At 35.5% G+C, this 131,646-nt stretch overlaps 2 protein-coding genes across 11 annotated transcripts in view; one reads left to right on the top strand and one right to left on the bottom strand.

Moving 5' to 3' along the window:
* The first annotated feature begins 10,091 nt into the window (after nucleotides 1–10,091).
* On the top strand, nucleotides 10,092–85,413 carry PRPF18 (pre-mRNA processing factor 18). Of its 4 annotated transcripts, none has more exons than XM_074194091.1 (11): nucleotides 10,092–10,247; nucleotides 25,560–25,637; nucleotides 25,852–25,878; nucleotides 30,741–30,845; nucleotides 38,020–38,133; nucleotides 39,731–39,877; nucleotides 40,380–40,448; nucleotides 43,233–43,373; nucleotides 43,491–43,562; nucleotides 46,426–46,581; nucleotides 48,079–48,224. In XM_074194091.1, exons 1-11 carry the CDS (start codon nucleotides 10,182–10,184, stop codon nucleotides 48,094–48,096), a joined length of 993 nt encoding a protein of 330 aa, XP_074050192.1. In that variant the 5' UTR covers nucleotides 10,092–10,181; the 3' UTR covers nucleotides 48,097–48,224. The 4 variants fall into 4 exon arrangements, with proteins under 4 accessions (XP_074050192.1, XP_074050193.1, XP_074050190.1 ...); XM_074194089.1 differs by lacking the exon at nucleotides 48,079–48,224 and adding an exon at nucleotides 84,858–85,413 and having other exon boundaries at nucleotides 10,093–10,247; XM_074194092.1 differs by lacking the exons at nucleotides 40,380–40,448; nucleotides 48,079–48,224 and adding an exon at nucleotides 84,858–85,413.
* Nucleotides 85,414–113,046: 27,633 nt separating this feature from the next.
* The window catches only part of FRMD4A (FERM domain containing 4A), a 573,082-nt gene continuing 554,482 nt past the window's right edge, over nucleotides 113,047–131,646 (bottom strand). For 5 of the 7 annotated variants that reach the window (XM_074194087.1, XM_074194085.1, XM_074194084.1 and 2 more), the window contains exons 19-23: nucleotides 131,222–131,459; nucleotides 129,764–129,928; nucleotides 125,120–125,982; nucleotides 121,000–121,096; nucleotides 113,047–114,812 (exon numbers count right to left, since the gene is read on the bottom strand). In XM_074194087.1, the coding sequence (XP_074050188.1) occupies nucleotides 114,710–114,812; nucleotides 121,000–121,096; nucleotides 125,120–125,982; nucleotides 129,764–129,928; nucleotides 131,222–131,459 (1,466 nt within the window). In that variant the 3' untranslated portion in view covers nucleotides 113,047–114,709. The other 2 variants (XM_074194086.1, XM_074194083.1) reach the window with 1 other exon arrangement.

Raw genomic sequence — 131,646 nt, 5'->3', positions numbered from 1 at the left:
CTCAAAGACTAGAAGTTATGGAGTTGCCTATCTAAACTGATGGGAAGCAATTTACTGCACTGGTGAAATCTCTATTCTCTTCTAAAAATTTATGTATGATCGCATAGATACAGATTTTTAAACCATGTTCACTCTGTATCTCTGAATTGTCCCTGAATGATTGGTGACTTTCATCTTTTAGTTACTGTTTTATCTTTTTTGGTCTATATCTTACCACTGGTCCAGATTTCTCTAGAGGAGAAAATGAGGCTGGTTACTTCACACAGCCTCCCCTCTCGTAAATCCAATTGAATTGCAAGTCATGGTATCATCTTCCTGATGTCCTGATGTTTGGGGATGAAGGACAAACAGAAACTATTATATCCTGTGATCCAGAACCTTGTAGTATTTCTGGAAGAATAGGAATGTTTAGAAAGATGAAACTTTGTTTCAGGGAGATAGTTGGGAGTCCTTAAAAGAAATAATTTGTCAAATCCTGTCAAGCTTCTCTCTGCCTTTTCAATTCTGAGCCCAGGTCATTATCCTTTAGTGGTGCCCATCTAAGTCATAGACCAACTCATTGCAGACATAGAGCATAAGTTAATGAAGGGATAAATCAGTGTTATGGTTTAGAGGAATGGGTAGGGCAGAATTAGTATGACAGGAAATTTTAAAACTTTCTGACAAATTTCTCACCTCATTTATTATCAAAATGTCATTAAAATTATCTATTATTTTTATTATTTACTATTTTCTATTATTGCTATTATTTTTTGATGAATCTTGAATGATTTTGATATATGGATGGGAGATACTTTGTTGGAAGAGTGCTTTGAAATTCTACCAAATGATATGCCTTTTATAATAAAAAATCAAGGCCAGCGGGATTTTGTATTTTGCACACCTTTTAATAAATTATATGACAATAAAGATATGATCTCACTGTGGAATATCAGTTGTGAAAGTCATCTTGATCTCTACTAATATCCTTCAATCAGTTATTCAATCAATAAACATTTATTAAGCACCTTGGATATTCTCCTAATGGCTCAAACTTAAATAGGAAGCAGTATGATGCCAATAAGAAATCAATTTTTTGTCTATAGAACCATTAAAATGAGGGTATTTTCTAAATTACCCAATAAAGATGAGGAATGAGAGACAGGGGAGTATGGAATTAACCCTAAATGTATAATTCTAATAAGAGACTGGACAGAGTTCATGTGCAAGCTCTGGGTTTACTAGACTTGGTAAACTTGTATCCTGGGAGGGCTGGAACCATAACAGTCAAAATAGTTTTCACTTTTTGACAGTCACAAAGAGGGCAGTGGTGGGTCACATAGAGGGTATGAGAAAGCTGTAACTTAAGATCAATGTAATGAAATATAATTTTAAATAATGTCATATCACATAATATAATGGAAATAAATATATCTATATTGCCTTCTGTGTTTCAGGCTATATTCAGATCTTTGCAGATATCTAATTAGAATCTCACAATAACCTGGGAGATAACTCCTATTATCATTTCTGGTTTATAGTTGTGGAAATTGAGGAAAAAGAGATTAATTATTTGTTCAGGGTCACACAGCTAGTAAATATCTAGGAACAAATGTCAACTCAGGTATAGATTGTACCTCCAGTTGTCTCTAGAATATTCTATCCTATCAATTAATCAACATTCATTAATACTATTTATTATTGTGTCAGACAAGAGGCAGATGATTTAGTAGATATTGGTGAACCTGGAGTTTGGAAGACATGAGTTCAAATCCAAATAGTTGTGTGATCCTGAGCAAGTCACTTAACTTTTGTTTGTCTTAATCCATTGGAGAATGAAATGGAAAACCATTTCAGTAGCTTTACTAAGAAAACCCCATGGACAATGTGGTCCATAATGTCTTGAAGAGTCAGACATGATTGAATGGCTAAATAATAAAAGTGCCAGATACTTTGCTGCATGCACATCTATTATTATGATAGTATATGTTATAATACATATTGAACATGCACAACTAATATATGTTATATATTATATATTACTATGTTATATACAGCATCCATATTATATATTTCTATATTAATGGCATATATCATAATAATAGAATATGAAAATTGAAGAAGAACTAGAGTTAAGAATATTATCAGAGAGATATATGAGCAAAAAGGAAGTTAGGTGACCCTATAACCAGATTGAGAAACAATAGATGGGGACCCCAAAGACATGTCTTCATGGTGTGAGTAGAAGGGAGGAAAGTTTACAGCTTATTGAATAGACACCCTGTGAAAAATAGATGGGAGAATATAGGCAAGACACACACAAGATGGGCACACAAAAATGAGTTGTGCCCTGCAATTATCAAAAGGAACAACCAAATTGATAAGATCACAGACTTGAATATTGAATACTTCTTACCATAATTCTGATAGAGACAGACTAAAGCCTTTTTTAAAAAATAGGAGAAAAGCCAATTCAAAAGAAAGACATGGAGATGCTAAAAAGTTTCTTTAGGTAGCTGCTTGAATATTACATCCCCAAGATAACTCCTTGAAGCTTTGAAAATGAAAAAAGTTGAAGACTGATTTTCTTGTGGGGAAAGAAACATTATAATAATAAAAGATCAGAAGATGACAGTGGAGAATTGAATTATATGGCTTAAAGAGCCCCTACTAGTGTTGTGTGAGAAGAGGTATATGGGAATCATACCTTTATTGGTATATCTTGCTAAATTATCCATTATTTGTCTTTTATTTTAAATTAAAGCCTCTTACTTGTGACTCTAAGAAGCTGTAGGATGTTTAGTGCCCATACCCCACCAAAATCATCTCAACAAATGGTCAGACATCAAGAACACCAAGGTTATCCACTGTATTCAGACCATCACCAGTTATCTTGATTTTGTCTTGCCATTGAACTTTGATGACTCTGGAAGAAAGAATGAGATTTACCAACTTTGCACAGCTCTGCCTGACTTAAATCCAATTCACGTGCAAGGCACAACATCACCTTCTTGATGTCATTGATCCTCGGAAAACTGATCCTCTAATTATATGCAATAATAGTGGGGTAGTAGGGCCATATGAGAACATATATACATATGATTATACCTCAAACCTAGGAAGGCATTCAATGGGGCAAGTACTACAAAACATTTCCTGCCCTTAAAGAGATTAAAATATATTTAGGGCTTATGATATAAACCTAAATGTCAGGAAAAAGATTACAAGCTTAGCAAAAAACCATGATACCAGTAGCAGTCACAGAGCCTCTTCAGTTATCCAGACATTGGTAGGGGCTCCGTTTCTTTGCCAAGAGCTGAGTAGCTAATAATTTCTTGACTTGCTTTAATGATAATTTCATCTTTCAAAAAAGTAAAGGAACCAATGAGGAAAATTTCTCTTGTGAACTGAATTTTCACTAAAATTGCAGAACTACATCCTACCTCCCAGTCTAGGACTATTTCTGTTACACTAGTAGAAGAAGGAAACTAAAATAGAAATTCAAACCACTAAACTTATTATAAGAATCCATATGGGCTGTACACTGACTTAGAAAGTTATATATGTTTGTATATTTTTGAATATATTAAAAAGATTGAGCCTACATTTTAAATTGTTTTGTGTCACAAAGAAATGTTAAAGGCTAGGTATGGCCCTTTGTATTTACTGCACCATGCTACCTTTAAGAAGGACTTCTTGGATGTTCCTTTGGAGGAAAATATAGGAAGGGGAAAATGGTATTTCATCTGAATTTTAAAACTTACTGAAATCACCTAAGTTTGTGTTTTTGAATAAATTTACTTTTTTTGATTGACCATAAATCTATTTTTCCTCCCACTCCCTTTTTTATTGAAAATGAAAAAGAGGGGCAGTTAGGTAATATAGTAGATAGAGCACTGGCCTAGGAGTCAGAAGGACCTAAATTCAAATCGGGTCTCAGATACTTAATATTTAGTTTTACATATATATACATATATATATATATATATATATATATATATATATATATATATATATATTTGTGTGTGTAATGTGTGTGATCTTGGCCAAGTTGCTTAACCCCATTGTCTTGAAACTGTCCCCCACATCAAAAAAATGAAAAAAAATCTTACAATGAAAATGCATAGTCAAGAAAACAAATTCACCACCCAACCATATGTAGCCAGGGTGGTTTAGTGGGGAAAACACTGATTTTAGAGTCAGGAAGACACAGGATTGAATCTAGTCTCAGACAGTAGTTGAAACTCCTCTGAGCCTCAGTTTACTTACTTTTAAAGTAAATTTATATGTGAAAGCTAATAATAGGAAGCTAGTTAGCTTCAGTCTCTCTCAGGTTCTCTCCCTCTCTAAATCTATGGTCCTATGTCATATGAGGTTCATTTCTTTTTTTTGTAGGAGAATCATTTGAAGGAATTTAATTTGTTTAGCTAGGAGAAGAAAAGACACAGGAGGGGACAAGTTGTCAAATATATAAATGGTTCTCATGTGGAAGAGGGATTAGATTTGTTCTCTGTTGCTAAAAGTTACAAAAAGACACTTATAATTGTAATGGGAAGGTGGGGAAGCATTGGGAATCTAGTTGGCTCAATGTATAGAACTCTATCTGGAATCAGGAAGACCTTCTTCAAATCCACTCACAGACACTTAGTAGCTGGGTGACCTTGGTCAGGGTATTTAAACCTGTTTGCCTCGGTTTCCTTATATGTAAGATGAGATGAGAGAAAGAAATGGCAAAACACTCCAGTATCTTTGCCAGGAAAACCCAAAAATGGGTTCATGAAGAATAGGATATGATTGAAAAAATGACCAAGTGACAACAATGGGGAGGGACTGCTTAATGATCATGCTTCTTGTTGTGAGTTATCTGGAGGATGTACATATATTCTCTGCCTGGTTCTAATCCAACACACAGAACTTTACAATCCTAGTAAGACCAAAGAACTGAGAATGTGTGATGACCAAGCCTCTTCTAATGGACTATAGAAATAGATGAATCAATGACCTAGGAGTGCTAAACTAATATTGCATTCACATATAAAAGAGAGAACTGATGATTTCTATTCTGTTGATAAACTCAAATATAAATTAATTTCTGCTTATGGAAATTAAGGCAAGAATTTCATTGTGCTTCCAAAGTGAAGAGAAGGCAGCTGCTCTATTTTTCCCCACCATTTTTGGATTTTCTACAAGCATACAGTAACTCTGTTTCTTTTGTGTTTATTGATCTTAAATTAATGAGTAATCTGAGAAGAGAGTGCTTAGGTGAATGGGTGAGTTTGGGAGTTCTATTAGGTCTCCGTGACAACTGGAATCAGTAGCCTGTACACAGAAAAGTAGTGGCCAATAACAGAAGTAGTAGCCAATGACAATGGCCTGCTGACAGTCAACAAACATTTATTAAGTATAAAATATTTTCCAGGCATTGTTGGGAATACAAACGAAGGCAAAAAAAAAATGACCCCTATCCTCAAGGAGCTTATATTCAAATACAGGAAAAAACTAACAAAGAACTCTTTACATACATGCTGCATACATACAGTATAAATGAAGGTTATTATGAGAGGAGGACAATTGGAGGACAAGGGAGGAAAATAAAGACTTGTAGAAGGTGAAATTTGAGCTGACTTAGAGGAATCTTTGAGACAAAGGTGAGCAGGGAAAGCATAATGTGGAAAGACACTCAAGAGAAATGTTGACTTCAGAGATTGGGTCCCCTTCTAAAGGAGAGAAGTTTCAGCTATGAATATAAAAAAAAAAACACCTTGATACTCAGAGTCTAGCATAGAACTACCTCCAAGGGAAACTTCATGAAAACTCAACAAAGGGGAAAAAAAGAACTTCAAAGTCCAGAAGTCTGGAAACCCTGGTTGGTCATAGGTGTTGCCTACACATGTCTTTCAGTTTTATTGTATTTTAAATTTAGACCCATTCTCTCCAAGGATCTTATGAGAGAATGTGTCTTTGGCAATATAGAAAATTATTTTTGTAACCACTATTGTTTCTTTACCTTCTCAATAAATCTCTTTTCCAAAAGCTAATAGAATATAACTGATTCTGATTGATAATAGAAAATAAAACAGTAGGGACCCTAATATTAGATACAACAGCTTTCAAGATTACTCTTAGGATGCTGAGAAGAACAGTAAACATGCACCATCTGGTACTTGGTCTGGGAATTCAAGTGTTTAGAAAAGGAGTAAGCCCAGAGAAATTGCCACAAAGGGGGAAAAAAAGATAAAACCAGACCACAACTTTCTAACAATTTGAATTATCCAACTTCTTCCCATTATTAGAGGTCTTTTAGTCATAGGTTAAACAACAATTTTTAAAAATTTTGTAAAGGGGATTCTTGTTCAAGTACATGTTGGACTTGACTTTTCAAGTCTTAGATTTCTGAGTTTATGTGATTTTGTTTCTAACTTATTTGATCTGATTTATACAACTATCTTATTCTATTTGATTTTGTGCTAGAATAAGTCAACCTCTATGCTGCTAATAAGCTCAGAGCAATTAAAGTATTTTACAATAGGAAACTTTTTTCCTTTTTTTGGAGAGGTAGTAGAAAAAATAAGACCACTGTTAACCAACACATTTGGTTTAGACCTATAAAAATAATTTAATTCTATGAAATCACTCTTGCTGTTCTATCATCACAAAAAAGGGAGATATTTAATATCAAGTGCAAATGATGATTGAATAATGCAAGGGACTTATTACTTTACATAGTCAAAAATGATCATCTGCAGAAAGTTGTGAAAAAATGCCAATATATATCAGAATTGGATGATGTCAGTGGTCAAATTTGGAATGCTAGAAGCTAATTTAGTTCCTGAAATGACATAGCCATAACACATTAGTAAATAGAACATCTCTAGGAAATGATGAGCTGGCAGATTTAGAATAATATGGAAAGAGTTGAACTTAGGAAGGAAGATGCTATCCAACTTCAGAGAAGCAGAGGACAAGTAGAAATAAGCATAGTAGTCTTACATAAAGTATATATATATATATATATATATATTATATATATATATGTATGTATGTATATGTACACACACACACACACACACTTAATTGTAGCTTTCTGAGAAGGAGGGAGGAAAGGAGAAAATAAAGTAAAAATCGCACAGCAGAGAACAAAAGAAAACCCCCAAGGAAGTAAAGATGGGACATCTTTGACCACAATGTATAGTATTTATTATATCTGTTTTCTTGAAATGAAAATGTATTCCTTTATATTGAATCCTCTCATATTCTGCTTTGTATATGGTAATGTTTTTTCTTTTCCTATTTTGTATTTAATTTTAAAATAAATTTTAAAATAAAAAAACTATCCCTATTTCCTTTCTATTCTGTTGTCATCCTGATCTAGAAATATTGAATGATTTTTCCTTACTTGCTGAGAAATACCCATTTTGACAAAACAGACAACACCAGAGTAATGCCTTCAGTGGGCCTTAAAGAGAGATTCTGGAATGAAATTTTTTTTTGATGCAAAACATGTTTCCATATTAGTCATGTTGCAAAAATAGCAAGAAAAATAAAGTGAAAAAATTATGCTTCAATCTGCACTCAGAGTTCACTATTTTCCACTCTGAAAGTGGATAGCATTTTTCATCATGAATCCTTTGGAATTGTCTTGCATCATTGTATTGATTAGAATAGATAAGCCTTTCATGGTTTATTATCATTACGATATTGCTGTTACTGTACACAATGATTTGGTTTTGTTCACTTCACTTTGCATAAGTTCATATAAATATTCCCAGGTTTTCTGAATTCACCATGCTCATTTCTTTTTCTTTTTTCTTTTGTTAGGTTTTTGCAAGGCAAATGGGGTTAAGTGGCTTGCCCAAGGCCACACAACTAGGTAATTTTTAAGTGTCTGAGATTTGAACTGAGATACTCCTGACTCCAAGGCCAGTGCTTTATCCACTACACCACCTAGTCGCCCCTTTTTTTCTTTTTTCTTTTTTCTTTTTAGGTTCACCATGCTCATTTCATATAGCATAATAATATTTGATCACAATCATATACCATAACTTATTCAGTCATTTCCTGAATGATGAATATCCCCTCAACTCCCAATTCTTTGCCACTATAAAAAGAGCTGCTATAAATAGAGCTGTATATAATATATATATATATATATATATATATATATATATATATATATATATGTATGTATTATAAATATATTTGAGGGAGAGAGACAGAGAGAGAGTCTTTTTCCTTTTTTTATCTCTTTGGGATAGACAACTAATAATAGAACTTCTGGGTCCAAAAAGTACTGCACAGTTTTATAGCCTTTTGAGTATAGTTCCAAATTTTTCTCCAGAATGATTGGACCAATTCACAATGCCCCCAAACAGTGCATTAATGTACCTATTTTCTACTCCAGCATTTGTCATTTTCCTTTCTAGTATAAGGTTGTACCTGCAAAAATAAATTATTCCATAATATATATACAAATCTTACAGAATATGTGTCAGTCAGTCAATGAGCAAGCAGCTATTCAACACCCACTACATTGTGCATGATGCTAGTTATATAAAGACAAAAAAAAAACAATACCATTACAGCAGTGGTATCAAATTGAAATAGAAATAGATGCCAGTAAACTCTATATAAGTAATCTTATGGACCACTTCTTAATTTAGAAAACCCCATATTAACATTATCTGTGTTTTAGGCTATTTTTATTTATTTTGTTAAATATTTCCTTTTTTTTGTTTGTTTATTTATTTATTTTGGCAAGGCAATGGGGTTAAGTGGCTTGCCCAATGCCACACAGCTAGGTAATTAGTAAGTGTCTGAGGCCTGATTTGAACTCAGGTACTCCTCACTCCAGGGCTGGTGTTCTATCTACTGTACCACCTAACTGCCCCATGCACTGCACTACCTAGCTGCTTTCCTAAGTACACTTTCAACTTATTCAGGTGGCATTCCAATCCTGCTTTTGATGCTGTTGTTTTACAGTATATAATATGTGATATTATGTAACAGAATCTAGAGGACATAGCAAGAAAGTTTCATCCTGAATAAGGCAAGCCAAACAGAAATAATTTATCCAGTAAAAAAACAAACAAACAAACAACAGTGTGGCATAGTAGGTGGAAGGTTGGTTTTGAAGTCCAAAGAACCTTGTCCTAAACCACATTTCTGGCTGGGCAGATCAACTAAAATTTGCGTTCTCAGGCAACTAACATTATACAAGTCTTACACACTAATTAAGTTATAGATGATTTGTTGATCTCTATCAGTGGGGAGAATTTCTCCATTATGGATCTCCTCTAATGACAAGAGCAAAAGACTGGCCTGTGTTTGCCTGCTCCAAGAACGGGGCTGGAGCCACTTCAGACTTCATTGCACTTGCACCTCAGAGGAAATCAGCATCCACTGCAGAGCAGAGCTAGGTTTAGGAAAGTGATGGAGAAACTGTCTATAATGCAAAGTAAGCTTAAAAATGTGCCTTGCTAATGCTTTTTTTTTCCTTTGGAGAACCGATTGCATTTTTTGCTAGCACGCCTAGTGAGACTTGGGGCTAGTCCCTTAGCTCCTCAAGGCCTCAGTTTTCCCTATGTAAAAAGATGGTGGCTGAGCTCTTCCAGCTCTAGATAGACCTGTGCTTTTGACCTATCCCTCCCTCTCTCTTTTTTTAAGATTTTATTTGAGTTTTACAATGTTTCCCCTAATCTTGATTCCCTGACCCCCCCACAGAAGGCAGTTTGTCAGCCTTTACATTGCTTCCATGTTGTACATGGATCCAAATTGTGATGGGAGAGAAATCATATCCTTAAAGAAGAAACATAAAGTATAAGAGATAGCAAGGTCAGACAATAAGATAATAGTTATTTTTCTAAATTAAAGGAAAAAATCCTTGGTGTTTGTTCAAACTCCACAGTCCTTTCTCCGGATACAGATGGACTTCTCCATCCAGCCCGCCCCAACTGTCCCTGACTGTGGCGCGGCTCGGATGAGCGGGTTTTGCTCCATCTCTCACAGAGCGCTGCGTGATACCTCCCGCTGCCACCAGGAGGCGCTGCCGGCGGAGGCCGCCGTCTCTCGGAGATCCGGGGCCCTCTCTGTTTTAGCTCCTCCCCCCAAGCCCGCCCCGCCGCTTCCTCCGGAAGTGACGGTTATTGACAACGTTTCTTAGCTGCCGGCCGGGCTGGCTGGAGGGTCTTCGGGGGGTCCCGGAGATGGACATCCTCAAGTCGGAGATCTCCCGGAAGCGGCGCCTGGTGGAGGACAAGAAGCTGCTGGGGGTGAGAGCCGCCGCCGGGCGGGGGGACGCCCTGCGGGGGGGGGGACTCGCCTTGTAAGGGGCCCTGGAGGCCGGGGCCAGCCCCTTCTTTTACAGGTTGGGAAACTGAGGCTGGGACTCATCTTTCTTATTATCATAAAAAATCATGGAAACTGAGGCTGGGACTCATCTTTCTAATTATAAAAAAAAATCATGGAAACTGAGGCTGGGACTCATCTTTCTAATTATCATAAAAAATATCATTTCCTTATCGCCCGCTAAGGAGCGAGCGCCTCAGAACTTGAACTCGACCCTGGGCGGACGCGCAAGTCCATTCCAGAGACCCGAATTGCACTTCGATATAATAGGATGTTACAGATAATCAATGCGAGGAAGTTGTGTTTAAAGGGTAAGGAGTTGGGAGGGAGAGGAATGAGTTTTAATGTGTCTTTTTAAAAAAAAGGTGTCCCAGGTGTGAGAAGTATGAACTTTCAGACGAGGTCACTCAACTAGATGTAATTTTTTTTACGAATAACTCTCCCCCGAGGGAGGAAATGCTTTATAGATGTTTGTAATGTATTCGAATTTAAAATTTAGCTGCTTTTTCTCTCTCCTGTCCCTTCCCTCTTCTTCCTGAACCAGACTTGCGGACAATTTTTGGTCACAGGTGTACTTGGTGCATCAGGAGCGCCTGCTTTTTTTTTTGTTGTTGTTGCTGTTTGTTTGTTTTTTAGTTTTTTTTTTTTTGGCAAGGCAATGGGGTTAAGTGCTTGCCCAAGGTCACACAGCTAGGTAACTATTAAGTATCTGAGGTCGGATTTGAACTCAGGTACTTCTGACTCTGTATCCACTGCCACCTAGCCAACCTCCCCCTTTTTTTTTAAAGAAAGTTTTTATTTTGAATTTTACAATTTTCCCCCATTCGTGCTTCCCTCCCCCCTCCCCCCACAGACGGCCTTCTGTTAGTGTTTACATTGGTTCCATGTTATACATTAATCTCAGTTTAATGTAATGACAGAGAAATCATATCCTTAAGGAAGAAAAATAAAGTATGAGATAGTAAAATTTCATAATAATATAACACTTTTTTTTTCTAATTTGACAGTAATAGTCTTTGGTCTTTGTTCAAAGTCCATAATTCTTTCTCTGGATACAGATGGTATTCTCCATTGCAGACGGCCCCAAATTGTCCCTGATTGCTGCATTGATGGAATGATCGAGTCCATCAGGGCTGATCATCACTCCCATGTTGCTGTTAGAGTGTACAGTGTTTTTCTGGTTCGGAGCAGCTGTTTTCTTATTGGAGCAGAATTAAAATACAAAGTAAAGAAGGTCCTCAGACCCTAAAACAGGGTTTTGGAGTTGAAAGATTCAGCATCTTCCTTTTGTAGATAGGAAAGCATCTTCACAGGGGTATTGTCTACCTCAAAGGAGAAAAGGTCAATTAAATCCTTTACAAATTTTAAAGTGCTATAAAAATACACATTATTAAATAAACAGCTAATTAGTACCAAGGCCAGAGCTGGATGTCTCAACTCCCAGCTCAGACTTTTTCCACATTTATAATGATTTTTGGAATAGAGTTCTGATTGTAGATACTCAGGTGGGGTTGAGAGAAATTATCTTCTGATTTACTTAGCAGCCCTAGATCACAACTTCTTTCCCAAACTCCCAGGCCAGAAGAAAGAAAAAAAACCCTACCTGTATTTGTCACCCTCATTTCTTCATCTTCCACAATCTGTTGCTTTTGACACTGTTGACTCACCTTTCCTTTTGGATTCTCTTTCCTCCCATGCCCTTTCATGATGTTTCATTCAGATTCACTCACCAGATGGTCTACCCGATATCCCTGTTTTGTGCCTTGATATTCTTTCTTGTCGACCCAGTCAACTCCCGACACATGAACCCCCATCTGTTCCCAAATCAAATTGCACAGCTGACCCTCTTTAGTCATGTGGGCATCTTTCTAGTTGGGACCATAATTTACCACCTTTCAACAGAATTTTTGGTCCTCTCTCCACTCCATCTTCCACATAGGTACCAAAATAATTTTTTTTAAACCCAAGCTCTAACCCTGTCACTCACCCATTCAAAAATTTTAGTGATTCTCTATTGATAACTTGAATAAAATACAAACCACCTGCAATTAGAGGCTTTCACATTTGGCTCTAAACTTTTTTTCAGACATTCCTTTTCTCTCTGTAAGGACTAAATAAGGACTGTAAGGATTGAGACTGCTCCTGTAGAGATAGACACTAATTCTGTTATTGCATTAATATATTGCATTAATAATTATTAATAATCAGATAAGAAACAGGAAAAATAGCAAGAGTTTGTCAGTTCTCTCTGAAGATAATAGCATTTTTCATCATGAGTTTTTTGGAATTGTCTTGGGCTATTGTATTGATTAGGGAAGCTAAGTCTTTCATGGTTGATTAACATTCCAGGATTTCCATTATTGTTTACATTTCAAGATTTCTTTTTACAATCTTCTTGTTTACTTTGCATCAGTTCATATGTCTTTCCAGATTTTTCTGACACCATCTCCTTTGTCTTTTGTTAAAGCACAATAATATTTCATAACACAACAATATATTGTAGCATATTCAACCATTACCCAATTGATGAATATCTATCCCTCTACAATTCTTTGCCACCAGAAAAGGAACTTATAAATATTTTTTGTGCTTATGAGTCCAGTTTCTTTTCTTTGGTCTCCTTGGGATCCTAGTAATGGACTTTGCTAGGTCTAAGATAGAGTAGTGGTATTACTGGATCAAAGAGTAATGCACACAATTGGTTTTTGTTTGTTTGGGGAGACAATCAGGATTAATGAATAGCTTAGGGTCATACTGCTAGTAAGTGTCAAGTGTCTGAGATCGCATTGGAACTCAGATCCTAGGCTTGACTCTTTAACCAAGGTGCCACCAGACTGCCTGGTAAAGCAGAGTTTTAGAGTCTTTTGGATAGAGTTCTAAAGTGCTCTCTAGATCAGTTCTCAACTCTACCAACTGTTCATTAGTGTCCCGGTTTTCTCACATCTCTTTCAGTTTTTGTTATTTTCCTTTTCTAATGTGTTAACCTGTCTGATGGGTGTGAGTCAGTACTTCAGAGTTGTTTTAATTTACATTTCTAAAATTAGTGTTTTAGAGGATTTAAAAAATGTGACTACTTGTTTTTATTTCTTCTTCTGAAAATGTCTATTTATAGTCTTTGACCTTTATCAGTTGGGTAATGATTCTTATTTTTGTAAATTTGGCATGGTTCTTTTAGATATTTTAGAAATAAGACCTTTACCAGAAACTCCTTGTAACTCTCTCCTCGTTTCCTGCTGTCCTTCTAAATTTGACCATATTGGATTTATTTGTGCAGAACCTTTAAATTTTCTGTTGTTCTTTCTGACTCTTGTATGGTTATGAGCTCTTCTAACCCCAAGTCTACCAGGTAATTTTTCCCCATGTTTTCCTAATTCTCCTAAATCTGTAACTATTATCACTAAAAATCGCATTTTGAGCTTATCTTGGTATAAGATGTGTCAGATGCTTTAGTCTGCCTTCCAATTTTACCAGCATTTTTTTGTCTAATAGTGAGTTTGTCTCCAAAAGTTAGATCTTTTGGAGTTTATCATTTTTTAAAATTTTTCCTTCTTTTAAAAATTTTATTTCTTTAAGGCAACAAGGTTAAGTGACTTGTCCAAGGTCACACAGTTAAGCAATAATTATTATTAAGTGTCTGATATCGGATTTGAACTTAGGACTGCCTGACTCCAGGACTGGTGCTCTATCCACTGTGCCATCTCGCTGCCCCTTCTTTGGGATTTATAAAACAATAGGTAATTTATGGGATTAAACTATAATTTGGTTTTAGAGCTAAGACCTGAGAGAAACCTTAAGATTTGGAAATATAGACATTGGAAAATTCCCATCTTTCTTTGCATGGTTAAACAAAAGGCTTGAGAAAATGTCTTCCTATTCATTTGTTCTTGTGATAAGGTAAACTTTGTATGTCTTGTAGAAAAGCAACCCTGAAAGAATTCCTCCCATTTTTCCCTACGTAACTGAAGATGTATTTTTTTTTTTTTTGCTAGGCAATGGGGTTAAGTGGCTTGCCCAAGGGGCCACACAGCTAGGTAATTATTAAGTGTCTGAGGCGGAATTTGAACTCAGGTACTCCTGGCTCCAGGGCTGATGATCTGTCCACTGAATCACCTAGCCGCCTCCTATAGTAGACTTTCAGCCTGACTCGTGCTGCCTCCCTTCACTCTTGATCTAACTATTAGCAAATAAACTTGGCTAAAAAAGGATCTTTTGTACCTCTGTGTGTTCTCTCACAGTCCAACACTGAACCAGGATACCAGGGATCCTCAGGGAAAGGTCTGGTTCCACCCTACCCCCTCCAACCCCTCTTGCCCAAGGATCAAGACCTGCTCTATTACTGTGTAATATGTACCTAAATGTGTCTCCTCCATTGATCATCTGCTCTCTTTCTTATCCAATACCAGTTTGTTTTGGAGATTACTGCTTTATAAAATAGATTAAGATCTGTTATTGCTAGGCTGCCTTCCATCGCTTTTTAAAAAAAAGATTCCTTTGGTTTTCTTGATCTTTTGTTCCTCTAGATGATTTTGATTATTTATTTTTTCTAGCTCTATAAAATTATTATGTGGTAGTTTGATTGGTATGGCACTGAATAAATAAATTACATTTAGATATTGCCTCTATTTTATCTGTGATCATCAGTTTTCTAATTAAAGTATATTTGCTTGGTTGGAGGATTATCTTTATAAAGACAAGGAGGAAGTAAAATGTTATTTTTACACAGGCATCTCCTTATTAGTGTAAAGTTTTAGGATAATTAGATCTGTTGTATGTATGGATGGACAAAAGGGGAAGAAAAATAGAAAAAAACAAATGGGAAACTGGGAATAATGGGCATCTTTGATTTACAGTGGTACTTGATAAATATTAAGTGTTATAAATATATATATAGGCATTCCAACCAAGTGAATTATTAGCTATTTCCAGTTTTCCTAGCTTTTCTTTCTTCATTTGCTTTTGTTAGACCTTCTGTGGTATCTTTTTATTAATAAATTAATAGTTAATTTCTATTGTGTCTTTCAATTACAAAACATTTATAAATATTATTTGTTGTGTGCCATATAATAATCCTCTGAAATTTCTTCATTTTTTTTAGTGATCTTATGATTATAGCCATTATAGATATTACCTTTAACAATGTAGATCAGATCCCTTTGCTGACTTCTCATTTTCATTTAATTCTTCACTAATGTACCTATTCATGATGTTTGTTAGGTTCTTAACATTTTTTGTGCTTTGACAGTCTGAAGCCTATAGATCACTTTTTTAGAATAATATTTTTAAGTGCATGGACTAAAATACATAGGATTACAAAGGAAAGCAATTCTATTAAAACAGTTATCAATATACTAACACCCCCCTCCCCCGAATTCATAGACTGCAGATTAAACACTCCTACTCTGTCATTTAACTTTATCTATTCATCAGTGCCAAACCCAGACTATTCATTAATTATCCTTTACTAGCACTGTTCAGCTGGATTTGTCTCTTTTTCAAATCACACATCCCTTAGGGTGCCTTTTTTTTTTTTATTATGTCTTGTTTTCTAGATATCATAAATAATATACTATAGTTGCCTATTATATATGTCGCTATTGCTTTTTTTTGTTATTTAATTTTTTGATTCTTAAAAACTTGTGATATTCCAGGTTTTGTAGCCACTTGGCAGTACTAGAAGAAATGTTGGTGTTAAAAAGATGGGGTTACATTCTTTCAGGAAATTTCAGTGTATTTTTACTTATAGTCTATGGGATATCCAACTGGAAATGATACTTTGAACAATAGGAATTTTTAACTTGTTTTTTCCTGTGTGGATTGTTTAAGACACTTTTGGGTGACTGAATCTCATTTAAGAGGTTCTGTTCTGTAGCATTCTGGGATCTGATTCAATCAACACAAGGTCATCTCTATAAAGCATTGAGAGGAGCTTATCAATTCTTGTCCTCTTCCACTTGAACCCTTCACTGGATATCTTTCATGACCATGACAGATGTCCATTGGTATCAGTTTAATAGATTGGAAAATAGAATTATCTGTTATCTACCAGGAAATCTTATATGCATGTATAATACATTTTGCCCTATAAATTGGATCCTTTTTAAATAGTTCATAAACAATAAATATAGTTGTATTATCTGTACCTTGTGACTAAAGATGTATCATTTTTAAAATCTATCTGTTCCTTTTTCACATTTTTTAAAAAATCAGGAATACCCTCCATATTAGCAAGTTATCTTCCATTAAGGCAGCCCCAGACCAGACCACTAGTCCTGGAGTTCAAATATAGCTTCAGATACTTTATAGTTGCATAACCCAGGGCAAGTCATTTAACCTTTGTTTGTTTCAGTTTCCTCATCTGTAAAATGGAAATTTTAAAATGGAATAATTTCACCTACCTCACAAGTAGGTTGTGAGGTCACATGAAATATTTGTAAAGCACATGACACATATAGTACATACTGTAAGGATTTTTATTTCTTTTCTTTCTCTTCCATATGTTGGTTGTTTAGTCTCAGAAAGTCTCCAGGTAGAAGTGGAGAAGTAGGTGCTTTTTTCTAGTGGTAATGCCAATTGTTATTTTTTCAGTCATTTTGGTGTCTTGTATTAGATTTATTCATACTCAATGCCTCCAAGCCTTCAGAATCAAGTATTAGACGGTTTCCTTGTTCTGGGCTAACTTTTCTACTTTGTTTTCTCTAATGCTATTTTTATTTTCTTGTGTAACACATTGGAGAGTGGGATGTTAGAGTACAAATGTAGTGTCATTGTTGAAGAAAATAGTTTTCATAGAAATGAAGACGAAAGTTAAAAAATGTTTTGTCATTTAATTGTCCTAGTTTTATTATTTTAATATTCTTTGCATGTTATAGGCAGAGAAGAAAAATTAGAGAAATTAAGGGGGAGAATACATTTAAATAGATATAAAAAGAGAAATGAGGAGTTTAAGATCATTGAAGAGGAATTTTATTTAGCAAATCCTTAGAGCAGAATAATTTTGCTTTATCTACTAGCTTCTCTAGATCTTTTTCTATTTCTTCTTAACCTGCCATACTATCTGCTCTTCACTATAAATTGTGAGTATATTTTTACCAGAAATCCATCCAAATAATTTGGGTCATATCTATACTTTACTTTACTTTTTCCTTAAAATCACAGTGGAGGTATAGTTCTGCAGATATTATTACTAAATCAAATTAGAAGAAGCAGAGGGGAAGATTAGGCAACTTCATGATGATCCAGGCTCAAATTGGGCAAAGCTGTTGAATACTCTTTTGAAGATTGTTGTAGTTTTTTAATTACATATTTTGTTTGACATTAGACAGTCTTCCAAACAAAAATATTCCAAAAATCCAAATTCTATACATTCTTTAAAATTGTTTGTAGTTTGTTTACAGCAAGAAAGACTGTATCCTTTAATTTTGAAAGTTTGATATCTTAAGGAATACATGACACGCCCAGTGCTCAGGCCACTGTGGCCTGCAGGAAGAAAAGCCAACCTTCTGACACAGAAACCAGCGATTCTATTGGGTAGAGGTATTATCTCCATGCCAGTTCTGGATTCAAACCTGCATCAGGGGCCATTCCAGCTTCCTTCTACCCATGTGTTTATAGCCTGGATTTCAGTTGGGCTTTAATGGGTTGTTTCTGTTGAAAGAGTTTTTTGCTTTCCCTTTTCTCTCATTCCATGCCTGCCTTAACCCACAGCTGCTTAGTGGTAGGACGTTCCTTGGCCATCTCTTTGTCATTCAGAAACAGCCAGCCAGGGACAGGGCCTTCAGGCACTCTGATGATGACATCAGAGTGCCTTGACCCATTGTGTGCACATTTTCTCCTATATTTTTAATGGAGCAAGTCCACCTCAAAATCTAGGGGGTATTAGGAACAAGAACACTGGACTGCCACCTCTTCCATCCCTCATTTCATGTGTCTTGTTTTCCTTTGGGATCTAAGATGGTGACTGTTAAATTAATTCTACTTTCTCCCCCCCCACCCCCCCCCATCTTGCTATTTCCCATTCTCCCAAAGAAAAGAGAGTTCGATGATTTTTAATCTTTTTTTTTAAGCTGACGTGAGTTTCCTTTTTCAGTTCAGCATTTTATTAATTGTGTGTCAGTCTCCACTCCACAAACATCCCAAGGAGACGCACTACGATTTATTCTAATAAATCAACTGGATTAACTACCTTTTGTTGACAGTGGCTCCGGGAGCCATCTTGGTGTGTTGGATGCCCCTTTACAGTGACCCAGACACATGGTTTCCTTTGGGATTCATTCACCTTCTTTCCAGTTGAAGTTTCAGGTTTTGTTTTTTGTTTTTTTTGTGTGTGTGTTTCGAACGTATCTTGTTCATTGTTGTCAAGGTCGAGCTCTTGTTTCCAGCCTCATATGCAATGTCCACTCTGATTTGCTACATTTATATATATCTGGAAGCTTAATGTACATATGAGTAGTTTGCCATGAGATAACACAGTGTAAACAGAGTAGAAACCCAGAAATCGTGACTTCTGTGTTCTCTCCATTTTGTAATTTTTTTGAAATATTTATGGACAAATAAAACCAAGCTACATTACAGTAAAAAAAAAAGAAAGAAAGAAAATTTGGTATCAATATTGTCCACTTAATGATAGATTTTGGGGCAGAACCAAGATGGTGGCATGAAGGCAGCATTTTTCGGGAACTCCTTTCCCCCAACCTCCAAAAAAACAAAGGATGGCTCTAGCCAAAATTTAGAGGGACAGAACCCCCCAGAAAGACAATGATACATTTTCCCAGTCCAAGGTAACTTAGAAGTTCCATGGGAAAGGTATGTTTCACCAGGACTGGGGGTTGGAAAAAAAAAAAAGCAGCAGCAGCCCAGCCCAGAGATCACCTGCAACAGTTTGAAGGGATGGTGAGAGAACTCTACTCCATCAGAGTGAGTGTGGAGTGAGTTGTACCGACCGCAGAATCTGCAGCAAGAATCTGGAGAAAGCAGCCTGCACCCCCAGAGACAGTAAGGGAAGTCTGCAAAGATTTCTCTGCTCTCCCTAGGGTAGAATTCTGCTGTTTGCCTACACTCAGATATTGCAGTTTGGGCTTCTATACTAAATAACCAAGTTGGAGCCCTCCTTATATAGCCCCAGGGCAGAGGGGCATGGGGGGGGGATCTACATATCAAAGCACAGGCTAGAGAGCATAAGACTTTGGAGGAATAAAGGTCCCAGTGGGGTGTCCCAAACCCCCCCCCCCCCAACCCCAAAGCCTTGGAAGTGCTGTAAATTAGTCTTGGGCTGAGGAAATGGGTAAACAACAGAAAAAGAAGAATCTGACTATAGAGAATTACTTTAATCCCATGGAAGATCAAAACACATACTCAGATGATGACAAAATCGAAGTTTCCATATCCAAAACCTCCAAGAGAAATAGAAAATGGGCTCAAGCTATGGATGTGCTCAAAAAAGACTTTGAAAAGCAATTAAGGGAGGTGGAGGAACAATTGGGAGGAGAAATGAGAGCAGTGCAGAAAAATTATGAAAACTGAATCAAAAGCTTGGTGAAAGATACACAAAAAAAAATACTGAAGAAAATAATATGTTAAAAACCAGTTTAGGCCTAATGGAAAAAGCAAAACAAAAGGCAAATGAGGAGAAGAATGCCTTATAAAGCAGAATTGGCCAGCTGGAAAAGGAGATTAAAAAAAAAAAACTCTCTGAAGAAAATAACTACTTCGAATGCAGAATGGAACTAAAGGAAGCTGATGACTTTGCAAGAAATCAGAAAGAAATAAAACTCTTCCAAAAAAAAAAACCCCAAATTAGAAGAACATATGAAATACCTCATTGGAAAAACAACTGACCTTGAAAATAGATCCAGAAGAATTAATTTAAAAATTATTGGGCCAGGAGAAGAGCCTAGACTTCATTTTTGAAGAAATAATACAGCAACATTGCCCCGAGATCCTAAAAATTGAGAGAATTCACCAGTCACCCCCTGAAAGAGATCCCAAAAGAAAAATTTCCAGGAATATTATAGCCAAATTCCAAAACTCCCAAATCAAAGAGAAAAATTCTAAAATCTGCTAGAAACAAACAATTCAACTACTGAGGCTTCATAGTCAGGATTACAGAAGATCTGGCAGCATCTACATTAAGGGCTTGTAGGGATTAGAATATTATATTCCGGAAGGCAAAAGATCTTGGTTTACAACCAATAATCAACTACCCAGCAAAACTAAACGTCCTCTTTCAGAGGAAAAGATGGACTTTCAATGAAACAGGGGACTTTCAAACTTTCCTATTGAGAGGACCAGAGCTGAACAGAAAGTTTGATCTCCAAGTACAGAACTCTGGTGAACCATAGAGGGAGTAGAAGAGAAGGACTAACTATGCAGAACTTGATGATGTTGAACTGTTTGTATTCCTGAATGGGAAGAAGATATTAATAACTCATATGAACTTTCTCATTTATAAGAGCTGTTAGAAGGAGCATATATATGTAGACAGGACATAGGAAGGAGCAGAATATAATGGTATACTAGAGTAAAAAGATGGAGTCAATGGGTGATGGGGGAAAGTACTGGAAGGAAGGAAAAGGAGATGAAGAAGAAGCTGAGAAATTTCACATAAGAGTCAAAAAAAGCTTTTTCAATGGAGTGGGGGGGGGAGGCAAGGGGAAATGAATGAGCCTTCATTCTCTTTGGAAATGGTTCGGGGAGGAAATGACATACACATTTAATAGGGTGAGGAAATCTATCTTGCCCTGGAGGAGGGAGCAGCTTTTATCAAATAGGGTCTGTGCCTTCTTGTAGCTTAGTGTTTCCCTTATGAATTTTTATGCAAAGGTGTTCAGCAGCAAAATATGTTTATTACTGATTTTGACTGTCTACGGGTCATGTCAGCACATAGTTTCCTTGTTTACTCCCTTTTTTAAAAATGATTTTTATTTTTTTGCTTTATCAGATTGCATGAATTGTAACTTTTTTATTTCACTTAATACATAGGAAAAAATTTTCTTCATCCCCTCAGTTTTTTTTGTATGTATTTTTTAAGTGTACTTCTTGTAAGCAAAAGATTGTAGGTTTTGTTTTCTTATCAAATTTGTTAATTCTTTTATTGAATTGTTCAGTCCATTCACATTTAAAATTATGAGTTGTTTACATTTTTCTCCATTTTTACCTTTTTTAAGTTATGATTTTTAATTCTTCTCTTTGGCAGTAAATACAATATTATGTTCCTTCTGTTAATTTTATTTGATTGTTTCTTTTTTTAGGTAGCCATGTTCTCACTGACTTCCTTCTTGCTTTTGCTCAGTGATTCTCATTTGTTACTTCTTTTGGGATTTTGTTTAATTAATTCCTTTTTCTCTGCTTTTATCTGGTTATATAATTCTTCTTTCCCTGTTTTCTTCTCAGTTGAGTAGATTTCCTCTTTCCCGTTTCTTTTCTACTAATCTATTCATTTTTAAAATTTAATTTTTCTGTACATCTTTCCAAAAAGAATTTCTCCCACTTTTTATTATCCTTCTTTCTTTTCTTTACCCTCGTTCTCTGATTTATAAGGTCCTTTTCTTTTTCCTCTGTATTCCTCATTCAATCAAAACTTCTAGGGTATCAATTCAAGGCTTTTCCCTCTAGGCAGTTTCTGCCACTGCCTTGTATGGCTATCCCAGGTCTGCCTTTTCCCATTATGTCTGACAGCTGTTGCAGATGTCTGAGAGGACACTGTTCTATGGTAGGGTCCCTCCCCTGTCGGTCCTGGACTATACAGCTCAATCCTGACCTATGCCATCTCCTTGGTACCTTTACCCCTCATTTGCTGCATGAACCCCTTTCCACCATGTAGAACAGGTAAACTTTTCAAGAACCAAGTCTTCCAGGCCATACCTAGTATAAGATCCCTCTCTCTTCAAAGACCATCACTCTGTACTCACAGGAGCATTCATTAATGGAATCCCACCACCCACCTAAGAGCTCCTTCCTGTATCCCCTTCCACCTAATCCCCTCCCTTTCTCCTCTAGGCTTTTCTCTTTCTGAGACCACAGAGATTCTTGCTGCCCTTAATTTGAACCTGACCTATTACATAGTCATGCATTCCCTATTCTCCTCCTTTACATTCATGTACCCTCTCACATCATAATGGAGTTCCACTGATTGACCTATAGGCAGGGTATCTCCAGGTTCTCTTCAAAATCTATGCTCCTGTCTGCCTCTCCTCTACTTTCTCCCAGATTTCTACCCTCACCTTTTGTCCTTAGGAAAATTTAGAAAGAAGTCTTAATGTTATCTCTGCTGTCATTATTGCTTGGCTGCTGTAATTATTCACTCTTCCATTTCTTTTATTTAGGATGTTCAAAAAGCAAATAATGTCTTCATTTCTAATTTTCTTTTCAAAATGTTTCAAATTCCTCTTTGTTATTGAATGGGCATCTTTGTTCATGTTTGATTAAAATTAAATTTTTTAGGGTAGGTCCCTTAGATTGCATCCTGAACTCCACTGTTCTTCAGAACATTTTCTAGTTGGTGTAGAATAGATTTGTTTTATTCTAATGTCCTTTACTTTGTATTTGAAATTCTTTCTTCTTACTGCTTACAAAACTCATTTCTCAATTGAATCACATTTAACAATTATATATGTATGTATATGTCGACAGCCTTGGGATTTTAGGAGGCAATCTGTAAATTTTTTTCTATTGCTACCTGTTAAGATTTGCTTAAGTTTCACTTAGGACTAGAACTTGTCATCTTAGATGCTATGGCGCTTTAGTAACAATCATTATCTTTGTTCTTATATTTTTCTTTCTGTGTTCTAAACTTTCTCTTAACTTTGGAATTTTTAAGTTTGGTTTTTGTTCTGCTTTCCTACAATATATGAGTCAGGTGTTTTGAAATGTGTCAAATTTTCAGAGAAGCTTCCATCTTCTGTAGGAGAAACTGGTTCTATATTTCTAACCCTTTGAGCAAATTCTATAACTTGAATTTGATTGCCAGATATGCAGTAGGTTTTAAACTATAAATTTGTAATAATTCTGAGCAAGGCTGAACTTGTATACTAGACCACCTTACAAGGAAAACCACATACAAACTATAGATTCTCACTGGCATTAATTAGAGTTGAAAACTCAGTGTGCTGTCAGATTATCTGTTGACAAATTTAAAGAAGAAAAACAAGAATCTTGTCTAGCATGTCTCTCAAAAATGGTCCTATAATGAACTTTCCCAGTATGACATTGTACTCCTAACTAGACTGGAGTTTCTAAGACAATTTGTCTTCAAATTTCAGTATGGTCCAAGACTTAAGGTTGGCATATTTTGGACAGTGTCATTAATGTACCTAAATGCCATACATATATGGATAATAAGATGAAATTATTTTCACTAAAACACAGCCCATCCACAAGAATTAAATTACTTTGGAACACAAGATGAATGATAATATTATTGTCAAGAAATGTGTTGATTAATTAGTATCATAGATCTTTTTTATAAATAGAGTAATTATAAACACATGATTAAAACAAATAATAAAAACCATCTTGAAATGTAATTTTACAGGCTATTAGATTGCTTTGTGCAATAGTGGAAAGAGCATGGATTAGGAGCCAAGATCTGATTGTACTTCTCTTAACTGGCGATATGATTTTGTACGGGTCACTTAATCTCTGTGAATCTCAGTCATTTCATTGTGAAATGAGAGAAGTGATACTAGCTACATATACTTAACAGGGTGTTTTTAATTGTCAAATGAAATGTGAAGTGCTTAAAAAATGAAATTCCACATAAATATGAGTCAGCATAGTACATAAATGACTTAGGGATTCTGTAGAATAAGGATCTAGTCTGCATTTCCTGCTAATTAGTTGTGTCTTTCTGAGCCTTAGATTCCTTATCTGTAAAATTAAGGGATTAGATTAAATTATGTTTTCCTACTCAGCAATTCTGTAATTGTATTTTAGTAGTAGCAATAAGTGATTATAATATAACCAGCATTTTTATAGCCCATTACTATTTGTAAAATACTTTTCAGACATCTTATTTGATCTTCACAACAACCATCCCCTTTTTACAGGAAACTGAAGCATTTTAAGGTTAAAGTAAAAGATCTTAACTCCACCCCCACTTTTTTTTTATTATCTTAGACCCCTTTGGCAATTTTCTGAAGCTTGTGGATCCCTTCTCAGAACAGTTTTTTAAAATGTATATTTGCTGTCAATTAAGTAGATATTCTTGGGTGGGTGGTGGATTTTAATTCTTGCTAATGTATAGCTTAAAATCTGTATAAGAAAGTTGAGTAGATTCCTTTCAAAAATGTCTTATAAATAATAGACATCACTTAAAATGACTGTTCACTTTGTCTTTGCCAACTCAAGTGCTACATAAAAATCTGAAAATATAAGTGATCAGTTGAATGACTGGTTACATTGGAACTAGAAGACCTACCTAGGTTTAATCTACCTCTTACTCATTCAACATCTTTGGGTCTCAGTTTCTTTTTCCTTAAATGAGGCCAGTTGTATTAAATGATCTCTGTTCCTTTTTAACTATTAATCTAAGGTACTGTGAACAGGTGACTAATAGAAAACTGTAGCTACAAGCAGGACCCATATGTGGATTTTGTAGGACAACATTAAAGGTAAGTTTGTGGGAAGTATAAAAAAGAATTGCTTGTTGTTCATCTCTCTCTTTTCAGCTACATCAGATTTGAGGAATATTTCATAACATCAAATTCTATTATGGTACCATTCTAGTAATCTGTAGCAAAAAAATACTCCCTAGACACAATCTATATGCCTTACCTATTTTAAGAAATCAGCAGTATACCAAATGGCAAAAAAGAATTTCGACAGTCCCTTGGAGCTTATTGTAATAGAATTTTAACATGTAACATACCATATGTTATCTGTATCTGTGTGAGTTAACAGGGAATAGTAATTTAAGTATCCCATTATGTTTGATCAATCATGACTTATTTTTGCAAAGGTTATCCTTCAAATAAAACAATATAAAATTAAATCAGAGAAGATGAAATTTGTGAGTTTCATTCTGTTGAGTTGCTTTGTTTCCTGGAGAATACATACTAAAATACTATTGCATCTTCACACATCAGTAATTTGAAAATTGACAAAATTCAGTTACCTGCTCAACATTGGTGGAATCAAAGCTTTGGGGACAGTTTTTAGGCCCATGGGATCAATACTTATTGGCACTGGGATGGGAAATGTTGTCTATGAGGTATGTTAACTTGTTTCCTTCTTTCTAATAGGAAAGTAAAAGATATTTCAAACGTAGTGAACTTGCCAAAAAAGAAGAGGAGGCATACTTTGAAAGATGTGGTTACAAGGTATGAATTTTTTTCTTTTTTGGTCCAGATTTCTGGTTTCATCGTGAAGGGAGCTCCCAATAAGGAATCTCCCTCTAACAGTGCTCATGCAACTTATATAACCTTAGAGAGTTATATTAAATTGTATATGTATGAGTTTAAAAATGTTTTGGGATATTGTTAAAATGACAATAAATTGTTGTTCTCTGTTCAATTTGTCATTGTTATACATTAGCCTGTAAATGAGAAGCCAACTGGAGAGGTATGAGTTTTTGGTGTATGTTTTTTTAAAAGCATTTTTAAATGCAGGAAGAACATGCATGACATTTGGCTTTGGAATTTGTGTTATGGTTTGGCTTTTTGTGAATAGCATGAAATGGCTTGAGATCAAAGCTTGAATTTTCTTTTTAAAATTTTGCCTTTTTTTTCTGTGGACAGAAGTACTGGATCTGACACTGAGCCATGTTTAACTTCTTTGCCATACTATCACCACTATCCCCAAATTACCCAAAAGCAAAATATAATATGGAAAAAAGTTTAAAGATGGTTAGATATATAATTTGTTCTATTTTTAACCTGTTATTTTGTAGTATTAATAACTCTTATTTGGCCATGAAGATCCAGTGCATGAAAAATGGTGCCACATAGCTTTATGTACCTTTGTTTAATAAGACAGCACATTTTAAGCACTAATCTTAAATTCTCTGCACTTTGGAAACAAATGAGTCATTGGGAAGGCTTTGTTTATCTCTCTTAGTAGCATGAAAGAAATTGTCTTTGAACTTACCTTGTTGACAGGATTAGTTTTTATGGGGTTGGGAGAAATTAGGTTAAAATTGTACTATAAGTCTTCCTGTAGTCCTGACAATTTTCCTACTGAGGTTAAAGGATCTTTTGGAAGAATTTAATTTCATCTTCCTTAAGGTTTTAATTTTAGTTATTAAAGTGTAGTTACTATTATGCATGTAATTTAGGGAGAAAGACTTTGGAAAAGCAAGTTTTTTTATATCAGCATTTTGAAGGTGGCATATACAGCTTGTATGTGCATTCAGGTTTTTTTTGTAGTATTTGGTTGAGAGGATTGATATTTAAAGAGGAAGTAGTTATGTTTATTATAGCATCAAATGATTTTTTGGGGGGGTAACGTGTTGATTTCAGTGTGGGACACTAACAAGTTCTGGATTACTTTTTTGCTTATTCCCAACTTCTCTGATTTAGACTTGATTCAAGAAAGAATTAACTATATATTTAGTCCATTTTCCCATTCTCTCCTGTATCCCTGTGTACTTTTTTAGCTTAATAAGGTTGGGCATAATATTTTAAAAATAATGTGATGCTTTTCCTTAGATAATCTTAGTGATATGTGTTTTATTTGCTTGCGAAGAGAGAGCACTGAAGCAAGATAATTACTGCAAGGATATTGCTTGTAACTTTGAGCTTGGTTGACAGAATGTTTCATCTTTTCCCCAGAGCTATTAACTGTCATTTTATAATAAAAAATAAGTTTTTCCTTTGCAGTTTGTGAATACTTTTTTTGAACCTGGGGGAATATCTATCTCTTTTCATAAATAGGAAACACAGGCCTGATTTTCTAAAGAGCATTTTATTTTTTCTTATAGTGAAAATGTGTTCCCTGAATAGTTGTTACTTTTGTTCTTCTATATATTGTTCCTTTCTTGATAGATAGACTCATAAATTTAGAGCTGGAAGAATGTCTTCCATCTTGGAGGTCTTCAAGACCAACCCCTCATTTTGCACATTAGGAGACTGAGGCCCAGAGAAGTGCGGTAACTTCCCTAATATCTTATAGTAAGTAAACAGGACCAGGAGTTGAACCTGAATTCTTTGATTCCAAATCCAGAGCTTCCCACTCAGCACTGCCAGATTAATGGCATCTCACTTTATTAACTAATTCACTCTAATTCCATGACCTAGAACTCTCATTCCCTCTCTTCCCTCTCTGCCTTATTCCTCCTAAACTTATTATTCTTCATTCTTACTCTGACCTAGTACTGCACCCCTACCTCATCTTCACCTTCCTTTCTTTCCCTCCTAATCTTGACTGTAAAATCACTAGATAGGACTGTATAGTCACTAATCACTAGACTGTTTTCTCTCCTTGAATCCCTTGTCCTATTGTTTATATCTTCCCAAACCCTAATTTTAGTTATCCATACCTTTTACTTTCTCTCCTATTTTGTATTGATGAATGCTATTTGAAGAAAGTCATACAACCATGCCCTGAGGATCCACTCCTGATCAGTTATATCATCTGAAGCTCCACTGCTAAATGAAAATCCTTTGATGCCTTTTCTATTTCCATTGCTTTCTCCAAAATGATTATTCCAAACCTTTTAAAGGCTTCTACATCACCCCTTAGGGGGTCACTTTCAGCACTTCCTACTTTACAGAGAGAAAATTGGAGCTATTTGTTACTGTGAACTCTCTCTTTTCTTCCTGTTCCATACTTCCATGTCCTTGACAGACATGCCCGTTTTCTTTGCCAAATTAAGCTCTTCAGCTTGTACTGTTGATCTCATTATTCTACACTCTTCTAGGAGTTGGTCATAAGGATTATATCTTTTCTCATTTTATTTCCTCCTTATATTATGACCCCCATTATTTTATTTATAGAACTGTCTGCATCAACTCTGTCCTCAAAAAAAAAAATCACTTAAGTTTGCTATCCACTAAAGCCATCATCTTACCTCTTTTACCTTTCATGACCAAACTCTTAGAAAGCTGTCTGGATTTATGGTCTCCATTTCCTTACCTCCCCTTTACCACTCAGCTGAAATTACTTTTTTTTCCAACTTACTAACAATCTCTTATTTTAATTGCTGTTTTATAACCTTTTATTTCTTAAAATTTTTTATTAATATTCTTGTAAAAATATACCTACTGACACTGTTTCTCCATCCTACATCTTTTCATTTTTTTGCCCATACAACATTTGTTATAACATTTGTAGTCAGACAAAACAAATTAACACATTGACTAGGTTTTAAAATACATGCTTCCCCCCCCCCCCCAAACTAGAGATCTATCTTAAGAGCCAATAGCCCTTTCTCATTCCTTATCCTTTTTGACCTTTCTCTGACTTTTTTGCATTATCAGCCTCTACTTCCTCCTAAATAATCTATCTTGCCTCATTTTCATATTTTTTGGCTTTACTATTTGATTACTAGTTTTTATTTTTAATCTCCTTTACTGGGTCATAATAGATTGCCTGTCTCTTAAATGTGGATGCCTCAAAGACTTTATCCTGGTTTCTACTCTTTCTTTACCTTCAGTTTTCATGATCTTATCACCTTCCCTCTGTACTCAGTCTTATTCCTAAGCAGATAATCTCTCAAGTTTATACATACACACAACTTCATATACTTTTTTGAACACCAATTTCACATTAATAACTTCCTATTAGAAGCTTTTACCTGTATCTCATTGGTGACTCAGATCTAATATATCTAGAATGAATGTATAGTTATCCCTTCTTCATTGTAACTTTCCCCATTAAAGTTTCGATAGATCAGGGATTTAAGAAATTAAATGGGAATTCTTTTATGAATTTTGCTGAAGCCACAGATGGCACACAAAAGCCAACAATGATTCAGAGTGTATGACCAAATTATAATAAGATACTCTAAATACTGTAAGAAGAAAAAAATGAGACTTCTTCCTTGATATGAAGAGAGGGTCAAAAAATTTTTATATGGATTTTCCAGATTGCCAAGATGCCACATGCCCCTGCTATGTGGGAGGGATAACAGCATTATGATATTTACCTCTCCTAAGCATGACCTGCCTCCAAACTTCAAGTAAACTCATTTTTCTAATAATTTGAGTTTACACTTTGAGGTGTCCCTGAGTTTTCTCTCTCTTTTACCCCACCATATGTAATTAATTGCCATATCTTGTTGGTTCTTCCTTGATAAAATCTCTTGAAAAACCATCCATCCCCCTTTTTTTTACTTTACACAGCAACTATCTTAGTTCCAGTGGTTCATTGCCTTTTATGTGGATCATTGCAATAACTTCAGTTTGTATTCCTATCTCCAGTCTTTTCCATCTTCAGTCCATCATTCAATTTTTCACACAAACTGCTAAAATAATATTGTTCAATCACAGGTCTAATTATATCACTGACCCTGCTCAAAAACCTTTATTGGCTCCCTATTTCTTTTAGATAAGATGTGAACTCTACCTTAGCATTAAAGACCTTCACATTTTGCTTCCACTTAAACTTTAGTCATTTGTGAAAAATGTCCAGTCCCTATCCATATTTTTAAGCTCAGTTTTCTAAAACTGTACTTTTTTGGGGGGGGATCCCCTCTAATCTGTGAAGGGATTTCTCTGGAAATTTAGAGGAACAATATCTACTCTTGTGACATGAAAAAATTGACATTTTTAATAACTATTCTGTCAACATTCTCTAGAATTCATAACTGGTGAAATGTTTATTTGAAACACATTTACAAACTCTTGGGCATTTTCCAGATGTGCCCTCTGTGATCTCTGTGGTTTTGGTAAAATTGGAAGTAAATTTTTTTAAGTATAAAAAATGTTGGACTTGGTGGCTTCATTGCCTGCGAACCACTATAGAGCATTTAGCTTTCTTTATTCTTTAGCATGAGGCCGGAATAAGGTAAAATTTTATTAAGGATGATGGTGGCCCCTTTCTGTATTTGTTGAATTGTACATCTGTAGCAAGAGAAATAGGATAATTAATGATCTTATAAGAGTAGTTCATTTATTCTTTAGAATATTTACTGGAACAAATCTTATAAAATTTTATTTTGAAAAAAGCCTCATAAAGTCCAAATTTTTTAGTTTTTTTTTTTTCATTTTTTAATTGGGAGACTTATGTGTCACTCTTCTGTATCATGAATGCCTTCTATGTGTGTTTAGTTTTTGTAATTTCACATAGGTTGGTAAATTTGATATTTTTACCATGTAGCACTTAGAAGCATGTTCATTTCCTGATTTCTTCAGAAGAGCATTTGGAGGGAAAAGCACTTCTATTTTTATTGAGATTTATATTTGATTTCATGAGCTATTAAACTTATAAAATAATAATAAATATTAACTAAAGAATATTATGTAAGCTGAATTTCTTTTGCTTAGGTACAGCCAAAAGAAGAAGATCAGAAACCATTAACTTCATCCAATCCAGTATTAGAACTTGAACTGGCAGAGGAAAAATTGCCCATGACTCTTTCGAGGCAAGAGGTAAGATTGGGTGATAATTGGTATTAAAATGTTAATTTTTTTTATTTGTTTCTTTTTTTGTGCTTGTATTTATTTTCAGCTTTTTCTGGAAGGTTGCATTTATTGATTTAGAATAGCTTGCCTGTTAAACTAGAAATAGCATTCCTCTAAGAAAAGCAGTGAGGCTCAAATCACCAGGTTGGCTTTCAAGCTGCAGTGACTCTTGAAGGCCCACTAAGTCATAATCTGGTTATAGTTTCTGTTGGTAAAGGGGAAGGAAGGTATGATCATCAAAATCAGATTCTTAAGTATTTAAGATTAATAATGTGATTGGTTTTTTCTTCTTAATACCAGGGTCTGAATTCTTTAACAGAAAAATGAAGTGACAATTTTTATTTCATTTTGAATTGAATGCAGCTTTCCAATTTATATATAAGTTGCTTGAGTCCAAATATTTACAAAATTATATTCAAATGATATTAGTTCACACTTTTAAAACACTTTTTGATTTTTAAAGCATTTTTGTTACAGTGACCCTGTGGGGGTAGTTAGTCTAAGTATCAGTTCCATTTAACAGCTGAAGAAATTGCAAGAAGATGGTTAAGTGATTTATCTCAGAATCAGAGACCTTTTAAGGATTGTGGCCAGAACTTGAATTCAGGTCTTGCAGTTTTGAGGCCCGTACAGTATTCTTTTCATTATACTAAATAAATATTTTATAGTTATTGTACTATCTGCTCGGTAGGTCCTTTAACTCCTGTACCTTTACCTATCTACTCTTCTGATTGTTTTTTTTTTGAAGGCTTGCTTTGTGTATTTTTATTTGTCAAAATACATACATGCATTTATACATCTGTATTGTTCTTATTTCTCAGACTTGATAGAACTGAATTCTAGCTACCTCCTCCACAAACTAATCCCCTACATTCTTACCCCAGTGCTGTTCCTTTATTAAATCTATGTCAGATTTTTATTGATACTTTCAAAGTTTTTTGAATGCAGTATAATAGTGTTGTCTTTGGTTAATTGTTCTCTTGATCATTTCACTCTGTATGAGTTCATACTACTCAGACTTCTCTCACTGCCTTTTTTTCATTTCTTATGGCACCATTATTATTCCGTCCCTTACATCACATAGCAAAATTTGTTCAGTCTTTCCCCAGTTGTTTTAACAGGCAGCCTAAAGGTGCCTCTTTAAATTCTAGTTCTTTTTTTCCTCCCTTTTAGTTTCCCCTTCAGCTTCTGAGTTTTTATTTCTTGTGACTATTTTCTTCTCCAATATTATTCTACGTTTTATGTCCTCTTCCCCATCTCTATGTGTGTGTGTTTGAGTGTATATGCATGTGTGCATGTGTATATGCATGTGCGCATGTGTACACACATGTCATTACATGTTATGGAAATTTTCCAACATTCATCCACTTGCATATTTATTTTACTAATTTTTTCTACCCCCCCCCTTTCAGTCCCCCTCTCCTGAGTGGTGAATAGTATGTAAACATTTAGTTTCTAAACAATTAATCCACCTTTTAAAAAGGGAATAAAAATATTTAAGCAGAGATTGGGTTAAATACAAGTCAGGGATATGACTAATAATATTGCTTCTCTTCATGATTCTTTGATTTAGTGAATATTACTCAGGTGATACTATATCGAGTCATAGAATTTCAGAGTTGGAAAAGACCTTTAACATTTAGTACAATCTTCCTTTGTATAATGGAGCTTGAAGCTCAGTGAGATAATGACTTTCTCAGGCTGCTCAAATATAGCTAAACACAGCCACATGAGCTCAGGTTCTGTGACTGCAAATGCAATCCTCTTTCCACTATGCTAAATCATTTCTGCATCCAAATTGTTTTCTTAAAATAAATTTTTATTGATACATCATATGTTTGCAAACATTTTTGTTATTTATACCCTCCCAGGTGTCCATTACTCATAATAAAGTATGCAGAAGGAAAAAGTCAGTTCAACAAAACTAAACAAAGTGTCTGACATTATGAGGAGTATTCTGTACTCCTAGCTTCCCCTCCCCCACTCCACAAAGAAACTTGGGGTGGGAGGTAGAGGAAAAATAATTCCTTTTTTAAAAATGTAGTTTTTAAATATTAAATGCAACATTAAAAAAACATTGTCATGTGTGCAGCAAAACACGAGAGGATTCATAATATAAAACAATAAATTTCCATTTCAAGAAAACCTATATAATGCTGTACATTTTGTTTAAAATTATCCATCTTTTCTTTGCTTCCTTGTAGGTTTTCTTCTGTGCTGTTACTGTTTATTATTCTCCCCTTCACTTTCCCTATGGCAGTAATTAGAGATACACACATATGTGTGTGTGTGTGTGTGTGTGTGTATGCATATGTGTATACACATTTATACATTTACACACTTACACATGCATACCCATAAATATATATGCATTTATAGGTGTGTATATATGTACACACACACCCTCATACATATAATAGATTGTTTATATACACACACACACAGATATCTATATATTGGTATGCATCTCTGTATCTAAAGATATCTATATCTATATATATCTATATATATAATAGATAGCTGTATATTGTGTGTATCTCTCACTTTATAACATTTCTGAAAGCAACAACCCTTCTTCCCTGCTCTCCTTTTCTTATATTCCCTCCCTATCTTCCTCTCCCTCTCTCCCTCTCCCTCTCCCTCCCTCCTCCTCCATTTAATTCTTCTATACCAATTCTTCTTCTCACACCTCATTTGTATAAGATGATAATTCTTTTAAAATCTTCCTATTTGCATTATTATTGTGTATTTGTTTCTGTTTATTTCATTTTCTGTCAGTTCATGTAAGTCTTTCCAAGCTCTTCTATAATCATCCTATTCCCTAACTGATTTTTAAAAATATAATTTAAAAAAAATAATATTGGTTTGGTGATTTATTATAATGGTTAGTAGTTCCACTAATAGAATTTCAATGTATTTTTGGTCAGTTTTTTAAAGGTTCCTTTTTTTTTCTTTAACATGAGAACTCATTTCACTGAGTCAAATTGTAACCTATTTACAATTTGTAATATTTGAGAAATACTTGAAATACATCAAATATAAGTAGGTCATACTGCTAGGATATGTCAGAGGAAAAATCTGAACCTAGATCTTACTGTCTCCAAGACTAGTGCTTTATAATTCCATACTGCTTCTTATGATAGTATTACTATAGCATTAAAATGGAAAATAATTTAGTTTTAAAAAGATATTATAAAGGAAGCCATTGTAGTGGCTTGGATGTCAGGTGGTCTTAGATTGCTTTCTGGAGCAAATACTGCAGCAATCCAGTCAGAGAGGGATTAGGATCAGTTGTGGGCTGGGACTGAAAATCATTTGCAAAGTTAAAAGAGCCTTTGCCTTTTTATATTTTAAAAAACAAGACATGATTTTCTTTTTCCTCCAAGATATCATGATTATTGAATTGAATATTATTGAATATTATTGGATATCTTTCTTTATTGAACATAGTAAAATTTACTTCTTTTATGTTTCTGTAGTATGTTTAATAAAAAAATGACAGTATAATTTTAATAACAAGGAGACAGTTTGTTTAAAAATCGTATTTAAAAAAGAATATTTGACTCAGTAGTAAGGTTGATAGTAATTATTCACAAAGTAAATATTAGTGGAACCTAATGAGTTGTTCAAAGATGGAAAGCCTGAGAGGAAAGGTCATACTGATAATTAGTTCATCAAGAGGTCATCTCATTCTGTCGTCAAATATCACATGATGGTGATTGTCCAGCATTGATGAAGCACCATGGTGCCTTGCTGACAATAGGAGGAAGTAAAGGCAAGAGACTCCTACAGCAACCAGATTATCTCTAATAGTACTGTTTCCTATAAATCTGACCAAAGACTGGAACAATTCTGTTAAAGGCAAGTGAGAAGAAGACCTTGCACAGCATACCCCTTACTATGATAAACATAATTGTGTAGCTTATACCACTAATCATTTGATTGGTTGGTGTGGTCCTCTTTGGTATCACAGGATCATAGTAGGCGTAGTAATAACCACAATTATGCCCCCCCTTTTAATAAGGATGTGATATTTTTTTTAAGAAAGATTTTATTTATTTTGAGTTTTACAATTTTCCCCCTATTCTTGCTTCCTTCCCCCCACACCACACACAGAAGGCAGTCTGTTAGTCCTAACATTGTTTCCATGGTATACATTGATCTCAGTTGAATGTGATTAGAGAGAAATCATATCCTTAAGGAAGAAAAATAAAGTATAAGAGATAGAAAAATTACATAAGATAACAGTTTTTTTTCCCCTACATTGCAGGTAATAGTCTTTGGTTTTTGTTCAAACTCCACAATTCTTTCTCTGGATACAGATGGTATTCTCCATCACAGATACTCCAAAATTGTCCCTGATGGTTGCACTGATGGAGTGAACAAGTCTATCAAGGTTGATCATCACCCCCATGTTGCTGTTAGGGTGTACGATGTTTTTCTGGTTCTGCTCGTCTCTCTCATGTGCTCCCCTTTTTTTTAATACCAACATATTTCAAACCTGTGTGTGGGATAAAGACAATAGTAATCAAGAGTTGGAGTCTGAATCAGAGAGCAGGAAAGGTCTTTATTTCCTCATGAGGAAAGGACACAGTCCCTGTTGTGAAATAGCATCATAACATCAGCCAGAGTATCAAAAATAGAAGGTTACAGGCCTCCTTTTATAATAATAATTATCCTACCTCTAAATTCTGTTTTATCCCACCATTGGCTAGTAAGACAAGCTCACAATCATTTTACTAATACTATGCAACCAGTGCATAGCAAATTCAATCCTCATTATCTTAATTATTCATATCTAATCTCTGTCCTTTTGGAAAGTTATAGTTTTGAATCCCTTATTACCATAATTATTCATAGCTAATCTTATACCGTATTAAAAGTGATGTTTTACAAAGCCTCATTATACATTTCCTGCTACTAAATTTGTAGACATCCAATCAGAAAGATAGCCAGTCTAGTTCTTAAAATTACCACATCTTCCAAGAATCATGAGTACTATGGAAACCAGACAGTTTTTGCTTCTAAGATAAGGTAGGACAAGAGTATTCATGAGTAAGTTTTTACTGAAGGTCATTCTCATCATTTGTGTTTAAGAATGTTTTTATGAGGAAACTTGAAGGCCATCTCTCACAATATCTCTTTGGTTGTTTTAAAAATTATGATTTATTTTTAAGGACTTTTCTTTTATGTGAATAACTTTAGCTTCCTATTTCATCCTGTAGGGAACTATTTAAGAAAAGATTTTATAAGATTTTGAACTAGACTTATCTTTTCCTAAGTGCAATCCTTAGTCCAGTAAACCTTTTTTAAAATAACACCTACTGTTTGCCAGGCACTGTGTGAAGCTGGCAAACAATTAACTGGATACAATTAACAAAAAAGTAAGTTTCTGTCTTCATAACCTTACAGTTTTTGGAGACCTTGCACCAAGTGGGGGAGAGAACACATGAGGGGATGGGGGAAGCATCTTGGAGTAGAAAACAGGTAGTTCAGCAGGTGTAAAGTAGAATGAGCTAAGAGTCCAGTTTTGGCTCTTTTCAATGGAGGAGTTTCCTCCTTTGCCCTCCTGACCTCCAACCTGAGGGAGAATTGACCACAGAAGGTGAAGCCAGTCAAGGCCTGAGAAATACCAAGGTGGTGAGTCTAAAAGTGAGTAGCTTGTCCTGCAAAGCAACAGGTGGAAAGTGGAGGTTAAAAAATACCTAGACTGTTTCATATTTAGTTCAGAGTATTTCAATTATCCTTCATCAGTTTAGATTTTATTTTAAGATAAAAAGACTTGTGTTTATCATTATTATTATTATTACTATTATTATTATTATTATTATTATCATCATCATCATCATCTCATAACTTTTTCCTTGGTTCAGATGAAAAGTCCTGTGACAAGTCTGTTCTTATTCCTTTATGTTCAAACTTTTATGGACTCTTACATAAGTGTATAAACGAACTGATTTTTGTTTTGAATAAAAGTATTAGGATATAACTCATTCTCTGAAGACTCATTCAGAGCATCTGCAGTACAATTCTGGCAGCTGCAGGACAGCAAGGATTTTTATCTCCTCAGAAAAGTCTCTGTACTTGGAAAGCCTTTTTGTTATATATTACTTGGAGATTATAAATAATGAGGGTGGTGATATCTATTAAAATATTGCTAACAATTTTTTATTAATTAGTATTTTATCTGGCTAATTATGAGTAATAATTTGGTCTATACCTAGGGCAGCTAGGTAAGTGGTGCAGTGAAGAGAGAGCAGGCCTGGAATCAGGAAGTCACAAATTCAGGTCTTGCATTGAACTCTTTCTTGCTGTTTGACCCTGGGCAATCATATCACTCTGTTTGCCTCAGTTCCTCATCCATAAAATGAGCTGAAGAAGGAAATGGCAACCAACTTTAATATCTTTGCCAAGAAAATTGAAATGACTAAATAGCAGTATTCTATTTCAGTATAATTTATTGGTGGAATCCCTAGAATATTTTTAATGTCCAGCTTTGTAATGTGGAAAGGTTTGTCAGCCCATCAAAGATTATGAACTGAGTAATTTTAGCTATGAGGTCATATATTCCTAGGTTTTTGGTAGGTGCTTCAATCTGCTAAAAGTGTTGCACTACAGTGCTTCCTTGTAGCATTATCATTATTACTGTTATTTTTTTGGACTGGATCTATTACTTTGTTCTTATAGTAACATTCTGATGAGGCAAATCCTTCCACCAAGGCAGATTGGCAACTATCCTCATTTAGAGCTACTTGGGCCAGAGAGAAGTGCAGCAACTTTGTCCCAGGTTGCACAGCTAATATGTGTTAGAGGCAGAACTTGAACCCAGGTTTTCCTGATTTGAAGGACAGTATTCTCTTTACCACACCAGTACCTAACATTTATAAACATTTCTTTTCTATTTTAAATAGGAAAAATATAGTCTAGACAAGTTTGAGTTAAGAATTTATCCTCTTATCTTAAAAATGTGAATAATTTTTTTTTTCCTTAAAGCATCGGCCTTGGAGTCAGGAGTACCTGGGTTCAAATCTGGTCTCAGATACTTAATAATTACTTAGCTGTACGGCCGTGGGCAAGCCACTTAACCCCATTTGCCTTGCAAAAAAAAAAATAATTTTTTCCCCCTTTACCTTTTTTTTAGGTCATCAGACGATTGAGAGAAAGAGGAGAACCAGTTAGATTATTTGGAGAAACGGACTATGATGCATTTCAGCGTTTAAGAAAGATTGAGATTCTTACACCAGAGGTTAATAAGGTGAGTTGACAGATGAATACTAGTATTCTTATATGTAAATAAGTGGATCTTCGAATGTAATCATACTATTTTCCTGACCCTGGCTTTTCTCTACAGGCAGCTCTAGATTATCGCAATGAAATTTTCTTTTTCATCTTTGTCATAGTCTTCAGTGCATCTGATCCTTTCCTTTGATAGTAGGATTGGATGCCCACTATTTACTTGCCATCGTTATGCTTTGCAAGACAGTGAAGTTAAATTGGATACCTTCACATATTCTTTTCCATAAATTTTTTATTTTAGGGGATAAACTTAGTGCATATATATTGTCTATTGTCTATCAAGTATAATATTTTAGAATATATCTTTTCCAACTTCTCAGTACATTTAGGCTCACTTCCATAGTATCCTAATAGTTGATCATCCAGCTTTTGCTTGAATACTTTTAATGACAGGAAACTCATTAAAGCTAAATAAGTTCCCTATTTTTATTTTTTGACTTTAATGATTAGAAAATTCTTCTTTAAATTGAGCTTAAAATTTCCATTTCTCTTAGTCATTTGTCCTAGTTTTGTCTTAACTACATAGAATAAGTTTAATCTTTATTTCAAATAACAATCTTTTAAGTTTTTGAAAACTGCACCTATTTCTTGCAAACTCTCCCCCTTGTAGTCTATATATAAACACATGCTCTTATCTCTTATTCAGGATAAATACCTCCAAACCATTTTAACCATTTCTCATATGACATACTTTACACTCTTGTCTTCATTCTGGTTATTCTCCTTTATCTGGTCAATGTACCTTTTAATATGTCCTAGAAATAAATCCTAACTAGTGCAGTATACTATAAGATTGTACTGTCATCTAGTTCAGCATTTCTCCATATTCTCTCGACAAGAATATGCTAAAATCTGCCAGTCTTTCTTAGTTGTATACTCAGAGTAGAGTCCTGTGAAGAAATCTAAAGATAATTCTGCATGTTCTATGAGGGAAGAGCAAGGAATTTGTCTTGAAAGAAGAAAAAAGGACTTGGGAAAATTGAAGAGAGGACAATCAAGTATAATATTTCCTATTATCTCAGCTGCAGTACCTGTGGTGAAAAGGATCTCTTTGGTCAAGATAGAGGCCTGATAAATGACTGGTGTGAAAACATAAAGTAGAAAATATGTGAGAAGATTCAAAGATATTTTGGATCTTTGTTACTTGGGAAATTTCTAGGTCTAATTATGAAGATGATTTTGAAGATGATTGTTTAGATTTTAGTGCACCAAATTAACATTTATAAACCTCTCCTACTCTCATCTGTATTGACCAATTATTCTTTCAGGGCAATATATATTTAGTAAAGATAACCCTGAGAAAATAATGGTAACTGTTTTTAACAAGTTTGATTCTTATTTGAATTGTTTTCTCAATTTGATTTATTCAAACTTAAATTCTGTTTCATATTCTTTTAAAAAAATACATACAGAATTTCTATTTGCTAGTATGACTTAATTAATTAAAACCACTCACTAACCTGATATAACTAATTAAAAACTAAAGATGAAACAAAGCCGAATTTAGTTTTAATGAGATGGAACTTAACAGACATTTTCCTTTTCACTATCTTTAGGGTTTGAGGAATGACTTAAAGGCAGCTTTGGATAAGATTGATCAACAGTATCTTAATGAAATTGTTGGTGGTCAAGAACCAGGAGAAGAGGATACACAGAATGATTTAAAAGTTCATGAAGAAAATACCACTATTGAAGAATTAGAGGTAATCCCTCAATGAAGTTTAATTGTTCTATAACAATTACTTGTTCATAAGACATATGTCTCATTTTAAGATTCATTGATTTTTGATATTTCAGTAGTGTAAAATTTAAAGAATTGTCCTTTTTATTCCTTTAATAATTACTGTGGTGCTGTATAGATTTAGGAGTTTTACCAGCGTTGAAATGAATTATTTTCAGTGTTTTTCTTGTGGAACCAATTCATAGCATCAAAATTTGAGATGTGTGTGTAAAAACTAACTTTGTATATATATCTATGTATTTTAAGCATATTTTATTTAAAAATTTTTAAATAGAAACCTCTTTTCTACTTAATTTTGACATTCATGAGATTTGAAAACTGAAACGATATTGAACTTAAGAATGTAAAGGGAATTTCATTTTTTTCTCATATATTAAGCTGTATGTGTATGTATACATACATCTGCACCTTGCCTTTTCCTCTCTACTGAAAATTAGGAGCACTTTTTATTTTTTTCCCTTTAGGCATTGGGAGAGTCCTTAGGAAAGGGGGATGATCATAAAGACATGGACATCATAACCAAATTTCTTAAGGTAATATCCTTTTGTGCTAATAGTCTGATAATACTTTGGTGGACTGAGAACTCTCCTTGAGGTTCAGATTGTCAGGTTTTTAAGAGTTGGAAGCCAAATTATCATTTATAAAAATGATAACTGACTTTTATAGAATGATTTCAAGTTTACAAAGTGATGAATTATCCCACTTTATTTTCAAATTAACCTTGTTAGTTAGATCCTTTTATTATTTCCCTTTTACAGGTGAGGAAACTATTGTTGAGAAAGAAGATACTTGGATAGAAAACTTAAAGAAAACTTATACTCCCTACTTTCATGAAATATTATTCAAAGATGAGAACATTAATGTAGATACATACAAAATAAAATATCAACAGTATGAGCAAGAAAGCAAGGATGCAGAATGCTATTTTTATCCAATGTTGTACATAGTTCCCCCCCTCTAAATTTTGATATTTTCTTATTGTATAGGGATTCTTTTTTTCCCCTAATTTGGAAAGAATATAGAAAAAAAGGATTTTGATTGAGAATTCGATTAAGGAAAAATTTGTTTTGTTGTTGTTGACTTGTTTGCATGACCTCATGAACAGGTCTATATGGTTTTCTTGGCAAAGAAAATGGAGTCATTTGCCATTTCCTTCTCCATAGTGCCGTCATTTTACAAATGAGGACCTAAGACAAATAGAGATTATATGATTTGTCCAAGGTTACCCAACTACTAATTGTCTGGGGTCTTATTTTAACTGAGATTTTCCTGACTCCAGACTCAATGCTCCAGACAACTCCTCATAGTTGTCCCTTAAACATTTACTAAACAACTACTGTGTGTTAGGGATTTTTGTGGAGGAAATTCTACAATAGGAGGAGGTTAGAAGATAGAGTGTGTGTGTGTGTGTGTGTACACAAAGACATATATAAAATATCAGTAAAACTTTAGGGCTTTTATTTATTTCTTTGTTAATTTTTCTTTGTTGAGTCCTTTGAAGGGAACTATACTCTTAGCTATTTCCCTGATAGTCCCTTATTTCCTTAGCAGTTTTAAATGCAACTGAATATAGAGTGTGTGTATACATATATGTCAAATATCAATAATGTCTATTATATTCATTCACTTTTGCTCTAACCTAACCCAGAATATACTCTTGGAGTTGGTGACATTTTTGACAGTGTCACTTTAAGGGCTCACACCTTCATCACACTGTCAGCTCTTGCTTTTGATATACCACTAACATGGGTTTTTTCCTACTGTAGTTGGTGCTGAGTTGCTGAGAAAGGTTAGTTGGAAGTTTTGAGGAAAAGATGGAGTAGATAGATTACAATTGTATGATCTCCATTTTCTCTTTTACTCTTTTTCTTCCTCAATTGATACAGGGTCACTTCTTTATTCCATTATCATTCAATGCTCAAATATCCATGATTTCATAGGAATTAACTGATTACATATTAATTGAACATCAGTCATGATGATGATGTTTTAGAAGACACTTTGTAAATCCATAACTTTTTTATAAAAGTATACTAGAAACATAAAGATTATTTTTTAAGGATCAAGGAAATATAACTTTAAGAAATTTATAAGTTTTCTGAGTAGTAGAAAATATAAAAGGAAAAAAGCAGGAAAAGGGCATTTGGGAAACACTGTATTTGATGATCCTCCAGTAAAACTCTTTGATATTCTATGGCACGGAAGAAACAGATGACTCTTAAGATGCTAATCAAGAGGAGCTTTAGCTCTGGCAACTTCTACCAGACCCTGAAACCTTTGAGTATTGACCTAGGATTAGATGTTAATTATTTGAAAACTAATTTGGTTAAATTTAAAGAGTCTTATCACTTAATTGGTTTCATTTTGATGAATATTTTTGGCCATCACATCTCCTGAAGACTATCTTCTATTAGCTTACAGTTATTTAATACATTACCTACTCTATCTCATTTGAACCTTACTTGTAATACAAAACTCAAAGGATTATTTTTATTTCAACCCCATCACCTCATACCTAGACAGTAGTTTCTGATTGTCTCTGTCTCCACTATCTCCCCACTGGACTCCATCTTCCACTTGACTTTCAAAGTGAACTTCCTGTAGTGTAGCTATGGCTGTGTCAGGCCCCACTTTCCCCACTCCCCACCCATAATCCTATTTGACTTTTAAAGCCCTTCCTATAATCTGGTCCCTTCCTACCATTCCAAACTTCATATAAGTTACTTCCCTTCACTTTGTGATCCAGTGACACTGGTCTCCATCTCTCAACTCAGTGCATTTTCCCTGTCTGCCCCACAAACCTGGAATTCTTTTCCCCCTCAACTTTACCTCCTTCCTCACTTTTCCTGACTTCTTTCAGGTCTTAGCTAAAATATCACATCTGTAAGAAGTTTTTCTCATTTCCCTTGAGATTCCCTTTAGTTTATCCTATATGCTGTTTCCTTGTATGTAGCTGTTTGCCTGTTGTTTACTCCATTAGATCATGTTTGTTTTTCTTTGGCACATTGCCTGAGGTCACATTGTGAGGGTCAGAGACATAACCCCAGCCTTGAAGCAGGTTGTTGGCTCCCCCAGACTGCTTGTGAATCCTAGGACAGATGCAGTCTTATTAGTGGAGAGGATAGCCCCCCTGGTGATATCACAGGTCACCCAAGCATGCTGCACAAAGCTGGCATTGTAAGTAGTTAAGTGGTGTTAAAAGTTGTAATAAAGCAGAGTTAATGAAAATTAGTGCTCATTTCTTGTACCTTGGATGTGTTTCACGTCTTTGACCAGTAGGTGGCAATGTGGTATAAATCTACCCATTCTCTTTACAGTTTCTCCTGGGAGTTTGGGCTAAAGAACTCAATGCCAGAGAGGACTATGTAAAACGCAGTGTGCAGGGCAAGCTCAACAGTGCCACTCAAAAACAGACAGAGTCATATTTGAGACCATTGTTCAGAAAACTTCGAAAAAGGGTGAGAAACTTCTGTTAAAAATGTGCTGACATGTGGGGTAGAGCTCAGATTTTTCTTTTTTCAGAATAAATGTTTTTTACATTCTCAGATTAATTACCTCATTTCTTTTCTTTTCAGACTCTTCCTGCCGATATTAAAGAATCAATAACAGACATTATTAAATTCATGTTGCAGAGAGAATATGTGAAGGTATGAAAGCTAGATCCCACTTGTTGCGGATTGAAAATGTGATGAGCAGCTTGTCTAGATTAGGTCTTTCCTGCATTCAAATCATTAGTCTTGGGAGATGGATCTTCATGAGTCATTGGCATAGATACAAAAACTAGTCAGTCACATCTAAAAGTCTGCTCTCCAGCTTTGCTGTTCCAGTTCTCCCTGCTGGCCATCAACCAGACTTAGAACATTGCCTCCCTCTTGTGTGCACTTGCAGAAATCATCCTGCCTCAGGTGCATCTCAACTATTAGCCATTTGTTTTCTGCTTAAATTCTTCCTTGTACTCTGTTGTGTGTGTGTGTGTGTGTGTGTGTGTGTGTGTGTGTGTGTGCACGTGCGTGTGTGTGCGTGCGCGTGTGCGTGCGCGCATGCATGTCCTGAACTCTCACCCTCATTAAAAGGGAAGATTTTTGAGGGTGGGGTCTGGTTTGTTTGTGTTTGTGCTTCCCTAGAACTCATTGCAATGCCTTCCATGTCGTGGGTACTTGATAAGTGTTTGTTGAGTTGGATTGATCTCTGATATAAAGATAGAGGGAAATTAATTGATATAGCTTAATATGAACTAAGTCTTTGAGATCTTAGCTGTGGTCTTCTACCTTGGGAAAATTTGAGCATCATCTTTTTTGAGAATTTTTGAGTTTATGAACTTTATACAGACATGCAGTAAACAAGTTGCATTTCAAAAGCTTGTTTTTAAGTCAGTAATTTGAAAACAGGAACAATTAATCACATAGCAGCTATCCTATAAATATTAGTTATGTCCAGGCCAGTCTACCAACATCTACTTAATTGTTGAATCACTAGCATAATTGTACTACAGTACCTAATCATTATTTATAGTGTTATTTTTATGTGAAATAATTTTCATATTCCTTCTGAGGATTCCAGGACCACAGTTCTCCCACCCCACAGTTCCATAGACCAGAGCACTTTCTTTTTCAAATCAATAAGCATTTATAGATCATCTATTATGTATAAGATGATTTTTTGCTCCCTATCCATTGATTTACCTTCCTTGCAAGACTCCAACAGATTTGGAGTTTGGGAATGGGCTTTGATAGTCTAGGGCTCCAGGGATAGGGAATATGGATCTTTTAATTCACATTAACATATATGAGAACCTATGATAAATTAATGAGTAACTTAACTGTGCATACCAATTTCTAAAGCATATTATTTTTAACTTTTTTAAGTGGAAAATGTGTGACTTTTCATCTTGCAGCATTCTCCCAATGTTAAATACCCAGAATCTGGTATCTGATTATTTGGTTAACTTTATATTACATAAAAACAAAGAGAATCTAATTTGAACATCTAAACTAGTTTGTTTTGTAACATAGGTATTGAAACATAGGAATTGAAATTTCCTTCAGTTGACCTCCATTGTTGAAATTAAACTAGTGAGTACATGCTGAGTTGTTTAAGAAAATATCCGTGTCCCTTTTTAAACCTCATAAAACTAATTACCTGGAGCAAGCTTAACTTTTTATTCTGGAAAAATCTTTTTCTATAAAATGAGTTTTACCCTCTCTGACTGATTTTAAAAAAAAGCCACTTTTATTTTTTGTTGTGAACTTAATCATTAAGAAAAAAGCAAGAAGCAAGTTTGCATAAAAATATTGAACTCTTGTCATGTGTAGTTTATGTAAATGTATTTAATTTATAGATTTAACATGGATGCATAATGTGTATATAATGTATGTAATACCCATATTAAATTTAGCAATGTAGTAATTACTGCATTTGCCAATCTTCTGTACTTTTTCTTTTCTTCTTTGCATTTTAAATATAGCAGATTTTGACCCTTTAAAAAATTTGAATTGGACCTATGACTTCAATGATATAGGGAATTGCCCATGAAGAACTTAACCTTTGGCAACATAAATTGGCAGTTGCTTTGCAATAGAGTAACCAGGCGACTTTTCTAGGGTCATTTTGACCCAGGACTTCTTGACTTCAACCTTGTCTCTCTTCTTTTCATGCTACACTGCCTCTCACATATAATTATTTAAACTATTTAGTGGTTATTCACATAAGCCTTTCTAACCTGGGAAGGTCAGATATTTAAGATTTACTTCTCTGCTTTCTGATTTGTGTTTTTTCCCCATATAACTGACTAGAACTGGTTTAGAAAAAAGCCTGCCCACCTCCAACACCATCTCCATATCCCCCCCAAAAGAAAAAAAATCTTACATCATATTAATTTCTCTTCTATTTCCTGCTCTTCATATACAGTTGGTTTTAGGGTTTTTGGAGTGTAGGACTTTTGAGAAACCAAAATGAAACTAATTTAATACTTAGGAATTTTACTTCAGGCCTCAATCTTTACTCATTTGTTAGTGACTTCATTCTGTGCATAGACCACCCTTAACTTTCACTGGGAATTCCACGCAGGGAGCAACTACATCTTCAGTTGAATAAAAACTAATTGGATGCTATATCCCTGTATAACCACTTGTAGAGGAGATAGTTCTTGAAGAGACCTAAATTAGAATGTCTAGCAGTGCATTAAATTGCCTCTTTCATTTCAGATATGAAAAGCACATTAAACTTCATAGCAAAAAAAAAAAAAGCAAAGAAATATTCATCTTGTATGCATAACTGTTGGTCTACTTTCCATTTTTATCATTGATTGTGCCCTTGAGCAAGTTCTATAACCCTTCTAAACCAAAAACTAAAGCATAAATAATATGATCAACAATATTTTATGTATTTATATTCACATACAGAATGACATTATAATATTTAAATAATTGAATCTAAGTCATTGAAAAACTTAATACCTACACAAAAAGTTTTCCCTTATTTTTTTGTCCCTCATTAAAAACTCTTTTTTAGGCCAATGATGCTTATCTTCAGATGGCTATCGGAAATGCTCCTTGGCCGATTGGAGTCACTATGGTTGGTATCCATGCCAGGACTGGTCGTGAAAAGATTTTTTCCAAGCATGTTGCACATGTTCTCAATGATGAAACACAAAGAAAATATATTCAGGTAAGCAATTTGTGAGGGAAAAGTTGCAAAAATTTTGTTTTCATCTTAAGATATCCTGAAAAGTCCAATTTTGTTTTAAAAAATATTTTGCTAGCAAGTAGCAAATTGTAATTGTTTGTACTTAATATATTTCAGTTGGGATTATTGGCAAATTATCAACTCATTTTTCTTCAGCTGAGTAGAATTTCTCATTCTATATTTTAGTTACATCAACAATGAAGTTATATCAGTTAGTTTTTTTAGATATTGTTCTTCAGTAAATTTGAATTATTGATTGATGAAATAAATATTGTGCTGTCTCCTTGTGAGCTCCTTGAAAGCAAGGACTTTATTCCTTTTTTATATATATCCTCGGTGTTTGACATAGTACTTTGAAAATAGTAAGCACTTAAAAAATGCTTTTTCACTCAAATACTTATTCACGAAACTGGAGTTAATTAGTATAGTATATAATAGAGATCCTGGTAAATAGTATATAATAGAGATCCTGATAAATAATAGAATTATTAGTAATCATTATAAAGCTATATATTTTTATTTTAAAATTAAAATTAAAGTTTTTTCTTTAATATTAAGTGCTAGTGTTTATATAGCATTCTAAGGTTTTCAGAATGTGACATTTTAAATTATAAATTTAAAATTATATAAAATTATCACATTATAAATATGACATTTTATTCTCACAACAACTTGTAGATAGGTGCTATTATTTTCATTCCCATTTTATGGATAAGGAAAGACAGGCATTTAGAAATTTAGTCACTTGCCTCAGTCACACAACCATATTGAAATTCAGGTTTTCCAGACTCTTTATCACTCTTAACTACAGAACACAGAAAAAAATTTAGTTTCTTTTGCACTACTTCTTTCATTGGAAAAAAAGCAGAACAGATTCCAACATTCTCCACATCCAAAAAGGACTTGTCTCAATCTTTACCCAGTGTCCATGAATTCTTTCTATAGGTTGATAAGGATGCCATAAATGTTTAATTGTAATAGGTAAACTCTGAAGTTGATTTTAGTGTAGTATTTAGAAAAGATTTTTAGAGACCACAGTCTTAGCAGATAGAGAAACTGAGGTTAGAGTGATGAAGTGAAACTTGCCTGAGGTCATAAAATAATGGCATTGAGATTGAATCTAGGTCCTCTGACTTTAAATTCAGAGTTGTTGTCATTGTTGCACAGCTGTTTGAAAATAATTTGTTCCTTTAAATGTGAGAATATTCCTGCATGATCTTATTTATGCTTTTAATTTGTTTAATAGAACTTCCTCATTGAAAAATTAAACCATAGCTTCTTTCCAAATTCCAAATTAGGCTGGAATTAATGATGCTTTACTGTACATTATTGCTAATGACTATAATAATAAGTTAGGTGATACCTACAGTAGGAAAGAATCTACAACTTTATGAATTATTCTTTTGTTTAGAATTAGTTAAAACTATGGGTGTTAGTTTGCTTGCCTTATTTTGCACCTTGATTATATCTGTATTTCAGTGTACTGCTAATTTTTAACACTGGAGCATGAATCACAGGACTTACGTGTGGAAATAAAGGCATGTATTTAGAGCAGAGCACTAACTTTGGTGACTTCAAAATATTTTATTTAAAATATAATTGTTCAACTTTGACAATAAAAATGTAAACAGAATGACTTTCACATTTAAGTGTCTATTTAAATATTTGATGATTTATAGTTTAATTGACATCCTCTTATTGGTAATGTAACAATATATATTTAAATAATATTAAATATTTCGATGTTTTACATTTCAATATATTAAATATTTCAATATTTGTACATTGTATAAATTGTAAAATTGTATAAAATATAAATAGTTATTTCTTAGACGTCATTAGTATTGATCCCATCTCTACCATAGTTTTTTCAAGCTGTGTAATTCTTGTTCATAAATCTATAAAAAGTATAAATAATGTCCAGATATTTTACGCATTAATATCATACAGTAAAATAAGTATTTTCTTAATTTGGAAAATTACTTATGATCTTCTAGAAACTGTGTGGTATGAAAAACTGTCCTTCCACACTAGCCCTTGAGTCAGGAAGGACCTATTCAATTACCTAGCTGTGGGACCTTAGGCAAGTCACTTAACCCCACTGCCTTGCAAAAACCAAAAAAAAAAGTGTCCCCTCCTTTTTGAATAATCTCTTTATTTCACATAATTTTTTTTTCCCTTTTTCAAATCTCTCTTCCTTCTGTATGGCTTCCCAAGGGTTGTTGCTCATGCCCTAGTGCACAAGATAAATTGTTAGAATTTTATAAAACTTCTTAACTTTATTTTGTCTTTTTAAAAAATTTAATATTTTTGTTTATTTTTCTAATTGAATGCAAGCATACTTTTCTTTTTTCTTTCTTTTTTTTTGCAAGGCATTGGGGATAAATGACTTACCCAAGGTCACAGAGCTAGGTAATCATTAAGTGTCTTAGGCCAGATTTGAACTTAGATTTTTGTCACTTCAGGGGTGGTGCTCAATCCACTGTGCCATCTAGTTGCCTCACAAAGATACTTTTCAACAATCATTTTTTATAAGGTTTTGACTTTCATATTTTTTTCCTCCATCCCTTTCCTCTTCCCTTTGACAGAAAGCAATTTAATATAGATTAAATTTAGGTTAAACATATATCTATATTAATCATGTTGTGAAAGAAGAATCAAATAAAAAGAAAAAACAAATATGAGAAGGAAAAAAGAAGATATAATACATAAAACAAATTTCAAAAACTGAAATTAGTAAACTTTGATCTGCATTCAGACTCCACAGTTCCTTTCTGAATGTGGATGATATTCTCCATCATAGGTCCTTAGGAATTGTCTGATTATTGTACTGTTGAGATGAGCTTGTCCATCATAGTTGATCATCATACAGTGTTGCTATTATTGTGTACAGTGTTCTTCTGGTTCAGCTCATTTCACTCAGCATCAGTTCATGCATGTCTTTCTAGGCTTTTCTGCAGTCTCATTCCTCATGATTTTTTAATAGAATAGTAGTACTCCATCACATTCATATACCCTAATTTGTTCAGCTATTCCCCAATTGACCAGCATCCCCATATGTCATCTCTTTGGGATACAAACTTAGTAAGGTATTGCAGAATCAAAGGGTATACACAGTTTTATTGCCTTTTGGGTTTAATTCCAAATTGCTCTTCTGTTCACAACTCCACAAACAATGCATTGGTGTCCCAGTTTCCCACATCCCCTCCAACAATCATCATATTCCTTTTTTTTTTTTTTTTTTGGTCATATTGACCAGTCTGCTATATGTGAGCTGGTAACTCAAATTTCTTTTAATTCGCATTTTTCTAATAATGATTTGGAGCATTTTTTCATTTAAATATAAATAGCTTTAACTTCTTCATCTGAGAACTGCTTGTTCTTATTCTTTGACCATTTATCAATTGGGAATGATTTCTATTTTTATAAATTTGGCTCAGTTCTTTATATATTTTAGAAATGAATCCTTCATCAGAAACCGTAAATATAAAAATTGTTTTCCAACATACTGCATTTCTTTTAATTTTCATTGCATTAGTTTTATTTTGTGCAAAAGCTTTTTGATTTAATATAATCATAATTATCCATTCTGCATTTATAAATTGCTCCACTTTCCATAGATCTGACAGATAAACTATTCTTTGTTCTAATTGGCTTATATGTCACTTTTTATGACTAAATCCTGTAACTATTTCTACTTTATTTTGGTATAGGATATGAGATGTTGGTTTGTGCGTAGTTTCTGCTATACTGTCTTTCAGTTTTCCCAGCTGTTTCTATCAAAGAATGAGTTCTTATCCAACAGCTGGAGGGTTTGGGTTTATCAAATAGTAGATTAATAAGGTCTTTTGCTACTGTTTCTTTTATACCTTATCTATTTCACTGACCCACCTCTATTTCTTAACCAGATCCAAAAAGTTTTGATAACTGATGGTTTATGATAAAATTTTGGATCTGGTACGACTAACCCACCTTCTCTTGCATTTTTTTTTTTATTAATTCTCTTGACGTGACAATTCTCCATTTTTTTCTAACTCAGCAATTTTTTGGTAGTTTGGCATGGCACTGAATAATTTAAGTAGAACTGTCATTTTGATTATATTTGCTTGACCTAACCATGAGCAATTGACATTTTTCCATTTGTTTAGATCTGAATTTATTTGTGTGAAAGGTGCTTTGTAATGGTCTTTGGTTTTGTCTTGGGAGGTAGATTCCCAAGTATTTAATATTGTTTGTAGTTATTTTAAATGGAATTTCTCTTTCTATCTCTTACTCTTGGGATTTGATGTTCATATATAGAAATGTTGATGATTTATGTTGGTTTATTTTATATCCTGCTACTTTGCTGAATTTGTTAATTGTTTCAAGTAGTTTTTTAGATGATTTTCCAGGGTTCTATAAGTATGCCATCATATCATCTGCAAAGAGTGAAAGTTTTGTTCCTCATTGCCAATTCTGATTCCTTTAATTTCATTTTCTTCTCTTATTGCCAAAGCTAACAATTCTGATTTCTTTAATTTCTTTTTCTTCTCTTATTGCTAAAGCTAACATTTCTACTACTATATTGAATAGTGATGATGATAATGGGCATCCTTGTTTCACTCCTGATCTTACTAGAAATGCTCCTAGTTTATCCCCATTATATGTAATATTTGTTGATGGTTTTAGCTAGATATTGCTTATTATTTTAAGAAAAAATCCATTTATTCCAATATTCTTTTTTAATAGGAATGGATGTTATATTTTGTCAAGGCTTTTTCATCATCCATTGAGATAATCAGATGACTTTTGTTAGTTTTGTTATTGATATTGGTTGAGTTTTTCCTAATATTGAACCATCCCCCAACTTGGTATAACTCATACCTGATCATGGTGCATTATCCTAGTAATAACTTGGAGTAATTTCTTTCTTAAAATTTTATTGAAGATTTTTGCATCACTATTCATTAGGGAGATTGGTCTGTAATTTTCTTTTTCTGTTTTGGTTCTTGCTGGTTTAGGTATCAGCATTATATTAGAATCATAAAAGGAATTTTGCCAAACTCCTCCTATTTTTTGAAATAGTTTATGTAGAATTGGAATTAATTATTCCTTAAATGTTTGGTAGAATTCACTTGTAAATCTGGACTTGGAGTCTTTTTCTTAGGGCTTCTATTGATCATTTCTTTTTTCTTTAATGGGTCAAGTTTTTTTATTTCCTCTTCTTTTATTCTGGGCAGTTTATATTTTTGTAAATATTCATTCAATACATTCAGGTTATCAAATTTATTGGCAAACAGGGACAAAGCTCTGAATTATCTCTTAATTTCCTCCTCAGTAGTGCTGAGGTTTGCCTTTTCTTTTTTGATGCTGATAATTTGTTTTTCTTTCTTTTTTTAAATCAGATTAACTAAAGGTTTATCAATTTGTTAGTTTTTATAAAACCAACCTTTTCTGGTTCTATTCATCTTGCTCAGTATCAGTTCATGCAAATTCAGGATGTGATGATTTCTTAGTCCATTGCTGTGGAGCTGAAGGAAGTGAATGGGGAAGAGAGCATGTTTTTTGTTTTATTTATAAGGTCAGTGGTTTTCTTGCTTTCAATTTTATTAATTTCTCCCTTGATTTTCAGAGTTTCTAATTTGTTATTTAATTGGGTATCTTTATTTTGTTCTTTTTTTAGTTGCATGCCCAATTCATTGATCTCTTCTTTCTCAATTTTATTCATATAAGCATTTATAGAGATATAAAATTTCCTCCATAAATTTTGGTATGATATTTCATTGTTTTCCCTTTCTTGGATGAAATGATTATTTCTATGATTGTTGTTTTATCCACTCAGTTGTTTTTTTGGGGGGGGTTGTATTTTGCAGGCTTTGGCAAGGCAGTGGGGTTAAGTGACTTGCCTGAGGTCACACAGCTAGGTAATTATTAAATGTCTGAGGCTGAATTTGAACTCAGTTCCTCCTGAGTCCAGGGTCAGTACTCTGTCCACTGTGCCACATAGCTGCTCCAATCCATTCATTCTTTAAAATTAAGTTATTTCATTTCCAATTAATTTTTGGTTTTTCTTTCCATAGCTTTTTATTAAGGTAACTTTTATTGCATCATGATCTGAAAAGTATGCATTTATTATTTCTGCCTTTCTGTATTTGATTATAAGGTTTTTATGCCCTGGTACCTGATAGTTTTGGTATAGTTGTCATGTACTACAGAGAAAAAGTTATATTCTTTTCTATCCTTGTTCAGTTTTCTCCACAGGTCTATCCTATCTAAGTTTTGTAAGATTTAATTCACTTTCTTAACTTCCTTCTTGTCTATTTTGTAGTTACATTTATCCAGTTCTTAGGAGGGAGTTTGAGGTTCCCCATAATTACAGTTTTGCTTTCTATGTCTTCTTGTAATTCATTCAGCTTCTTCTCTAATACTTGGATGCTTATACTACTAGGTGCATTCTATTTAATACTCTTAATATGTTCAATAATGATATAACTTCATTGCCTATGGTGCCTTTTAAGATGTTGTAGTTTCCTTCCTTTAATGAGATCTGGTTTTGCTTTTGCTTTATCTGAGATCAGAATTGCTACCCCTGAATCATAATATATTTTCCTCCAGCCTTTTGCCTTTATTCTGTGTGTATCTCTCTGGTTCAAATGTGTTTCTTGTAAACAATATATTGTAGGATTCTTGTTTTTAATCCATTCTGTTAACTGCTTCCATTTTATGGGAGAGTTGATCCCATTCACATTTACAATTAAGATTACTAATTCTATATTTCCCTCCATGTCATCTTTCACAGTTCATACTTTTCTCTTTCCTTTCCTCTTATTCTTCCTCACCAATGTTTTGCTCCCTTTCCCTTTTAACTTTCTTTTAAATTGTAACTTTAAGTTTACTTTCACTTATACCTTTGCCTTCCCTTTTATCTGTCTCTTCTTCCCTTTTCTCTCCTTTTCCCTCCCACACTTTCCTATAAAGTAGTATAGATTTTTAAACCTAATTGGGAATATATCTTATTCCCTCTCTGGGCCAAATCTATTGAATAGGATTCACATCCTCCCATCTTTTCCTATACTATAATATAATAGGTCTTTGTGCCTCTTCAGTATTGTTACTTATCCACTAATGCCTAACCATCTCCCTTTTTATGTTTTTATTGTTTTCAAAGTACTATCAATTAAAGGTTGATTGATTGATTTTTTTAATTGATTGATAAACAGCATTTCTTCTTAGTAACTAAATACTCTCCCCTAGTCTGTCTCAACAGAAATATACCTCTCAAAAGTCAGGAATCACAATCAGATTATATCTTTATATACTAAACCCTTTTCAAGTACCCTCCATAGACACATGAAATAAAGAATCATTTGTACCCTCTTCCCCCACAAACATGCTCTCTTCCCCATTCTCTTCCTTCAGCTCTGCAGCCATGGACTAAGAAATCATCATGCCCTGGATTTGCATGAACTGATACTACTGAGCAAGATGAACAGAACCAGAAAAATGTACACCCTAACAGCAGCGGGGGGGGGGGGTGATCATCATCCTTGATGGACTTGCTCATTTCATTAGTGCAACAGTCAGGGACAATTTTGGGCTATCTGTGATGGAGAATATCATCTGTATCCTGAGAAAGAATTGTGGAGTTTGAACAAAGACCAAAGGCTATTACCTTCAATTTAGAAAAAAAAATTATCTTACGTAATTTTGCTCTTATACTTTATTTTTCTTCATTAAGGATATGATTTCTCTCTAATCACATTCATCTTAGGTCAATGCATACCATGGAACCAATGTAAAGACTAACAGGGGGGTGGGGGGAGGGAAACAAGAATAGGGGTAAATTTGTAAAACTCAAAATAAATAAAATCTTTCATCAAAGGACAAAAAAAAAAAGAAATCATCACTTCCTATTCTCTTTATGTCCAGCCCTTCTGAGTAGGTTCCTACCCTCAGCCTCTATGATACTACAAACTTCTAGTAAAGTAAAATCACTTCTTCTTTAATTATACATAGAGCCTCTAAGTTCTCTTAAATTCTGGGACACTTTGAAGGTCTCTCTTTTTTTATTTTGAAAGATTTTATTTATTTTGGTTTTACAATTTCCCCCCATTCTTGCTTCCCTCTCCCTACCCCCACAGAAGGCAGTCTGTTGATCTTTACAATGTTTCCATGGTATACATTGATCTAAATTGAATGTGATAAGAGAGAAATCATATCCTTAAGGAAGAAAAATAAAGTATAAGAAATAGGAAAAATTGCATAAGATAAGGTAGTTTTTTTTTTTTTTTTCTAAATTGAAGGTAATAGTCTTTGCTAGTCTTTGCTCTTTGTTTAAACTCCACAATTCTTTCTCTGGATACAGATGATATTCTCCATCTCAGATAGTGCAAAATTGTCCCTGATTGTTGCACTGATGCAACATTGCAAGGTTGATCAACACTCCCATGTTGCTGGGGGTTGTTCTGGTTCTGTTCATCTCACTCAGCATCAGTTCATGCAAATCCTTCCCAGCTTCCCTGAATTCCCATCCCTCCTGGTTTCTAATAGAACAATAGTGTTACATGACATACATATACCACAGTTTATTAAGCCATTCCCCAATTGAAGGACATGCACTCAATTTCCAATTCTTTGCCACCACAAACAGGGCTGCTATGAATATTTTTGTACATGTGATGTTTTTAACCTTTCTCATCATCTCTTCAGAGTGTAGACCCAGTAGTGGTATTGCTGGATATGCACATTTTTGTTGCCCTTTGGGCATAATTCCAAATTGCTCTCCAGAAAGGTTGAATGAGTTCACAGCTCCACCAACAGTGTAATGGTGTTCCAGATTTCCCACATCCCTTCCAACAATGATCATTTTCCCTTCTGGTCATATTGGCTGGTCTGAGAGGTGTGAAGTGGTATCTCAGAGATGCTTTAATTTGCATTTCTCTAATAAGTAATAATTTAGAGCAATTTTTGATATGTCTGTGGATCGCTTTGATTTCCTCAGCTGTAAATTGTCTTTGCATATCCTTTGACCATTTGTCAATTGGGGAATGACTTGTTTTTTGAAAATTTTACTTGGTTCTCTGTATATTTTAGAAATGAGTCCTTTATCAGAAATGCTAGTTATAAAAATTGTTTCCCAATTTACATTTCTTTTGATCTTGGTTAGGTCATAAACTGCTTCCCTTTCCATAGATCTAATAGGTAGGCCAATCCTATAATATTGTTTTTATGTCTAAATCCTGTATCCATTTGGATCTTAACTTGGTATAAGTGTGAGGTGTTGCTCTAATGTAAGTTTCTTCCATACTAACTTCTAATTTTTCCAAGAGTTTTTATTGAAGAGGGAGTTTTTACCCCAATAGCTGAACTCTTTGGGTTTATCAAACAATAGATTACTATAATCATTTCCTGCTATTGTACCTAGTCTATTCCACTGGTCCACCACTCCATTTCTTAGCCAATATCAGACAGTTTTTGATGACTGATGCTTTATAATATAATTTCAGATCTGGTAAGGCTAAGCCACCTTTTTTTGCACTTTTTTTTCATCGAATCTCTGGAAATTCTTGACTTTTTATTTCTCCATATAAATTTACTTGCAACTTTTTCTAACTCAAAGTAATTTTTTGAAATTTTGATTGGTAGGGTAGTTTTGGTAGAATTTTCATTTTTTATTATATTAGCTTGACCTATCCATGAGCAGTTGATGTTTGTCCAGTTATTTAAATCTGATTTTATTTGTGTGAGAAGTCTGCCTTGGCAGGTAGACTCCCAGGTATTTTATATTGTCTGAGGTTACTTTGAATGGGATTTCTTTTTCTAGCTCTTTCTGCTGTATCTTGCAAGTCATATATAGAAATGTTGAAGGATTTATGAAGGTTTATTTTATATCCTGTGATTTTGCTAAAGTTGCTAATTATTTCCAGTAGTTTTTTTTATTATTTTTTGGGATTCTCTAGGTTTGCCATCATGTCATCTGCAAAGAGCGAGAGTTTTGTCTCTTCTCTGAAAGTCTCTCTTAATAACTTTACAGTTGTTTGTAAGATATGAGAAACACTGGCATGGAACCACCAAGCATTAGGTGCCCTCATTAGAGAAAATGCTCAGCTCTATGAGCAAGACGAAGTTAAAGTAGGTTGAAGGAAAAATAGAGTATACACCTCAGCTTTTCACCTGGACTATTTGTGCATGACCTGTGGTTAGAGCATTCTGAGTCATATTGGTTTGATCAGCTACAGTCATATGCCCTGTAATTTGTCTCAAACATAGTGATGCCATTTTGGGCTTCTTTGATAAAAAAGGTCAAGAGCCAATCATTCCTATATCTTCTAAGTACTATCTCTTTAACCATATTCAACTCTTTAACTGTACTAAAAGAAATAAGTTTTCAAGAGTTATAAGTGTTATATTCCCTTGTAGAGTTGTATACAATTTAATGTTCTTAACTAACATTTGTTTTTTTCCATTTTCTGTATCTTTTGAATCTTATATTTGAAGATTGAATTCTCTGTTCAGTCTAGTCTTTTTTTATGAGGATATTTTGGAAGCCCTCTATTAGGAAAAACATCCATCTTTTTCTTCTGGCAGAATATAATGAATTTTGCAGGGTAGTAAATTCTTGCTTTTAATCCAGGTTCTTTTGCCCTCCGAAATGCCATATTCTAGGCCCTGGGAACCTTCAGTGTTGAAACTGATAAGTTGTGTGAAAGTTTGATTGTGCTTTCTTTGTATTTAAATTATTTCTTTTTGGTTGCTTAGAATTACTTTCTCCTTAATTTGAGAATTCTGGAATTTGACTATGATAGTCCTTGGAGTTTTTATCCTGGAGTCTCTTTTTGGAGGAGTTCTGTACATGTTCTTTTTTTTTTTTAACTTTTTTTTATGTTTTTGCAAGGCAAATGGGTTTAAGTGGCTTGCCCAAGGCCACACAGCTAGGTAATTATTAAGTGTCTGAGACCAGATTTGAACCCATGTACTCCTGACTCCAGGGCCAGTGCTTTATCCACTGCGCCACCTAGCCGCCCCATGTGCATGTTCTTTCAATGGCTTTTTTTGTCTTCTTGATCTAATAGATTTGGACAATTTTCCCAGATAATTTCCTTAATTATTTTTTCCAGGCTCTTTATTTTGATCTGGGCTTTCTGGTAGCCCAGTAATTCATAATTTATCCTTTTTGAATTTTTTTTACAGGTCATTTGTTTTTCCTAACATAGGTACTTTGCATTTTCTTCAATTTTTTCAGCCTTTTTACTTTGTTTAGTAGAATCTTGGTGTCTCATAGATTCATTGGTTTCTTTTTGCCCAATTCTAATATTTGGGGTTTTCAGTTAGTTTTTGCATTTCCTTTTCCTGCTGGTTAATTTTACTTTTTACTGGGTTGCATTCCCTTTCAAATTGGTGGATTTACACTCCTTTTCCTTTTGGTTGGATTTATTTTTTGAAAAGTTATATTCCTTTTCCAGTTAGTTATTTTTACTTTTAAAGAAGTTGATTTCTTTGTCAATTTTTCATAATTTTCCCACATGACTCTCATTTCTTTTTTCTATTTTTCTTCTTCCTCGGTTTTAAAATTCTTTTTTAGTTAATTCTATGTGGTTTTGGATTTGAGACCAATTCATAAATTCCTTTGAGACTTCCCATGTAGGAAATTTTTCACTGCTTTCTTCTGAGATTGCATTGTTACCATCTTTCTCTTCATAGTAGCTTTCTGTGGTTAGCCAAACTCTTTTAGCTTTTTTGCTTATCTTTATTGTTTGCGCTTTGCTTCTAGGGTATAAGGAGTATAGATCCAAGCTTTTTGTGCTGGGGTCTGATCCCTGGCTTATCATTGGCCAAGGTGTAGCCTCTGAAGAGATTTGTTTCCTCTTTTATGCCCAGTCTCTGCCTATGCAGTGGTTTGTTTCCAGCCCAGTCCTGTATTTTGCCCCAGTGTTCCCAAGTTTCAGACTTTGTTTGAAGTTGGGACCCTCCCTGCTGGCTTGCTATCCTGCTGCTGGGACCTGGACTGCACTGTGGCTAAAAGCCTCCCACTGACTTTCCCGCCTCCTGTCTGGCTGGGCTTTACTTCCCCTTTGCTCTCTGAAGAGACAAATCTTCACTGAAGATCCTCTGTGACATCTACATTGAAAACTTCTTTTGATCTTGCCTTTTTTTTGGTGGGATCTGTAGCTTTAATGTTTGTGTAGAGGCTTCATTTAAAGTTGTGTAGAGAAAAGCTTCCAGGAGCATGCTAGCTTCATGCCATCATTTTGACTCTGCCCTGCAAGTCTCAACTCTCTATTTTATTCACATTTTTAGAGATATAAAATTTCCCTTAATAACTGCTTTGACTCTATCCCACATGTTTTGGTAGGTTGTCTCCTTATTGTCACTGTCATATAGAAGAAATTATTAATGCTATGATTTATTATTTGACCTTTAAAATTGTTATTTAGTTTCTTTAATTTTTAGTCTTTCTTTTCATGACCCTTCATTATACATGATTTATATTAATCATGATCTGAAAAGGATGCATTTTTCTGCATTTAATTGTGAGTTGTTTTTTTTTTAGGTTTTTTTGTTTTTTTGCAAGGCAAATGGGGTTAAGTAACTTGCCCAAGGCCACACAGCTAGGTAATTATTAAGTGTCTGAGACCGGATTTGAACCCAGGAACTCCTGACTCCAAGGCCTGTGCTTTATCCACTATGCCACCTAGCCGCCCTGATTGTGAGTTTGTTAATGCCTAATACATGGTCAGTTTTTGGTGTAGGTACCATGTATTGTTGAGGAAAATATTTATTCTTTTTTGTCCCCTTTTAATTTTTTTTTGTTTTTTTATAGATATTTGAGTTTTACAATTTTCCCCCCAATCTTACTTTCTCCCCCCCCCCCCCCCCCCCATGGAAAGCAATCTTGTCAGTCTTTACTTTGTTTCCATGTTGTACCTTGATCCCAACTGGGTGTGATGAGAGAGAAATCATATCCTTAAAGAAGAGACAAGAAGTCTAAGAGGTAACAAGATCAGACAATAAGATATGTTTTTTTTTCTAAATTAAAGGGAATAGTCCTTGTACATTGTTCAAAATCCACAGCTCCTTATCTGGATACAGATGGCACTCTCCTTTGCAGACAGCCCAAAATTGTTCCCAATTGTTGCGCTGATGGAATGAGTGAGTCCTTCAAGGTTGAACATCACTCCCATGTTGCTGTTAGGGGATACAGTGTTTTTCTGGTTCTGCTCATCTCACTCAGCATCAGTTCATGCAAATCCCACCAGGCTTCCCTGAAATCCCCTCCCTCCTGGTTTCTAATAGAACAGTAGTGTTCCATGACATACATATACCACAGTTTGCTAAGCCATTCCCCAATTGAAGGACATTTACTGGATTTCCAATTCTTTGCCACCACAAACAGGGCTGCTATAAATATTTTTGTACAAGTAATGTTTTTCCGCTTTTTCATCATCTCATCACGGTATAGACCCAGTAGTGGTATTGCTGGGTCAAAGGGTATGCACATTTTTTTGTTGCCCTTTGGGCATAGTTCCAAATAGCTCTCCAGAAGGGTTGGATGAGTTCACAGCTCCACCAACAGTGTAATAGTGACCCAGATTTCCCACAACCATTCCAACAATGATCATTATCCTTTCTGGTCATATTGGCCAATCTGAGAGGTGTGAGGTGGTACCTCAGAGAAGCTTTAATTTGCATTTCTTTAATAATTAATGATTTAGAGCATTTTTTCATATGGCTATGGATTGCTTTGATCTCATCTTTAAATTGCCTTTGCATATCCTTTGACCATTTGTCAATTGGGGAATGGCTTTTTGTTTTAAAAATATGACTCAGTTCTCTGTATATTTTAGAAATGAGTCCTTTGTCAGAATGATTAATTGTAAAGATTGTTTCCCAGTTTACTACATTTCTTTGGATCTTGGTTACATTGATTTTTTTTCTGTGCAAAAGCTTTTTAATTTAATATAATCAAAATCATCTAATTGATTTTTGGTGATGTTCTCCAACTCTTCCTTAGTCATAAACTGCTCCCCTTTCCATAGATCTGACAGGTAAACTAGTCCTTGATCTTCTAATTTGCTTATAGTATTTTTTTTTTATGTATAAGTCCTGTAATCATTTGGATCTTATCTTGGTAAATGGTGTTAGGTGTTGGTCTAATCTAAGTTTCTTCCATACTAACTTCCAGTTATCCCAGCAGTTTTTATCAAAGAGGGAGTTTTTATCCCAATGGCTGGACTCTTTGGATTTATCAAACAGCAGATTACTATAACCATCTCCTGCTTTTACACCTAGTCTATTCCACTGGTCCACCACTCTATTTCTTAGCCAATACCAAATAGTTTTGGTGACTGATGCTTTATAATATAATTTTAGATCAGGTAGGGCTAAGCCACCTTCTTTTGCACTTTTTTTCATTAAGCTCCTGGCAATTCTTGACTTTTTATTTCTCCATATGAATTTACTTACAGTTTTTTCTAACTCATTAAAGTAATTTTTTGGCATTTTGATTGGTAGGACACTAAACAGATAGTTTAGTTTTGGTAGAATTGTCATTTTTATTAAATTAACTCTCCCTATCCATGAGCAGTTGATATTTGCCCAGTTATTTAAATCTGATTTAATTTGTGTGAGAAGTGTTTTATAATTGTTTTCAAAAAGATTCTGAGTCTGTCTTGGCAAATAGACTCCCAAGTATTTTACACTGTCTGAGGTTACTTTGAATGGGATTTCTCTTTCTAGCTCTTCCTGCTGTTTCTTCCTAGACATATATAGAAAAGTTGAGGATTTATGGGGGTTTATTTTATAACCTGCAACTTTGCTAAAATTGCTAATTGTTTCCAGTAGTTTTTTGGATAATTTCTTGCGTTTCTCTAGGTAGACCATCATGTCATCTGCAAAGAGTGAGAGTTTTGTCTCTTCCTTCCCAATTCTAATTCCTTCAATTTCTTTTTCTTCTCTAATTGCTGATGCTAACATTTCTAATACAATATTGAATAGTAGTGGTGATAATGGGCACCCTTGTTTCAACCCTGATCTTATTGGGAATGCCTCTAGCCTCTCCCCATTGAATATAATGCTTGTTGATGGTTTCAGATAGATAACTGCTAATTATTTTAAGAAACAGTCCATTTATTCCTACACTCTCTAGTGTTTTTAATAGGAATGGATGCTGTATTTTGTCAAAAGCTTTTTCAGCATTTATTGATATGATTATATGATTTCTGATAGGTTTGTTGTTTATATAATTGAGTATACTAACAGTTTTCCTAATATTGAACCAACCCTGCATTCCAGGAATAAATCCTACTTGATCATAATGTATTATCCTAGTGATAACTTGTTGTAATTGTTTTGCTAAAGTTTTATTTAATATTTTTGCATCTATATTCATCAGGGAAATAGGTCTATAATTTTCTTTCTCTGTTTTAACTCTTCCTGGTTTAGGTAACAGCACCATCTTGGTTTCATAGAAACAGTTAGGCAGTTCCATCTTTCCCTATTTTTCCAAAGAGTTTATATAGAATTAGAACCAAGTGTTCCTTAAATGTTTGGTAGAATTCACTTGTGAATCCATCAGGCCCTGGAGATTTTTTCTTAGGGATTTCAATGATGGCTTGTTGAATTTCCTTTTCTGAGATAGGGTTGTTTAGGTATTTAATCTCTTCTTCATTTAACCTTGGGCAACTTATATTTTTGTAAATTATTCATCCATTTCACTTAGATTATCAAATTTTTGGCATAGAGTTGGGCAAAATAATTTCGAATTATTACTTTAATTTCCTCTTCATTGGTGGTGAGTTCACCTTTTTCATTTATGATACTAGCAATTTGGTTTTCTTGTTTCTTTTTTTTAAAATCAAATGTTAGTTTATCAATTTTATTGGTTTATGAATTTTATTTGTTTTTTCATAATACCAACTTTTGGTTTTATTTATATAGTTTTTTTGCTTTTGATTTAATTAATTTCTCCTTTAATTTTTAGAATTTCTAATTTGGTATTTAATTGGGGATTTTTGATTTGTTCTTTCTCTAATTTTTTTAGTTGCATGTTTAGTTCATTGATTTCCTCTTTCTTCAGTTTATTTATGTAAGCATTTAGAGCTATAATATATCCCCCTTTTAATTTTTTTCCCCAAGGTCCATCATATCTAAATAGTCTTAACATTCTCTTGACTTACTTAACTTCATTCTTGTTTATTTTATCTAATTCTGAGAGGTAGGTTGAGGTCCTCCAGTAGTGGTGTTTTACTGACTATATCTCCTCTAAAAATTTGTATATTATACCACTTGGTGCACTCATATTTAGTATTGAAATGACTTCATTGTCTAAGGTACTTTTTAGGAGGATGTAGTTAACTTCCTTATCTCTTTTAATGAGATACAGTTTTGCTTTTACTTTGTCTGAGATCAGGAGCAGTACTTTTTTTTTTTCATCACTTCATCTAAAGCTTAATATATTTTGCTCTAAACTTTACCTTTACTCTGTGTGTACCTCTGCTTCAAATGTGTTTCAACACATATGTGAACACCATATTTGTAGGATTCTAGTTTTTAATCCACTCTGCTGTCTGTTTCTGTTTTATGGGAGAATTCTTCACATTCACATTTACAGTTATAATTACTAACTCTATTCTCCATGCTATCTCCCCTCCATTTGTGCTGTTTTCCCTCTTTTCACTGTCTTGCAACTCACCAGTTCTTTGCATTCCTCAATCTGCCCTTCTTCTATCTTACTCCCTCCATTTTTTTTCACCTTTCTCATTTTCTTCCTTTCCTCCGTTCTATCAGGTCATCCTTCCCTTCCCTCCCCCTTTCCCATCCTAATGCCTGAAGGGAAGATAAATTTCTAAACACATGAATGTATATGGTGTTACCTTTTTGAGTCAAAGCTGAAACTTCAAGTAATTCTTACTCCCTCCCTTCTTTCCTTCTACTATAAAAGGTCCTTTGCACTTCTTCATGGGATATAATTTATCCCATTCTGTCTTCCCCTTCCCATCTCATCACAGTCCCTTTTTTGATTTCTTAATTTTCTTTTTATATATCATTCCAATCAAAATCAACTTATGTCTATATCTTCACCCTGCGTACACTCCCTCTAATGGACATTACAATTCTTAAGAGTTTTAAGCATCTTCCTCCTATGTCAAAGGAATTGAACCTCCTTTCAGGAGTTTATTGGTAGATTCTTTCAATGATTCTTTTGCCCTCTGGTTCTAGGATAACAGGACAATTTTCTTTGATGATTTCTTGAAAAATGTAGTCCAGTTTCCTTTTTTGGTCATGGCTTTCTGATAGTCCAATAATTCTTTTTTTTTTTAGTTGTTTTTTTTTTTTTTTCACAAGGCAATGGGGTTAAGTGGCTTGCCCAAGGCCACACAGCTAGGTAATTATTAAGTGTTTGAGGCTGGATTTGAACTCAGGTACTCCTGATTCCAGGGCTGGTGCTACATCCACTGCGCCACCTAGCCTCCCCTTAGTCCAATAATTCTTAAATTATCTCTTCTGAATCTGTTTTCCAGGTTGTTTTTCAAATGAGATATTTTGCCTTCTGTTTCTTTTTTCAGTTTTTTGATTTTGCTTAATTGTTTCTTGTTGTCTCATTGAGTCTTTACCTTTCATTTGACCCAACCTATTCTTCAAGGAATTATTTTCTTCAATTAATCTTGGCATCTCCTTTTCCATTTGATCTACTTCATTTTTCATTTGTTAAATTGTACTTTTACAGGATCTGTATTCTTCTGTCAATTTTTTGTGCTTCTTTTTTTTAAGATGTTGAATTTCTCTTGTATTTCTTTCCCAATTTTTCTTCTTGATTTTTGGAACCCCTTTAGAGCTTCTTCAAGAAGTCTTTTTGTATTGGAGACCATTTCATATTCTCCTCTGCACATGTAGTCCTTTTTCTGTCATCTTTTTTTTTTAAATTTAATATTTATTCTCATTTTGTACAAATGTTTTTTATACATTAATAAAATATTCTTGTTTAAGAGTAAACAAAATACCCCTCCCCCATAAATATAGACTCGCTTGAGGGATAAAATAAAGAGGAGAGAAAAAAATTAAAATAAAAAAAATAAGTAGTAATAATTGTAGGTATGGCCAGGTGACGCAATGGACAGAGCACCAGCCCTGGAGCCATGAGCATCCGAGCCCACATCTGGCCCCATACACCCAACAATCACCCAGCCATGTGGCATGCAAGCCACCCAAACCCCACTGCCCTGCAAAAACCAAAAAAAAAAAGAAGAAAAAAAAGACCCAAAATAAAATAAAATAGTAATAATAGTAGGGGTGGCTGGCTGGAGGACAGAGCATTGGCCCTTGAGCCAGAAGCACCCAGGTCCAAATCCAGCCTCAGACACCCTGCTATGTGGCCCCAGGCAGGCCACCCACTCCCATTTGCCCTGCCCCCCCCCCAAAAAAATAATGATATAAAAAAATGTGCTTGAATCTTTGTTCCAGCACCAATGACTCCGTCACTGGTGGATCACATTCTTTATGATAAGTCCATCACAAAAATTACTTCCATATTTTTCCACTGTTGCCATTGCTGATCGCAACTCCCTCCTTTCTTATTTCTCCACTACCATGTACTATATTTTCTCTCTCCTTTTGCTCTGACTCTGCTGTAGTGTAGCTGAGTGGCGCAGCAGACAGATCCCCGGATTTGGGGCCAAGAGGCCCTGAGCCCCCATACCACCCTTAGGCCTAGCATCCACCTGGCCCTATGGTCCCGGACAGGCCTTCCATTCCCAGCCCCTTGTAAGAAGTAAAAAAGAAAATGTGTTATATCTGACCATTCTCCCCCCATGGTCCATCCTCTCCTCCATCACTCCCATCACCCTCCTTCCCCCTGTCCCCCCTCCTCTCCTTCTTACTCCAGATGCCTATACTCCATTGGGTATATATGCTGTTTACTCTCCTAGCCACTTCTGATGAAAGTGAAGATTCCCTCATTCCCCCTTGCCTTCCCCCCTTCCATATCATTGCAATAGCTCATTATAATAAAGAAAAATCTTATTATATGAAATATCTTGGCCTATTCCCCCTCTCCTTTTTCTTTCTCCCATTACATTTCCCTTTTTTCTATTGACTCCATTTTTACACCATATTTTATCTTCAAATTCAGCTTTCTCCTGTGCTTCAACTATAAAAGCTCCCTCTACCTGCTCTATTAATTGAGAAGGTTCATATGAGTATTATCAGTGTCATTTTTATTTGCAGGAATACATGCAGTTCATCATCAAGTCCCTCATATTTTCCCCCCTCTCCTCCAGTCTCCATGCTTCACCTGAGTCCTGTATCTGAAGATCCAACCTTCTGTTCAGCTCTGGCCATTCCAACAGGAACATTTGAAATTCCCCTGGTTCATTGAAAGTCCATCTTTTTTTCCCTGAAAGAGGACATTCAACCTTGCTGGGTAGTTGAGTCTTGGCTGCATTCTAAGCTCTTTTGCCTTTTGGTATATTATATTCCAAGCCCTATGAGCTTCCATTGTAGTTGCTGCTAAGTCCTGTGTGATCTTGACTGCAGCTCTACTATATTTGAACTGTGTCTTTCTGGCTGCTTGTAATATTTTCTCTTTGACTTGAGAGTTCTGGAATTTGGCTATAATATTCCTAGTGGTTGGTTTTTTGGGATCTCTTTCTCAGGGGATTGGTGGATTCTCTCCATTTCTATTTTGCCCTCTGCTTCTAGAATATCAGGGCAATTTTCCTGTAGTAATTCTTTGAAAATGATGTCAAGGCTCTTTTCCTGATCATGACTTTCAGGTATTCCAATAATTTTTAAATTATCTTTCCTAAGTGTGTTTTCCATATTAGTTGTTTTTTCAATGAGATATTTCACATTTTCTTCTAATTTTTAATTTTTTTTTGGTTTTGAAGTATTGAGTCCTGGTTTCTGGTGAATTCATCAATCTCCCTGAGTTCTATTCTTTGTCTGAAGGATTTGTTTTCCTCAGAGAGTTTTCTTATCTCTTTTTCCATCTAGCCAATTTTGCTTTTTAAGGCATTCTTCTCCTCAATAATTTTTTGAACTGTTTTATCCATATGACCTAAGCTGGGTTTTCGCATGCTATTTTTCTTCAGCATTTTTTTGGATTTCCTTGACTAGGCTGCTGACTTCATTTTCATGTTTTTCCTGCATCTCATTTCTTTTCCCAGTTTTTCTTCTAACTCCCTCATTTGATTTTTCAAAGTCTTTTTTGAGCTCTGTCATAGCCTGAGCCCAATTTCTGTTTTTCTTGGAGTCTTTAGATGTAGGAGCTTGTGCTTCCTCATCTTCAGACTGAGTATTTTGATCCTTCTTTGGCTCATATGCAAAATATTTCTCAATGGTGTTCCTCTTGGTTTTCTGCTTGCTCATTTTCCCAGCCTGAGCCTGGTTTTTGGGGTGCTTCCTGAGCTTTTGGGACACTCCCACAAGGGTCTCAGTGTGTAAGGCTCTGTCCTTCCTCCTGGTCTGTGAATGACCATATGCGCCCCCCTCTGCCATGGGGCTGAGGTGGAGGGGGGCCCCTGTTATTCTATGGGGGGGGGCTAGACTGCCATCAGGATCTGAATGTGTTCAGAGCCCCAGAGTCCTGTTCCAGGGGTAGAGGACAGAGCTCAGCAGTCTCTCTCTTCACTCCCCTCCCTAGTTTCAATGGGCTCATGGCCTGGGGGCTCCTATTTACTGGCTCTGCCTGCTTTTGTTTCCTGGAACTTGGCTGCACTGGCCATGCTGCTCTCTGTGTGCCCTGAGGGTTGGACTTAAAGTGCTTGCTCTGGCAGAGGTCCCCCCAGCTGTTTCCCCAATTTGTGCCTGGTGCTCCCTGGGTTGTAGCTCAGGAAACGCCCCGCTGCTTGTGAGCTGCCCTGGGGCTACCCCCAGGAGGCTGAAGTGCTTTCTTTGGCCTGCCACCCCTCTGGCGGGCCGCCCCTCCAACCCCAGGGAGCAGAGCCTTTCTGCTCTTTTCCAGGTTACCTTGAGTAGGAGAACTGCCTCACTGGGTCCCTCTGTGGGTTCTGTCTCTCGAAAATTTAGTTAAGAGTCCTTAGTTTATAAGTTTTATGAGAGAGCACCTAAGACACGATAGTTCTTGTTGCCATCTTTGTCATCTTCTTTTGAGATGGTGTTTTGCCCATTCTTATCAACAAGGGAAGTTTCTATAGACCTTCCTAGTCTCTGCCCTTTCTTACTCATTTTGAGATTTGCTTCTGGGCACTATCCCAAGATTCTTATGTTGGAGAAGGGACCCATTTGCAGACCTTCAGTGTCGAGTTCCCTAGAGGCCTGGTTACTGGGCCATATGCATTGGGAACTTCCTGGCTATTGCTCACTACCACCTTGTGAACCACCCGAGGCTTGCTCTCTGGATTGTCTGTGTTAGGAACACCTCTGCTGGAATGCTGGAAGATTGTTCTTGGAATTGCTAGGGGTTTCCCATCTAGGCTAGGCCATCCAGTCCTTGGTACCTGCCTTATTCTCCCAGATGGCCTGCTCTGCTGTTGACTCACTGAGCCCGGTTCTAGGAACCTTCCTGTTGGTCTCTGCCTTGCCCCACTGCCTATGTCCTGGGTTCTCATTACTTGTTTTAGGCATACTCAAGCTCCACCTGAGACAAACTTTGCTGGAAGATGCTCCACTCTGTTTATTTGTCATGTCTATTGCTCCATAACCATTTAGAGGCTTGATTAATGTTGTTTCTGAGGAAAACCCAGGGAGAGCTTAAGAAAGTGCCATCTTGGATCATCACGGGAGGCGGAGCCAAGATGGTGACAAGAAGTGATCCAGTCTTAGGCGCTCTGTGATAAAACTTGAAACTAAGGACTCTAAACTTTCGAGAGACAGAACCCACAAAGGGACCCATTGAGGCAGTTCTTCCACTCAAGGTAACCTGGAAAAGAGCAGAAAGGCTCTGCTCCCTGGGGTTGGAGGGGCGGCCCACCAGAGTGAAATAACTTCAGCCTCCTGGAGGCAGCCCCAGGGCGCTGGGAGCCACAGCTCACAGGGGGGGAGTCTCCTGAGCTGCACCCTGGGGAACATCAGGCACAAAGTGGGGGAACAGCGGGTGACCTCTGCCAGAGCGAGCACATGGAGCCCAGCCCTCAGGGCACACAGCAAGCAGCTTGGTCTTTCCTCAGCCCAGACCTGGAAACAGAAACAGGTGGAGCTGGTAAGCAGGAGCCCCCAGGGCATGAGCCCACTGAGCTGAGGGAGGGGAGTGAAGAGAGAGAGAGACTGCAGAGCTCTGTCCTCTGTCCCTGGAACAGGACTCTGGGGCTCTGAGGGCAAAATAGAAATGGAAAAAATCCACCAATCCCCCCTAAAAAAGAGATCCCAAAAAACCAACCCCTAGGAATATTATAGCCAAGTTCCAGAACTCCCAAGTCAAAGAGAAAATATTACAAGCAGCCAGAAGGACACAGTTCAAATATCGTGGAACTGCAGTCAGGATCACACAGGACTTAGCAGCAACTACATTGGAAGCTTGTAGGGCTTGTAATACAATATACCGGAAGGCAAAAGAGCTTAGAATGCAACCGAGAATCAACTACCCAGCAAGGCTGAATGTCCTCTTCCAGGGAAAAAGATGGACTTTCAATGAACCAGGGGAATTTCAAATGTTCCTGTTGGAATGGCTAGAGCTGAACAGAAGATTTGATCTTCAGATACAGGATTCAGGTGAAGCATGGAGATTGGAGGAATGGGGGAAAATATGAGGGACTTAATGATGATGAACTGCATGTATTCCTGCATAGAAAAATGACACTGATAAAACTCATATGAACCTTCTCAGTTAACAGAGCAGGTAGAAGGAGCTTTTATAGTTGAAGCACAGGAGTAAGCTGAATTCGAAGATAAAATATGGTGTAAAAATGGAGTCAATAGAAAAAAAAGCAAAATGTAATGGGAGAAAGAAAAAGGAGAGGGGGAATAGGCAAAGATATTTCATATAAGATTTTTCTTTATTATAATGAGCTATTGCAATGATATGGAAGGGGGGAGGCAAGGGGGAATGAGGGAACCTTTGCTCTCATTAGAGATGACTAGGAGAGGAAACAGCATATTTACTCAATGGGGTATAGACATCTGGAGCAAGAAGGAGGGGGGAGCAGGGGAGCAGGGGGAAAGGGTGGGGATGTGAATAAAGGAGGACAGGATGGACCATGGGGGGAGAGCAGTCAGATATAACACATTTTCTTTTTTACTTCTTGTAAGGGGCTGGGATTGGAAGGCCTGTCCAGGACCACAGGGCCAGGTGGATTCTGGGCCTAAGGGGTGGTATGGGGGCTCAGGGCTTCTTGGCCCCGGGACCAGGGATCTGTCTGCTGCGCCACTCAGCTACTCTATAGCAGAGTCAGAGTGAAAGGAGAGAGAAAGTATAGTACATGGTAGTGGAGAAATAAGAAAGGAGGGAGTTGTGATCAGCAATGGCAACATTGGAAAAATATGGAAGCAACTTTTGCGATGGACTTAGAAAGAATGTGATCCACCCGTGACAGAGTTGTTGGTGTTGGAACAAAGACTGAAGCACATTTTTTACTATTATTAATTGGGGGAGGATGCAGGCCAAATGGGGCTGGGTGGCCTGCCTGGGGCCACATAGCAGGGTGATATTTGGGTGTCTGAGGCTGGATTTGGACCCTGCCTCAGGGGCCAATGCTCTGTCTGCCACCTAGCCACCCTTACTATGATTACTATTTTATTTTATTTTATTTTGGGTCTTTTGTTTCCTCCTTTTTGGTTTTTGCAGGGCTGTGGGGATCGGGTGGCTTGCATATCACATGGCTGGGTGATTTTTGGCTCTATGGGGCTGGATGTGGGCTCGGGTGCTCGTGGCTCCAGGGCTCGTGCTTTGTCCATTGCGCCACCTGGCCATACCTACAATGGTTACTATTATTTTTTTTTTAATTTAAATTTTTTTTTCTCTCCCCTTTACTTTATCGCCCAAGCAAGTCTATATTCATGGGGGGGGGGTATTTTGTTTACTCTTAAACAAGAATATTTTATTAATGTAAAAAAAAACATTTGTACAAAATGAGAATTAAAAAAATAAAATAAAATTTTTAAAAAGTGCCATCTTGGCTCCACCCAGTTTAATGTAATTTAAATGCTAACACTTCTAGTTGGATGTTGTGCTTTTGTCTTGTTCATAGAGGGTCCAACTTAGAGCCGTGGCCAGATGTTACAGATGCAATTTTTGGCTTGATGTTTTTAAGGAACCTTTCTTACATTTAGAACTGTCCGAACAAGGGAAGACCTCCTCATGGGAAGGAATCCTTGTCTTACTGATGGTCTTTAAGTAAAGAATAGAAGACACATGTTGACTTTATTTTAAAGAGGATTCTTGCTTAGATGTTATTTGAAGTTAGATGACATGAGCTTCCATTTAACTCTAGGATACTGTAATTTTTCTTTTGAAGTGTCACTTTAGTGTTTATATAAACTTTTGTTTAACTATAAACCTATACTCTAATAACATGATTAATTTTATCGATCCATTCAATTTATTGATTTATTGTTACCTTCAAACATCCAAATAATATGTTTCATATATATATATTAATATCTTAAAATTTTTTATATTGAAATAAATTAATTTCCACATATAAAATGCCCACAACTTTTTAGTTACAGTATCCTTAAAGAACTAGTTTATATACTGGATACTTAAGAGAGAATTAATATACTAGTCCTCTTCATAATGTCATATATTTGAAAGATTAGCATTGAATTAAAAATGAGAATGAAAATCTTATGGTTTATGAAATATAGTGCAAAACATCTAATAGGACTATTGAACCACATTAGAGAATTCTTTTCAGCTCTTGATCATATTCAGACCTTTAAAATTTAAGTGCAAAATAAAATATGTTTTAACTCTTCCTTTTCTCAAAAAATTAAATTCATCATAAAAGACTTCATTTTACAACCATTTAGAACAAATAAATGAAGTATAGATAACTTAAGTACTCATAAACATACAAGAACTAACTTTATAATGATTCCAGTTAGAATTTTGTAGTTTCAATTCAAATTTTACAATTGTAGTTCTAGAGATTTCATTATTTTGCCAAACAAAATAGTTTCTTTTAACTTATTAGTTTTCCTTTATTTTCCAGAATTCTGTTAAATGCTTTACACATCTTCCAGTAATTTTTTTGTATTTAGAGAATGACCTTCAATTAGTTTTGTGTTTTTTCAGACATTCAGGAGCTTTTTTATTCCTTTTTGCCAATGACTCACATTTTAGATGTTATATTTGTTAGACTGTCAGAGTTAAGCAGGAAAATAGGAGAGATGTTGAAATAAAACATAGATTAAAACATCCAAGAAAAATAAGTTTTGTTTTTATTTTCACTTATAATAATTTATATTATATTTTCATTTAATGTATATATTCATCCAAGAAAAATAAATATTTTTTAAAAAAATTCCAGGACGGTAGCATTTTTCATCAGAAGTCCATTGGAATTGGCTTCTGAGAATAGCTGAGATATTCAGAGCTGTAGACAGTGTTCTGGTCTGCTCACTTCATTTTGCATCAGCTCATGGTAATTTTTCCAGGTCTTTCAGAAACCATCCTGCTCATTTCTTACTTAGCACAATTGTATTCCATCAAAATCATATACTATAACTTGTTCAACCATTCCTCAATGGTGAGCATTCTCTCAATTTTTAATTCTTTGCTACCATAAAAAGTTTGTGTTTGTGTGTGTGTGTGTGTGTAGCTTCTTTTCCTTTCATCTCTTTGAAAAACAAATTTAGAAGAAATATTATCGTACTGCAGAATGTTGGATCATTTTGCAACTCTGTCAACAGTGCATTAATTGTCCCTATTTTTCCACATCATTTCTAACACTTGTCATTTTCCTGTTCTCTCATGTAGTTATTATAAGTCTCTTGTGTATAAAGTAGTAACCAAGAATTATTTTAATTTTCAATTTCTTTACTCAATATTAATTTCGAGCGTTTTTTTCATATGACTAGAAATAACTTTGATTTCTTCTGAAAACTACTTGGTTCATCTCCTATGACCATTAGTTAATTGGTCAATACTCATATATTTGATTCAATATCTATATGTTTTAGAAATGAAACTTATATCAGAGAAACTTGCTCTAAAATGTTGTTCCCTAGTTTCCTGCTTTCCTTCTAATATTGACTGCATTGCTTTTGTTTGCACAAAACCTTTTTAATTTGATAATTTTTAATATCAAAATTATCCCTTTTATATCTTACAATATTCCCTATGTTCTCTATTTTTTGGTCATAAATTCTTATTTTATCCAAGAAACTAACAGGTAAAATATTCCATAGTCCCTAATAAGCTTATGATATCACCCTTTATATTTAAATCATTTAACCATTTTGATGTAACCTTTGAATCTTGATCTATACCTAGTTTCTGCCAAACTGCTTTCCAGGTTTCCTAGCAGTTGTTGTCAGATGTTGAGTCCTTGAATTCTGGGTTTGTTAAACTCTGGGTTTCTGTAATCATTTAGTACTGTATATTTTGTATCTCTTCTGTTCTACTAATACAGAACTTTATTTCTTAGTACCAGATTGTTTTTATGATTACCCTTTGCTATACAGTTGAGATCTGGTACTGCTAGATCATTATTCCTTATATTTCATTTAGGATGATTCCTTTGATATTATTGACCTTTTTTTCTTCCAGATGAATTTTTTTACTTTCTTGTTGGTATGCCATTAAGTACATTTAGGTAGAATTGTCATTGTCAATATATTGGCTTAGCATATCCACAAGTAATTAATATTCAATTTGTTTAGATCTATATGAAAATTTCTTTGAAAAAAGTAGACTTTTACATATTTTATGTTGCCTTCAGTTATTTTAAATGAAAATTTTCAAACTCTTTCTTCTGAGTTTTGTCCATAACATGGAGAAATACTGGTGACTTATGTGGGTTTATTTTATTTTCTGCAACTTTGCTGTAATTGTTAATTATTTCAACCAGATTTTAGTTGATTCTCTAAGTATATAATCATATGTCTGCAAAGCATGACAGTTTTGGTTTTTTATTGCCTGCTCTAATTCCTTCAATTTCTTTTTCTTCTCTAATTTTGTTATAGCTAGCATTTTTAGAAACATATATAATAACAGTGATAGTGGGCATCCTTGCTTCACATCTGTTTTCTTTGGGAGGATTTCTCATTTATCTCAATTAGAGATGATATTTGCTCTTGCTTATAGAGAGATACTACTTACCATCTTTTAAAAGACTTCATTTATTCCTATGCTTTTTAATATTTGTTTTAATTTTATTTTTTTCCAGTTACATACAAAGATGGTTTTCAGTGTTCATCCATTTGCAAGTTTGTGAATTCCACATTTTTCTACCACCCTCCTTTCCCTCCCCCTTACCCATGGCATCAAGCAATCTTGTAGAAGCTGTACATGTACAATCGTGTCCAATGTATTTCTATATTAGTCATGTTGTGAAAGAGAAATTAGAGCTAAGGAAAAAGACATGAGAAAGAAAGAAAAAACAAAAGAATTTTAAAAAGTGAACACATTATATTTTGTTCTGCATTCAGCAAAACCCCACAGTTTTGGTTTGGTTTAGTTTTTGTTAGTTTTTTTTTTCTGGATGTGGATGTTGTTTTTCATAACACGTTCCCTCAGTGTTGTCTTTGACCATTGAACTATTCTTAGGAGCTGCATCCCTCATAGTTGAGTATAATGTTCTGGTTCTGCTCATTTCACTCAAGCTTCAGTTCATGCAAGTCTTTCCAGGTTTTTCTGAGCATCCTCCCATCATTTCTTATAGCATAATAGTATTCTATTTATATTCATATCACAACTTGTTCAGCCATTCTCGAACTGATGAATTTGCCCTCAATTTCTAATTCTTCTTCACTACAAAAGGATCTTCTATAAGTATTGTTGTACTTGTGGATTCTTTTGCCTTTTTTTATGATCTCTTTGGGATATAGACCTAATAGTAGTGGTATTTCTAGATCAAAGGTTATGCAGTTTTGTTGCCTTTTGTGTATAGTTCCAAATTGCTCTCCAGGAAGGTTGGATCAATTCACAACTCCTACAGCACTGTATTAATGTCCCAGTTTTCCCTTATCCTCTCCAATATTGATCATTTTTTTTTGTCATCTTAACCACTTAGTGAAGTGTGGGTACCTCAGAGTTGTTTTAATTTGCATTTCTCTAAAAAAATTTTTATTTGGAGCATCTTTTTTTCATATGATATTAGATAGCTTTAATTTCTTCATCTGAAAACTGCCTGTTCATATCTTGGCATTTTATCATTTGGGAGGATAACTTGTATTCTTATAAATTTCACTCAGTTCTCTCTATATTATTTTCTATTTATAGAAATGAGTCCTTTATTAGAAACACTAGTTGTGAAAATTTTTTCCCAATTTACTTCATTCCTTCTAGTCTTGGCTGCTTTGGCTTTGTGCAATACCTTTTACATTTTAATGTAGTCAAAAATCATCCATTTTATAATGTTGTTTGATCATAGACTTCTAGAGATCTGACAGATTATTTCTTGTTCTTTTAATTGCCCTATGGTATCACCCTTTATGTCTAAATCTCATTCTCATTTCAACCTTATTTTGGTATAGGGTATGAGATGTTGGTCTATGCCTACTTTTTAACCATACTATTTTCTAGATTTTCCCAGAAGTTTTCATTAAATAGTGTATTTTTATCCCAGAAGCTAGTCTTTGGGTTTATCAAACAGTATATTACTATAGTCATTTACTGCTGTTTCTTTTGTACCTATTCTAATCCACTGGTCCACTTACCTATTTCTTAGTAATATACAGTTTTGATGACTGTCTCTTTATAATATAGTTTTAGATCTTGTATAACTAGGCCACATTCCTTTGTGTTTTTTTTTCATTAATTCCCCAGATATTCTTGACCAAAATTTTGTTGCTCAAGATGAATTTTGTTACTTTTTTTTTTTTACATTTTTCAAGGCAGTGGGGTTAAGTGGCTTGCCCAAGATCACACAGCTAGGTAATTATTAAGTGTATGAGGTCAGATTTGAACCCAGGTACTCCTGACTCCAAGGCTGGTACTCTATTCAACTGCGCTACCTAGCCGCCCCTTGTTACTATTTTTCTAGCTCTGCAAAATAGATCTTTGATAGTTGGATTGGTATGGCACTGAATAGTAATTTAATTTAGATTGAATTATCATTTTTCTTATATTAGCTTGGCCTAACCATGGGCAATTGACATTTTTCCACTTTAGGTCTGACTTCTGGAGAAAAATATTTTGTTCATGGCAGTTTCAGGGTTTGTCTTGGGAGGTAGATTTCCAAGTATTTTATGTTGTCTGCAGTTACTTTAAATGGAATTTCAGTTTCTCTCTTTTGCTGTTGAACTTTGTTGTTCATATATAGAAATGCTGATGAATTATGTGGCTTTATTTTATATCCTGCTAATTTGTTATTTTTAATAGGAATGAGTATTCTATTTTGTCAGAAGCTTCTTATGAGTCTATTGCTGTAATCAAATGATTTTTGTTGTTCTTGTTAATGATCTGGTCAACTATGCTGATGATTTTCCTAATGTTAAACTAGCCCTTCATTCTTGGTATAAATTCACTTTGATAATAAGTGTATGACCTTCATGAAATATTGCTGTAATCTTCTTGCCAATATTTTATTTAAATTTTGCATAAATATTTTTAAATTTCCCTATAGTTTCTTTATCTTTGTTTGCTCTTCCCAGTTTGGGTACCAGCACCGTATTTGTGTCATAAAAGGAAATTGGTGGAATTCTTCCTTTGCATTTTATTCCAGATAGTTTATATGATATTGAGATTAATTGTTCCTTACAAGTTTGGCAGAATTTACTTGTAAATTTAGCCCATTCTTGGGATTTTTTTTCTTAGCTCACTGATGACTTGTTCAATTTATTTTTCTATGCTAGGATTATTTGGTAATTGATTCCCTTGTCTGTTAATCAAGATAAATTTATATTTTTGCAAATATCAATCCACTTTACTTAGATTTTTTTCCCCAGTTTAAAGACATATGATTGGACAAAATAACTCCTAATTCTTAAATTTCCTTTTCTTTGGTGGTGAATTCATCCCTTTGTTTTTGATACTGGCAATTTGGTTTTCTTTTTTTTTTCTTTTAATAAAATTAAACAATGGAGTATCTATTTTTTGGTTTTTTGCATAAATGCTAGTTTTATTAGTTCTTTTTTTAAAAAATAATTCAGTTTTAGTAATCTTTTCTTTTTATTTTCCTAGGATTTTCATGTTAGTTATTTAATTGGGGGTTTTTAAATTTGTTCTTTTTCTGTTTTTTTTTTAAATTGCATATCCAGTTTGTTGATCTGCTTCTTATTGCTTTTATTGATGTAAGCATTTAGAAATGTGTCTTCTCCCAAGTACTGCTTTTTCTGCATCCCACAAATTTTGGGACCTTGTCTCATTATTGTCACTGTCTTTAATAAAATTATTACTTCTTCTGTGACTTATTGTTTGACCCACTCATTCTTTACAATTAGATTAGTTTCCAATTAATTTTTAATTTGTTTCTAAAGTCTGTTATTGAATGTAACTTTTATTGTATTATATTCTGAAAGGAGGTGCAATTAATCTTTCTGCTTTTTTGCATTTGGCTGTGAGGCTTTTATGCCTTAGTATATTGCAGTTTTTGTCCATGAACAGCTGAAAAAAGTATACTCTTTTCAATTTCCATTCAATTTTCTCTGAAGTCTGATTCCTTAAACTTCTTTCTTGTTTATTTTATTGTAGATTATGTAGTTTTGAGAGGAGAAATTGAGACTTCCTCCTAAAATAGTTTTACTTTCTGTTTATTCTTCATTTATCTTTTTTTTCTTAAGAATTTGAATGCTATGCCATTTGATGCATATTTGTTTAGTACTGCTATTACTTCATTATATAGATAATGAATTATCTTTTAGCAAAATATAGCTTCTCTCCTTATCTCTTTTAATTAGATCTGTTTTTGTTTCTACATTGCCTGAGATCCTGAGTGTTTTGTTTTCCATTTGCTTTTTTTTAAACATCAGCTGGAGCAAAATAAATTCTGTTCCAGCCCTTATTTTTACTCAGTTTGTCTTTTCATGTGTTATTCTTTTCTTGTAAATGATATATTGTTGGATTTGGTTTTTAATCCATACTGCTATCTTCTTCCCTTTCATGGATGAGTTTATTTCATTCACACTCATAGTTAGGATTACTAACTTTGTATTACCTTCCATCCTATTTTTTCCTTCTCCCTCTCATCATGTTTTTACCCTATCTCTCCTAAAAAAGTCTATTTGCTTTTGACCACTGTCTCTCTTAATCCTACCTCCTACCAGTCCCCTGTGCCTTCTTTTATTCTCTTCCAGTCCTACTTCCCTGTAGGTTAAAATAGATGTTTATACCCAACTATGTGTGTATGGTGTAATTCCAAGTAGAATAAGGTTCAAGTATTGTCTGCCACTCCACATCCTCATTTTACACTCCACTATAAAAGCTCTTCGTTATGCATCCCTTTTTTGAGAAATTGTTTTCCCTATTCTTCTTCTCCCTGCCCCCTTCTCTTAGTGCATCTTTCACCCATCTCTTAATTTTTATTTTTTTTTAAATCATTGAACATGGACAAATTACAAGTGTACCCTCTGTATCTTCCTTTGAACTACCCTAATGAGACTGAAGTTCTTAGGAATTACAGTTATCTTCCAATAAAGGGATATAAAGCACAGAACTTTTTGAATCCTTTATGACTTCTCATTCATGTTTATCTTTATCATTCTCTTGAGTTTTGTGTTTGACAAATTTTCTGTTCATTTCTAGTCTTTTTATAAGGAATACTTGAAAATTCTCTATTTAATTAAATGTCTTCCTCCTCCCCCTAAGGGATTTCCGATTATGTTATACTTGCTTGTTATCCTAACTCTTTTGTCTTCTGGAATATCAAATTCCAAGCTCTCTGCTCAATTAATGTGGAAGCTGTTAAATCTAGTTTGATCCTGAATGTGACTGCATGATATTTGAATTATTTCTTCCTATATGCTTGCAATATTTTCTCATTGATCTGGGGGCTTTAAAATTTAACTTGAATATTTCTGGGAGTTTTTATTTTGGAATCTCTTTTCAGGAAGTTACCTGTGAATTCTTTCGATTTCTATTTTAACATCTGGATCTATAATATCAGTGTAGTTTTTCCCTTGAAGATATATTGAAATATGTTGTCTAGAATAATTCTTAAATGATCTCTCTTCAATCTATCTTCCAGGTCACTTATTTTTCCAGTGAGATTTCACATTTTTTTATGTTACTTTCATTCTTTTGATTTTGGTTCTTGATGTCTCATGAAGTCATTAACTTTTTATTCACTCAATTCTAATTTTAAGTTTTTTTCTCAGTCATCTTTTGTGTCCTTTTTTTCCATTTGGCCAGTTTTGTTTTTTAAGATGTTATTTTTCTTCTCTGTATATGTGTGTGTGTGTGTGTGTGTGTGTGTGTGTGTGTGTGTATGTGTGTGTGCCTTTTTTTCTAAGCTGTTGACCCTCTTCATAATTTTCTTGCTTCATTTTCATTTCTTTTTTCAATTCTCTCTCTCTCTCTCTCTCTCTCTCTCTCTCACACACACACATACACACACACATACACACACACACACACATTTGAGTTTTAAAATTTCTTTTGAACTTTTTCAGGGGTTCTTGTTGGACTTGTGTCCAGTTCACAATTGTCTTTGAGAATTTGCTTGTAGTTGTTTTTGGACATCTTGCAGCTTTTTTGAGGTCATCGTTTTCTGAGTTTGTGTACTGATTTTCCATCACTATATTAAATTTTATGGTTTTATGTTATTTTTGTTTTTTATTTTAAGTTTGGCTTTGCTCTCAGGGCCAAAGAATACTATCTTAGACTTAAGGTTTTTTTGTGTTGCTGTTTTCTAGAGGTTCGTAGATTTTTGGTGCTTTCAAGGTGGTATAATCTAAGGAGAGGTGTGGTCATTGCTTTCCTAATGTGTGCTCTGATTTTTACTCAGGAATTGATTTTGTTCCCCTGTAGTCACAAGTGCTGGTTCTTTCATCTCTGGAACTAGGGCCCTTGCTCATCAGTAGCCAAAGTACTAGAGTTCTTTCTGCCTTAGAACTTAGACCAGAAGTGACCACAAGCATTTTGTCTGCCCTGAAAATATAACCGGGGCCTCTGTTCCTCAGTTGCCAGAAGTGCTAGTGTTCCTATTTAACTCGGGACTGCTATCTGGAACTTTTCATAGGTTATGTAGCAGGATCCTGAGCCCAGCACCAGTAGAGGGTTCCCTTTGATCTCTTTTGGCCCTGTTATCCTACCCCATCCCATTTATGGACTTAGAGTTCCCCAAACTGTTGCTGCTACTGCTTCAGCTGCCTCCAAGGTCTGCTGCTGTCACTGAGGCAGGGCCTGCACTACCACTACCCTTATGAGACTGACCTTTCTTGCTGACCTCCTGAGTTATCTTTGGCCAGAAAATTGTTTCACTGAGATTTGTTGGTTGTGCTGCTCCAGAATTCAATTTGAGGCATTATTATAAAATTGTTTGGAGGGAAATTTAGGAGAGTTCAGATGACTTCCTGCTCCTATTCCACCATCTTGCATGATTTATTTTATAAATGAAAGTATATTCACCTGTAAAAAACAATAATAAAAACAAAAAAAAATCTGTCTTATTCTAGATACTGTGGGAACAGTTTTAATCTTTCTCAAGCTATCAGTTTTCATCTTATGGAATAAAATTTTCCAATATGCTTTCCATATGTGTAGAATGTTTTTTAAGCATTTAATTTTTGTAGTGGGACCTTTTCACTTGCAGCTGTGTGGAAATACCTGCATCTGCTGGCTCCCTAGGAGATTTTTTATATTCATAGCTGTTCCATGAATGGTTATTTTGTCAATAAAATACTGGTATGGCTTTTACTAAGAAGAATTTGATTTTAGTGATATATTCTGCTGAAAGACTTTTGAAACTAATGCTTAGAGCATCCATGTTTCTTCTATATTACCTACCACAGTGCCTGGCATGTAGTACTTTCTTAATAAATGCCTGTTGATTGATGGATTGTGCAGATGATGTTAAGCTAATTAATGTTGAGATTAAGAATGAATGCTTGAGCCTTGTGTCAGAAATGTTTTTAAATATTCAGCAAGAATAGTGTAAGCTTAATAATTTTTGAATCCCAGAGAGTATGCTGAATGGTTGCACTGAATTCCTAAGATGTGAGTGTCACATTGGGGATCAATTTTCTTACAGTAGAAATATGGAGAGAGAATGTTACATTTCAGCCTTTCAGTTTAGTTCTTAGGGACAATACAGGCAAGTAGAAAGACCACTGAATTCGGAATCAGAGAAATGAGCCTAATGTCAGCATTAGCTGTATCGCTATGGGCAAGTCATTTGACAAATTTTCAGCCTGTAAAGCAATATTAAATTAATATTAATTAATAATGCATCACAGGTGGGGCGGCTAGGTGGTGCAGTGGATAAAGCACTGGCCCTGAAGTCAGGAGTACCTGGGTTCAAATCCGGTCTCAAACACTTACTAATTACCTAGCTGTGTGGCCTTGGGCAAGCCACTTAACCCCATTTCTCTTTGCAAAAAAAAAAAATAATGTATCACAGGTTTGTTGCAAGGAGTTGAAAACTGTGTTGTGACTTGTTATTGAGATTGTTTTGAGTGCTTATCAGAATCTTGTGATATATGTGATCCAACTGTTAGAATATACTGCCAAGTAGTTCTGAATTTTCACTTATCAGTAAAATATTGTAAAGTTCTAGGTTTATTTTGAGATGCACAGTATTAAATAATCTGTAATTTTAAATATTTTCAATATGATTGATAAGCAGTTTTCTTAGAAAATCTTTGAAAAATTTTAGAGAAGAGAGGTATTGTAAGATCAGAGAGAGATGCCAACATAACTCATTTTCATATAAAGAAAAAAAGGATTCTTGAAATTTTAGTACTGTGAGTCTGACTAATTCCTGACCAACTCCTAGTTTATGAGTATTCTGAAAAGGAAGAAAATGATCAATAAGAGCCAGTATGGTTTCATGAAGAACAAGTTACACTTAATCTTCTTTTCCTTCTTGTCAGGGTAACTATAACTGTACTAGTAGCTCACAAGAATTCCATAGCCTTAAGTATATCTAGAATTTAGCAAGGTACTTAATGGGCCTTTTATAATATCTTTATGGATTCTAGTAAAGGTGTGGACCAGATGATAATTTGGATAGGTCTATTTTTTCCAAGGTTGAATGGCTGGATCCAAATGCAAAAAAGAGGCAGCATGGCTCGATGATGATTTGTGTGAAAAATACATAGAGGTGTGTTAGTAAATTGCAGACTCAGTATGAGTCAGTGATTTGACATGGCAGGGACCCACTTCCAGAAGTCAGTATAATCTTTACCCTTAATTGAAAATTGGTTTCAGAATTAGAGGGGTGATAGCCTTGAGGTACTCTACCATGGTGAAAATATATTTAGATCATTTATGAGACTATATACTTTGGGGAGATTATTGCTAAACTAAAATATGCCAAGAGTGATCACGAAAGTGAAAGGGCTAAGGCCCAGTGTGATATGATGGCCATATGAAGGACCTAGAAATTAGAAGACTAACTACATGAAGGCATACTTAAATTAGGACCTCACTAGAAATTGTTTTCTTTAAATCTTGCCTACATGGGTCCTGTGGAAGAGGGGTGATTTGAGTTGATCCCAGAGGATAGAAATTGTAAGAAGACAGATTTTTAGGTTAATGTAAGGATAAATTTCCTAAATAATAAAGCTAACTCAAAATGGAAAGGACTGCATTAGGAAGTAGTGAATTCTCTAGAGTAGGCTCATAGGCTAAATAAATATGAGCACTTATAAGTGGTGTGTCAGGGGGTTTGATATGGTTTGGCCCATATCTGAAAAATTCTTCCAATTCCCAGATTTCAGGAAAATGAACTTCTTTAGTGTTAGTTTTATAAAAGAAAAGTAAGGCAGGCCATTCTAGTGGGGTTGTAACCTGGTTTCAGCAAGAGCTTTTTTTTTTCAATTCCGAAAGAAAGTTGAACTTGAGTTAATTGTTTTTCAGGTAGAGATAACTTGGTGAAAGATGAATCCTAACTTTCCATTAATCAGAATTACATATAACCAGTTTTACTTACTACTGTTCTTGGAGATGAATGAAATCTTATCTTATTTGGTATGCTTTTAGATTTTAAGGTTATCTTGGTTAATAGTGGCAATGCCATTTTTTTGGTAATGCTTCTAGCAAGCAAAAAATTGTTTGAGATAGTAATTTAGAATTTTACTATTTAGCTTTTTTAGAATGATGGCAGAAATTTTTGTTGCTTTGTATTTATAATAAATCCTAATTATTTAGCTTCTTGTGAAAAACATGTAAGAAAAATGTCTCCTAGTAAACTCATTGTTTTACTAAGTAAGAAATGCTCTCAAATCAGGTGGCAATCAAATCCAAATTAAGATATTGGCCTCCATTTGGTTAATAAGTCTGTTGTCATTTTTGATTATGAGCCTTTGAAAAGCTATGATGTGTACTATTTAACCATATTGAAAAGGATATAGTAATATTTTGTTGTAGTTATGTATGCCATCACCTGTCAAAATTTTACAATTTCTGCAGAATTAGAATAGTTTCAGGCTAAAAGTGAGTATATGTTGTTAAATCATTACCCATTTAGGCTTAAAATCCTCCTCACCACATGGAATAGGCCCTTAGAAATTCACTGTTAAAATGGAGTGAAAATTGTATTCAGCTGAATTACATCAATTGCTTCTCATTTGTTAAAATAATTCTTGCTATGTTTTGCTGCTGACTAAAGCTATTTATTTTTCATTAGGAGTGTTCTCTTTCTTAGCGCCATGTCTCTCTTCTTAGCTCTTCCTTCAGGGAATTTAAGATGCTAAATTAATGCTATCACATTGATTTCCATGGCTACAGATCACAATTCTGAAAACATGGGATTAGAATTTCACTTTAAGACAAACTGGCTATGAGAAGGGAATATTATTTATCTTAAAGCAAGTACCTGAGCAGCAAAAGGCAGAAGAGAAAATGGGAGTAAAAGAGATTATTTCATGTCTTAATGACCTTTTTTTTTCCAGATGAGAAAATTTTTATCTTTAAAGATCAATTGGATGATAAATAAACAAAACCTTCAAATATGATGTTTCAAAATTGACTTAGAAATCACAGGGTAACAATTAGAAAATTTTGTTTTGTCAGATTTTCTGAAGCTGTTAGATCCTAGCTGGAGTTTATGGTTTTTGTAGCAGTAACGAAAGCCTTATATTTTTAACTGTTGTGGTGTAGGGGAAGAATGTAAATTCCCTTTTGGATAGATCGATGTGTCTGTTTTTTCAATAAGCTTAATAGTTTGAATAATTAACTGATTTTGATGATAAGACAAAATACCTGATGCTTTGTGTTGATAATTTTTGGTACTTTTTAAATCAGTGAACTGTTGGTGATGAATGAATATGTTTTTAGAAAATTGTTTTATTTCACTCCCAGGATTCAGTTAGTTTGTAGTCAATAAGTATTTACTCTGTCCAGTAGCTAGATAGCATAGTGATAGAATGCTGGGCCTGGAGTAAGGAGAATTCATATTCATGAGTTCAGATCTGGCCTCAGACACTTAGCAGTCACTTATAACCATATTTGCCTCAGTTTTCTCTTCTGAAAAATGAGCTGGAAAAGGAAATGGCAAATCACCTATATCTTTGCCAAGAAAACCACAAATGAGGTCATGAAGACAATTCATGGAGTCCTCAGATGTTAACAAGCAAATATTCTGTTTTCTTTATAATTATAACCATGAAACCCAATGAAGTTTCAGTAACATAAAGTCAACAATACTTAAAGTATATGAAATTTATTTACACTTTAGTAATCCCTAGATCTGTAGGGACAACATCAATGAAGATCAGAAAATTTCCTTTGCAGAAAAAATTCATTCTTACATGCAAGTCTCTGAAAATGGAGCTAAGCTTTGTTGTCTTTGGACAACACACAAAAATCAGTCCTTTGCCAGATCCTTGTTTGAAACCTTTCCAGCTTTGGTAGGACCCCAGGGTTTTTGTTTTGTTAGTGTTGCCTTTGAGAGCCCAGTCCTCATCATATCATGAGGCATCTAAGTAAGAGAACTTGGAAGAGAGGGCTTAAATTGTAGAATTGATTTTATTTCAGAGCAGCATAATTTCATTATATGATGAGTATGTAAATTTTTTAAAAAGCATTTTAATTTTCACCATTTTCTTTTTTATTCTCTTAGGGTCTGAAAAGATTAATGACCATTTGTCAGAAACACTTCTCAACAGACCCATCAAAATGTGTGGAGTACAATGCACTATGACACTTCTTCTTGATGGAGCTATAGAACAGTGAGAAACTTAAGACCTGTGGCCTTTTGAAGAACTGCTACCAGGAATGAAGGAGAAAGAAAAAATCAAGCTTTGGGATCAGCCATTTTCTACCAAAATAATTTCTTTGTATATTTAGAGAACTCTGGTTCTTGCATCAAATATAACAGCAGACTCCTGATTGTTGCATCATATTTTGATTTTTAACAGTCTCAGAGTCAAGCACCAAGGCTTATTTTCTGATATTTTATGTACACAAACAGCAATCATTGAGGGATTCCTTTTGGACATTTTCCCAACAGATGTGGATATTGTTGGTAAATGACTAGAAGGAACCATTTGAGTTTGACTTGTAATTATTTCTGTAAAACATAATAATATTCATGTTATATTTGTTTTCTAGAGAAAAGCTTTTTTTCATCTTCAATAACTACCAAAAAATTATAGCATCATTTGGTTACATTTGAATTTCTTTATGTGTCTTTTTTTTTTCTGGCTTCCATTAGAGTTTGACTATTAATTTTGTGACTCATTTTTTTTTTTTTTTTTTTGGTTTCTAAACTTGTTTTTCAGATTTTTCTGGGATAAATATCTTAGTGAAACTAAAAATAATCCAGAAATGGATATTTTTAAAATTAAAGTGTATCTTACTATGCATATTTCTAAAGAAAATAGTACTCTCTACATATGAGATTATGAATTAAAAGGTTCCCTGTGGGAAATGGAATATCACAACCAAAAGAGTTACGAGGTTCAAAAATTCTTGGTCTTCCTGGCCCAGAATTGTCCAGGATCTTGTCACACACTGTGAATTAGTCACATACTTGTGACTTTGCACCATTTTCTAACAAGTACCTGAGGGCAAAGCAGATGGTACTTTTGTTATCATGAGTGTTCACTTGATGATAGTATTTCCTAGTTCCCAATTAACATAAATAAGTACTTACTCTAATTTATTTCTACACACAGGATATTCCCAATCCCTATCCCCCAAGGTTCAGTGCCATCCAGTCATTATATTGAATATGTTCTACCACTGAATGTAGAAGAAAGAGAATTAGTTAGTTTAGTGAATTATATAAACAGAATGTCATTACTTCACTAGGTGAGAATTGTCAAGGTACTTTTATGAGTCACTGTTGCTTTTTTAGTGATTGTTGTGATATGAAGTGCCATAAACTCTTGGTCATAATTGGCTCCATAATCATTTACTTGAAAGTCAGGAAAAATAGAGGTTTTAATGGGAATTTGAGAAGATTGAATGCTTGAATACAGGCACACAAGTACTTCTGACCAAGAATTCTTAGCTTTTTTTTATTCCATGTACTCCTTTGGAAATCTAGGGAGTGAAAGGGGGAGATGGGGAATGACTGCACCTTCTCAAAGATTGTTTTTTAAATGCATGAAATAAAATACATAAAATTATAAAAAATTATATTGAAATATCATTACCAAAGCATATTTTTTTAAAAATCCTTGACTACAGGTTAAGGATTCTTGTTCTAAATCTTTGAAGAGAACTGGCAGTAACTTTAATATATGAATCCATGAACATTTATTAAATCCTTTTGCAAAGGTAAAGAAACTAGGATACTGGATGAAATAGTAAGTTTAGAAAAGATATATCCCTACCCTTTATGCAGTCTTTTGATAAAACACACAGAGATACCTATGACACAAAATATAACATAAGGGCATGTGAAGACCAAAACAATTACTGAATTTTCCCCAGAAATGATTGATTTTCATAAGAAAAAATAAGGTCAAATTTCTCAAATATATCATTTGAGTTAAACTTCCAAGAATAAATGGGAATTCAGGTAAATAAGGAGAGGAAGAATATTTAGATAGGGATCCAGATGAGTCAACACAGAGGGACAAGAAAGTGTTGGATGTAATTGGCAGAAATGTTCTTTTCCACTTTTTTAGAGAAAAATATACTAGTCCTTTTTTATTCAAATTAGAAAAACAATTATGTTGTTTTAAAACTAAGCTATAGGACTTCCTGAGATATCCTTGCCAAGTTCATTGATGGAGCAGGGTTCTTCTGTATTGGAACCAAAATGAAAACACCGAAGAGGGCAGTCTAGAAATAATGTTAATGATCTCAGTCTTTGGGGAAAATTTAGGAAAACAAGTCTTAGCCAGGAAAAAAGGACAGTCCAGATCTTTCAGGAAGGCAGAAGATAGTCTTGAGAAAATAAACCAAGGAAAGCAGCTGTCCTTAATAATAAATCTTGGTGATTTGCTGTGTACTCCTAACTCCTAGAAAGGAGTGGTGGAAGAGGAAATGTCATTTATAACAGCACAACTTAACTTTTATTTGTAAGCCTAGCCTTTCTAGTGACTTCCTGATCTACTCTAGCTCTTTAGCTTGACCTTGGTTTTGAACTAAATAAATGATTTAAGAATACTGTTATTTCTTGTAAAAGAAAGTGATAATTTATACTCAAAGTAAACATCCGGGGAATGATTAGGATAGTTCTTCAGCACCTTTAATGAGTAGATTTGAATTCTTGGATTCCTGTCACCATCATTTTACTCCTACACAAGCTCTGGGGTGACAGTAAAAGAAGTAGGACTGTTTCTGTGAAAGTGGCCTATTAATGGGGGTGATCTCTTGCATAATCCACTTCTCATTGTCTTCCCCACTCCCATCCTGCTTGTCCCAGTTGAGTGAATCCCACAACAGAATAACTTTATCCCATAGAAATTTGTGGAATGGCACCATATTGGGAGTCTTGAAACTGAAAAATACTTTCTCACGGCATATTTCTATAAGAATTTCCAGCTGTCCAGAGTGTGAGAGCCAGCACTGGTCCCTTGAGGGTCGCTATGGGAACACTGTTATGGCAACTGTTTTTCATCACAGACTCTGCTGCGAGATTTGCTAGATTACAACCACAAGTTAGTATTTTAATGGTTAATAGTAGCTTCAAAATCTTTTTTTGAAAAGTAAAATAAATTCTGGTGGTGTGGGGTGATGAGGGTGAACACAAGCATGACTAACCAACAGCAACAGCTATAGTATGAGCCAAACCCATTCTGCATTTTATAACATTTGTTTTGTTTTTAAAGTTTCACTGAAATATCAGATTATTGAAGGACTGCCTGTTTATTTTGTTTTTTTTTAACCAAAGACTTTGTGATACTTTATAGGATGTGCTTAAACTAATCATTTTGTTGCTTGCAATGTTTTCTTAATTTAACTGTGCCATTTCTTTTTGTTTAGTCTCTTCTCTCTGTCCTCAGGCACCAGCTTTGAAACAGTTGTCTGCCTTTTCTTAGCTTACTCTTCTCCAAATATCCACACTTAAGTTAGCACATACACTTAGCCATATGTAGTGACAGAGAAGCCTTGCGTTTTCTTGAATGTTGTTGCTAATCTAAAATTCATTCACTACACTTCCTGCAGAGAAGCTCAAAATCAACTACACATGCCTGGGTCTCCTGACTCTTGCCCTTTGTGGTCCCCTGCCTCTTAACTTGCCAGGAGTGGGCCTCAGAAGATTGAGGTCTTTCCAGCTCCATTACATTATTCTATGGTTCATTTAGGATTGTCTTGCCTCAGCACAGATCTTTTAAAGAATTAAAGTAGAGAAGAGAGATGTGAATCAAGAATGTGCTTTTTGATGCTCATTTGTATTTGTTTAGATTTCTATACTTGAAGCTCAGGAAAACTAACAGTAGGTGGTGGTTATTATCTTTTCCTCTTTGCATTTAAACCAATAGACAATGAGATAAATGTAATTGTAGTCCCCAGGCCAAGTAAAGGATGAAACTGATCTGTAAAATAACCTCTCTATATATCCTATTTCTGTCTGTATTTGTGCAGAAGTGCAGGAGTTAAGTACAGGAACTTAAGCATGTGTGCATACATACTTCTAGGCATGTTGGTTTTTCTTGTTTGTTTTCATCATTCTCGTCCCCCATGACCCCAAGACATACCCCTGAGCTCTCATTTCTCTTTATATCCTCTCTTAGCTATCTCATCAGTTCCCATAGGTTTAATTAATATCTTCTCACAGATGATTGCCAGAACTTACATACAGCCCCAGCCTCTCTCCTGAGCTGTAGTCTCCTCTTACCAGCTGCTGTTCAGATAAATTTCCCACTGTGGTCTTATAAGCTTCCCAGACTTAAGTAGCCTGGCCAAGGCAAAGCTCTTATTTTTCTTCCTCCTTCCCCACTTGCCCCAGACTCCTGCTTTTGACCTTTCTCATTACTGTGGAGGGCATCCCTTCTATCCCAGTACCAAGGCTTACAACCTGGAAGTCATAACTGAATGGAAGCCCCTTACAAGTAGCTCTTGGGTCATTCTTACCTTTGTTTCCCTAACAACTAGCACAGCACCAGGCACATAGTAAATTCTTCACAAAGGTTTATTTATTCATCATTTACCCACAACACATTCTCATGCTCTATCTCCATTTATTGACCAAGTCTTGTCAGTTCTTACCTTCCCTCTTTAGTCCTTTCATGTCTTTTCACTCCCATGACCACCATCCTTATTCAAGTCTTCATTACCTTTTTCCGAACTGTTGTAGTCCTTGGGCTTCTTGGCTCAAATTCTACACTATCTCTCCTTAAGATCCTCAAAATAATATTCCTTAAGCAAAGATCTGAACATGCCACTCCCATACTCCAAGAGACCCTTCTTGGTTTTAGTAATACACACTCCTCTCTTTCTCTTGGATATCCTTTTCTAATTCAGCTCCAATCTTTCTTTCCAGGCATATTACACATTCTTCCTGAATTCTGTATTCAGGCTAAACTGGTCTACATATACTTTATTCTATGAACTACATGAGATTCCATCTCCCATCTTCCTTTTGCACAGATGATCTCTCATGCTTAGAATCTACCCCTTCTTTACCTAAGCCTTTTAGAATGCAGGATTCCTTCTAAACTTAGCCCAAGTGCCACTTTTTAAATGAAGCCTATTTTGAACCCCTCAATTACTTTTGGCTGCCTACCAGTTACTTGTTATCTGCTTAGATATGTATATTTCTGCTCCATAAATTGTAAGCTCCTAGAGATGAGGAATTTTTGTTTTCCTCGTTCCAGAACCTAACACATTGGTACATAAAGAGCATTTAATAAATGCTTGGTGATTAATTGATTTCATTAATAGTTTTAAATTAAATTAAATATAAATCAAGTGGTTTCGAGCTTTTAAAAATTTGTTTTTCCTCTTGTATATTACTTTTTTTACTAACATGATAATGTTACAGTTGAAGGAATCACAAGTTTGTGAGTGAGAGGAAGTGCAAAAAAATTGCATTTTAAATTTTCATTAAAATTCATTTTTAACAAAAGTACTTTTATACCTTTCAAACTTGTATGTGTGACAAAGAGAAGTGTTTGGAGTTCTGGACTTTGAGTTTAGCGAAGAGATGAACAAAGCATGTTTAGGCTATAATTTACATTACTGGAGGAAGTACTTCAATTTAACATGCATTAAATATAAAAGCATTAGTAAAGTATTGTGATATTTTTGGTGTTGTGATGGTTTTTTTCTTTAAAATGGAGTAAATTTAACTTCTTCCCATCTTCCTGTGAAAAAATGATGAATTGTAATTACAACCGCAGAAAAACTACTAACCAACATGGTTATCACATCTTCTAGTACTAGAAAGAGAGAGAGGAGTAGGTAATTGTCTAAGGGAATTGTCTTTATGTTTTGAGGTTGAGATTTTATACCACTTTATATTTGTTGGGGGTTAGGGCTAGTGGACAACTAACATTTGTTCTTTAGAATCAGAGTTTTAGAGCTGGAAGCAGTCTTGGAGTTCTTTAGTCAAATCCTCTTGTTTTACAGCATAGTGTACTGAAGAATGTTTGACTTGAACTCAAAAAATCTAGGTACATGGTTCTTTTTTGATGACAATTATTACTTCTGTGACCTTGGACAAACTCTTTTAGGCCTCAAATTTCTCATGTAGAAATAAGGAAAACTACATACTTTGTAAGGTACTTGTGAGAAGAACAACTTTGGACCTTTGATTCAATTAGAAAAATTTATTGAAAGGAAAAATGATGCCCAACCCCTGTTTTCAAGGAGCTTATTTTCCACTAAGGGATGCAACATACTTATAAATAGCAGAGTACTACATAATTTGGAGAGGGAGAAAGCATTATCTACTATGTGTAGAAAGAGGATGGTGGTGTAATATGGAGTGAGATAAGGGAAAGTAGAATTTAATCTGGGGCTTGAACAGGTAATAGCAAACTATGGCTTTAGGGTCTAATCTGGACACTGTTTTTTGTCTGACCAAGTGGCTCAACATGACTTTTGCAAAAAGATACATATAGTCATGCAAAACTTATTTCCATTTTAGTCATGTGACCCCCTCCCCCCAAAAAAGACCTAACAAAAATAAAGAAATGATATAATTTGATCTGTATTCAGACTTCATCAGTTCTTCCTCTGGACGTGGATAACATTCTTTTCATTTCAAATCCTTCAGAATTGTCTTAAATCATTGTGTTGCTGAGAATAACTAAATCATTCACAGTTGAGCATTTTACAGTATTGGCTCTTGTATACAATTTTCTCCTCATATTTATTTCACTTTGCATCAGTTCTTGTAAATCTTTCCTGGTTTTTCTGAGAGCATCCTGTTCATTATACTTAGAGTACCATTATATTCCATCACTATCATACCTAATAGTAGTAGTAGTAGTAGTATTGCTTTGTCCAAAGGGTATGATTTAATATCCTTTTGGATGTAGTTTTAAATTATTCTACTGAATGGTTGAATCAATATACAACTTTATCGACTATATATTATTGTCTCAATTTTCCCACATCTAACATTAGTTATTTTTTTTTCTATCACATAAACATTTTGATATCTATGGGGTGATAGCTCAGAGTTGTTTTAATATGTATTTCTTTAATCAATGGTGACTTGAAGCATTTTTTTCATATGATTATACATAGCTTTGAATACTTTGTCTGAAAATGTTTGCATCTATTTATCAATTGAGGAATGACTAAGAATAATTTTCAAATTTTATAATAAAATTTATTTAAAAATTCAAAATGAAATTTGCTCTAAATTAAATTTATTTAAAAACATAGAAACTGTTCTTAGCTCATGGCCTATCCAGAAACAGTGAGCTGATTTGCCCCCCATCTTTAATTTGCTGATTCCTGGTTTAAAAACAAATGAGACAGACATAAAGATTTAAAAAGAAAAGCTGTGAGAACTTCATTTTAGCTGTCAGGGGACTAAATTTGGAGACAGGAAGATGTGAACTTAGATCCTGATTCAGGTACTATTAGGACCCTGGGCAAATCACTAAACCTCTCTGATCATTGATTTCTTCTATCTGCAGAATGAGGTTGTACTTGATTTCTAAGGTCCCTTCCTCCCCCAAATTTATAATCTAATGATGACAGGGAACTTTATGCAAATGCCATTTTCCCCCCTCTCTTTTTTTCATTTCACAACGTTTGACTCCATCCCCCATTATTTCCATTCTCTGAGGAAATTGCCTTTCTTCCCAAGGCCAGTTCCTCTAATGACAGGTTTAGCTCACAACATCTGCTGTGAAAGTCCTTTGCTTTCTGTGTAGAGATCTCATGCAGAATCTTTTGTTGTTCTCAAGGGACCAATGATAGCACAAGGGTGATTCCTTGACTTGTACATGAATTGAATTTAAGTGAGACAGTGCTGCACAAAGTCATCAGTCTCACTTGCTCTTCTAGTTATTGAAGTCCAAAAGTCAAGAAGACTGGCAGTGGCCCAGGAAGTAGTGAGTGACCTTGGTCTTTCTAAATTAAAGTCTTTCCCAGGTCTCAGTATGAGGTCATGCCCATTCAATGACTAAGGGCTAGATAAGGATAAAAAAATGCTATTTACATTCATTCTATGTCATCAAAACCAAAATAGTGAACCGGGTTTAAAAGCACAGTCAAGTAGCTCCATTTGAAACCCACTGGGCTTGTTTTGTGAAGCCTATTTTTCCAGTGCTATATTTCAAGAAATGATAAATAAAAACTACAGAGGGAAAAAAAGTAAATTGTTCCAGTTGATAAATTAGTAAAAATTAAAATGGGTAAAATGAATTGTAGGAAACATCACAGTTCTCTATGTTTTGATGCCCTGATATAAGTCTTGGAGTGCTCCTTGTCTTTTCTACATCCCCTCTCAAGGTGCTAGAGTGATGCCATGGAGCATACTCTGGGCCTGATCCCATCCCCAAGTATCTGTTGACCTCCCTCTGTGTCTCATGCTCAGTGGGGCTTGACAAATGACTCATTGTGACATTTTCTGGATTTTCCCCCCTTAGGATTCTGTTTGGTGCATTTTTATATCTGCTTAGAAGGGTGTGTGTAGAGGGTGACTCACCACAATGCTTCTTAAAACTTCATGATCTTGGGGGCAGCTAGGTGGCACAGTGGCTAGAGCACCAGCCCTGGAGTCAGGAGTACCTGAGTTCAAATCTGGCCTCAGACACTTAATAATTACCTAGCTGTGTGGCCTTGGGCAAGCCACTTAACCCCACTGCCTTGTAAAAACCTAAAAAAACAAAAATAACTTCATGATCTTGACTTTGCCTCCTCTGATCTTTTCTAAACTGTATTTGGACATGAACTATTTCCTTATCCAAATATTTAAAAAGGTAAATTCTTACATACTCCTCTAATTTGTGTTATCCCCTTCTGTGTCTAAGTCTTATATCAATTTGTAATTCACCTTAGCATATGATGTGAGATATTGGTCTAATTTCTCCCAAATTACTTTTCAGTTTTCCCAGTAGTTTTTGATATTGTATAAATTCTTACATGTGTGAATTTTTAAAAATTTCTTGAACTTTAGACTACTGTGTTCATATGCTTCTGTTTGTTATTTTTCTATGTCCAACTGATTGACCTTTCTGTTTTTTTAACTGTATCAAATCATTTTAATGATTATTACTTTTTAGAAGGCTTAGGAAAATTGCGTCTTATCCAAATTAGTTTATATCAGAACTGGAATTCAAATTACTATATGTTCTTAACATTGTATGATCATACCTACATAATACACAAAGATAACCTCGGTCCTAGTCATCAAGGAACTTCCTGTCAAAATTGTGCTGAATAATGCTTTTTGAAAGCCAAGGAGCAGGTTGGCGGAGAAAAACCAGGCACTGTGCTGAGGTCTCCTGGCTTTCTGTCATAACTAATGTGAATTAAGTCTCTTAACAGAAATTTGATGGACAAAAACCCAGAAAAAGGAGCTACAAGTACATATTCCAACGAAGTCTGTCCTCAGGGAACATGGGTGAGTTGGGAGTAGGGAGCAGAGAGCCAGCCCAGGGGTGGCAGGATGAAACCCGAGAACCAAGCTAAGAACAGTTGTGGAAGCTTTGACTGTGTGAGCTGCAGCTGGGGAACTCCAGCGGGAAATTCAGCACGGAGAATTTCAGAGTGCAAATGGACATCCGTTGACTTGGCCCAGTTCAGCTGATCTGGAGGACTATTTAGCTGAATCCTTCCAAGAACAAGCACAGAAACAGCCCCCCACCCCCACCCCCTGCCCCAGGCATGGGTAGCAGACCTCCTTCAGTAGAATAAGGATATTAACTATTTAGCCCCAGGGTCCAGCTCACATTGCTGAAGGATAACACTATCCAACTGTGCTCCTCAACTCCTTCAGGCGGAGGAAGTGGACCTCAAATTAAGGTCACAGACACTCAGAGAAAGCAACCAGCATCCCCTACTGGCTGACTCATTTGGAGTTACTAAACTCAATGAGCTAAGCCTCTAGTAATTTCAACTCCAAGGGTCTATGAACCAGTCTCATGCCACACATGGTTCTAGGAAAATGAAGAAAAGTCTGTGAGGGATGGGGCAGTCCATAGAAAACTGACTTGAAGACAAAGATCCTAACCTGTGGAGATCTAGAACTAATGAGGAGAATATGAATTGGTCTCCAACCCCAAAAGACTTCCTAGAAGAAATCATGAAGGAGTTTTAAAAATCAATTGGAAAAATTGGGAAAAGAAACTCAAGAGAAAATTAACACTTTGCAAGAGAAAATTAATATCTTACACAAGAAAACAAACCCTTGGAAAATACAATTGGACAAACGCAGAAAGAAAATCTCTCGAAACCTCAATGGTGGGGGGGGCAGCTAGGATGGCGCAGTGAATAGAATCAGGAGTACCTGAGTTCAAATCTGGCCTCAGACAATAATAACCTAGCTGTGTGTCCTTGGGCAAGCCACTTAACCCCATTGCCTTGCAAAAAAAAAAACCAAACCCAAAAAACAAAAACAAAAACCTCAATTGGGCAAATGGAAAATTCCTTCAAAAATAGAATTGACCAATTGGAAAAGGAGTTGCCAAAGTTAAATGAAAATTCTCTAACAATAAGAATGGAATCTGTAGAAAATAATTTAATAATGGAACCAGAGAGCAAAATAGTTTTTGACAGAATACATTCTGTAGAAACTAATGACTTCATGAGACAAGAATCTGTTAAACAATACCAAAAAAACTGAAAAAATAGAAGAAAATGTAAAATACCTCATCGGCAAAACCACTGACCTCAAGAATAGATCCAGGAGAACTTAAGAATCATTAGGCAGGGGTAGCTAGGTGATGCAGTGGATAGAGCATCGGCCCTGGAGTCAGGAGTACCTGAGTTCATATCCAGCCTCAGACACTTAATACCTAGTTGTGTGGCCTTGGGCAAGCCACTTAACCCCATTTGCCTTGCAAAAAAACCTCAAAAAAAGGAAAAGAATCACTGGGCTTTTTGAAAACATTGAAGAGGGGGAAAAAAGCTTTGTCTCAATATTACAGGATTTAGTGATGGAAAATTGCCCCAGTATCATGGTACTAGAGGGCAAGATAGTTATTGAAAGAATACATTGATCCCCTCCTGAAAGGAATCCCAAAATGAAAACACCAAGGAATATTGTGACCAAAATCCAGAACTTTCAGATAAAAGAGAAAATCCTGCAAGCAGCCAGAAAGAAACAATTTAGAACAAGGAGTCACAGTAAGGATTACACAGGACCTGGCTGTATCAACATTAAGGGATTGAAAGACATAGAATGTGACATTCTGAAGGGCAAGAGAGCTTGGAATACAGCCAAGAATTCACTGTCTGGCAAAACTGAACCTTCTTTTCAAGAGTAAAAGATGGACATTTAAGAAAATAGGAGGCTTCTAACTTTTCCTGATGAAAAGACCAGAGCTAAATAGAAAATTTGGACTTCAAATAGGAGACTCAAGAGACACATGAAAAGGTTAAAAAAAAAGGGTAAAGAAAAAAACTGCTATCCAATAAGATGCAACTGGCTATATCTCCACCTGGGAAAAAGATTCTCATAACTCTCGAGAATTGCAGCTCTTGGAGAGATTATTCTTAGGCAGATGTAATGGACACACATGACTTATCCATGATTCTGATAGAATGATTAAAAAACAATCTCCTTAAAAAGGGGGGGAGACAGTAAAGAGATGGGAGAATGGAGGAGACTGAATGAGGTAAATCACATTACATAAAGAGGTACAAAGGACCTATTGTGATAGAGGGAAGAAGGGAGGAAATGAAACCTGCCTGAATCTCACTCTCATCAGATTTGGCTCAAAGTTAACATACACTCAGTTAAGAAACTTATCTTACCTTTCAAGTAGTAAAAGGGGAAGGGGGAGATGAAAAGAGGAACTAATGGAAGGAAGGGAAGGAAGAAGGGGCAAAGGGAAAGGGGCAAAAAGGTGAGGGGTTGGATATAAGGGGAAAAACACTGCAGGAGATGGTATTCAGAAACAAAATACTGGGGAATATGGATAAAGTGGGAAAAAAAAAGGGAAAAATACAAACAGATGGAAGGCAGCATGGAGAACAATAAAGAATTAGTAATTATAATTTTGGGAGTTCCGGCCAAGATGGCAGAGAGAAGACAGGCACAGTTCTAAAGTCTCCTGATGTCTTCCCCATCTATCACATGAAACAAACCTCTTAAAAGAAATCTGACTCAAAAAACCCAGAAAGAAAAGCCAGAAGAAAGAACATGTACCTCAGGATTTGTCTCCAGCAGGAGCTGTGGCTGAATTCCAGTGGGTGAGTCTGGGCTCAGAGGGAGGATCAGCCCCAGATCAACCAGACTAGCAGCTGAATTGGAACCAGGAATCTGAGGGCCCCAGAGCAGGACCTGCTGGATCAGAGGTGGGGCTGGACCACGGGGGCGTGAGTCTGTGGGGGAGCAGAGGCGCTGGTGTTGGAGCTCTCCCCTTGGAGATCCCAGACAGGGCTGGGGGGAGAATTCTGGAGCAGGGGAGCTGTGGACACCATCCCTGGGCTCCTCTGGTCTGAATCCCATTACAACTCAGACTTCTCCCCTAACAAACAAATGCAAACTACTACTGCCTCAGGCCCAGGTGTGTGAGCAGAAGAACCAGCCCAGCTGAGGAATGACCTCAGGCCAGGGTAAAGCCCACCATTGATTGAAGGCAAAAGAATTCAATACCTCCAACTCCTCTCTTCAAGGAAAGGGAGAGGGCTTCAACCAAGGTCACAGACACTCCAGAGAAAGCAACCAGAACTTCCTACTGGCCAGCCAGAGAAACCACATTCAGTGAGTAAAGCCTTTAGCGATCCCAAGCCCCTGTGAACCAGCCCCTCCCCAAATCAGGTCTTAGCAAAATGAAGACAGGTCAGTGGAAAGGTGGATCCACAGAAAAATTCTTGGAAGTGAAAGACACTAACTCAGAGAGACCTGAAACCTCTGAGGAGAATACAATCTGGTCTTCAGCACAGAAAGACTTCCTTGAATAAAGAAGGAAGGAGTTTAAAAATCAACTAGAAAATTGGGTGGGGGGGAGACAATTAATACCTTGCAACAAGAAAACAAAGCTCTCAGATCTTCAAATGGGCAAATGCAAAAAAATTAATTCTCTCAAAACCTCAATTGGTCAAATGGAAAGCTCTTTCAAAAGTAGAATTGACCAATTAGAAAAGGAGTTGCAAAAGGTTAATGAAGAAAACTCCTCCCCCCAAAAAAGAATGGAATCTACAGAAACTAATGACTCCATGAGACAGCAAGAGTCAGTTAAACAAAATCAAAAAATAGAAAAAATAGAAGCAAATATAAAATACCTCATCAACAAAACCACTGACCTTGAAAATAGTTCGAGGAGGGGCAACCTGAAAATTATAGGACTTTCTGAAAACATTGTAGAGATAAAAAGCCTAGACTTAATATTACAGGACCTAGTGATGGAAAACTGCCCTGATATCATGGAATCAGAGGGCAAAGTAGTTATTGAAAGAGTACATCGATCCCCACCAGAAAAAGATCCTAAAATGAAAATACCAAGGAATGATGTGGCCAAACTGCAGAACTATCAGATAAAAGAGAAAATCCTGCAAGCAACCAGAAAGAAACAATTTAAATATCAAGGAGCCACAGTAAGGATCACGCAGGACCTGGCTGCGTCAACTTTAAGGGATCGAAGGGCCTGGAACGAGATATTTTGAAGAGCATGGGAGCTTGGAATGCAGCCAAAAATCTACTTTCCTGCAAAGCTGAGCCTTCTCTTCCAGGGAAAAAGATGGACATTTAACGAAATGGAAGAATTCCAAAAATTTCTGATGAAAAGACCAGAGCTAAACAGAAAATTTGGGCATCAAACAGGAGGTTCAAGAGACACATGAAAAGGTAAAAAAAAGGGGGGGAGTGGTAAAAGAAAAAAAATGTAATCCAGTACGTTGAAACTGCCTATATCCCAGCATGGGGGTTAAAGAAAAAAAAGCTTCTCATAAACCTTGAGAAATGTAACTCTAACAGAGAGAATACACCTAGCCAGAAATGATGGACATTCATGACCTATCCATGAGACTACTATCTAATGGGATATAACTGGCTTTAACCCCACTTGGGAGGAAGACTCTAATAACTCTCAGGAATTTTGACTCTATTCTATAGAATATACAGAACTAAAAGGGACAGACACTTAGAATTTTCTATGACTTAGATAGAATGATCTAAAAAAAACACTACTGCCCTAAAAAGGGGGACAGGAAAGAGATGGGAGGAGGGAGGGGATTGAATGGGGTAAATGTCATTACACTAAGAGGTACAAAAAACCTATGGTAATAGTGGGGAAGAAGGGAGCAGAGGAGAAACACCTGAATCTTCTTCTCATCAGACTTGGCTTAAAGTCAACCTACACATACTCCGTTAACTTATAAAACATCTAACCTTTCAAGTATTAAAAGGGGAAAAGGGGAGGGGGGATGGATAAAGGGAAGAGGAGTGGGGGAAATAAGGAGAAATAAGAAAGGGAAGGGAAGGGAAAAGGGGAAAAAGGGAAAGGGGAGGGTGTGATATAGGAGGGCAAACACACTGAAGGGGGTGGTTTTCAGAAACAAAAGACTGGGGAATATGGATAAAAGGGGGAAAGGGGGAAAAATACAAACAGAGGGAAGATAGCATGGAGGGCAATAAAGAATTAGTAATCATAACCTTGAATGTGAATGGGATGAACTCTCCCTTAAAACGTAAGCAAATAGAGTGGATTAAAAAACAGAATCCTACAATATGCTGCTTACAAGAAACTCATTTGAAGCAGAGAGATACATATAGAGTAAAGGTAAAAGGTTGGAGCAAAATACATTTTGCTTCAGCTGAAGTAAAAAAAGCAGGGGTAGCAATCCTTATCTCAGACAAAGCAGCAGCAAAAATAGATAGCATTAAAAGAGATACGGAAGGAAACTTTATCCTTCTAAAAGGTACCATAGACAATAAAGTAATTTCAATATTGAATATATATGCACCCAGTGGGACAGCACCCAAATTCTTAAAGGAGAAGCTGAAAGAATTACAGGAAGACATAGACAGAAAAACTCTACTAGTGGGAGAACTCAACCTCCCCCTAACAGATCTAGATAAATCGAATCATAAAACAAACAAGAAAGAAAGTAGGGAGGTAAATAGATTGTTAGAAAAATTAGATGTGGTAGACTTATGGAGGAAACTGAATGGGGATAGAAAGGAATATACCTTTTTCTATGCAGTACATGGAACTTATACAAAAATTGACCATTTACTAGGACATAAAAACCTAATGATCAACTGCAGAAAGGCAGAAATAGTGAATACATCTTTCTCAGATCACAATGCAATAAAAGTCATATGCAATACTGGGCCAAGGAGATATAGACCCAGAACAAATTGGAAAGTGAATAACCTCACTTTAAAAAATGAGTGGACCAAAAAACAAATTATAGAAAGAATTAACCATTTTATCCTAGATAGTGATAATAATGAAACAACATACCAAAACCTATGGGATTCATTCAAAGCAACTCTCAGGGGATATATTATAGCTCTAAATGCTTATATGAATAAATTGGAGAAAGAGGAAATCAATGAACTAAACATGCAACTAAAAAAAATTAGAGAAAGAACAAATCAAAAATCCCCAGTTAAGTACCAAATTAGAAATTCTAAAAATTAAAGGAGAAATTAATAAAATTGAAAGCAAAAAACTATTGAATTAATAAATAAAACCAAAAGTTGGTATTATGAAAAAATCAATAAAATTGATAAACCTCTGGTCAATTTGATTAAAAAAAAGAAAGAAGAAAACCAAATTGCTAATATCATAAATGAAAAAGGTGAACTCACCACCAATGAGGAGGGAATTAAAGTAATAATTTGAAATTATTTTGCCCAACTCTATGCCAAAAATTTGATAATCTAAGTGAAATGGATGAATATTTACAAAAATATAAGTTGACCAGGTTAAATGAAGAAGAGATTAAATACCTAAACAACCCTACCTCAGAAAAAGAAATTCAACAAGCCATTACTGAACTCCCTAAAAAAAGTCTCCAGGGCCTGATGGATTCACAAGTGAATTCTACCAAACATTTAAGGAATAATTGGTTCCAATCCTATATAAACTCTTCAGAAAAATAGGGAAAGATGGAACTCTGCCTAACTCTTTCTATGAAACCAATATGGTACTGTTGCCTAAACCAGGAAGAGTTAAAACAGAGAAAAAAAAATATAGACCTAATCTCCCTGATGAATATAGATGCAAAAATCGTAATTATAATTTTGAATGTGAATGGGATGAACTCTCGCATAAAACATACGAAGAGTGGATTAAAAACCAGAATCCTACAATATGCTCAGAAACTCATTTGAAGCTGAGAGATACATATAAAGGTAAAAGGTTGAAGCAAAATATATAGAGAATTAATGATTTCATTCTGGATAATGACAATAACAAGACAACATATCAAAATTTATGAGATACAGCCAAGGCAAGTGTCAAGGGATATATTATATCTTTAAATGCCTACATGAATAAATTAGAGAAAGAGGAAATCAATGAACTAAACATGCAACTTAAAAAAAATTAGAGAAAGAACAAATTAAGCCCCTGCCAATTAAATACCAAATTAGAAATTCTAAAAATGAAAGGAGAAATTAATAAAATCAAAAGCAAGAAAACTAATAAACAAAACCAAGAGTTGGCTTTATGAAAAAACCAATAAAATGATAAACTAATAGTTAATTTTATTTTAAAAAGAAATCAAATTGATATCATAAATGAAAAAAGGTGAACTCACAACCAATGAGGAGGAAATTAAAGTAATAATTTGAAATTATTTTGCCCAACTGTATGCCAATAAATTTGATAATCTAAGTGAAATGGTTGAATATTTACAAAAATGTAAGTTGCCCATGTAACATGAAGAAGAAATTAAATATCTAAATAACCCTATCTCAGGAAAAGAACTTAAACAAGCCAGCCATTATTGAATTCCCTAAGAAAAATTCTCCAGAACCATATGGATTCACAAGTGAATTCTATGAAACATTTAAGGAACAATTGGTTTCAGGTGATGGACACAAAGTGTAGATACATATTTTTGGACAGTATTATTCTAAAGAAAGAAATTTACAAAAAAGCACAAAAAGACAGGTTTGGTTTTTTTTAGGATTTTGCAAGGCAAATAGGGTTAAGTGGCTTGCCCAAGGCCACACAGCTAGGTAATTATCAAGTGTCTGAGGTCGAATTTGAACTCAGATACTCCTGACTCCAGGGCTGGTACTCTATCCACTGCACCACCTAGCCACTCAAAAGGACGGATTTTAAGGTAATCTATAGAATTTATCATTGTTGTTGTTGTTCAGTTATGTTCAAGTCTTCATTACCCCATTTGAGGTTTTCATGGACAAGACACTGGAGTGGTTCGCCATTTCCTTCTCCAGCTCATTTTACAGAGGAGGAACTGAGGCAAACAAGATTTAAGTGATTTGCCCAAAGTCATGTAGCTTTTTAGTGTCTGAGGCAGGATTTGAATTCATGTAGATGAAATGCTTCTTGCTCCTTATTTCTACTTTCAGTAGAGTGCGGCTGGACATCAATCGACTTAGCTCAGCTCAGCTGATCTGGAGGACTATTTAGCGGAGTCCTTCCCACAACAAGCACAGCAACAGCCCCCCCCCCCCAAGGAATCCTACCATGACCCTTCAGTAGCTCTCCTTTTAAGTTTAATCAATCCATATCTACCTGGTACCTGTTGTCTACTGATCTGCAGATCACTTCTTTCTTCAATGAGTTCAGTGCCAGACTCACAGTCTACTTCTCCTTCTCAACACCTTCCTTCATACTAGGGGACTCAATATACATATTGAGCTTCCCTCACACACCATATCCCAGTCTTCCTGATTCTAGGGCAGGTACTCTATCCACTGCACCATTTATCTATTATTGAATTTATTATATATATATTTTTAAAAAAAGCAAGTTATATGAAATGGAGATCCATAATTCCACCTGTCATCTTTTTGTGTGCTGCTGTGTGTATATATGGAAATGTCCTTTTTTGGGAATGTCTTTTTTTAAAATTAATTAACAGAGATTTAGGTTTGAAGAAAGTTTTGTATTATTGGAGTCAATTGTATGTAAAGATTTATTGTTCTTCTTGAACTTTCATTAGGAAATGAGAGGAATATAAAGATGTGCCCTCTACTGCCTCATCTCCTAGTTTCCTTCTGATGAGATATGGGATTATTGTTGATGAGATGAGGATTAAATAACTAAATTTACAGGTATTGTTTTCCTTATGCAGAAAAAAAGCAGGTAAACAAGAATAACCTAGCTTTACATTAGGCAGACTCTGACTTGCCCTCTGTTTCACACTCATAATAGAAAAAACTTCCAAAGGTGGAGTATCTTGACAACTTAGGCCACTTAAAATTATACACCTAAATCTAAGTATAGATAATAATGCAGAGATAATTTTTTTATTTCAAAGTGCTTATGATCTTTTCTTCTCTATCAATTCCAGAGGTTCTGTGGCAAGAAGGAACCTCAGTATTTTAAGTAATCCTTTGACTTCCTTATAGGAGCATACCTAGGCATTTTAGCTAGGTGTTACCTTATTCCCTTTGTAAAGATATTTAGCTCTGAAAATCTCTTCTCACCAAGTTGTAGTTGCTGTTAAAATTTTGAATAGAGGTAACAAAAAACAATAATAGAGTCGTGGCTCAAAAGGATTTTTAGAGATTATTTAATCCAATCCCTCCATTTTACAGATGAGGAAACTTGAAGTTCAGAGGCAACATGACTTGCTTTCTGTTATTCCTTTCAATGATCTATTCTACCCTTTCTATACTTTCTGGAATGTCTACTCCACAGGTAACAAATTTAATTTTAACCTAAAATATTTTTCTTTCCAGCTATTTCTATAATATGGCAAGTGAGGTTCCCTTCTGGTGACTCCCCCATTTATGCCCCCCCCTTTCAATCAGCACCTGTACTTTCATTCTTTCCCCCTTACTCAAGTGGCCAATGTAAATTAGTTGAAATGTCTCTTGCTCCTTATGTATACTTTCAGTAATAAAGAAATCCTTCTACCATAATAACCCTTCAGTAGCTCTTCTCTTTTTAAGTTTACTCATTCCATATCTACCCCCAATCATACTTGTGGTAGCTGTTGTCTACTGATCTGCAGATCACTTCTTTCTTCAATAACTTCAGTGCCTGATTCACAATCTATTTCTCCTCCCCAACACCTTACTTCATACTAGGGGACTCAATGTACAAATTGAGCCTCCCTCAAACACCATAATATCCCAGTGCCTCCACTTATTATATTTCCCACCTCTGCTAAATGCAAAGACAGTCAATACCCTTAATCTTGCTCTTAACCTAAATGCACTATTTCCCATGCATATGAACTCTGAATTTCCCTTAATCTGATCACAGTTGGTTTATCATTAACTCTTCCCTTTATTTTATTCAGATTCCATTCTTTGTTCTCACTATGATCTCCAGTCCCTAAATCTTTCACTTCTTTCCCAGATCATTCCCCCCTGCACTATCTAAACTCTTTCTCCTCTCCCCTTCTTTCCCCCCATGAATCAGTTCAATTCTACCATCCTCTTCTCTCAAATTATTTGCCCTCTTTTCCTCTCATGACCTTACTCTGCCAAACTTCAGTCTTGAATTACTTCTACTTTCTTCTTTCAATGCTACTCATATAAACTTGAACTAAGTTGTAGAAAATTAACAGTAAAAAACCTGTGCTGATTGACAATACAAATTTATATAATGTAACCTCAGTTGAGCCTTTGCTGCAGCAAGACATTTTTTATATTTCCCTGACTTACTATACTTGTCCTTTTCCAACTCTTTTCATTCTATCTCAAATGGTTTCCCTCCCCTTACCCATTCTTCTGAGAATTTATCTCATTTTACTGAAAAAACAATTGAGGCCATGATCAGAGAGCTCCCTCTTATTCTCATCTAAATGCTTAGTATGAAAAAAGGCTTTCCAGAAAATTATGCAATGCTTCATCCATTTCAGACCAGCTGATTCCCTCAAAAGAAACCTTCCATGTTCTCCAGAGATGCTTCTTTCTCCATCTCCTCTATGTAGGTAAATCCCTACTCACCATATTCCCTTTTGCTTTAGTTCATACTACTTCTCTAAGTATACTTAATAAAGCACTATAACCACCAAAAGGGATGTGGCAAGATGACTCTTGCCTTCTGGAGCAAATCCTAAGAGGAAGACAAGATCTGGATCTTCATCCACATTATAAATATTGTCTATGGGTCTCCTTAGAGCTTTGTTCTGGACTCTCACATTTCTGCCTCTATAAGATTTTATTTGTGACTTCATTCAATTGCAAGCTCAGTTATACTCTCTATGTTACTTATTAAATTTACTTACCCTGGCCTAACCTCTCTACTGACCTTTGGAGTTATATCTCAACTACCTTTTGGATATTTTGAGGTGGTTGTCCCATGGACAAAATAAACTCATAATGTCTCAACTTAATTCATTATTTCTTTCTTATATTTTACCATCTGAATTTTGTTCTATTGTTTTATTGTTCCATTGACTTATTTTTGATTTTTACGTTCTTTTCTAAGTTTGAATTTATTTTCCTCCTTCCAACTCTTCTCCCTATCCATTCAGAAGGTAATCAATATGGTATTTATATGTGTGAGGTAATGCAAAACATCTCCACTTTAGTTATACTACAAAAAAATGAAGAGAAAAAGTATTCATCAATCTGAACTCAGACTTCATCAATTTTCTCTCGTGTTGGGTAGAATTTTTCATCGTGAATCCTTTGGAATTGTCTTGATCAGATTAGCTAAGTCTTTCACAGTTGGTCATTAAAATATTGCTGTTACTGTGTATAATTGTTCTCCTGGTTCTACTTACTTCACTTTGCATGTTTTTTTTGAAATCATGTTGCTCATCATTTCTTATAGCACAATACTATTCCATCATAGTCATATACCACAACTGTTCAGCCATTCCCAAAATTGATAGGACTTCCCTTCAATGTCCAAACTTTGCCACCACAAAAAGGGATGGTAAAAATAAATCCTATCTCTTTGGGATGCAGACCTAGTAGCAGTTTTTCTGGGTCAAAGGGCATAGATACCCTTTGATTGCTCCAGCATTTGTCATTTTCCTTTTCTGTTTTGTTAGTTAATCTTTGGGGTATGTGGTGATATCTCAGAGTTATTTTAATTTACATCTCTCTGATTAGTAATGATTTTAGAGCATTTTTTATGTGACTTTGATTTCATCTTCTGGAACTTATCAGTTCAAATCCTTTGACCATTTATCTACTGGGGAAAGGTTCTTATTTTAATACATCTGAATCTGTTCACTGTATTAGAAATGTGACCTATATCAGAAAAGCTTGCTATAAAATTTTTTTCTCTAGTTTCCTGCTTTTCCTATAATTTTGATTATATTGATTTTGTTTGTATAACACTTTTTAAAATTTCTATAATCAAAATTATCCATTTTTTTTTTGCCAAGACCCTGTCTCTTATTTGGTCATAAACTCTTCCCTTATTCAGATATCTGATGAGTTTATTTTCCATTATTCCATAATTTACTTATATCACCCCTTATGTCTAAATCATTTATTCATTTTGACCTTAAATTGGTATAGGATGAGTTTCTGTCAAACTGCTTTCCAGTTTCCCCAGCAATTTTTGCCAAATGGTAAGGTTCTTGTCCCAAAAACTTGATTTTTGGTTTTATCTAACACTTCCTAAGTATGGTCATTTTCTACTGTGTTTTATAAACTCAATCTTTTCCACTGATCTACCACTCCTATTTCTTAGCCTATACCAGATCATTTTGATGATTCCTGCTTTGTAATGTAATTTGAAATATAGTACTACTGGGTAGTCTGTCTTCACAATTTTATTAATTCTCCTGATATTCTTTAACTTTTGATCTTTTGGATGATTTTTTTTCTTAGCAAGGTAGTCAGAGTTAAGTGACTTGAGGGTCACAGAGAGTAAGTATCAAGTGTCTGAGGTTGGATTTGAACTCAGTGCTCCTGACTACAGGGCCCATACTCTATGCACAGCACCACCTAGCTGTTTTCCTTTTATATGAATTTTAAAATTATTTTTCCTAGTTCTATGAAGTAACCCTTTGGTAATTTTGATTGGCATGGTACAGAATGAGTAAGTTAATTTTAGTAGAATTGTCATTTTAATTACATTGGTTCAGTTTACCTGTGAGCAATTAATATTTCTTCAGTTTTTAGATCTGAATTTATCTGTGTGAAAAGTGTTTTATAAGTGTGTTCATGTAGTCCTTGAGTTTGTTTTGGCAGTTAAACTACCAAGTATTTCATATCTTCTACAGTTGTTTTAAACTGAACATCTCTATCTTTTCTTCTGGTTTTTTTTTGTTATAGAAATACTAATTAAATGGATTAATTTTTATCTTGCAACTTTGCTAAAGGTGTCAATTGTTTTAATTAGGTTTTTAGTTGAATCTCTAGCGTTCTCCAAATATATCATATTGTGAATAAAGAGTGATAGTTTTATTTCCTCCTTGCCAATTTTTATTCCTTTCATTCTTTTTCCTACCTTACTGCTATAGTTAGCATTCTTAATACAATATTGAATAGTTGTGATTTGGGAATTCTTGCTTCACCCCCATCATATTGGGAAAGATTTTTATTTATCATTACAGTTGATGCTTGCCATTTTAGATAGATACTATTTATTTTAAGAAAGGCTCCATGTATTCTTCTGCTTTCATTTTTTTTTTGCAAGGCGGATGGGGTTAAGTGGCTTGCCCAAGGCCACAAAGCTAGGTGATTATTAAATGTCTGAGGTTGGATTTGAACTCAGGTACTCCTGACTCCAGGGCCAGTGCTCTATCCAGTGCACCACCTAGCTGCCCCTCAATTTTTTTTTTAACAGGAATGAATATTGTTATATCAAAAGCTTTTTTCTGAATCTCTTGATATATTCATATTTGTAGTTTTTATTATTGATATGGTTGATTATGCTTATAGTTTTCCCAATATTGAATCAGCTCTGCATTCCTTGTATAAGTTCCAACTTGTCATGGAACTTTGTGATATATTGCTAATTTTTACATGGATATTCATTAGAGAAACATAGTTTTTTTCTCTGTTTTTATGCTTCCTGATTTAGTATCAAAACCATATTTGTGTCATAAAAGAATTTAGTAGTATTCCTTCTTTATCTATTTTTTCAAATAGTTTATATACTATTGAGATTAATTGTTCCTTACATGTTTGATAGATTTCATTTATAAATTTATCTGATGTTGAGGATTCTTTTCTTAGGATCTCATTGATGACTTGTTCAATTTCTTCTTCTAAGCTATTATGATTTTAGTATTATTTCCTCTTCTGTATTGTGAGCAGTTTATACTTTTGTAAATATCCATTTCCCTTAGATTGTCAGTTTTACAGGCATTTAATTGGACAAAATACCTCCTAATAATTGTTTTAATTTCATCTTTGGTCATGGTTCTCCTTATTCATTATTTGTACTTGTAATTTAGTTTTCTGGTTCTGGTTCTTTCTTTTTGGTTTTCTGCTTTTGTTTTTTTTTAATTAAATAAAAGAATCTACTTAATTGTTTTTTTCACCCCATAATATTAGATCCTAATTGGGTTTTTTTTTTACTTTCAATTCTTTAACTTTAATTTTCAGTTTCTTTAACTTTACTTTTGATTTTCAGGATTTCCATTTTGGTATTTATTGGGGGATTTTTTAATTAGTTGTTTAGCTAATTTTTAAAAAACATGTATGCTCAGTTAACTGACCTGATCTTTCTTAATTTTATCCATTTAAGTATTTAGAGATATAAATTTTCTCCTAAGTTCTGCTTTGGTAGCAGGACTTAGTATTCCATAAATTTTGTTAGAACTGCCCAATTGATGGGCATTCTCTCAATTTCCAATCTTTTGCCACAATAAAGAGTTGTAACTAGTTTTGTACATTTAGGTTCTTTTCCTTTTACTTTGATCTCTTTGGGATACAGATTTAATAGTGGTATTTCTGGGTCAAGGGTACACACATTTATATTTTTCTATGGAGTTACAAATTACTCTCCAGAATGGTTGGATCAGTTAACAATTTTCTTAACAATGCATTAGTGTTTATGGTACATTTTGGCAAGGAATAGAATTCCTGTTTATCTCTTTTAATTAATTCTAGTTTTACTTTTGCATTGTCTGAGATCATGACTGCTTACCCCTGCCGTTTTTTCCCCCCTTCAGCTGTAGTATAATAGATACTGCTCTAATTCCTACTTTAATTCTCTGTGACTCTGAGTGTGTTTCTTGTAAATAAATTGTTGGATTCTAGTTTCGATTTCATTCTGTTTTTTTCCATTTTATGGGTGAATTCATCCTGTTCATATTCACAGTTATGAATACTGTGTATTTCCCTCTATCCTATTTTCTTCTCTTTATCATTCTCTCTTTCTTTTTACCCTTTCTGACCTTAAAAGTATATTTTGTTTCTGACCTCTGCATCCCTTAGTTTGCTGTCCCTTCTATCATTGTCCTCTTTTCTCTTATCACCTTCTCTTCCAACTTGCCTGTTAAATAAACTTGATTTCCATACCCAGTTGAATATATATGTTTCTGTCTACTTAAAGCCTTAAGGAACTTAACTGAATGGGTTGGGTTTTTTTTTTTCATTTCCCTGAAGGGGATTGATTAATAGTTCTATATGGATTCTCACATGGTGTTAGGTTCTAAAAGGGGAAATGGGAAAGAATACCAAAGACAGATGTCATCCTGCCTACTTTACAATTTGTCCTAAAACTTTTTTTTTTCATGTCAACATTAGACATCTGTGTCTTTCACTGCTATAGAAAATGGGAGCAGGAAAAATTGTCTACAGGCTGTTCATTGATTCCAGAACCAGAGAACCAAATTATAAGGGTATGTGCGAGTATATGTGTATGTATATAGAAGAATCTGCATCAAAGATATTTACCTATCAAACTAATAGGAGGCATGTGAGCTCATTACAGTTTGTGTTTTTTTTTTTGCCAGAGAAGTGCTCTGAGAGAAGACTTGGAAGTGGAAGCTGATGCAGTTCAAGGATAGGCAGGGTTATAACTAGAAATGATTGTTGTTGTTTTTTAAACTGGGGCACATTTTGTTAAAAGAGTTATGGGAGGGGCGGCTAGGTTGCACAGTGGATAGAGCCCTGGCCCTGGAGTCAGGAGTACCTGAGTTCAAATCCAACCTCAGACATTTAATAATCACCTAGCTTTATGGCCTTGGGCAAGCCACTTAACCCCATTACCTTGAAAAGAAAAGAGTTATGGGACAAGGATCCTGGTAGTACAGCAGACAGTGTAACTTAAGGGTTGTTACACTGGAGTGTCCAGTCCTTTGGATAGTCTGCCTCTATCCTTTCACAAGGTTTATGGACAAGAGTCTCAGGGCAAGTACTCCTTGGCAATGATCAGGTTGGCTCAGGGAAAACTGAAGTGTAGGTGGCAGTGGTAGTTCTTGTAGACACACCAATGAGAGGAAATGTGTTTACCCCCCCACCCCATGGTGATGCTCTGCAACAAAATCCCATTTGCTTCATGCTAATTTTAGTTCTATTCATTGACATTTTGGTTTTAGACTCTGGAATTGTGACTAGCATTGCCCTTTCTGTTTTATATAGGTTTCTTTCTGAATTATTAGACACTGAGTGAGGATTTGCTTGTATGTGCTATTCCTATACTCTGAGAGGGTAGAGACTCAAAACATGTGAAAGCAATATTTTCTTTTCCTTTAAACACTTTGTTTTTAGAATAGATTAGGGACAGTGTGGTGGTGGTGGTGGTGGAGGCTAAATGATGTTGGAAAAACCCTTATTTCTACCTTTTACCTCTCAGCTTCTCTAGCTTCCTTTAAAAGACTCGACTCTGGGTGGCTAGGTTGCACAGTGGATAGAGCACCAGCCCTGGAGTCATGAGTACCTGAGTTCAAATCCAGACTCAGAAACTTAATAATTACCCACTTAACCCCATTGCCTCGCAAAAACTAAAAAAAAAAACTAAATAAAAAAGACTTGGCTCATATTGCATCTTCTGCAGGGGACATTTCCCTAGCCCTAGCCCCTTACTAGTTAGTCCTGGTCCTATGGCATTACTTTCATTTTGCATTGTATAGATTATAAAGTTTATATAATTAATTGCATGTTTTCTCTTATTAGAACGTGTGCTTTTTATTTGAGAGCACTGAATATTTTTGCTTTTATATCCCAAGTGCTGAGTATACAAAATATTTCATTTTATTTTTGAAGGCAAATAGAGTTGGATAGTAAGTACCTAATAATTTTCATTAACTGGCTAGGCACTTTAAAGTCATAAGATGCACAGAAGGTATCAGCTTTGATTAATAGGGGGAATAGCCTCCCTTGAGATTTCCCTATACAAATGAAATCACAATGATATCCCATGTGTCTCTGCCAAAGAGAAACTCAAAAGTATCTTTTTCTTCTGTAGATGTGCTGCTGAAAATAAGCTTAAGGGAAAGTTCAGAGCTGAGCATTGTCAGTTGTGGGACTGTATTGAGTTATGTAAATGTATCAAACTATCTGGCATTAAGGAAGGAACATGGAAAACTTTGAAAAGCCACCACCAAGGATCATTTCACTTTGAAAATGCTTTAATAAGTGTTGACAACACTGTTTTGCAAAATGTAAAGGTACTATACAAATTCTTAATACAAAAAGAATAAATTAAAAGCAGATTTTTCTTTTTTAGATTCTGCAACTTTTTCTACAACATACATCTTTTTAAATTGATTACAGTCAAACAGAATCCAGTAAAATCATTTTACATGCTCTACAGTCAGTTTCAGGAGCAACCTAATCTTCCCCCCATTTTTTAAACTAGAGTCCATTTTACACAACTTGTAATAAAACTATTGACATTAATGTATATGTAAAACTTTACACCTAGTTAACTAAGCAGTAACTGGTCATCTGATAGCACCTGGATGGAGTTTGCTATGTTTTGAACTAAACTAATACTGAATGAATGAAAACAAATTGGATTTTTTTCTTTAACATTTTCAACACTCAACTGCATATAATAATAGACTTTTAAAAAATCAACCTGCCTCACAATGTAGTCTGGTGTATCTGTCAACACCAGTTTTCTGGCTAAACAGGAAATTTCATACATGTATCCAAAGAATGCAATAGTGGCTTTAGATCAGACCAGGGGCTTAATATTTCATTTTATTTTTTTTAAACAAATACAGTTGTATAAGAAGTCTGCAAGTACTTGTATACAATAGTTATAATGTCTCCCATCATAGGATGTTTAAACATGTTAATCTCAAATTACTAAGATATTATGTACAATTGTATTAATTGAATGCAGCTAAACAGTAAAACCTGTTTTACTTAATCTTTTGTCTCTACTACCAGACTGGCATGAAATTTGCCTGGTAATCCCCTTCCTTGTCTCTCTTCACTTCCTTCCTCCAAAAAAAATCCCAAATTGATTTTTAGGAATAAATTTTTCCTCTCATCCCAACTGGACTAACATCTGAATTAAATTTGATTTTTTACAATATTCACTTTAGAGTCCTGAATTTAGACTAACAGCTGTATAAAAGTAGTGTATAGAACTATCTCCTTGTTCCCCTTTTAGTCTCTTAGTGCCTCATTCCCAACCAGCACCATATAAAATTTCTGCTCAGCTTGATTTTAGCCCTGCATAATTTTTAAGGGGTGGGGGATAATCAGGACAAGGAAGAAAAATTAAAATTTTCATCAAAATAATTAAACTTAGGTGGATAAAAATATTTTGCAATATCAAAACTGATCAGCATTTCCATTGTACTGCATATCTCCAAACAAATCTATAAAATACGAATTCTTCCCTGCCAGCTGATTTTCCTGATCTCCTCATCCACATGAGAGGGCAACGACACACACAAATGTTTGAGGCATTGCCCAAACTCTCATCTTTCCTCCCAGCCTGGCTTCTGACTGCTGGCTCCTCACTGTCCACTCAACTTATGCCTGGATGATAATAAATGTTCCATGATAAATTATTTTCTTTCAGGTTTTAGTATTTTGGTTCTTACCCTCCTGGTCTGGTAGAGTCTATTGTTATTCTTGGATCACACACACATATAAACAAAGGATTATCCATTTTTTTATTCCTTTTTGTTTTTTAAAAAAAAAGTTTTTATTCTAAAGCTAACTTCAGTTTTGCTTTTCCACAAAATACCCCCTACCCCACCCCCTCCTCCCTCCCTTCACCCCCCCCCCAGCCCACCCCCTTGGCTGTTGAATGCCTTTCCAATAGAAACTCATTATCCGCACAGAACAAGTGGAAAAAACGTCTCCTGCTCCCTCACCTTCCCAACCCAACTTGTGGCAACAAACCCAGCCTGCATCTCTGGGGAAACCTTGGTTGTGCTGGCGAAATAACCCAGTGGAGATTGTTCACTTGTTCGGTAATAGCAAAGTTCTTTTGAGGCCTTTGAAGATTGATGGCTTTCTAGACAGGTAAAAAGCATTGCTCATAATACGTGTAAACTGGCAGCCCCTTTAAATCCCCTTTCTTATTTTCCCTTGGTCCATTTTGGGCATCTTACAGACAAATCTATGCATCAAGGTTATTAATAATGTTTTTGGTGTTATTGTCCCTTAGGGAGGTGATTTTTTTCCCAAACAATTCTGCCCTGCCTGCTTGCTAGTGGACATCCTACTGAAAATCCTATAACTTAAGAGCATAGTTGTATTCTGTAAAAAGTGACACATTAAGTAATTAACTGGGTGCTGAGAGTTTTGAGATCTGAGCCCTTTGCTCCACAAGTGCTAAACAAACATGAAAAGACCCACAAGGAGTAATGCTAATGCAGTTTTACCACTTGGATGGACTACAATGTGCTTTGAACCCTTGGTTTCCCACAAAAAAAAAATGAAACACCTCATGCATAAAAGAGGACGTGATTTTTATGGGTGGTTTCCATGTTGGACTGCTTGACCACAACCATGAACAGAAAGTAACCCCCTGTCTTGTACCCTGCTTGTTCAGTCAGGATGGACTGAACTGGAACCTCCTCCGCCACCTCCTCCCCACCTAGTTTCCCATCTGTCCAGATTACGCAGGACTGTGGGTCAGTGATGCTCTCCACGACTAGAGTGTCTTTACCAACTATTACACTGGCTTGGTTTTTCCAGGTATAAGCTGAAGGGGCAATAGAACTTGGGGAGGGGGAGGTAGGGAGGGACTCTCACTTCTGGAAGTAATTGAGAAGGTGAAAGGAGCTTACAGAAGCAGAATGCCCTCCATCTCTTGGCCTTTCTTCTTTGTTGGTTTGTTATTTTTATTTTAATCTTTGGCAGCATAGAACTGATTGTGATCCTCTGATGCAGCTCTGAAGTGACAGGCTTCCTTTTTCATTCCCCCCAGACTATTGTGTTAAAAAAGATACTTGAGGTGTAAACTGTGAATGTCCCACATCAGACATCCTCTTCTGGAAGTGCTTGGTTGGCCTAGAGGTGGCAGGATGGACACATTCTTTCTGGGTCACACATTGGTGACACACTGCCCTTATTGACATCTCCAGGGTGGTCCCTCTGTCCACCCCCCACCCCCCAATATCCTTTAGTGACATGGACCTCGATGCCAACTCTTGATTGTCCCTGGCCTGGGGGAATCCGTGTTTGGAGGGCTGGAGGCAGCCACCAGGGATGCTTCTAAGGATTTGCATTTGACTCTCTGTGGACAAGAGAGCCTTAGGACACACAGTGGGACCGGAACCTTCCAAAATGTCTCCTCAGTCAGGTTTTGAGGGTGAGAGGGGATGAGGAGAGGGGAGGAAAAAAGTGCTAAGAGCTGAAGCTGGTGCAGGGTGACCGTGCGTCTGGGTAAGGCAAATGAGAGGCAGTGAGGTGATCTCAGAATGGCATTGAGAGATTGAGGCCCAGCTCATTCACACCAGAGTCCCGGGCTTGGCTTTGTCCTGTCCATACCACTGGACATCAGCTAGTTCTGGATAGAGGGGAGAATCCAGGAAACAGCTATCATTGTAACTCCTGCAAAGAAACCCCAGAGGAAAAAACTATTAGAAATAACAAGCAGACCTTACAATATCTGTACACATTTGAGTCCAAAGACACCATTGAGCATTTGTTCACTCTCTTATAAATGTTCATCATTATTTCATATGTTGGTTTGTGCTTCTCAAGTACAGCCATGTACAGGAGAGTTAGAATAGGAGAGTGGGCTCTGAGGACTCAGGTTTGGATCTCAGCTCTCTGACCTAGGAACTGTGTGACTTTCATCATGTCATGCCTCAGTTTTCTTAGAGTGACCTCAATTTTCTCATTTCAAAAATAAGTCTGGCCTCCAACATCCCTTCTAACTCTAAATCTGCAATGCCATGAACACACCATTGTGCATATATATATATATATGGTATCTGATATTGTTGACTGGTTGGAATCATTTAAAAATAAAACCTTCCTTTCAAAGATCAGTGTGAGAGCATAAGGTAAAATTGTTGGGAAACTGAAGAGTCACAGATTTTTGTTTATCTACAGAAATACTAAGATTGACTTTCTCCAAAGTATGCTTAAAATGTATCATCTTAGTAGACCTTTTCTCTCATCAAGGAAACCTCTTCAAAATGTATACAATTTGTTATATGAAGAAAGTTGTGTCTAGAGGTTAGCATTTGAAAGGTTGGAACTTACTTTTCAGATGGAGGTCCCCAACATGATAGTGGGATGATTTTTACTGACAGGTCTATAGGAGAGACCTGACTCCTACATAAGAGAATTTTGTTAGGTACGATAAAGAGGCTGAGACTCAACTAATCCAGAATATAGTGAATGTTAGAAGAGGCAATTTATGCTATCAGTATAATTAGAACTCCTTCACATTATTCTGAGGATCATCAAATTTCGAGCTAGAAAGGAACTTTGAAATTATGTAGCTTTTACTCCAATCCTTTCTTTTACTGATCCCTTAGAATGAATAGTCTTCAGGACAGAACTAGGTCAAAGATTTACATAGAGTAATCTTGGTTCTCCTTCTTTAAGTTTAGGACTATGGGGATTGGATTAAATGTTCACTTTTTTTTAAGGTTTTGTTTTTTGTTTTTTGTTTTTTTGCAAGGCAATGGGGTTAAGTGGCTTGCCCAAGGCCACATAGCTAGGTAATTATTAAGTGTCTGAGGCCGGATTTGAACTCAGGTACTCCTGACTCCAGGGCTGGTGCTCTTATCCACTATGCCACCTAGCTGCCCCCAAATGTTCACTTTTAATTTTAGCATTCATTTCCTGTATTAGCATTTGTGTAATCTATGAATTCATAGCCACTGATGAACAGCTTTTCCCCTCCTTTTATACAGCTGTGAGTCTTCACTGACTGGGGTGGAGGAATCTTAAATTTTGTTTTCTTGTGTCAGATCACATTTTTAGTGATAAAATGTGTATTGCTTATTAGAAACATCATAGAGACTATAAACTCATCGATATGTTTCCCTGCCTACCCCTTCGGTTTATTTCCCCCCACCCATCATTAAGAAAGTTCAAAGGGAAACGAGACCAAAGAGCATCTTGGTAATGAACAGTCTTCCAACTAGAAATAATATTTTCCTGTTTGATTTGCTGACCTCTCTAGTAACTAGCGGATGAGTGAAGGAGCTCTGGGTTTTGTAACTGTTTCCTGTCTAGGCTTTTACATAAAAATCCTTGCAAGTCGGGGAAATTCAAAGGCTTCTGCCAGAATACTCATGGATTCTAATGGAAGTCATGTGGCTGCCTTGAAATGGATAAGAGTTAGCTAGTCCTGCTTAAATGTGGTTTCTAAGGCAAAAGCAATAAAGACCTTTCATTATGGGACTGGCCACAGATGTTGCTATCATTAGGGAGAAAATGACTGACATTCTCATAGTCACCCAGCATCCCCTGCGCTAGCTAAGCTGATGTTTTCATCGGGGCCTGGGGTATTTAAAACAATTTAAAGGGGGGGGAAAAGCTGGGTATTTTAAAGATTCTTTTAAATTTATCTTGGATATTTTGTTTCTGACGTCTCACTTTGGAATAGGAATTGCAGGAAGAATCTTAGTAATTTTAGGGTACAGAAGAACCCTCTAAGGAACAGCCTAAGTTTCCTTTTAGAAATATTTTCCAGTATCTTTGTTCCCTCATGTCTAAAATAAGTTCTATGTGCTGCTATAGTGTTTTATGAATAATATTGTTAAATGATATGCAAATTCATGAAGTATTCCATATTTTTGAAGCCTAACTTGTTCATAATTCCCACTTGTAAAGTAGATTGAATCTCTTCCTCCTTTGCACAACCTTAGAGAGTGGTGTTGTGGTAATTATTCATTAATTATGACATCCTACCTTGGTATGATATTGTTTTGTTGTTCTTATTTTCCCTACTAAATTGTAAGTTACTTGAGGGCAGGAAATATAGCTTATTCCTCTTTAAGCTCTCATTGCACTGGGTACAGTACCTTGAAAGCAATATTTTTTAATAGAAGGATGGTGATTTGATTTATAATATATCTTGGTTCAACAGAGCTGAAAGAACTTCTTAATATTAGTCAGAAAATTTCACTGAGAGCTCATTAGAGTTAAGCTTTAAGAGTGTTAGTTTTAAACTTGATTCCAAGAGTTCTTAGACATAATTTACTGTATATGTAGATGACGGTGCCTTGTGTGGGTCACACTGCCTCCTTGTGGATAAACAATGAATTCTTCTTTGACTTGATTGGGAATCCAGAATTCCCAAGGATGCTTGAGAGGCTTCCACCCTATCATCACCTGAAGCATCTCAGAGAGTATCATTGTGATTAGTTTAATTTTTAATTTCTTCTTATTCAATTTTTGGACAAAATAGTGAAAAATGGAGCTACAAGAAAACTCTCATTCATTCTACTCCTAGAAGGGTACCAAAAATATTTCTTAATGAATCACCAAAGTTGTTATCATAATACATGGCATTTAAAGCCATGTATTATAAAGGAATGTGGTTTAAACTATGTCTGCTTTTTGTTGGTAGAGTTATTAGGATAGAGACATAGTGCTGGCATCAAGACAAGAGTTCTTAGAATCATATTCTGCATGAATCCACTGAGTATACAGATATGCTACACATGTACAAATAAATATGTTTTACTTTAAATGAATTGAACTTATAATAGCAATTAAAGTTAGGATAATTATTCATTTTACAAAGGATTTAGGGACTTCAGGTACAGGGAATCCTTATCTGAAGATAATTGGTACTGAAAAAAATGCTAATTTTATTTTAAATGGGTACCAGCATTTCATAATAGATTGTGAAAAAGAAGTTCTCCAGGAATTTCATCTTGCAAAATAACACTAAAAAGCATGAAAATGATATTCTATACTTAAAATTTAGGTTATAACCACAACCAAGGACTATTTCTCAGAATGAACAAAGAAAAAAATCAAAATGTTAAAAAAATTGTGGGGGGATGGCACAAAATATTGTTTACAAATGCTCTCAAGTAGATAATGTTCTTTTATGAGTAAACAGTATCTTCATGATAGCTCTTATGTTACAATCAGAAGTTTGACTTACATTATTTTTTTGATGCTTTATATGGGAATTTCTTTTTCTGCTCTGTACATTCTCCCTTCCCCACTAGAATTCCTATAGTCTGGATTTCAAGTCATCAAGAATTATGGATTACACATTTTTGTAAATTAGCTTTGTTGATTTTGTATACTAGAGATTTGTTGATTAAATTAATTATTATGAATTTAAAAAACTCACCTTTTTTCAAAGTCAAATTAGGGGGCAATTATATCTTATATAGCACAAACTACCCCTTAGGCCTTTTGTCCTACATTGTGGAAAAAATTAGCTGAGGACTGTCGAATTGGGAGGATATCTAGAAACAGGACACATTCATAATATAATAGCTTTCATACTATTCAAATGTTTCTTTTTAGCTATTATGGTATGATAAAGACAAATACATATGTATCATATCTGGGAGCATCAACTAAAGGGAACTGTGAAGAAAAAAGGATCATAAGAACAAAAGATTCCCTTACTATACCTCTATTCATCAGTACTTTGGTGAGTTGGAGACTCAGACCCATCCATAGTGGGTGAGTTTTCTGTTGCTTCTCTGAACAAAGGAAAGCAAAGGAAGGAAGAGCAAAGAAGTAATGTCAAAGAAAAGAAGTGACACAGACATTGTTAAGAGTTTATTAATACAGTAGGAAGAATATACTTAGTGGATCATCTTTGCATTTCAGGATGTTAGTGACATTCAGTTCAATGATTCACACAAATTTTTAAACCATCTAATTTAAAATAACCATTTTTTTAAGTATAGTAAGGAGATTCACATTATTTTTCTGAGATTCTCTCATTCTTGCATTTTGCCTTTACTCCTAAATCATCACTATACCACAACATGTCTTATATGCATATATATATATATATATATATATATATATATACACACACACACAATTTGTATAGACATACATACTGAATCTATATATAAATATATATGTATAAGCACATATAATATTTAATATATATATATATATATATATATATATATATATATATATATATATGTATACATGCATATCCTCCTATCCTTGGCACTCAATTTCATCCAGAAAAATCTGAGAACTTTAAGGAGATGTTTTGGGATATGAATCTTCATATCAAAATTGTATAAATTAGAGGGATAGTTGAAATGAAGATTGTTTGCATCAGTGTCTCTGTTATCTTTATGCAGTTACCCCTTTTTAATCTAAGAGAACCAATACCTAATTTTCCTTCTGATTTCTGGTTAATCTGAGTATACCCTAAGCCTTATCGTGAAAGGAAAAGTTGCTTAATCCAGTTTTGGAATATATCAAGTCCTCTGCTTTATAATCAGCCTTTATGGTCTGTGTTAGAGCCTTCAGGAGCCCAGATGTAACTCTTGCCCAAGAGGCAGACCAAGAAATCATAATGGCCATTCTAGAATTATAGGTCAGTTCCTTTGGTTCTCTTAATTCAGTTCAAGTAAAACTTAATATTAAATACTCCTCAGTACTAGAGAAACAACTATGAAATAGTCAATAGAGAATCAAACTCAGAATCAAGGAGACCCAATTTCAAAATGGTTCTGATATGTGCAGGTTTGGGCAAGTCTTGGCCAAGTCACCTCACTTTTCAGAATCCCATGCAACTTTCTAAGACGAGAAATTGAGGAACAGATAATGATCTATATTATTAAGGCAAGTTTCCTCAAACATGCCAGATAGTGAACCTTCAAAGAATTCCTGAAAGGCCTATGAGATGGGCACGTAAAATTATAGACTTCTAAACTTCCTCATAATCAATTTATGTGTAATAACTGACCTTAGCTGTAATTTTTCAGGCCAAATAATATTCACCAACCTTGAATGCTCTCCTTCTAAACCAATAGGTTCAGTCAACAAATATTTACAGGTTTCCTATTGATTTTATTGATTCAACAAGGGAATAACTGACGATTGTTACCAGAAAGCTTTCTCCTTTGCACATCTAAAAGAGCAGGTCATATTAGAGATTGCTTTTTAAGCCTGTTATCAATAGGACTACACCACCCCTCCAGGTTACAAATTTCATTGAGCTATCAGATACTAAAGAGCTTACTATCTTAGAATGAGCTGCTATCATCATCATAGAGTATACAGCAATTAATTGCAATTGCTAAGAATTCCATTTCCTCAAGTATGAGTGAAGTAGGTGGGGCAAGCCAGAGGGAAGCACCTCACCTGGCAATAGCATCACCAAAAAGAAGATGGGGAGCTCAAGATAGCCAAGTTAGGCTAAGTCTTTAGATGTATGGTACAAAACCAAATTCACTGAAGTGGAACTGAGGGGAGAATTCATTAGATTAAATAAGGCAGAGATGATTAATAGGAATATCACAGTAAGTAATAGTAGATTAAATAAGGCAGAGAGATGATTAATAGGAATATCACAGTAGGTAATAGTACTTACTGATATTTCCTTTCATAGCAAGAAATGTTCTGTGTAAATATACAAGCAATTCTCTTTCTTAATGCTAAAGAATACCTTTTGATCAGTATCACTCCCCCCCCATTGTCTCAGTCTTACACATTCTCTTGTTACCTCTTCTCACTTTAGAAGACTGCAATTAAACACTTCTCATAAAGCTTATTCCTTACGCATTTCATAGACACTGAAAAGAGGAGAAGGCACTCAGATGGCACTCACCCAGATTGCCAGGTTAGGAGGTGGTGTGGACTGCTTGGTGGAGTAGCTCCTATTTCACTGGAAGGTGTTGAGCTTCTCTGGCTGTGAGGTAAGGCAGCTACCCAGGGATCCAGAAAAGATGGGAAAGAAAATGAGAGTCAGAGCCAGGTACTAGGAGGCTAAATGATTTGTACAGTGAAATGGTGCTGGACACCTCCAATGGATGCAGCACACCCACAGGTGGTTTCATCCTCTTTCTTGAATCTTGTTGCTCTGGGGGTTCTCCTTGTAACTTGCATCATCTAATAAGGAGTACCTGCTTCTGGAGGATCTTGGAACCAGATGAGGGGTGTGAGATGAGGAGTTTCCACAGCAACAGAAACCTGAGGCCTCCATGCTCTTTTAAGGGATGGTTAATAAAAGAAAGATGTTGTCTATCACTAAAGAGATGCTCCCATACATAATACAAGGCATTTTCCCCCCTCTGCTCAATGTAAGGGTTAAAAAAAAAAGTCTGCATTACTTTATGAATAGAGACCTCGAGGTCTAGGCTTTCAGACCTGTTATTTTCATGGATTTGGGCTTATAAAGTGCTGCTTACCACATTATAAAGGTGATAGAGCTTCAAAATTGATCTATTTTAGTCTAAATAATGAAAACATTATTTGGAGCATTGAGCAATTTTGAAACCCAGTAGAAGAAAGTTTGGTTAATGGGTTATTGATTTTTTCCCCCTCAGCCAGTCAAATAACCAGAGAACTAGTTCTTTGCTTTGGCAGTAGGAAAGAAATGGGTTGATTCAAGTATGGCTTGAAGGAGACAAGACCAACCCAAAATGAATGTCACCAGCCTCTTAGGTTCTGTGCTTCTTGGGCAGAGAGAGGCAGTTTGATGTCTCTGTCACTGGAGGCCCTAAAATAGACTGATGATCACCAGCTAAGGATGTTATAGAAAAGATTCCTGAATTAGGAAGAAGCCCAGAGCAGTCCTTCCAACTCTATAACAGTCTAAAATTCTGTGATCCATGGAGCCCCTCAGAAAATGATTGGTGTTACTATCCTCTGATCCTGAAGGCTCAGTATAATAGTGTTCATGGAAGGACTTTATAAGTAAAGCCATCTTAAAAATAAAAATCTCTTCAGGACACTGGCAACTAAGCCTATACTGGTGGGTCTCAAAATGGTTATAAATGCTATAGAGAATTTGATTCAATAGTAAACAGATTTTGAGTCCCTTTATTATTCTATCTTAAGTGGTTCTTAGCCAGGGGTTAGAGAATTTATTTTTTAAAAATATTTTAATAACTTTATTTTAGTATAATGGGTTTTCTTTGTAATCTTCTATATTCTATTTTATGTATTTAAAACATTTTTCTGATTTGGGGTTCATGGCATTAAAAAAAGTTAAGAACCCCAGATTTTCTGAGTAGCAGAATGGAGAGAATGGCATAGAAAAGGCCACTGAGCTTCATCTTACTATATCATGTAGGATTTACTTTTATGGAAACTAAAATATAGCTCTATCATCATGTAGAAGAAACAGGAAACCTTTGAAAAGAGCAAAGAAAATCCTTTTGGCTACAGCAGGGGGCTATATCAAGAGGTGTATGTGTTTTTTAAGTTGTATTTGGTTTCATTTAGAAAAGTACAACTTATAAAAACCATACGTTTGTAGTGAATATGAAAATTCAAGTAAAAATTTCAAAATGGTTATTTTTAACACTGGTTAAATGTGCCCCTATAAACCCAGTTCTTTTGTTAAAAGAGACCCCTCTTTTGTGGACATTCCTGAGATGTAGGGGCTGTTTGCAAGAAATTTTCAATGGTGGCTGAATCTATGCTCAAGTTCTGTCTCCTCTAAGTCATTTCCAGCTTTCCCTAAGAAAGACAGGCTAAAAAAAGAATCTCTGGCCTTTCAGACAAGGCTTCTTGATTTATATCTAAAAGCCACAAAAATAGTCTCTTAGCTGGTACTCTTCCAGGGTAGGCTACTGGACAGGTTTTACTATTTAAAGAGAACATAAACAATTACATTCATTCATCTGCAATGTTTATAAACCACTCTTTCTGCTGAGGGAGTCATTGTTTGTGGATTATACTTTTTTGAATGACAGGTTACTCTTAAGTTGATCTAAGGAAATTGAAAAGTTTTCGTTCTTTGTCTCTTATAGTTTCCCCTAAGAGATCAATGGCAAGTATCACCAAGCCTGTTTCAGAGATGGAACAAGCAGAGAATATGTGGAGGCAATAGTCCCAAAAAGTTGAAGCTCCACATAATGCAGTTAATTAAAATTATGTAAGCTATTTATCAGTGCCAGTTTTTTGTTTTGTTTATTTATATTTGTTTGTTTTATTTCATCCTGGCAGTGTAATGTAGTAGAGAAAGCACTGGTCTTGGAGTCAAAAAAGTCCAAGTTCTTGCTCAGTTAGAGTCCTAATTAAAGTGACTGACCCTTGGCAAATCACTTAAATTCTTTGAGCCTCAGTTCCTTCATCTGTAAAATGAAAATGATAATAATTACTTTGTCCTCCTGACAGGGTTGTTGTAAAGCAAGAGCTTTGTAAACTTTAGAATTCTACATACATTAGTTATCCTTAATGTTATATTTTTTACTAGTTAGTATGAAATAAATTTAAAAACCAACAAACAGAACTTTAGGAACTTGGACCCTTTAGTTGGCAGATTAGTATTCTTCCCAGTGATCTGACACATCATCAATGCCACTACTAATTTAAAGAAATTTCCTGTTCATCTAGATCCTTAGTTTTGTGACTACAGAATCTTTCCAATTTCCAGCTTTGATTTGGAGTTTCTAACCCCTTCTGTTGTTCCAACTCCAAATCTGACTCCTTTTTCAAGTGGTGAGTTGGGAAATTGTTTTTATTCCAGGCTGCTAATGAGGCACTCCATGGGAAATGACCTGCTGCACTTCATAGGCTTTAAATATTAATTTCAAGAGTAGGTTTTAGGACTGTGGCCTCCCTGGGTGGTTCAGTCTGCCAAGCCTTTGGGATTACTCTCAGTGTCTCTCTTGGGGGCCCAACCCTGTCCTGACTGTTCATTAGCTGAGTCACTGCACATTCTCATCATGAGTCACCTGGCTTTACTAGCCCTCTGAGGGCATGGAATACTCCATCTCGAAAGATTAGTTGAATTTCAAGTGAAGCTAAGTTCCCATCTGGCAGGACATTAACCCTAAGCTGCTCATTCCTGACTCCCAGGAGTCATACCCCACCCACTGGACAAAGACATTTTCTTTCTCCTGCTCATTTCCTTCACTCTGGACAGAGGACACTCTCCTCACTCTTGAGATGATCAATTCAGAGTTTCTTGTCTCATTTTATGCCTTTAAAACCCAGCTTTGGTCCCACCTGAAGAATCAGAATTCTTTCCTGTCGGTTCCACATCCAGAATCCTTTTGGCTCTATGAGTAGCATGTGAGCAGTACGCTTCTTTAGGATGGGGTTATAGTATCAGAGGATTTTGTGCTGGAAAGGGGTTTAAAGGTTACCTAATTCAATCTCATTTTACAGAGGGGAAAACTGAGACCCAGAAAGGTTAAGTGCCTTGAGGAACAGAGCCAAGATGGAGTCTCAGATCTTGATTCCAAATCCAGAACCTCAGGTTGTAAGTTAACCTACCCCTCCCATCAAGTTTCACTATCAGCCAGGATATTTTTATGTTATTCTACAGTGGTCCAGAAGTCAAGAACTGGATTGAGGAGAAAATGGGGAGAGGTTAGGTAAGGGTTCTTAACCTTGAATCCAGAACTTTTTTTTTGACAATTTGATATCTATTTCAATATAAATGATTTCCTGTGTCACACTTTACAAATACTGACTGATTTGTTTGATTGATACTCAAAGGATCCATTTTATCATGTGTTATTTTAATATTTTTTATGTATTAAATTTTTTTTTCCTTATGAAAAAGTGGTCCCTAGGCTTCACCACATTGTCATGGTGGACCATGACATAAGACAAGGTTAAGAACCCTTGAATTGTGAACACTTTGGAAAACTCCTGACCTACTTCCCTCCCAGGGACCTCAGAGTTCATTTCTCTTTTAGGTCCCTGTATTTCCTAGAGAATCTGAGTCCCTTAGAATTGCTATAAAGTCATCAGTCCTGAACTCTTCTTACCTGATGTGGCTTTGCACATCTGAGGCATTCTTGTAACCCTGCTATGAGCCACAAAGGTACTCTGAGATGATGTACTATACTGGGAGCCGCTATCTGAGGAGGTGGAGCTGGTGTGCGACAGACGGCTGTGCTCCTTGTGGGAGGCGGTGGAGCGCTGGTACCACAGCCGCAGCTCATCCGAGACCACCGTCCGGCCAGAGCTTTTCTCATGATGGCTCTCCCGGCCGAGAGATGGAGTCCGAATGATCTGTGAGCGGGAAGGGGTTAGCCGGACTGAGTCCCCTTCATCCCCGTGCCAGCTCTCCTTGAACATGCCTCCTGCGGTGTAGGAGTTGGATGTTTTAAATTGTGCTTTTACGCTATAGTGTCCCTCCTGGTCATTCTCCAGGCTGCGCACTACCACAGGGGTGGAGCTCCCCTCAATGTACAGGGGGTATTCCTTGATGCGGTACTGAGAGGAAGGCTGGCTCTGGCTGTGGAGGTAGACTCCGTGGTGGCCTGTGCCATTCCGGGCCGCCAAGTTGGGCATGCTCCCTGAATTGGAAGAGACCAGGTTCCCGGCTGATTTATGCCGTTGGCGCTGCCTCTCCCTAGCCTTGGAAGGGGAGTCTTCAGCTAGGGTGGAATAGTTGGGGTTCATCTGGGCTGGATAGTAGTGTTCAGAGCTTGAGTGACTGGTACAAGAGGAGCAGTCATCCATGGGGTCAGAGCCGTTGCTGCTACGAGTCCTTGGAGTGTAGAAGTCGGGGCTACCGGTGTCATTCTCTGACCCCAGGAGCTTGCCCTGTGATTCCAGGCTGGAACTCCGGTGCCTAAAGTGCAGTGCTAAACTGTGCAGTCTGGTTGGGCTGATGTCAACTGACCTGTGGGAAAACATCAGAAACATTGGTCTTGGTATCTGCTTGGGGGACCCCGGCAAAGCCAGGTGAGGGGAGGAGGAAGTACCAGATCCTCTCTCCGCTATTTCACAAATGAACCAAACAAGGCCCCAACCTATAGCCAGATGCCAGAAAGAGTTGTCAAAATGCAAAGGGGTCATAGCAGTTTACCAACTTTATGTTCTCTTGGAAACCAGAAGGAATGAATCAGTTCATTCCTCAAGGTTCACCACAGGACTTGGATTCTGTGAAGGAAATAGAAATGATATTTTTTCTTTTTAGGTTTTTAGCAAGGCAAATGGGGTTAAGTGGCTTGCCCAAGGCCACACAGCTAGGTAACTATTAAGTGTCTGAGACCGGATTTGAACCCAGGTACTCCTGACTCCAGGGCCGGTGCTCTATCCACTGCACCACCTAGCTGCCCAGGAAATAGAAATGAAAGGAGGCCCAGAACAAACCAGTTAATTTGCCTTTCATATAATTATGCTAAAATGTAGTGTTTGGGGGCGGTATTTGGAAGGGGAACTAATGTGGTACCCCTAGAAAATCAATAACTATGATTCATTGAATAACATGTTAGCTTGAAAGAATCTGCTTCCAGAAATACTACAACATCACTCCCCACCCCTGACACTGCATTGATCCAATCAACAAATATATAGTACGTTCTGAATAGTGAAGTCGTATTTTAAAAGTACAAGACAGCCCCTCAGAGCTTATAGTCAGTGCCTTCTTAGAAAGACATATGAAACTTATGAAATTAGATTTCAACTTCTGGCTAAATTGTCTACCTCCTTTCCTTCCATGTCTAAACCCTTTGACTACTCATTCATTTATATACTTATAATTTGAAATCAATGATAATTCAAAGTTACTCATGACAATTTATGTAAACTTCCAGTGTGGCATAGAAAAGAATACTAGATTTGTAGTCAAAAGATCTCGGTTCAAATCTCCTCTCTCCCACTTTAATAGCTGTGAGACTTTGGAAAAGTCATTCTACTTTCAGTCTCAATTTCCTCCTCTATAAAATGAGGGCAACTGAGATAATTTCCAGCTATAATATTCTAAGATTATATTAAATTAATAGGATTATAGGGGTGGCTAGGTGGTGCAGTGGATAGAGCACCGGCCCTGGAGTCAGGAGTACCTGAGTTCAAATCTGGCCTCAGACACTTAATATTTACCTAGCTGTGTGGCCTTGGGGAAGCTACTTAACCCCATTGCCTTGCAAAAACCTTAAAAAAAGAAACAAATTAATAGCATTATAGAGGATAATAGTAATAATGAAGCTAATAAGAAATATCTTTAAAGTACTCTCAAATGCTGTAGAATTTTTTTTGCTTAAAAATGGTTGTTATGGAAACTCAAAATAATTTTTATCCATTCTTTAAAATATTTTCTCTAAGGATTTCTTAGGTAGTGTTTTGTTAGCCTACTCTAAATTAATGTCTACTCTTAGAGGTGCTATAATTGCATTTGTTATTCAAATAAAATAATATTTCCAAACTGACTGAATTTACCCAAAATTACTAAATCAGAGTCAGAGCAGTTTTGGCTCTGAGTTGCTTGGCCAGTAACTTGTCCTTTCTCAAAGGTAGCTCAATATCATTACCCAGTTTTCTAAAAGAGAAAACCAAATATTATGCAGTCTCATTCTTCACAGGTTGATTGATCCACCTGAAGCCTGTCACTGGATTAGTGGAGAATTGAAATTGGAACAGTCAAGTCCCTGGTTTTCTTGCCTGTGCTTGGCATGTTGAGTTATGACAACCTTTCTTTGTAAGAACTTCAACATAATGGCCAACAGTGCAATGGAAAGAGCCCCAGTTCCAGAGTCAGGAAGATCTGAGTTAAAATCTGGTCTCAGACATATACTAGCTATGGGACCCTGGGTGAGCCACACATCCTTTGTTTGCCTCAGTTTCTTCATATGAAAAATGGGAATAATAATAGACCCCCTATCTCCAGAGAGGATCATATGAGATAGATGTGCTTAGCTCAGTGACAGATACATAGCAAGCTAAATAAAAGTTAGCTATTATTGTTATTATTAACTTTGCCTTAAGAAGAACAAAGTAGCTGTAGACAAGTATCCCTTCTATCCATTTTAAAATAGTAATAAAATATGTATTAACTTGATGGGAATCTTTTTCCCCCCAAGAGGGAAAGGAAGAACACTTCTGCAGGGATTGCTTCATCTGCCCCTCACTGAAGATACCTTACCTTTCAGATAAAGATTAGTTCCAACTTGGAGTGGAACATTGTCTTCGAGGCAAACAAGATGCAGTACAGAACAGGTCAGTACACAGGGCTGAGAACTTTCAGTCCTTGTCAGATGCTTCACATCTTACCAAGAAATCTCTGGAGTCCTCATCTTTGTGTTTGATGAATGATTATCTCAAAGCACAAAAGGGAGACGTGCCTGGACAATTTCAGGCATTCACGGAACTGGGACTGACAGCCAAGATCCACTAAAGTCTTTCCCATCAGCACAAAGTCATTCTAATTAAAGAACTCGTGGCTCTGTTAGTTAACCTGGACCACCCCATTCCCATTTTGATCGAGGAAATTCTACTTAGACTGACAATCTTTAGAGAAAGGGGTAGGCTTATACCCTTCTCCTCAGGACAGGGTGGTGTGTCATCTGAAAGCTGTGGCTAAAAATGCTTACATCTGGGATCCCATTTGCATTTTGGAGTGATGTAGGGAAAAAAAAAATCTCTGACAATTACTGAAATCAAGGCTTTAATTAGTCAGTTAACCAGGATAATTTGAGATCAGGAATCCCCTACAATGTTGTCAAGCTTACAGAGAAAAGCAAGTTTTTTCTAATAAAGGTTTCATGTCCAAAATATAGAAGAAACTGATTCAAATGTATGAGTTATTCCCTTATAGATACAATGGCTAAAAGATATGAACTAGCAAAAGAAGAAATTTAAGCTATCATTGTACCATTTCTAATAATAGAAATGCAAATTCAAGCAGTTCCTAGTTTCCAACTCAAATCTATCATGCTGGTAAATTTGGCAAAAGATGAAAATGACAAATAAGGGACTGAGAGAAAACAGGATTCAATTGTAGTTGAAAATTCTACTATAGCAGAATTGTGAATTGGTACAGCAAGTTTGGAAAGCAATTTATTACTCCAAAAGTCATTAAATTGTCTTTAACCAGCAATAGCATTATTAGTCTTATATACCAAAGAGATCAGGAAAGAGAAAAAGGATCTCAAAAATACACTTAAAAGTATTTACAGCATCTCTTTTCATAGTAAATCCAGTATGAAAACCAAGAGTTGCCCACCTACTGGGGAATGACTAAACAAATTATGATATATGAATGAATGGTAGAGGAATATTATTTCACAACAAGAATGATAAAATGGATAGTTTCAGAGGAAAATAGGAAGATAATGAACTGATGCAGATGTGAAGTATGAAAATAATTTATACAATGATAACAGTATTATAAAGAAAAATAATTTTGAAATACTAGACCACAAGGATAAACTCCAAGTCCTTAGGAGTAAAGATGAATAACATACCACCCACCTCCTGCCACTTGGGGTGATAGATTTAATATGTAGCATTTTGAATATGGCTAACATGGGAATTTCTTTTAATGGGTTATGTAAATTTGTTATGATGCCCTTTAAAAATTTATTGGAGATCAGAAAGTGGAAATAAAATATAATAAAGGCTTGTAAAAATAAATTTTAAACCATAAAGAAAGCTACAAAAGTGTCAGTGAGTATCAGATTTACCTAGTGGAATGGACATAGTGAGGACTTCGGACCCGTAGATCTGGTGTTGATGGCATGCTGGATTGGGAATTCCAGTGAGGGAGACCTCGGATGGGACTATTTTGCAGAGAGTTGCTTCCTCCAGCTTCTGCACAGCTACCTGTGCTGGGGAACCTCTTGTGACTACTGAAAAGCAAAGAAGTCATACCTGTCATCAACTCATCCAAGTACACCTTGTCAAAGGGTTGGATTGCTAATCTGGTAGATGAAGTCCTCGTCTCAGGAAGATTAGCTGAGGTCCTGGGTGGTAGTCTGGTTTCCCAAACTTCTCATTTTAATTTTTCAGCTTTGGGTGTCCATGTCAATTGCTCAGATTTTTTTCCTCAGCCCCATACTTCAGTTTCTACTTTCCAGAACACAGATGTCTACCTGACAAGAAACATTTCCTGGAGCCCCATGTGATTAAAAGTAACGAGAAAAACCATGAAGACATTATTTCTGTCTTCTTAAAAAAAACCTCTATAAAATATCATCTGAATAGTGAACTGGTAATTTGAAGCTGAAATCACAGCTGTTGGGCTGGACTGTTCTCTTGCATGGTGGTTTACTGTCCTGAATAAATTTGGGATTCATGTGGGTGGACTGTGGTCATGTCATTTTAGAAAACTGCTGCTTAAGATTTCTTAATTCATTCCCACAAAATCCAGTACTAAAGTCAACTTTGGACAAACAGATTATGAAGCAACATCTCAGATCAATATATGTTTGTATAGGATAACTGAGTACCTCTATAGTCAGTTGTATTGGCTCAGACCTTTGGCATGTTGTAAAACATGTTGTAAAACTTCTACAGCAGAGGGAGCTATTAGCCTAGGGTGTAGAAAGGTGTAAGTCCTCAACACAGAAGAAAAGTAATTTTGGTTTTTAGTTTATAATTTGTGGACTTTTTCCTCATGTCTCTAGGATAACAGACCCATACACATGATGCTAGAGTTAGAAGAGACCTTAATAAAGATTATCTAGGGCAATCCTCTTATTTTAGGGAAGAAAAAGGGAGTCTGGGAGAGGTTAAATGTCTTGCTGGTCTCATGTATCATTAGTGGTTAAGTTGGGATTAGAATCCATGGCTCATGCCTTTCAGGACCAGGATACTTTTTAGTATGCTATGCTGCCTCAACCAGCCAAAATATGACATTTACACAGTAATTAAAGATAAATTGTATAGTTCTTGATTCACTTCATCTTCAAAATAACCATGTGAGATATTTTACAAATTTAAAAATGAATATTTCTCCATTATACAAATGAAGAACTTGAGGCCAAAAACATTAAATGTCAGAATGTAAACACAGGCCTCACCAAACTCTCAAGATCAATGCTTTTTTCTCCTTTACTACTTTTATCCAATTAATAATAAAGGAATAAACTAATTAATAAGTATATGAATTTATTAATTGCATCTTCATCCTCAAGGCTCACCTGGAATGGCTGTGGGAGGAGCGCTTCTTCACTTTCTCATAAGGTTCATCCAGAGAAGACTCACTCCACATTTTGGGCTTTATGGGTGACTTATCATAGTCATTCCGGTGATAGTGCATCTGCCTTAGTCCCTCCAGGGACTGGGGAGGAGGGGGTCGGTTGTGCGATGGTGGTCTAGGGGGGAGCCCTTTGTGAGGGGACTGTAAAGGGGAAATTGTGCTGGTAACCTGAGAATCTTCTACAGGAAGAAAGAGAAACAGATAAATAACAAGGGTCATCCCAATAAAATATCAACATACACTGTATTTTCTCACCAATCACCAATTTAGTGCTAGGTTCTGAAACTTGGTTACCCCCATCTTCTGCCTTTACCCATTCACTACTGCTACTTCTGAAAAGGGAAGAGTAGGATTTCTTTTGATGGG

This window comes from Macrotis lagotis, chromosome 7 (genome assembly GCF_037893015.1).
Source record: "Macrotis lagotis isolate mMagLag1 chromosome 7, bilby.v1.9.chrom.fasta, whole genome shotgun sequence".
Classification (NCBI taxonomy): domain Eukaryota; kingdom Metazoa; phylum Chordata; class Mammalia; order Peramelemorphia; family Peramelidae; genus Macrotis; species Macrotis lagotis.
The sequence above is the reverse complement of the archived record's forward strand: the minus strand, read 5'-3'. Positions and strand labels throughout refer to the sequence as shown.

Coding starts and splice junctions, on each gene's coding strand:
- PRPF18 (XM_074194089.1), top strand. CDS start 10,182: ATGGACATCCTCAAGTCGGAGATCTCCCGGAAGCGGCGCCTGGTGGAG. Junction 10,248..25,559: donor AGGACAAGAAGCTGCTGGGG/GTGAGAGCCGCC, acceptor TCTTTCTAATAG/GAAAGTAAAAGATATTTCAA. Junction 43,563..46,425: donor TGCAGAGAGAATATGTGAAG/GTATGAAAGCTA, acceptor ACTCTTTTTTAG/GCCAATGATGCTTATCTTCA.